This window comes from Epinephelus fuscoguttatus, linkage group LG16, assembly GCF_011397635.1.
Source record: "Epinephelus fuscoguttatus linkage group LG16, E.fuscoguttatus.final_Chr_v1".
In the NCBI taxonomy this organism is placed as follows: Eukaryota; Metazoa; Chordata; class Actinopteri; order Perciformes; family Serranidae; genus Epinephelus; species Epinephelus fuscoguttatus.
Window position 1 is genome coordinate 12,983,184 of NC_064767.1, and position 110,462 is coordinate 13,093,645.

Here is a 110,462-nt window from a genome sequence, read left to right on the forward strand (position 1 = left end):
CATGGTGTGGGTTAAAATGAAAAAGAAAGTGACAAACACATAAGCCGTGAGCCTGCTCCGCCTCAAGCTGGTCGCGGCGCACCATACGCCCGCCGCGAGCCGTTTAGCACCGCGGACAGTCGGACTAATGGGATGTCAAACCAATGGGCTGTTGAATCAATGACATGGACCCACACAACATTTAGCTCCAAATCCACAAAACCTGCCTGAAAATGAAGGAAATCTGAAACTACTGCATTAAAGTCAATGGAGCACAACTGTGTTGGTGTTGGACCCTGGTCTGAGCTGGCTAGATGCTACGTTATGATTGGCCAGTCTGCGTCCGGGGGCAGGACTTAGTGAAGGGTCAATTCATAGAAATATGTCAAATCAAATCAGTGATATAGTGCAGTGTTGATATGAATCCAATGTAAAGTGTATCATATCCAAGGAAATTACTCTTAAAATAAGTCCATGGTCCTGTGGTGACCATGACTATCCACACCACATTAGCTTTGGAGGTACCTCGTCGTGACTTAACATGCTGGTTGGGGAAAAACAAATCATATCACTCTGAATCATCCTCTGGGGACTATGAATATCCAGCATGTTTCATAGTAACCTGGCCGTTAAGTGCATTAATCTGTTTACTTGATTGAAGCAGTTGACGTAGCCATAGTTACACCTCACATGGGACATAAAGAAAGACATATAGAGCTGATAGAAGCAGAAGCAAGGAGCACTCTTGCCCTCTCTCCTCGTCCTTCACTGCTTCCTAATTAGCACCGCTTTGTCAGCTTGTGCGTCACCCAATTTAGTCCTGACAGCAACAAGGTTGGTTGTCATGACACCCTTTAATCTGAAATGTCACCTTCAAGACCTCCGAGGACACCCCCCTCCCACCTCTCCTCCATCTTTCATCAAAGTTTACTTCAGCAAAGCCTTTGATGTCTCTTGAGGAGGACTAACCTTCCTCAAGTGTTGACATCGAGTGCTGTCCATTAATTCACCTTATTGTTCCTGCTGAGCTTTAATGAACGGAGCAGGCCACAAACACGGGACTGAAGATGACCTGTTAGTAGTGGGCTATCGTGATTTTTTTAAACAGATATCTGCATATGTACGCAGCATCTGAAATCAATGAGACGAGATTTCATATCAAAAGCATTCTGGTTTCTGTTTGAAGTCTGAGAAGTGCTGACCAATCACAGCTGAGTGGCAGGTAAACAGACCATGTGGAGAAGCAGGAAGCATTGGCTCAAAATCTTGGAATCCATCAGCTATCGTCTGATGACAAGTTAGATTTATATTAGCTCTTTTCTTAATTTAAAAGTAATTAATGTTAATAGAGATAAGCCTAAATGACTTGTTCACAGAAGAGGAAGTCTTGGCCCACATCTCCAAAAACATCGGCTGTTACCCACAGAGGCTCATCGTCATCAGACTGATAGCTGATGGGTTCTGAGACTGACGGTCATCCAGCATATCAGAAAACCACATGAGGAGTTTTTCTTACAAAATTCAACATGCTCTTTTAATAAATCCATTTAATTAGGGTACAATTTACATTAAAGGACAAACACTTGGCTGAACATTGCTATTGGCCAGCATTCAAATGTTGACTAGTGTCAGACATTCATCGACGGCAATGGCCGATGTTTTTCCGTCTTGTCACGTCAGAGAGACTAACAGCCACAAATTAAATAAATGAGCAGGTACAAGAAGAATACAATCACTGCTTGACAAATGGACTCTCAGACTATGGCAAGTGGCAGCCAGAGAGCGAGAAATATTTCCCAGGATGCCGTTGGGACGGAAGGACGCAGTAAAGTCACTATCCTCAGATCAGGGGATGCATCCTGTTGTTTCCCTGGTAGTGCTACATTGTGAACAACAAATCTGTGTTAAAATTGGCAAGGGTACAACTATTTAACGTTAGCAGCTAGCTGTTAGCTGTTAGCAGCTAGTAGCCGCAACAGTTCACAGAGGTTGAATTGAGTTACATTATGATCCGTAAGTAGTGGGCAAAGGTAAATTATAATGTTCTCATGATGTGTTTAATATAATCTTGTAAAATGTAGTTTTAGTCGAACATCTTAAATAAATGCAGTTATTTAAACAAGAAATTTGTTGTTTTCACAGCACTATAAAATACATCTTAGGGAGAGAATTATCATAAACATAGTGAAAAGACTTTTGAAGAACTTATTTTAAAGGATGTTTTTCATGTGAAAGGTTATATTGAAAGTTGTTTCATAAATATTCACTCATTCAAAGGTAGTTTGATGAAGGGCTTAATTACTTCAGAACTGCTCAGTTGTTTTTTATAGTGTAGATTTCTTTTGTTTCCCTGGCACAAAAGGGAGAACAATAAGGGCAAAACAAAATAAGCGACAATATAAAAAGAATGCACCAGCTATCGACCAATCTGGTACTTTAATAAACATTGTATCAGCCTAGAATTTCAAAATCAGTACATCCCTGTAAAAAAGCAGTCCTTATTTCATTGGGGTTACTTATTCAATCAAAAAGCAACAGCAGATAAAACTCAGCCAACTCGGGTACACATGGACTGTCAATAGAGCGACACAAACTTGCTGAAGTTGTTCGATGCATCTCAATGTGTTCTCTGACCCCATTTACAGCTGGCATTAAAATGTGATCTTGGTATGTTATGTGGATAAGGAATGCCAGGTGTATACGCATGCGAAGGACATTGGGATCCTGAATGCAACTGGATCCGCCAGACCACATTTGGAGGTGGTCAGACTCACGCTGAGATTGGATATCAGTCTGTATAGCCACACTCTTAAGATAAATGGTCACCTAACTGCCTGTTTCTGATAGTGAATGTCACAGTTTACATGTTGTAAATATACTGTGTATCATGGACATCACTTTTTTATTATTTTCTCTGTGTGTTTAGGACATTAGAGATGTTTACAGAAGAACCAAACCAACAGCATGGCAGTACAGATATAATTTTCATGCAACCACTTCTGCTGCTTTCTTCTCACAGATACTTTCCTCTATGCACTCACTGTATCCTGCTGCAGTTCCCCAGTTTCCCTGCTGAGATCAATAAAGTTCTTAATCTCTTTCCATAACAAGCCGGACTTTGATGCCAGTGTTTCTAGAGAAGGTGTCATTGTGTTTTGATCTTTAAATGAAACTCAGACGGATCTCTGCTCTGCTCAGCCTCAGCACACAAAACCATATTTGACAATATTAAAAGGAAATACAAACCTCCTGTAATACTTTACAGATGAAATAGCAAATTGTGGTGATTATCCAGCAGGCCGGACGACTGTAACGGGCCTGAGGAATGCTACGCTATCTTATGTGTGTGTGTGTGTTGAGTGTTTTCACTTTCATATGGTTTTCATTTGGGGCGGAGGTTTGCATAATTATTCTGGCATCAGTAGCCGTGGTGACAAAGCGGGCTGGTGAGCACTTCGCTGGGTCTGCGTTCTCACGGCAGTCAGAAATAACCTCGCCTTTAACAGGAAGCAACATTCCCTTTTATGTCGAAATGCTGACGACGAATAAACAATATTGCCGCCGTCAATTTTGTCCTCTTCATCTTTCTTTTGCCTTCATCTTCTTTCTCTGTTGCACTGATACTGATATTTTGGATTTCACTAAATCTTAATCTGTTGTGTATTATTTTCTGAGAACTCAGTGACACTTAATTGAATCAAGCATCTGTAAACTTTCATTTTTCATGAAACACAGAGCAGGGAGGATATTCAAGCACTGTCCAAGAGAGAGTCTGAAATTTCTCCCTAAACCATGAAGCTGAAATGGCAGGAAATCGAGAACAGAAGCTTAACTTCAGCCCCATAAACGCCTGTCACTATCTAATTAGAAGTGTGATCCTATGATTTTCTGCATAGTGTGAGATTCTTTAAGTGCACAGCCACCAACTGGAAAACACGAACAGCTTTTCTTCGTCCTCTCTCTTTTCTGAAAACCTTCCACATCAGAGACGCGAGTTGCAGCTCCAGTGTCGTTGCTAGCAGCTCAACATAAACAGAGTCTGAGCACATACATCAAGCATACTGTAAACAGAGGAAGTAACACATCATTACATCCAAGACAAGACCACGATGAGAACAAAGACAGTGAACGCACCACGCTGATATTCACACTGCAGTTTGGTGATATGATGGCAAATAAAGAAAGTACTGATGTAGTTTGTTGCACAGCAGGAAGTCAACAGTGCAAACAGTGTGAGCTGAGTGTTGAGTGCATGACTTTGTGTTCAAACAATTTACACAGATATCAAAAAACTGACTTTTTGGGTTCTTATGAATGCTTGCACAGCCCAACAGAACATCCATGCAGGGGAGAAATGTTCAGACAGACCTCGATTTCCATCTGCAGAAATACATATTTGACCAATGAAATCCCTTGTTCCAACTGATGTCATACCTTCAGGTCATTAACCAGCTGCCACAATGAAGGACCATCTTAACAATTTGGTTTGTCAACACCCAATATCATGTAACAAACATTGTGATGTCACCTCGACAATCAAATAAAGGACAATATATGGCTTGAGATTACCCAGCAGCTGCTAACATTATGTGCTGGTCACGGAACAAAATGTGGGGAACATGGCAACACAGATAACTCACAACTGAGTTGTGAGTAAAGCGATGTGATGCGTAAAATTTCCATGAGTATTCCCACATCACATTTTGGCATCAAACTGGTGAGAAACAGTTTTAAGAAAGAAATAGGCTGCACTGCCAAAAAAACACTTTTAGAGGTCACCTCATATCTTACTATGTAATGACGACAACTCTGTCTGTGGGTGTGTGTCTGTTCCACGTTTTCCTCCTCACTGACTTGGTCAATCCATGTGAAATTTGGCACAGTGGTAGAGGGTCATGGGAGGATGCGAATGAAGCAATATTACATCAATTGGCCAAAGGGGGGCGCTATAGCAACCGCTTGAAATTGCAAACTTTGAATGGGCATATCTCATGCCCCGTATGTCGTAGAGACATGAAACTTTGCACAGAGATGCCTCTCCTCATGAGGAACAAATTTGCCTCAAGAACCCATAACTTCTGCTTATGTAGATTTTCTGCCATTTTGAATTTTTTGAAAAACACTTCAAATCGATCTCTTCCTAGGAAGTTTGAGCGATCTGCATGAAACTGGGTGAACATAATCTAGGGACCAATATCTAAAGTTCCCTCTTGGCAAAAGATGGAAAACTTACTAAAACTGAGCTTCTATAAGGCAATGAATATTGCGGAGGGCGTGGCTCATCACATAAAGGTGTATAACATCTCAAGGGTTTCACCCATCACCACGCAACTTTGTAGGCATATGACCACACATAATCTGAGGGGACCCCTCCATTACTGACCCCATCAAACAAAATGGGGGCGCTAGAGAGCTAATTTCTTATCTAGGCCTAACCGCCATATGGATGTTTACTAAACTTGGTAGATATGTAGAACAGGATGCCTCAAGGTGACTGGAGAAATTTAACTCTAATTGGCAACTGGGTGGCGCTATAACAACAGAAAAATGCTTAAAAATGGCTAAAATGCAACCAACCGCTGTGGCTCCCCCTGTGGACCAATGTTTTGGCTTTTTTTCTAATTTTTGGTATGACTAAGTCATGGTATGGTATGCTGTACATAGTCATGGAAACTGTCAGTGTGTCATTCAGTCTGTCCTACGTTTTTCTACTCACTGACGTGGTCAATCTATGTGAAACTGCACACAGGCATTGAGGATTGGCATAGGTAGAAGGTGACAAAGCTACCAATGGCTATGGACTCAATTTAGCGGTTTTATTTGCCACCATTGGACTGACAAATCTACCAATGTGTTGCAGTGGAATGCCTCCATCACAGCTGAGATCCACAAGACCAAAAGCTACAGGAAGAAAAAAACGTCAGTCCATTAGCTGTAAATTAAACCAGAAAAAATGCACAGGACATGACGTGACTCTTCGACTTTTGTCATAAATCCCAGTTCAGATCAAAGATTCACAACCTGAGTTGAGACAAGCAACGACCTGCAGTGCGCCCTTCTGCAACGTTCTAAAAACCTGCCAGTTCACACCAGTGCAACTAGATGAGACGGTGTATCATCTCTATGCAACAACTCTCAGCTTAAGCACATATAGCGAGCAGCAGCAGCGACCCACTGTCCAACAGTGGCACACCGTGAGGACAAAACAGAGGGCTCGGTGGGGACATAGGAGTACCTGCAGCAGTAAGCGAACACGCCATCTGCGGTCATTTTGACTTGACCAGCGGACTTCACTACAAGCTGATGAGCTGTAAAACAGATGACAACCTTTACATTCTAACACTGGCCACCAGCAATTTGACCAGATGAGTTGCAGGTGATACCATCAATCAGCCAGTTCACACTGCTGCAACTTCTCTCTGCAGCGTTCTAAAATGGTTTTGTGTTGTTGCAAATCTTTGGTCTGACCTGAGCTAAGAGTGCAATTTTTACTTTTTGTAGTCTTAAATCCAGTGCACCCAACAGAAAGTTCAACTTGAAAAGTGCACTTCTTTCTGTTTCAGTCACAGCCACACCAATCAACGCAATGTTGGTTCAGGCAAGTTCCAAATATGTGAGAAGGATAGAGGACTCTAGTCTACACAGAGAGTCCCATATGAGTCACATATGTTCCTTGAACAGGCTTCACATTTATATGATTACTTCATGTGTTTTTGACATTATTCATCTTGTTTCAGATAAAAATTTCTAGACTCTTGTGTTATGTTCTTAAAGCTCGTGCAGTGATCTGTTCCCAGACCATCGGACAAGATCTCACCCCATTGGCATTGACTTTATTTCTCCATTGAACCGCCAGCAGCAGTCTTGAAAGCCAAATGTGAGAATGAGACATTTTGGAGACTCAGTTTTTTGGATGCTTTTCTTTGTTTTGACAAACAACGTCCTCCTCTGATAACCAGAAGTTATGAGAAAATGAAAATGAGCTGATTTATTTTAAAAAGCACTGTAGCCTTCCAATAAATCAGACCTGACTGTTCCATTTGATGTAACACCACAGAACACTGGACACCAACTCACCATGTCTGAGCCACTGGGTGTTGGCCATTGTACCCGTCATGCCGCCAGCAAGGCCCCGCCCCCCTGCGTCCCTCCTCTGGCTCAGTGTGGAGATGAAGGTGCCCAGAGATGGAAATGGCTGCTTGGCTCCTCGCCCAAAACCCTGCCACAGGAAGATGACATTATCATCAGAAGTTTTGTTCATGTATTTGTAAGTTGAAGACACTCTGAAGGACACGAACATCCCATGAAAAAAAATCCCCAGAGTAACCAGCCTCAAAATGTTGGTGTTTCAAATTCATATTTCATACAAATGTAGCAGCTTTAAGTGTTTACAGGTTGATTTTTGGCACTGAATATTTAGTTTAGTCAGTTACTGTTTTCAAACAGTATCACCGGCGAAAATAAAAGCGAAAGCTGACCCCAGATTTATTCCAATTGGTGTTTCACCTCATGTCATCTGTGTATTTTAGGTGCTGTATCTGCGGTTTTTGTAGCTTCCCTCTTGGATGTGTGCTGCTTTTAGTCTGTCATCTGGTCACTAAAAAAATCCCAATCTCAAGGAACATTCTCAACACACTAAAATTGATTGCCGATTTGCTGATGCCACAGCGCTCGCCATCGGCTTGACCCAACGCTGATCTCCCCTCCATCTTGCAGTCGGATCTTTAAATTTTTCCACGCCCCATCTCCGCGCCTACCTTCCACCTGCATTCTACTGTAAATCATTGGCTCTACACGGAAAGGTCAGCGTCAAACGGGGTCGAGGTTCAACAAAATTGAACTTTCAGCGTTGCGTCCAAACGCCGATGAAGGCCACAATGTGATCCCGAAGTCAAAAAGTACCCTGAAGTCAGTGTTAAAGATTAAGATTAAAGTTCCACTGACTGTCACACACCTGAGTGTATGAAATTTGTTCTCCGCATCTGACCCATCCCCTGAGGGAGCGGTGAGCAGCAGCGGTGCTGCGCCGGGGAATCATGTGGTGATCTAACCCCCCAATTCCAACCCCTGATGCTGAGTGCCAAGCAGGGAGGCAATGGGTCCAATTTTTAGAGTCTTTGGTATGACCTGGCTGGGGATAAAACCCCCGACCTCCCAGTCTTAGGGCGGACACTCTCCCACTAGGCCACTGAGCTGGTTACGCCAGCTTCCATTAGAAAACAATGGCACAGCAGACATCAAGAGATTTTTAACACTGGTCATGTGCAAGCGCCTTGAGAGTGATGATTTTTTTGTTGTTGTTTTTAGAAAAATCTTGCATATTACACCTCTAATAATCCAACGTTTATTATCAAAGATGAAAATAACAATACATGTTTTTAAATATATGAACACTACACACCGCTAGCAATCAAATTTTTATTAAAAGTAAGTAATAAGAAAAATGAGGTGTATATTTTATCCCTGAATGAAAAAAAATCAAATCAAATATACACAATAATGCAGCTTTTAAAAGGTAAATTAAATAAGATGCTGCAATTAATTTCTACTTATCTGCCAAATATTCACTCTTTTACCTGTGATAAGCCAACAACACCTATATTAATTATAATAATTTATTACACGGCTCTATTAAATGCTGTATTCTGATTAGTCAGTCGCGGCATTCAGAGGTCTGATATTACTGTGTAATGACCGTTGCTATGTAGCCCAGCGTTGCTAGGGACGCTGCCCTGACAAGGAGATTCAGTCGTTGCCAGCAGTTGTTTTTTTTTTTTCTCTCCCCCAAATTTAATTTATAAATCAATAAAAATCATATAATTAATCAATATTCTGTCTCAAATTATTTTATTATATTATTTATTATTTATGATAATTAGCCGTGTAATAAGCGGGATAATGTATAATGAGCCGGTGAATACTGGGAAAATAACTCCCTTCAGGGGAATAGAAGAGAGGTTCTATTCCCCTGAAGGGAGTTATTTTCCCAGTATTCACCAGCTCATTATACATTATCCCTTACATATAAAACCTGACAACAAAGTGAATAAAAGTTACTTAAAAAGGCAGTTGCTACAGAGACTGAAGCTACATGTGAAGCTAACATACAGTAGCAGTAACTGAAGATCAGAATATGCAAAATTTTGCAATTTATTACTAATAGAAGAGGCTAATGCTAAAGAATGTAAAACTTTTGAACACCAATGCTAATTTATACATTTATTTTTTTCTATTTTTCTGCAAAATACGTTAAATAAACACCAAGTAGCGACCATCTGCGCGAGACAGGCAATGTTACCGAACAAGTTTACTAATAGAGTCTCTCTCTGTCTTCTCAGATGTTGCGGTTTCTCACCAGAATGGGAACTTCTTAAATAAATCCAGACATTCAGCTGCATGCACAGACAATGACAATATAACCCAAACTGAAGTGATCTAGCATAACATTTCCTAAATGTTTCCTATGATTAATCGCCTTCTGGTATTCCTCTATTTCAGACAGGTTTCAGGTCTCTGCAAGCTGCACAAGAGCCACAAGTGCAAGCAGAGGAAGACGTGAAGAGGAGGGGAAGGAGGGATTTATAGGAGGGAGGGGAAAATGGAAATTACAAGACAAAAAGAAGGAGAGAGGGGATGAAGTTGGCAGAGGCGTGGAGAAGGAGATATGAGGGTGAAATTTAAAAAAGGCAAGAAAAAGGGAGAAATGGGTGAAAGAAGGGTCAAGAAAGGAGAGATAAGGGAGGCAAAGGAGAGGAAATTGGTGTAAACAAGGCAGGTACAAAATAAAGATGAAGAATGAAGGGGGGGGTGGAGAAAATATGTGGAGCAGAAGAGGAAGAGGAGGACAGGAAGCGGGGGAAGAAAAGAGACAAAAGAATAGATGGAGATGAGAGAGCAAACAGAAGGAAGACAGGAGGAGGGGGGATAAGAGGTGGAGGAAGAGGAGGTGGAGAGATCAACAGATGCACAGCAGCCGCTCCTGACAGCAGCAAACACACACAGGCAGACACAAACACACACTCCAGCAGTGATGTGTTCACGGCCTGCAGAACAGAAGGAGCAGGAAGACGGTTAATCCCACGTTCAAAACCAATCAGTTTCCAAAGAAATGAAACCTTGAGGACAAATCGGAACAAAATCACAGTCTTGGCATCACACACACACACACACACACACACACACACACACACACACACACACACACAATTTCTCCTGTTTCCATGTCATTATATCATTTTCTCTCGTGTACACTCACAGAGGGAGAGAAAACAAAGGAGTGTTTGTCTGCGAAGAAACAACCTCAGCTAGTTAGTAACAGGTTGTGTTTCCAGAGTTATGACACAACACAAAAACAGACACACACTCGCAGCACACAAACACATGTGCATGTTCATCATGTGCCTTCGGACAGAAGCTCCATCCCTCTGATGAAACACAACAGGTTCTCCATTCAGAGCGGATCAAACACACCCTGGCAACACTGACACTGACTGATCTGCACACAGAGCGCTGAGCGGACGCACCAACGCAGGTTTTATCAAACGGATCCACAGAAATCAGTGAAAGGAGCAACATCTGTGGGATCAACACAAAGCTGGGTGAATGTTGAGACAATGACTCATGCAGTCAAAGAAGAACTAACAGTGCAGTGGACCATTTATCCTGACCTACATTTACACAACGCTTCTTATTATTTTCAACAAAATTTGACTCAGTGTGCTGGCGTTAGGGACACGGCTCTAAGGATGCCAGTGTGTGTTGCTCGGGCTACCACCGTGATCCAGACTGAAATATCACAACAACCATTTGATGGAGTGGCACTGAATTTTTGGCAAACATTCATGATCTCCAGAGGATGAATCTTTTTGAGTTTCATGTTCTCCTGACTTTTCCTGTAACCCTCACCACGCAGTTGATTTTTGTAGTTTTTAGTAAAATGTAATGTAAAATGTTCGTCCAGTTCGTTTTATGATCAAATGTCATTGTAAGCATGTTAGCACGCTAATTTTTAGCATTTAGCACCACTATGCTAAAACAAAGACTTACAGGGCTTCTAGCATGGCTGTAAACGTTCTAGTCTTGACTGTCTAATGCAGGGGTACGATGAATCTGAAGGTGGTCGATTTCTGGGCTGAACGATATGCTTCCTCGAAATAGTCTGAAACACACTTTGAGGTTCATGCTCTCCCATTTGGTGGGTGTGTCAGAGATGTTACCCAGTCAGCAGTTATGTGTATAAATCCAGTCGTATTAAAGGATCATTTTGCCGTTTTTCAACATCACCTTCATCGAAACAAATTTGGGTCAAGTGTGTCATAAAACAACAAGTTGGTGCTCGTGTTCTCACGGCAGCATTTACAAGCGGGCCAGATCAAATGCCTTGTGTGAGAAAGCTGCTCTTGATTGGTCAGAATTTCCATGTGGGAAAAATCCAGGAAGTAAACAAAACGTTGAAGAAGAGTACACTTGCAAGATAAATGTGACACTTTCTAATGTCACAATGGAGGGACAACTACACAGGTTGATTTTAGCGCTGCTCATCGTGGACTATATTGCTGTCATTGTTCATTTTAGTCAAACCATACAGTTTAAAAACGAGGCGCGGCTCCAACTAGAAAACAATGTTTTGATGCATTGGATGTGCTGAATGTGCATATTAAGGCAGTACAGGAGGAGGTGCACATTAATAATCCTCCAGGACTGTAACATGCTCATGTTTAACCCAAACAATGTGTAATGCGACTATTCTCACCACAAACAAGCCGCACAAGAGTTCGTTTGTAACCGGACCGAGACCACCTCTTCAAGAAGGTCTCAGTCCGGTTGTTTTGGTGCTCACCCGACTGCGATTGCTGTGTTCACATCTGCCCAAACAAACCACACTTAGGGGGTAAAAGAGCTTGAGTTTGATTGAAACGAACCAAACAGGGCAGGTGTGAAAGCACACTCAGACACTTTTACCTTTTGTAAACAGAACCACATCTGTGCTGCGTTAATATGAGAAGTTTCTGGGGGTTGAGCGTCAGGAGCTTAAGTGCAGTCCATCCTTGTACATGTGGGCACTACAGTAACAGCAGTGCAAGAAGAAAAGCTCAGCTTCTCTGTCAAATGCAGCTTGAGCATTTATTGCTCCGACTGACTGCATATACCATGAGCTCTGATTGTATGTCAACTTAAAACGTGGTGAATTTCGCTTTTAAGAAGGCAATGTGCCCCTGGTTTGCTGCATCCTCGCACCTACAAGCAACGAGTGTATAAATACACTCCTTTTTCAGGAAAGCCACAGAGCAGCCACATCACTCTCTTCTCTCTCCTAACTCTTTCATTATCAACGTCACAGCCCCACCCACACCCACACCCACACCCGCCAACTGACAGGTGATCTCTGGGAAATGTGGAGCAGAGTCACCACAGTGATGCTCCCCGAGCAACACACACGGACACTACATCCAGATCAGTCGCAGCTTGATTTTCATTGAGGACAAAAGGGTTGTCAACAAATAATTCTCGATGAAACAAACACCGACGACGTCCTGGTTCACATCTGACAACAGTTAACACTTTTAGCAGCAGTTTTTATCTCAGTGAGTCTTGTGATGTCAGTTCTGTCCAACTGGGCTCAGTCACTCAGTCTGAGAGGAAATGCTGTCATCCAGAGAGAAACCACACCAAGAGGAGCTCCACATCTGACTCTCTCTTTCACACACACACACACACACACTCTTTGCGCTGCCTTCCTTTCCCTCGGTCTCAGATGTTAATCTCTAATCAGATCCTGCAGATTATTGTGAGACTGTGTGTGTGTGTGTGTGTGTGTTGGTATCAGTTGCCGCCCACGGGAGAAATATTGCTTTTCCGAATAAAAGGCAAACTTTATGGCTGTCTTCTCCCATAATTTCATGTTCAAATATTTCTTCAGTTTATTGCTTTGAATGAAAGGATTGTCTGAATCATCTAACAGATCTGGATCTGGTGAGCAGGTCTGTGTAAACATGATCACCAGGTGTTTACTGAGACCTGCATTTGGTTAAAAACTGGGCAACCATGCATTAAATCGTCTGCACATTCGGTGGAGCTCTGGCACCAGAGGAGCAGAAAAAAAGCTGACTCTGGCTTGTAAGCAGCAGCCAGATTTAACTTGGTTTGGTTCTGCAAGATTTGAGCTGATTTAGGAGGAGGAATCAACTCTAGTTAGCAGCACTCAGGCCAGCTTTGGGCCAGAGACGCCTGACAGAATTGATCCAAGCAGGTTTGTGCTGATTCTGGTGCTCCATTCATCACAGGTCTGGGATGAGTATGGTAACCAGTTGTGACAGATTTAGGACACCGTTGGTCCCTTTGGCTCTCTGGGTGTGAAAGTGATATGAGAGAATGAGGAGAAATCAGACAAAGAGAAGCACAGAACCAGACTGAAGCAAAATAATCAGGCTCGATTCAAGATTCAGTCGACTGAAATCTTGGAGGTCTGGGGAAAATCTCGTTAAGAAAATTGGATGAATGAGACTTTATGAAACCCTGAGGCAGAAACAGCAGCTCTGGTTTAATGTCAAACTTTCTTCACTGAACACCAGCTGTCTCAATTTCATCGATACAATGACAGCTCACTGTATGTGGGACCTTTACTGTCCAGCCTTTGAGCCTGACTTTTCTCAGAACTGAGCTCGACGGGCCAGAAGACTTCTGAGGAAGAATCCGAGAATCAGTCTCACTGAAGTCCCGGAGAAACGAGCTGCAGCGAGAGAACGCATGCAGCCACTTTATGGCATTTCCAGACACAACCAGAGTCAGTCTGAGCAATGACAGACTGTTTATTGGTCAAAACCATCTGATCTGCACATTCCTGCTCCCTGACACAATGGAGATGACATCAACCAACCAGCCTGTAAGTTAGCCCGCCAGTCTGGGTCGTAGTGACACAGACAACCGAACCTGAAACACGCCGATAAACAGGCCAACACTGGTGCATTTAAAAACACAATTATTACATCATCTGACACGGCTGGAGAGCTGATGTCAGGAGTCATTATGTAAGACAGGGGCATCAGTTTTTCCACAAGGAGGAAACCGCAGTCTGCTGTCACTTTGTGTTCACTGCATGTTCAGGCTGAGAGTTTAAATATTATCTCAGAATCTGTTGAATATGATACAAGTTTTTAAAGCATGATTTGACTGAAAATTTGCATTACAATTACATGCACATGCATATGATCATCTACTGCACTGTAAGTATACCTCACTCCCTAACTGTATGTCATGTTTGAATAAAACAATTTTAAAAAGCACTTTAAATAAACAACAGGAATTATTACAGTAAAAACATTGGCATCATTTAGACCTTAGCATGAGGCTGCTGCAACAATGATTAATATAAATTAATCATATAATGGTAAACTATTGTGTTTTGCTTATTTTCTTTAATCAGTATTTTCCAAAAATGATGGTTTATAAATTATTTTGTAATCTATTTCAGTTTTTAAATAATGAAGGAAGTTTTCTGTTGTGCTATGCACCTTTTCTGCAATTTTTGGCAATATATTTTTTTAATTAAATTGTTATTTTTAATTTGAAATAAAGAAAAAAAAAAGAAGTATTCATTGGATGCTAGGTTTTTCTCACTTTGGTAAATACTACACTGTCAACACACAAAAAACAACATTTTTTTGCACAGCAAAGATAATTTTTCGTGAAAATCTTTTTTTTTTTGTATAAGAGGAGAAAATGCAGTTTTCTTACAGCTGGAGCGGAGCTGTTGTAAATTGGTGGAAGCCTCTCTCTTTCCCTCTCAACTCCTGAGAGCGCAAAATGTTCTCCATCCATCCTCTCGGTGTGGAACAGCGGAAAAAGTTGTTTTTTTCCCTGGAAAGACTCAGTCCTCTACAGCCTCTGTGTTTCTGCTCCTCACAGGGCTGCACATGTTTTTACCAGAGCCAGCTCTGACCCCGAGGTACCCGTCTGTCTGCTCGCTCCGGTCCGGTATTTCACCTAAATCAGGGAGATTCACATCCTCCAAGTAACGGGAGTGAAATCTACCTTCGTCGGACAGGTGGGCTCTCCGTTACGCGCACAGCTTGACGCGTAAACGTCTCCAAAAGCGGCGCGTTTGAAGTCTCCGGGAGGAAATCCTAAAGAGCGTTATGTTATCTTCGTTTTAAAGGAGTTTTTAAAACACGTTGAGGGTGGACTGCTGCCCGCTTCTTCTTCTCCTCCTTCTGTCCCTCTCTGCGTCGTCTGTCGGGGAAGCAGCAACGCTGCGGGCCGGCGCCATGTTTGGAGGAGGAGGAGGAGGCGCCTGGAGAGCAGAGCCTGGAGACAGCAGTGCCACACACACACACACACACACACACACACACACACACACACACACACACACACACAGGGAGAGAGAGTAACGGGAAATTGGAGCTTTTAGATTCACAATAAAAGGAAGAAAAGAAGAAAATTCCATGAAACTGTTAAAACACAACTGAACTGAAGGCAATAAAACAAACAGATGCAAACACAGGCCAATAAACGCAAGTATAAAAATCACTGGAGAAACTGAAATATGAAAATGACTTTAATAAAATATAATGAGGTAAATCAAAATAATAAATAGTGACTTAAAAAGTTTGTTTTTCAAAAAATGGGACAAAGTATTTCATAATATTTATATTGATATTTTTATTTTATTTATTATCCTAGAATGTATTTACTATTGTTATTATCATTATCATTATTATTATTGTTGTTATTATTATAAATAATAATAATTGATTAAATAATTAATTTTTTTTTTATAATAATCTACCTTTTTAACATTATTTTTTAAGACTCCAAGACATTTGCACTGATGAGTATATAAAGTTATGAGGAAATAAGGCCACCATCTCTGCCCCAGGGATCCAAAAATATTGAGAAAAAAAATATCTCTTCAGGTCATAAATTCTCTCAAAAATATTTAATTTCATCTCATTTAAGATAATTCAATTTAATTCACTTTAATTTAATTGTATTTAATTTAATTTAATTTATTAAATTTATATAAATAAAACAAAAAAAAGTGATCTGAAAATAATCAGTAGGCTACACATAGCCTAGCCGAGCTTTAGTAATCCTCTTTGATTCATTGACAGGTGACTGTCTGAATCCTTTTGATCATTTTCCTGTCCAGTGTCTTTTAATTTTACTCTTATTGCACCACCCCACTGCAGGGCTTTTATTTTGACCGTTGTGAGAGGAAGTGATGTGCTGTGATTTCCTCTGTCTTGACGGTGGTCCTGCAGACTCTGCGTCACCACTACAATTTAACTTCTGTCCATAATTAGTGAGAAACAGGATCCGGGCTGCAGGCCAGCTCTCACTGAACATAAAGAAACTGAAGGGCTCCTGATGTCGCAGATCAGTGTGTGTGCGTGTGTGTGTGTGTGTGTGGTTTCTCGGTAAAGTTGAGATCATCTGAACTCTCTGTCTGGTTTCCTAAAAACAGCTTCAGTGTTTCTGCAGGTCCTGGAAAAGCCTTGAAGACACTTTTAGATCTGATATTCTTTTAATGACAACTCTGCTATTTTTAGTTGTTGTTCAGATTTATTTCAAAGCAAACAGAAAGCTAAACAAGTCTGCCTTCTTAAGAAACACCTCAGCCACTCACCAAAATGAGGCAGAGTGGCTGCAGATGAGTTTTTTCACAACAAGCTGCACACACAGGGTCTTTGTCAGAACTTTTCATTGTTATGTAACACTTGACTTTTTCCTTTTCTGACAATCAGATTGCCGCCAGGGGAAAAAGCTGTTTTTGTAAGAAAAAAACTTTCATTTATTCCTGTATGAAAAATCTTCAGCATCAGCTTTTCTAAAAAAAAAAAAAAAAAAGAGTCCAGCCGTCAGGTTGAGCTCTGTTTGTTTTCGGAGCTCACACTGTTCTGCAGCAGTCAGTGCGTGTGGTGTGTAACAGCAGATTTGTTTTGCTTCACTTTTTACGGCCTCAAACTGAGTCCAGCCTCTCTGCAGTCCGCTGCACCTGACGTGGAGACGCAAAGCCTGCTGGGAATTTGGTTTAATGTACAGCACCAGAACTCTGTACAGTCTGTAGCGAACACACATATCAAGTTAATGGTTTACAGTTTTACGCTACAGAGAGCTGACTCAAACCTGCGTGTTCATCATTTACATATGGAAGATCGAGGCAGCAGGCACTGTTGCATTGTGGGAGTCTTATGTAAGAGCAGATGGGCTGTGGCTGACTCATGGATTTATGGGCTGTGGGCTTCTTTGGAAAACACGTCTAGGATACCAAGAGCTGGGGAGCGAACACATGAGTCAGGAGGTGGATAAATAAATAGGTGAATGGGTGAATGAATGGGTGAATTGATGAATAAGTGACTAAGAGGCCAACCATAGGACTGCTTCTTTCACGTCTAGCACTGCCACATGAAGCTCTAACCAAAGTACAGTCAGGAAGACAGTACTTGTCATGCTCAGGCTTTAAGTGTTCTCCTTGCACTTTCTCTAGGTGTGTCTGGGTCTGTTAACTGAGTCATCAGCTGATTCACAATCAACCAATAGCACAGCGACACACCCTCTCTGTCAGCCTATCATCTTACTGCTCCTCATTTTAAACATGGTTCTTTCTCTGTCATAGTTCTTTCTTGCTGCCACGACCTCCACCTCCCCATCTCCACCTAGTCTTTATGGATTCATCAGCCTCATCCGCCTCATCAGCCTCAGAGTCAGCAGCCGCCACCACCAGTGTCTGGACTCCATGGGCAACCCGGTCTCACTCTGAAGTCGTCAAAATCTGGCCCTGGGGCAGTGACTTGCAGCGTCAGACTCTGATGAAAAAGCCATCCACATGGCTCACAGAGTGGTAATTACCAGTGTTAAAAATGAAAATGCGGCCATAAAATGAAACCAGTGAAGACCTCAGCTAAAGGTAACTTTCTTCCTATCTAACATTCTGCTCTTTACAGTAAAATACCAAGAATAGATATAAATTTAAAACTTCTATGGAAAAATGGAGAATGCGGGTAATATTCACTGACAGACTAATTTGATACCATTTTCTGGTTACGGGCACACTCCTCGTGATTCTGACAGGCAGTGTTCCTGTACTAAACTGAACAAAAGTTGGGAAGACGAGGACCAGTTGGCAGAGAGGAAACTGCAGTATTTATAACCCACATAAGCATCAAAGCTGCTGACCTACACAACTTTTTAAAGTCTGGGCACTCCTGGAGAAAAGTGCCAAAAAAGAAAAGAAAAACAGAACGCTGCCTCCGGGTTTTCCACCCTGATCCTAAAGAAGGTCCTGCACAGGGAAAGTTAAAGATTTGAGGTTCATACACTGAATCTCTGCATCTTCACTCACTGTAACTAAAAAACACATTTATTTGAAGTGTTCAGAGTAAAAACACAGTAAAGCCAATAGCTTTATTTCCTGTGTATGAATCTCTGCAGAAAGGACAAAATGAAAGACAGACTAACTTTAACTAACAAAACTTTATAGATTATGAAGAATCAAATTAATTTTTGACTCTTCTGATGCCAGGAAGCAGCAGAATCTAACCATGTATTTTTGCTTGTGAAGTTGCCAAAATATCCAGAAGGAGCTCGGAGTAGAGCCGCTGCTCCTTCGCATTGAGAGGGGTCAGTTGAGGTGGTTCGGGCATCTGATCCGGGTGCACCCTGAGCATCTCCCGTTAGAGGTTTTCTGGGCATGTCTCACTGGTAGGAGGCCTTGGGGCAGACTGAGAACACGCTGGAGGGATTACATATCTCGTCTGGCCTGAGAACGCCTTGGGGTCCACCAGGAGGGGCTGGAAAGGGTTGCTGGGGAGAGTGATGTCTGGGGTGCTTTGCTTAGCCTGATGCCCCAGCAACCTGGCCCTGGAATGGATGAGTGGATGGATGGATGGATGGATGGATGGAAGTAAATCTAAAAGATGCCTATATGTCCAGATTAATACAGGAAAAGTGAAACAAAAGATGCCTATCTTACATATAACCAGTTGTTTTAAAAGCATTTAGATGACTTTATTTCTTTGTGAAAGTCATTGGTGTAGGTATGGCCATTCTGTATAAAAGGGTACGATCACAGAGTGGGGGGACAGAGTTGTCTCGCTTTAAAGCCATCATTGGCGATAGTAACAGCGCTGAAATGTCTGTGTAGACGTGACAACAGCAGGACTGGATCATGGGCTGCAAGTTTTGACAGTGTTTTATGTGTGCTACTCACAACGGAGAGTTTAAAAAACAAAACAAACCAAAAAAACAGCTAATAGCAGTTAGCAGCTAACTCAAAGAGTAGCCAAAAATGTCCACAAATTGGGAAAACAATGACGTCCAGGAGCTCCTCACCCTCCAAACAGAAGATGACATCAGCTGCCATATAAAAGATAGAGTTAATGTTTGTTATTGCCATGTTATGTCATTTGCCGTTGTTTGTAAAGGGCTGCGACACATCTGTTATATGTCACACTAGAGGCCGATGCTGTTGTGTTACATGTCACACCCATCACGCCTCTTTTGCTTTCACAACGCGGGCAAGCTGTCTAAAATCAAACACTGGAGCTGCATGATGACGCTGTTGTTTGGTTTTGTGTAAAAATGCAAAGGTGGCATGAAGAAGCGACTTTGTAGCAGCCCCACAGCGCAAGCTCTGTGTAAAAACGGCTATTGTCACTCTCTTTTAAAAAGACTTTATTTGAATCCTTTATTCGCACTGTGAGAAATTTATGATTTTGAAAATGTGTCGATTGCAGATGTGTTATAGAGAGAAAAAAACTGCAAGTGAATAAAACGCAAACAAAGTAAGTAGCACAGTGACTCTCAAAGTGTGTGTGTGTGTGTGTGTGTGTGTGTGTGTGTGTGTGTACAGATGATTGGTGGTTCTGTTTATTCACTGTGATCACTGTCAGTTTGCACTGATGTGAGAACACAGAGGAGCTGAGAGGGAGGAGAGGCATCTGTTGTCAGGAGGAATATTTGGTTTGATTCATAGCAACGCCTCAAACAGTGGGAGAGAGAGAGAGAGAGAGAGAGAGAGAGAGAGGGAGAGGGAGCAGAACGAACATCTGGGATAGAGAGGAGCAGAATCCTCTTTTCAGACCTTTTGGCAGCAACACACACACACGCCTTTCCTCAAAAACTGGAGAGAGGTTACTTTAGTTCAACTGAGATCCAGAGAGGGAGAGAAAGAGAGTGTGTGTGAGACAGAGAGAGAGAGAGAGAAGAGGAGGGTGAATGGCGCACACATTTCCTGCACATGAGGGTGTGTTTCTGTATCCGTTCGGAACATTTCAGTACACAAAAGTGTGTCTGAGCAGCGCTGAAAGACCGAGAAGATGAGAGGAAGAAAGGGGGAAAGAAGTGAAAGTAAAACAAGGGAAAAAACATGGAAGAAATGAAAAACAAAAAAAAAACAAGTAAATGTACAGATGCTAAGAGAAAAGCTGCTGTGATAATGTCTGGCAGGAAAAGTGGGAAAACAATTAAGAAAATAAAAGAAACACAAATAAAAAACTTTTTCATCCTTTCAACTTTTTCTTGGTAATGTCCCTTTTTTTCCTGCCTCCTGTTGGACTGGAATGAAGATGATGAGTCTCTGGAGCTGAACATTTACCTATATAACAAATCACTTGTGATGTCTTCTTCTACCACAAGAGGGTGCTGTTTACCCATGATTCACATGGTGAGCATTCATTTCACTGATGGCAGCAATTGACATACAGTTGTTCTCACTGTATCACTGTATCACTGCTTAAGCTGCAATGTGACTCTGTGTGAGACTATTCTCAGTCTATTGGATCTGACCGCTCAAGAACCTCCAAGGTTGTTTATTGTGGAGCATTCAAAAGCCTCCAGTTTTCACTGTTCGGTGTGTCAATTTTAGGATTTTAACCAAACATTAAATCGTATGTGTGTGTCAGTGTAGCTCCGCTGCTTCTGTTTGACCAATAGAAGTCAGACTGAGCTTTGAAACCTTGGATGGATAACTACACATGCCTACCAGGCACCATTCTCGGAACCCATCGGCTGTATTCAGCGGTGATACAGTCTGTGAGGGCAGACCCCCGATTTTTTGGCATTCCAGGCTGATTTAGGCGGAGGAGGAGAATTTCCTTTTCCGACTTCCGTTTATATATAAGTAAATAAGTTTGCAGTGACGTCAACTGTGTACCGCCTCGTTAGTTCACCGCACGGACCATTTAACCTGGCAACATCTGCAGCTGGCTCAAACGTGATTGGTCAATATCACGCAGACTACAAACAGCCTAGCACCGGAAACCAGGGCTCTTCCGGTTCAAGATCTCCAGGGTTTGCCTACAGACTCTACATTCACTGAATGTAGAGTCTGATAGAGACTAAAAAAAGAGTGACAATAGCCCTTTTTACACAGAGAACACATTATGGGGCCGCTAAGAAGTCCCTTCTCTAGGCTGCCTTTGCATTTTTACACAGAGCCAGACAACGGCGTCATCATGCCACTCCAGTGTGTGACTTCAGACAGCATGCTGGCATTGTGGAAGCAAAACAACTAGCTAGGTTAGACCATCCTAAAGACATGAGCTCAACATTCTGTTTCGCTCTCTGTATCAGTCTGGCCCCACTGCTAAAACACCTTCAGTGGGTAGAAGCATTCACCTCAACAGGCAGGTCTTTCAGTGTAACAAAACACCGGGGCCATCTCCAAATCCAGGCGGACGAACGGCAAAAATGTATTTTCCTCTGAAAAACTCCTTGAGTACAGTGTTGTTATTGACTCTATTTCTGCGATAACTTCACTTATTACTGTGTTTACTCCACTAACATTAGAGTTAGGTGGCATGGTGGTGCAGTGCTTAGCATTGTGCCTCACAGCAAGAGGGTTCCTGGTTTGAACCCGAGGGTGCGGGAGCCCCTCTGTGCGGAGTTTACATGTTTTTTCCAGCTTCCTCCCACAGTCCAAAGACATACAGGTTAATTGGTGACTCTAAATTGTCCGTAGGTGTGAATGTGAGTGTGAATGGTTGTCTGTCTCTATGTGTCAGCCCTGTGATAGTCTGGTGACCTGTCCAGGGTGTACCCTGCCTCTCACCCATTGTCAGCTGGGATAGGCTCCAGTCTCCCCGTGACCCCCAACAGGATAAGGGGTTATGAATAATGAATGACTGAATGAACGATAGAGTTAGCACTTGTTGCTTTGCGAGCCACCATTACTCACTCATTATTTTACATGTCGACTACAGTGCAGATCCCTGACTGGGCATGATGGGATTTTAATTTCTGAAAAGTGTTTAAGGCGGCACTGAGTCCAAGCTGATACAGAGAGCAACACAGAATGTTGAGCTCACATCAGGATTGTCTTACCGGGCTACAAATCAACCACAAAGAGACACAAAACCACAAAAAGATCCATGTTAGTTGTGCATATTGTGTGTCAATGTCTGGCTTGTAATGTCATGTGACTAATGTGATGTGAATTCTGTCTATGTTTGATGTAAATGACATTGATATATGTTGAGCTTACCCACCCTGCTGTGCTGAAAACTAATTGCACTGTCTTCAGCCATGTGGTGCTTAAAGCCTCTGGAAACCCAAATCCACAAAAGCCTTCTAACTATGTAATTTAGGGTCTTATGTACATAATATTAAACATGTAAAAACAATTAGAAATCAGTTTCCATCCAAATTCAAAATATCTGCCTTTTAAGTTTTTGTACATTCTTGAAATTGGGTTTGATTTGGCTGTGGTTATCTCTCAGATTTATTATGCAATAAATTCCAAACCAATATAAATCATCCGTCAGTTGTCTCATCTCGCCCCCCAGTGGCAGCGCAACAAAACCTTTCCGCTCCAGCTAAATCTGCCTCTTTGAGTCTGAGCCAACAAACAGCTTTCTAGTCTGATGTTTAGAAAATACAGATCGTAAACTGGCTGAACCGCTGGGCTGCGACCCATTGGAGGCTCTGCCTCCGGCGGGCTCCCAGCAGCACTTGAATCAGGTTGACCGGCTCCAGAGCCCGGACAATCCGAGCCTTTGCAGCTCATGGAGCTGCAGGAAGAGGCGGCTTGTGAGCGGCCGGGTTTGCCCCCGGGCCCGGTGCCGGTGTCAGCTCGCGGGGAGGGGACGTAATGTGTACCCTTTCTCACCCCTAACCCCAACCCCAAGCAGTTAGCTTTGCTACGCATAAACATATCCCCAATCGCAGAGGTGATGCTGCGGGAAACAACACAGTTTTAGCCGGAGGGGAACATTATTCGAGGCGGGCAAATACTTCTACACAACGCCAGAGAGACGGCCGGCCGGCACCGGTCTCTCCCGCTTTGAGGGTCGTTGTGTGTATCAGAGTAAAGACACATGTAATCTATTGAGACTGGATGTGTTTGAATGAAAAAGGCTATTATCAGAAAAACGGAGCAGATTTATGTTTTCAATGAAAACGTATCTCAGTGAACAAAGGCAAAGCACTAGCCTCCCGTTGTCATTCATCTCAGCTAACATTGCATGTAAAAGTTATGCTAACTATCCTACGAAGTAACATTAATATGAATCACAAAACATTTTGAAACTTAACATTCAGTGACCACCTGAAAGGAATCATTTTCAGCTGGCAGGGCTTCTGCTTCGTCCTCTGAATCATCAGAGGGCTCAAACATGTACGGCTGGATTAAATTTGTGGCAGCCATTGCTGAGCCAGGGAGATGTCAATCAAAATGAGGGAGCTGTCAATCAGAGCGTTATCTGCCACGCCCACTCTGTCCTGGCAAGTGGTCTAAACAGCAAAATGAGCTGTTTTTAAACAGATTTTCTAATAGTTATTAATGGTTATTTTCACTCAGACTTTTGTGGATGATTAATGAGACACTCGACTTTGATATACATATATATGCATTTTTACTACAAGCTGTGTTTCCAAAGGCTTTAATAAACGACTAAACAAAGAGAAGCAAAAACAACGACAACATCAGCAACAAAGAGGGAAAACCACCACAAAGTCTGTATTTCTTGCTTCTATGTATGAAAGGTGGTGGGGCCTTTTGTATATCTGTGCCCAGGGGCCCATTGTCTCATGGCTGAGACCTGACCCTAAAAAAAAATGCAAGGAGCTGCACAGGTTCTTGAAACAGATCTGTGAGTCTGAGGGCTTATGAGATGCCAAAACACTGTGCAGTGGTTTATGACACTGAGACAGGATTTTATAACTCTGAAAAGCTGTTACAGTGATGAGTACTTATCTTTTATCGTAAGCATGAGATGAGCTGCGTCTTCATAAACCGTCCCATATTAGTAAGTTGCTTATTTTTCATTGCTGTGTAAACAGTTGAAATCCTGTCTTCATGTTACAAGGTAATCTACCAGGAATGTGCACATGTTGGATTGGCCAACCAAGCACTTTGCCAGATGGTGTCACACAGCAGCAAAATATGAGCCATGATGTCGTCCTGCTCATCAGATTGGAAAACACCTCGATGTGTCGTTCTAGAAGGTGTCGACAGACGACTGTTTTGGTCTGTAATGTGGAGAGCTTTCACGCACTGCTCATGCTGGACTGAAAGCAGCCTTATCAGGTGATTTTGCAGAGAGAACTTCTAAATCATATGTATTTATTCACTCAGGTCATGTGACTCGACTAGTCTACTAATGTAGAGGTGAAAGCAGCAGGTACTTTAGAACAGACAGAACAAAAGTTTGAATCTGAAATATGAAGCTGACAAAAAATGCAAGCAACATAATAACCTCCACACCACCGGGATTTAAAGAGAAAGGACAGGCAGGTGACTCAAGCAAATGTTTAAGAAATCAACTTTTAAATGCACCAACATATATCAGACTTGTTTTCCTCTGTAAACACAATAAACCCAAACTGATGAGTAGTTAATCCCACACACCTGTGTAGAGGTGAAGCCCTGGATACATATGCATACTAGGGATTTTTTTTTTGACAAATAAAATATGAAATGCTTGAACCTACAACCTTCTCATAATATTCTGAAAACAAAAAAACAAGATGTAATATGTTTTGATGACCCCACCTCTTATTGTTCTCAGAAAGGTCACATGATGGAAGTACAAGATTTTCACCTGATACGTCCATGTTCGTCTCGATTCATTTGTTGCATGTGTGTGTGTATGTTTTTGTCAGTGTCCCTCTGTGTGTCTGTGTGTGTATGGTGACCCAGTAACATCCTGCCATAGAGCTTTGAGACTTTGTCCCCCCGGACTTCAGCACAGTCGGCCTCTGTGTGTGTGTGTGTGTGTGCGTGTGCGTGTGCTCTTGTGTTTGTGAGTGCTGACCTTGAGATGTTGTAGAAATGGAGGATATCTTGTCCTGTCAGGCTAGAATTAGGTGTAGGTTAGTGTGTCAGTCGGGTCCTCCCCAGTATAGCAGGGCAAAATGCGTGTGTGTGTGTGTGTGTGTGTGTGTGTGTGTGTGTGTGTGTATTTATGTATGTTTTTGTCAGTGTCCCTCTCTGTCCCACAGACATTTAGTGCCTCACATTACCACCTATTTACAGCCTCCTGCTCCTGCTGCTGTAGAAATATGATCTAATTAATCACACACATCAAACAGCTCTAATGTTGGACTCTGGTGTGTGTGTAGTGTGTGTGTGGTGTGTGTGTGTGTGTGTGAGAGAGAGAGAGAGAGAGACAGAGATGCACCTGCTGGGCTATCTCTGAGACCATGCTTTAAACACAGACCCATGTCTGATTCAGACTAAAATTAGGTGTGATTTGTGATCAGTGTTACAGTAAATGGATTTATTATGATGACTGAATAATAAAAGAATGAGACTAAGAATCTGGATCTATGCTGGTGATGTCACAAGTCCCACAAAAAGAATAAATTATTAGCAGCCCCTCAGTGATAAACAGCATCGGAAAAAGACTGATTTGAAATGTAAAACTGCTTTATTCAGTGTTTCTACTGGTTTAATCACCTGGTTCATTTGTTAAGAACACAAAGACACCTCTGTGGATAACTCAGCTGCCGGTGAAATCCTCCTGAACGTCTGGATCTTGAACTATCAGACACAAAAAATGAGCATATATTAGCACACGGTGGGTAAGCTGCCTTATCCGACAGAGAGCTCACTCAACCAGAAAAGGATGTCCCTGCCAAGAGACTGAACCTTACTGTAACACCAGAACAGATACTGGCACTAGATCTCAGCCATCAGAAACAACAAGCTGGCGGACACAGAGGCAGAACAACTCATGTTGAAGGTATCAGCCTCTCTTGCTAATGAACAAGCATCCTTGTCCAACCTCACCACTGCTGAAAGGAAGGCCCTGGGATCACGGGAGAAAGACTGGAACGTCACCATCTTGCCAGCAGACAAAGAGGGATGCACTGTAGACAGCAGCTATCATGCAAAAGTTACCAATCTGCTCAGCAACACTGAGGCAAGATCCTACCAGTGCCTATAAAAAGAAGGTGATAGATATGTGCCAAAACTGGAAAAGGAAAAGAAGCCTCTTGGATGAGAGGTGAAATGTCTTCAAAGAGCAAAAGCAAGTCCAGGTGCCTACGACCGAGCAGACTCTGTAGCATGTCATATAAGTCGGTCCAGCAACACCATAGTACATATGATTCCACTGCATAACTAAGAAACAAAAGACAAAACATTTACACAAGTAAGAGCGACTGCACAGAAAGTCCATTGAGGTTTAAAGCCCAGAGGAAAATGGAGTCGAGGGAATACAGTAAAAATAATTCTAACTACAGTGTTGTTCCTGTCATGGATTCTACTTTTGACATGGCTTGTCACCATGAACTTCAAGGAGCTGCAAACTGTGACTCATTCCAAACTGCACCATCCAAAATACAGCAGAGGTCCAGATCAGATATCTTGGACTGTTTCACCACATAAGAAAGACATTTAAATTTCGAAGCACAGACACTGGAAAAGTGCGGAGACGGCCAGAACATGGCGGCTTGACAATTTCAAAAGGTTGCCGAACTTAGCGCTGAACTACTTTTGTCCGTGTGTTCAGTAAAGCACATTTCTTGTCCCTCAGAGACATATAAACACATTATTTGCCCTGACTTGACCTGCTTGCAGCCACACATTCCTATATGGTTGATTAAATTTAAACGTGACCTTCTATAAAGTTTTACTGTTTTGAATTCAGATGTCATCATTTTGAACTCCTAAAGTTCCTCACGTGAGCAAAACACATGCTGGTGACCATAAAACTGTTTGACTTTTCCCAGTATGTCAAAGGTATAATTATAGTATGATATGGATACTGTTTATAGATGTCTTGCCCTGTACTTTAGTTGAACCAGGTCAGCATGCACTATGTGATTGCATGTCATCCATATGTCTCTGCACCGTATTTCACATACTGGTGCATCTGAGTGTTAATGGTTTGAAATTTACATGTTGTTCATACCTAACAGTGGCCTCAACAAAAAAACAACTTGACTAAAAACATTTCTAAGGTAGGAATACAATCTGACTGAATGAAAAAAAAAACTTGTTTCTGCAACTTTAGAGCTTTTAATCCTATAGATTCCATGTCAAAGGCAATACAAGTAAACAACCACTTATTTTAAAAGGAGTGAAGAGTTTTTGAAGAAATACCATCACTTAGTTAAAGGAGCAGTGTGTAGGATTTAGTGGCATCTAGCGCTTAGGATTTCAGATCGCAACCGAAGTACAATGAAATAATCAAACAATAAAACATGCAATCAATAAAATCCAAGGCCATTATAACAATTACGACAAGAAGAAAGTAAAAGGAAAGACCATAAAACATAGAGCAAATAGGCAATTGAGGACCCAAGAAGAAACACACCAAGGAAAGTTAAAAGTTTCTGTGGAGACCACAGACCGTAAACCTAATGGAAGGGAGCTCCATGGTGATGGAGCCACTGCTTCAAAGGCACGATCACCTTTTGTTTTGAGTCTGGAGCAGAGGACAGCCGGTAGGTCCTGACTTGAAGACCTGAGAGACCTACTGACAATAAGTGGATGGAGGAGGTCACTGACGTATTTAGGTGCCTGACCATGGAGGACTCTATACGTGAAAACAAAATCTTTGAAATGAATCCTGAACTTGATGGGAAGCCAGTGTAAAGAAACAAAAATGGGAGTGATGTGGGTTGCCCTGTTGGACCTGGTTAAGTGGTAGGCCACAAAAGCATGGATAATCATCTCATAGACCCTGAAAAAAGCAGTTTGATGTTAAACTCATTGTTCTTCCAAAGCGGTTTGGCCCATTATGGAGGGACTGTTAATTACGGTGCCCAGCTCAAAAACACGAATGGCCTATGGAGAACCACTTTTTGGTTTGTCCTTTCTCGGCCATTGTAGAAACATGGAGATGCAACATAACAATCTCTGTGGAAGAGGACCAGCAGACGTACTAGTTATGTTATTTTCAATTTCTGGACCTTATATGGTAAAGAACAAGGTAGAAAACTGTATTACCATTATCCATCCATTTTCTAACCGCTTATCCTCTTGAGGGTTGCGGGGGGGCTGGAGCCTATCCCAGCTGACATTGGGCAAGAGGCGGGGTACACCCTGGACAGGTCGCCAGACTATCACAGGACTGACACATAGAGACAGATAACCAACCATTCACACTCTCACCTATGAACAATTCACCAATTGTCACAGTTAACCAATTAATTAATTGTCACCAATTAACCCCTGTCTTTGGACTGTGGGAGGAAGCCGAAGTACCCGGAGAAAACCCATACTGACAAGGGGAGAACATGCAAGCTCCGCACAGAGGGGTTCCCACACCAGGGATCGAACCAGGAATCCTCTTGCTGTCAGGCAACAGTGCTAACCACTACAGCACTGTGCCGCCCTGTATTGCCATAATTACTGTATCTTTTAAATATATTGTCACAGTAGAGTAAAGCAGCTGTTAATTTCCTTGTCTGTGGGTGAACATCTCTACTTCCAGAGGTCTGTACTGGTGTTGCTATCATATCATTTCCTTAGCTTGTCATTTCCTTTCCGTAGCTGATACAGGTCAGCAGCATGGATTTATTACAAAGAACTGGATACAGCTGGTGTTTCTCAAAGTCATGGATGCTTCCTTGCTAGACCGGATCCCTCAGAGTTCGGTCCTCCAGAGGCTAGGCAAGACTCCTTCTTAGCATTCGGTGAATACACTTTGACACAGGGTAGCAAACGCCCAGGTGTATGTTGGTGAAGAGGCCCCACCTTCAGTTCCTACAAACTGTGCACAAAGCATTGTGGGAACCTGCCCACTGAGGACACACACATGCATCTTTGAAAAATTCTCTGAAGGAAGGACTTGGTCCTTCGTAGAATTCAAAGGATTCTTGACACTGGAGCAGTCCTTTGGTGAGATTTGATGACGTAGCCTACTTAAAATTTAGCTTTTTAAGTATCCTTCCTTGTCTTTGAGAAGTACCAAATGTTTCAAGATGCCAGATGCAAAGATTCATTCCTATGAAGGTTGTTCACCAGGTTTATATACTTGAAAAATGTTCACATACTTCGATGTTTTGGGGCTCATAGTTTGTGAAGCTGTATTCACCATATGAGAGCTGATTTTTTTCTTAAGATTGAGTACAGGAAAAATGCTTTTTGGGCTAGTGTACATCATGAAGCTTTCTGCTGGAAGTCTTAACTTGAGACCAAAATTCCCTCACATCTCAGTGCTTTTTCGTGGAAATCGGTTGGCCAAAAAGAAACTTAGCAGACAATAGCTCCCCCTTGTGGAAATCTGCAGCCAGATAAAAGTTAGCATGTGAGGTTGTGAACGACTAAAAAGCTATTTCTTGAAACTAAAAATACTTGTTGATTACAGCAAAGTGTAGGATTATACAAATCTGCTGTTGTGCTTTCCTGAGGCCAACAGAGAATATCTGGGTGATTTTAATATTTATGACAACTACAGAATAAATAAGGACCGGCAACTATAAAAATCTTTTGGATTGAGATTAAGAAAAATCATTGTCCACCTGCGTGAGAGTCATATTGAGTGAGTGCCACATATTCTATTCAGCCTTACTTTATTGTTTTGGAGTTAGAAATCTCACAGAGATGTAAACACCTGGGAAAATAAAACCAAACTATATATCTGCGTGCCTAGATAAAAGACAGGTAGGAAAAAAAAATGACCGCAGGGATTTTTCCGTTGAGTCCGAGGATAGACAGCAGTCACATTCCGGTCACAAGTGTTGATGTCACAGATTTGTTTAGCTGTGAATGTTCACAATGTCGATGACTGACAGCTACGGTGACCTGAGGGAGGAGGCGTGTGCAGGTATGTTCGGCTGAAATGTTCAGATCTTGTAAAGTGATCCAGTTACACACGATTACGTGGAAGACGGATCTCTGCTGCAGAAACCCGATAACACGGCAGCCATAAGTCACGGCAAATGGCTCTATGTGTGGAGAGGACTGTAAATAATACAGCATTCAGTACTTAAATCATACACTACATATGACACACTCACCAGTCAGCATATGAATGAAAATCCATACACCTCCTAACATTCTTGAAGGAGGTTTTCCCATCAGGGAGCCTGGCGTGGATCCGAGTACACGTGTCCACAAAGTCCAGTTCATTTGATGAGTGAACTGGAAACACTGTGTACTGTACCAAGGTACTAAGTGTGCCAGGGCCCACTTGAAAGGGTGGTTTCGAGTACAGTTCACACCAGGTGTGAAAACCAACTCTACCAAAATATGTAAAAGAAGTACTGTTTCAAACACTTAGCAGTCGCTGAGTAGAGTTGCAAAGGCATTTACAAGCAACATGTGTTGATCTCATCCTTTGAGCTGCATAACCATGGATGACTAAAACCAGATTTACACCCTAGCTTACACACGTGGCCTACTCTGTTGTGAGCATTTATACTTTATACTCAATCAGCACTGAGATCCTCCGGCAATGTATAAAGCAGAAGGCGTATCATTGACTCAGCAATTTCACACACATATGACATGAGTTATTTGTGCACATGAATCAAGTAAACACAAAATATTATAGCATTTAAACTCACATGAGTAATCCCAGGTAGCCAAAGTGACCTGACCCAGAATCAGCCTGAACTTGGCATGATGGATGAAATTAGCCAGGCCACATCCGGTTGCTTGACTCTGCTGAGACTCGTATGAATGCTGCCCCAGAAACGGGCCAAATCAGCTGGGTTGATTCCGGCTGCCAACACTGCCATCACTGGGATGTGACGCAAAAATTCACATTGCGTTTGGTGTGAACACAACATTATGATTCTTTCAACTTGAAATAAAAATTAAAAAAATGTATACACCTACATTGGGTCAAGTCAGTCTCATAGGCATTCTTTGTACCTCTGGAACATGGCTTTAATTATTTTACAATTTACCACTAAGATTTCTCACAATTTTTAAACAATTGTATTATACACTCTCCTCTCTTGATTATTCAAATTTAAACTTGTAGATTCTGAAGCGTTGATGACATATAAGGAAACCAAAGATCACATCTGATCTGATTTATGTTGCACACTGACTGTTGACTACAAGGACTGTATCTGATTCTTTTGGAAGATCAAACTGAATATTATTATCACTACATGGCCACTCATTTGGCTGCAGCTACAGTCAGAAAACAAAGCTTAATCATCAGGCGAGAGCACAAAACAGTTATTCTGTGTTCATGATAATACAAACTATACAAAAATAAGCAGCCTTTTGTGTATCTAAGCTGCCATTTCAAACAGGTTAGATATTTAGGACCACGCATTTATATTAGAGAGACAAACAAACAGCAGCGAATGACAGCTCAGTCGACAGTGTGGTGGAGTGGAGTCATATCTATGATTCAAAGTGAAATAAAGTCTAGTGGGCTTTTATTTCAGGCCTCAAGGCAGCACAAACTGCTACAAAAGACAAAAGTGTTTATGTCCTCTCAAGACAAATTCAGTAATATAACTCCACAACCACACACACACACACACACACACACACAGACACACACACACACACACACACACACACACACACACCCAATAGCCTGCTCAGACAAAGTTACCCAGGCGTTGAAGTAACAGCATATTTTACATATATACTAAATGCTGTCACACACCTGCTGCCATAAAGTACAGTCGCACCCGCCCACATATACATACTGATGTGCATGCACACAAGTCACCATATAGATCTCCCATATAGAACACAAACACACACACACTTCATTACCCGCCCTCTTTTCACACTCTCACACATTCTCCCTCTCCTTTTTCAGCCTTTTTTTCAGTTCTTGTCATAAGACGGCTTCTCAGAGCATTATGTCATATTTCTATTCCAGAAAAACACCTGTGGCTCAGTCTCACACATCACACACACACACACACACACACACGCACGCATGCGCGCACACACACACACACACACACACACACACACACACACACACACACACACACACACACACAAACCACAGGCCACATGCTCCTCCACATACCGGTAGCTGAGATATGAATATATTTCACATGATATATTTCTTATTTCTGCCCATGATTACTTCTGTCACTGTCTCTCTTTCTCACAGTCAAACTTGCATATTCGTTGCACCTATTTGTTCTGTATTTATTAGGACCCTTGAGATTATGGGGACTTTCTTTTGGCAACAGGTTTCTGAATCTATCCATATGAATGCTTCTCTGTCATGGCATTCACAGAATTATTTGACAGAACTATGACATGTATGCTGACATGTTTAAAATGGCGAAGCTTACATCCAAAGCTACAACTGGTAACTTATATCAAAATAACTTTGCACTATGTTTGGTGAAACTGTCACTTTATTCTGAAAGAAGCAGACAGATAAAATCAAAATCATGTCCCTCCTCTCCTCCTACTGCCTGTAAAGGCCCAGACACAGCAAACCCGTGGCAACGAAAGCCAACTGCAAACCTCACGCTGTCTCGGCCAAAAGGTTGCACGTGAACACACCGCAAAGACGACAGCTGACAGCCAACCAGCACGTGCGTTCTGCACCTATGTGAGGGTCAATAACTCTCTATACCAGCAGACATTGATAGTCTGTAATTGTCATTCAAAACGGGAAACTGGAAGATGGTTGTGATGCTAGTTAGCCAGTTAGCACATGAACAACACTATCCAATGTTGAAGGAACAGAGCATATTCACCGTGCGCCAGTGAACAATAACACAAACCATCACAAAGCGTTTGTGCTTAAGAGTTCAATGGCTAAAAAAAAAAAATAAAAAATCTTGTCATATGTAACAAATTTGTTTTAGTCGCACTCCCTCTTGACTTTAGCTGTTTGTTTACTTTCCTCACCAATCAGAGTGATTTCATTCACCGACAGGCTCGACCATCGGCAAAAACAATTCAACAAAAAAAGCCAAGACAGGCCGACAAGTGGCATAATGACGGACACAGCAGTGCACCAAAAACAACCAATCAGAGCTGAGGACTCTCTAACACAGCTGTCAATCATGTCATTCATTGCTCGTAAACTGCAGTCAAACTGTGAAAAGAGCTGATCAAATATTAAGATTCTGTAAATACATTTTACATCTTTTTAGCTGTAAATTGAGTAGGTTTGTGCAGCTGCCATGTTTGATACAGTTGAATGAAGTACCAAGCACCGCCTACCACCGGGACTGACTTTCTAATTTCACAGCTAAACAGTACACTAAAATATGTTTCTGAAAACATCTTAGGTGAGAAATAAACAATGAAGTAACAGGGGCCAGTTGCCCAAAGCACCTTAAGTTTACTCCTTAAGTATGACACTAAAGGCTTACATGAAATACCTCGGCAATAACTGACTGGAAAGATTTTGTTTTATAAAACCACAGAGCAATCCTTAATTGTAAAGAGGCTGAAACAGCGCAGCTTTGGAAAGTTAAGTGATTCGACTCGAGATGGTCACAATCATTAGCTGACTTCTGGTAAAAATTTTTGTAAAATCAGTTGCTCATCAGTAAGTGTGTCCATCGGGTTCTCCCAGGTGTGGAACGTTCTTCTCAGGATGCCTTAATTTTTCTCATTTATCTCCATAAACTCAACTACATTGTGGTTAAGATGGAGTAAGAGGTAGTTTATGTTTTTGTTCTTACTTATGAAGGCTCTTTGTACAATGGTTTAACTAACTTTAAGTAATTCCTTAAGTAAACGACCAAGATAAGGAGAAAACCTTAAATCCTTAGTTAAAGGATAACTTAGGTATTTTTCAACCTGGGCCCTATTCCCCCATGTGTATGTGTGCATATGATTCATAGGTACAACTCGTTTTAAAATTGGTTCAGTATTGAGGGAGGTGGATGCAGCCGGGAGCCGCGAAACAAGCTAAAACAGTAACGGGGGCAAATGCGTCCTGTATAAGTTTGCGCATTAAAAGTGCTTTTTATTACCACTGACTGGTTCAGATCGCCAGTGCTGTCTCTGTAAATAGCATACTAAGCGTTTCCCTTACCTCTGGGCTGTGACGTCATCTCGCGAGAGCTTTGCTTGTTGCCGGGAGAAAACAGAGGAGCCATGCTGAGTGCCGCTCAGAGTGGCACTGGTTGCCCCAAAGTACAGCTGAGAGTTTTACTGCATCGATTGAAAACAATGGTTCATGTTTGTGCTTATCTGAATTGCAAGAACAGGATGTCGCGCAACACCCCGTGCAGCTTTCATAGGCTGCCTTTGTCAGACGGCGAGATGCTGATGTTGTAGCTAGTTGTGCTACAAATGGATGCTAACACTCCTGTCCAGACACTGCGCCTTGCAGACCATCGGGTCTGCAGTGCTCACTTCTCCCAAGATGACTACTGCCAGCCAAAGAAGAGAAGACATCCAATCCCGAGACACCTCTTCCTCAAGAAAATGGCTGTCACACGAGTAGAGAGAGCTACAGACACAGTGGAGCAAAGCTTTCGCGAGATGACGTCACAGCCCAGAGGTAAGGGAAACGTTTAGTATGCTATTTACAGAGATAACACTGGCGATCTGAACCGGTCAGTGGCAAAAAGAAGCACTTGTAATGCACAAACTTTTATGGGACGCATTTGCCCCCGTTACCGTTTTAGCTCGTTTCGCGGCTCCCGGCTGCATCCGCCTCCCTCAACACTGAACCAATTTTAGAACAAGTTGTACCTATGAATCATATGCACACATACACATGGGGAAATAGGGCCCAGGTTGAAAAATACTGAAGTTATCCTTTAACATTAACTCAGATTTCATGGAAAATCTTAACTTAAGGTGCTTTGTACAGCCAGCGCTAGAATCTTTGCATAGCACTGATCAGCACTGACTAGTCTGACAGTTTGACAGCAGTTCATGAGCACTGGCATGATTAACAGCTGCATTGTAGTCACCTCCACTCTGATCAGTTGTTTTCCTATACATGCAGTGAGGACATTAGAAATGCTACAAAGCAATAGAGTAGGAATATGAATTTTCCCACACATTATCACTCATATATCTCTTTTAATGGTGAGAAAATATTTTTAGCAAATAGGACAGGAAGTTTTTTTTTTTTTTTTACAAAAGTTACCAACTGCAGCTTTAATGCCTGCTCTTATTCTGATCTTGTTCTCTTGCCGTGGTGTCAGAAAACACAGGCAGATTCTGTTTACTGGTGGGTAAAATGAAAACAAGGACAGGTCCAATAGTGTCAACATCTGCAAAGTTTCTTTCGTCAGTTACAGTTTTATTGCACAATCACCTGTGTGAGCACCAATGCATTTTGAAAGCACAGACAGTACAGCTTGTCTCTCAGAAGGAAGCACCTTCATTTCATTGCATACAGAAAATAATAGTTGCATTTGTGGATATTGTAAAACTCAAGTTAGAAATTTACTTACCTAGGCACTATCAATATAATACACTGACAATTAAGACATACACATTTAACTGAGTGTCTGCATTGCTCTCTTTATGTCATCTATCCTAAATTTGTTCTTAATTCTTATTCTTAACATTTATACTCTAATATGCTGTAAAATATGAATCATAGTAATTGAATGTGTCGCTGTATGCAGAGTATGTCGCAACTACTTATGATAAAGCTTAAAAAAAGAAAGAAACAAACAAACAGAAACACATGATGGGTCCAATCTGAAGGCAGCATTTGCATCTCTGCATGGGAAAACCAGGCTAAACTAAACATTCAGAGAATAATAATGAGAGCAAAATTAACTGTGAAAACTCAGCCAAAAGCCACATAACATAAACAAAAGTGACTTCAGCCGAAAAACAAATACAACAGTTTAAAAGTTGGGTAAAAGACTTAACAAAGCAAATCTTTCCACAGGGGTCCTCTGGAAGGCAGCAGTCCAACATCAAATCAGCAGGTTCACAGGCCAGACTCATTTACATTTTGCAAGGACAGCTCCTTATTGAATCTGCCACAAGGTCCTTTATTCACAATTTAAACTCACCAAGAGAGAGCAGCGCTTTCAACTTTAAATCATCCTGCTGCTGCTGCTCCCATTAAGTTGAAGCAGAATATACAGAGGCACTTTTGCATAATTCATTCCGGACTCTGAGGACAGATAGCAGCTCCTCTGAGACCGTAAACACCAACACGTTTTTTAAGATACAGCTGTAAGAGGGCAAATAGTTATGAAGCAGCACATATAAAGTGTTAACAGAGTGAGTGTTTCAGCTTACAGCCAGCAAATGAGAATGTATGAGAAGGCACACCAAACTGTGCTGAGGCAGACGCTGTAGTGTTGCGGTCACTTCCCTTCTGCATCTCTTCTTCACCTTTTTCTATGTAAATGAGAGATGTTCACATACACAGATAACAGCTGACAGAATCACTGGTGCCGAATATGTTTTTTACTTTTGCTTCTTTGTACAGCAGACATTCAGACCAAAAAGTCCTCCAAATAAAGGACAAAAAAACTATTTTGTCTGTCTTCCAGAACTACAAGTTTATTTTCTTATCTGACGCCCCTATCAGCAGGATGAGATCATCTGTCTGTGCCTTCCAAAAGTCTTACAAATCACGGTTGAAAAATGAACCAGTTTTATGATGTGACAGCGCTCTAGTTAGGGTTTGGGTAGGTTTAAAGAAAGATTACCGTTTAGGCTAAAGGAATACTTCAGCCCTGTGTTATGTTGAATTCATGAAGGTATCTTTGTTTTTCTTAGCAAAACTATATCAAATCATTAGTTTACAACCTCTCACATAACTCATACAGTGTAATCCAAGTCTCATTTATCCAGTTATATGCTCTGTATTTCCAGAACACATGCTTTTTTGCTAAAAACATTTGATTCACAACTGAACAGAAAGCGAAACTTATATTTGTGTTTTTCAAAGCCGGACTCCATTGACAAGAACACTAATTTTACCTCACTGACCATGGGAGCTGTTGGTCTACCGCTGCCTCAATCAGTTTGATAGTTTATGTTATTGTGTAGTTCAGATTCAGCAAAGTCACACAATAATGCAAACAAACTGAATAAATGAGGCAGTGGTAGCCCAGCGGCTCCTGTGTTCAGTAAGGTAAAATCAATATTTCTGTCAATGGAGTCTGGCTTTGAACAGCGCATAAATAAGTTTCACTTTCAGTTAACTTTTTCTTTTTTATCTCCACCTCGTCACATATTGATGTTTGGTCACGGACTTTCCACGTCCAGATACAACGTGCAAGGTACCCTAGGTGGATTGGTTGTCATCTTCTACCTGTTACATGCATTGTCTTCTTTCAAAATACACTTCTGTTTTCACAGGTAATGTATTGTTTACATACAGTCCCTTTCAAAATCAGTGCACTACATCAGTGCAACACTGCGAATTGATATCTTCTTTCCTTCAACAACAAATACACGTGGTTGGGTTTAGGAGGGAAGAACAGGGTTTGGCTTTATAATCTTGCAAGACCTGAACATTATTCTTTGGGATGGAAGTTGGTGTTAGTTGGACCCATCCAATATCTCTGCTGTCCACCCTTCTTGGACTTTTGCTGCCTTAACTTTCATTCTTGTTCTGCCGCATTTCCAGCAACCAGCCGCGTATCATGCAAACATCAAAGGACGCCTTTTTTTGTTGGTGTCTGATGCCACAAGTCACTGCCCAAGCGTTGAGTTGTTACAACTTCAGAGTGAGACAGGGTTGGTTTGGGAAGTACTGAGCATACAACTAGATAACTGAGCCCTAATTATACTGCATGAGTTGTGTAGTATATAGTTTTGCTATTGTTAAATGTGGAACCCAATGACTTCAATTCATCTGGAATTTCTGTTCACCTGAGATACCAGAAAAAAACAAGCTTCCTTTACAAATTCAACCTAACACGGGAAGAGTAGTTGATATACAAATAGTCATTTGGAGAGTGAAATATTCTTTTAAAATGATTGCTAAGAATAGGGGACCTCTGTCATCATGGTTACAAAACCCTACGGGGAAGCACATTAGGCAGGGATCTCTGAGTGTCCACCAAGAACAGGAAGAACCGTTACAGCAAGCAAAACCTCTTTCAGTATTCAGATAGGAACTTATTTATAGTTTCAAGACAATCTTAAACTGTGAGCCATGTCTTTTAAGTTAAAATTCTCATAGACATGATCCATACACACACTCCATCAGCCAAATATGCACTTAACAGTATCAAAGATCACACACATGGCATGCTAATATGTGATGTACTGTGCCTCATGAGCCCTCACACCCTGGTAAATCTGAATGACCCCTGACCCGCAGCCCGTCTGCAGTCATGCAGTCACTCCTCTGGCATCCTCATGTGTCACCAGCTACAAGTAGCTGTCTCAGTGCACGAACACGACATTCCCTCAAATGGCTGCTGTTGTTGAGCCATGTGCTGAGTCGACGGCCCTGTATGTCATCATCATCATCAGTAACACACTCCTAATATGTCCAACAAAACTCACACATACGGGAAGAGGTGAAAAAGAAAGTCATGGCAGTTTACTGTAACAGCTGTCAGAGTAAATGCTACATTTCCATCTGGGAATTACGTGAATAAAAATGTTTAAGCAACAAATAGAAATACAAAAAGTACCTTCAGCATAGTACATGGGACATAAGCATTACTCCTAACCTCATCAGAGAACTAAATGTGAGCCCTCTCTTGGGATCTGGGCTGATTTCGGTGTGGAAATCAGTTCCAGTTAGCAGCCAGCTTTAGGCCAGAGACAACTCATGGAACCAGCCCAAGTATTCTTGAGCCGATTCTGGTGCATCATCCATCACAAGTCTGACATGTCCTGATTTAGGCCACAATTTTATTTGGCCATTTTGGAAATCAAGCCTGTTAAGTGTGTGTTCCTTTTATTCCCTTCACCTGTTGAGCTCCATGATGCCTAGATACCTTTGTGTTTATGCAGAGTTTGTAGTCAACAGTACAAGATTTTGGTTTTGGTGGTTCTTGTTTTCGTTTGTAGCCTGAGTACCAATTATGCTTGAGTGGGCTTTGGCTGCCTGCAGGTAAATGGTCCATGTGGAGGGCAAAAGAGGCAGAATGCATTGGCAGTCGGGATGCACAATATATATATCGGGCTGATAAATGATTGTCCGATAATGGGCCAATTTTAGAAGTATGTGTTATTCCGATAATATAAATTATAGCCAATAAATAGCACCAATAATACAAATACAGACTGCTTTCATTGACTTAACAAGGGCAGCATGTAAACACCCGACACAGTGGGTCATGGTAAATATTACTTTGGTGTGCTAGCCACCAATAAACACAGGTTAGAGTGTTAGCACGAGCTAATTAGTTGCATCCAACACCAAGCTTTTAAAGGGCTCGACTCTGTTGTTAAACTTATTAATAACTGCTGGCCATGTGATGCTAAAGTTAGCGATTATTTGCTGTGTGTGAGACACAGTTCAGTTTTAATATGTGAGATGAATCAGTAGTGCGTCACTATTTTTTTGGTAGTTGAAGGCTAGTCTATCATGGGACAGTGAGACGGTGCCTGGGAGCTGAAAATGCAGCGTGAAGATATAAACATTTCATACACCAGATGTAACGCAGCCCTGCCAATGTGCATTCAACCCCATTCATATGAGTTAGCTATCAAAAATGTGAGGCAGGTATTTATTGGTTATTGGTATCGGTTGAAAAAAATCCAGTTCAGTTTATCCCTAATTTGCAGAAAAACTCAGAAACCAACAGCTATTATCTGACAACAATTTAGTATTTTATCCGCTATTTTTTAAATTTATCTGCATTCATATGCAAATATATGAATATAGAGATTAGCCAGGATGTCTGGACCCCTCTGAAGTTGCTAATCAAACTGTAAACAAAGCCCAGCTATCCGCCGCGTACATGGGATCTCCTGAGTATCAGCTGTTGTTCCCAGAGGCTTTATTGCGATCAGGCTGATAGCCGATGGTTACTGAGACTGAGCTAACTGTGACATCTGTCTTTCAAGCGATCATAGCCCAAATCATGCTCCACCTCCTTAGTTATTGCCTGTGATCAGACACGTGCATTGGTCTTTGCATGTTAGATTGCCTGCCTGCCTCTGCAAGCAGAGAGCAACATGTGACTACAGAGGAGGTGACAAAATTTGCAGGTGGGGCTGCTGCTGTAAATATTACCACATGTACACACTTTCTTATACACACACACACACACACACGCACACACACACACACACACACACACGCACACACACACACACACACACACACACACACAATCTACTGTAATGTCACTTATAAAAATAACTTACATGTCGATCTTATGAATAGCACATACATCATCCCACCAGTATGATTTAGTCGTCTTTTATTTCTCTGACCTCCCATCAGAATTCATTTAGAATCATATTTCATAATTAATTCATAGTCACCATAAAAATGAACCGAAATAAGTAGATACATATTTATGACCTCTGTGGTGACATCACTTGTCTGTCATAAAGTACAGCAGTCAAAGGCAAATATTTATAACACTCCTACGTCAGTGCGCCCGACTGAGAATACACACTGCTGCTGTATTAACACATTACCGCCATGTATTGCTGTCAGCCTGAAGGCCACACGAATTTTAAATTAGAGTCAGATCTGGTGAAACTCTCTGTGAATGACAATAGCCATGAATAGTTAAACACAATCCAGACACCAGTTTTGTGTTTGTCTTTCCATTCGCCATTGGAGCTACTCACCGATGTCACATTTGACAAAAGGTAAGTGGTGCATCTCCAGCTATAACGTGTCCTTCAAACTCACTGATTGACTGCAGAGAGTTGTCTCATCCTCACTTATTGTTTGCTGTTTATCTCGTTCTGTGTGACAGTACCTTAAAGTCACAGTGAGATCATCTTTAGCATCAATAATTTGAAGAAATATGTGGATGGGGAGGGAAGTAAATCAGATTCAATGTATGTGATTGGATTGCTAAAAAAAAGGAGATGTGTTTCAGCAATTACAGCTTATACAGAGTTGAGAGAAAAGGAGCTGCAGATGACTACTGGCCATGACTTTGTGTTTCCTGGGATAGCCCTGCCCTGTTCTCCCTCTGGGTGGCTAGTACTCGTTGCTGTCATTGGTTGGATTGCTTAAGTTTAGGCAAGAGAAGCAAAATTGGTCAGGGTAAGAATGTCAGGGTCAGCCAATCAGCAGAGTGAGGCAGAGTAGGGTTGATCATCCCTTCGCTATCCAAGGAGATGCAAATTAGCCGCACCTGAATTGTTGGATCAGAAGGAGGACGAGGAAGAAATGAATAAAAAAATTTTCTCTACCTACAATTAGCCATATTCACAGCTCCGCCATCATTACTGACATCATAACTCGGGGTGGGAAGACTCAACGCTGTCCCATAGCAACCCGTTGAAAACTTGAGCAGGAGTCTGAAGGCTGTTCCGTACATCTTCTGGGGCCAAATTGATTCATGGGCAAGCCAAAAGGCCAGCATCCCCAAAAGGGTGCAAAAAAGGGGATATAGCAATTTCCTTGAGCTGAATTGCTTCTTATTTTATTAATCAGTCTACAAAACAACGCGTTTCGCCCATGGCTTCATCAGGTTTGTTACACAGTCCACAGCACAGGTGATTTGAAATAGGCTGCAGCTGTACTGAATCCAATCAGCAGGGTACACAGGAGTAAAGTTACTGCTATCCTATTGTCTGTTATGCCTTTGACATAAGACTAAAATTTTCCTAAGTGTTTTACAGTAATTGCTCTACCTGGATATGATGTAACGTTACGAACTCTCCTCCTCACTCCCTACTTGTCGAGTCCGACAGGTAACGCTATTATACTACGTGCTGACAAATAGTAGCATTTATTTTAGTAGTTTACCTGTCCAGCAGAAAACATGCCACTTCAGTGTCGGATTGAAGCCCTTTGTCCTTCATGAACCCCCTCCATCGCTGAAAAACATCACCGATGTTTATTCTCTGCTGCCGCTTGTCCCGTTTTCTTTGCCCCTCTTTGCGTCTTCTTTTCAGTTCGGGTTCATTCTCTCCTGTTGCATGGTAAGTGTGGTCCATTTGCAAACTTTATAACTAAAAAACTTTTCACTACTCTCTATCGACGAACTACTAACACTCTCTGCTGTTTCCTCCTCCTTCTTCCTTCCTTCCACTGTCTTCTTCGTTGGTTTATTTATACACGCGAAAAGCGTTCTCTGGCTGGCTGGACTGTCCGCTCGGGCTGCCTTACATACATGGCGGCGCAAGATGGCGACCTCTCTAAAGCAAGGCCCTTGCTATATATATATATAAAAGCATAATTATAAGGCTACAAAAACCAAACGAATTTTATTTTATAGCGATTGTACACTTGTATAAACATATTAATGGGTAGAATATTCAGATTCAGATTCAGATTCAGATTTGACAATAAACCATGCCAAATATTACACACTGGCCCTTTAACAATCCATTGTTTTATTAAAGCCTGGTTGACCGGGAAACGATGGAAGGACAGCAGTTTGTCAGATTCCTGATGTTTAAAGGAGGCACAGCCAGGAACACAACAGTATGACATGTTGCAGCATTGAGTTTTCTGGGTGTTTTCAACCCCGAGTGATGATGTCAATAAAGATTCTGGCGCTGTGAATATGGCTAATAGGCAGGGTTAGTTAGCACCCCAAATCACATGTTGGTTTAATAGATTTGGATTAAAGCACCTGAGTTCATGATATACAGAAAGAGAAAAAAGAGCGATTTTGATATAAAAAAGATTGACATATATTTAGCATGTAACAATGGATATAAGAATAATCAACAAAGAAACAAAATATACAGTATATATTTTTTTTAACTTCACTGTGTCTTTAATGTAACTGTGTATACTATGTATGTCCACAGTGTGAACATGAATTCATGGCGCCTCAGTAGCAGGATTCTGCCGGCTGCTGTTTGTCTGAGCAGACGCGATGTCAGCTCCTCCTCTCACTGCGGGACGTCCCGTGCCATCTGCTGTTTAACTTGGCCAAACCTTTGACACACTGATATCTGTGTCGAGTGTGGATAGCTAGCGGTGGGATGGTATGAGGGTGAGGTAGTGACATGAAGCTGCAATCATGATACATACTCCACTCTGACATATGAGCGTGTCATATTCCCGGTATTTCCCCCGGGGATTTCTCATGTGCAAAATGAAAATGACATTAAAATCAGGTGGCTGGGAACATAATACTGGTTTAAGGATTTAAATGGCAGAATTTCATGGTGACTTTAATTCCAATGGTATTGCTGTAATTAGTAGATTTACTGCTAGAGGCAAAGTGAATGTGCTTGAATTTCTTTTAATGTTCAAATTTAATTAAGTTTGACTCTCAAATGTGTGCTGCTGACGAGTAGCAAACTGTTGACTTGATAGCAACCCAACTGAGCTAACACATTTTCTAACTGAACTTCTAACTATTAGGCAAAAATCAACATAACCCTCTAACAAATAACTCATGGTCCCAAGTGCACACAGACACTCTTTCTAGCACTGTTATCTCTATCAACACATTTCTCTTGCTGCTGGGGCAATGTCAATAAGTATTTCCAAGGTCAACTTGAACTTTAAATCTCTCTGACACATGAAGTATTCGCCCTTACACCAACAGCAGAATCACACTGAGGACTGTCCTTCCAGGGTAATATATTCATAACAAAAGGACATGCTTCAATCCAAGGTTGCAGCTCAGATGTGGCTGTTGCTGCTGTCAGTGAGCCCACCTGAGCTGCAGGGATGAGATGTATCCATATCTCGTGCCAGACGCTGTTTGCCTTCAATATCACTGATGTCACCACACCGTGTCTTTCTGTCCGGCAGACTGGCAGGAGTCCAGAGCTGAAGGACTCAGAGGAGGCTTTAGCCTTCAGTCTGATGTGACAAAGGATGTCTTTAGAAACTAGATTGAACTCGGCCTGAAGTATTACTTTATCAGAACAGATCGATGAGGTTGTGGTCAGATAGAGATGTGATGAGGGGATTCAGTCTGTCTTTTAATCAGGTTCACAATTTGTATTTGTGCTGTTCAAAGTCAAAGATAGAAATAATAACTCAGAGTTTTGATTCTCGAAATTTGCTCTATATTCTGTTGCCTCCAAATGTTATGTAAGAAAATAACTAGTTCAGTCCAGGTGTCCTCTTCTAAGATTTGGCATATTTGTTTGGAAAACGTGTTCAGTATAAAGGCCCATTTATGCTCCCTTTACATACGAAAATGTACGAAAACGTCCGTTTCAAACAATGTTACCGTCACTGCCCACATACTTCCACGTGTCCTTTACGTTGGCATGGATGTTAACCAACATATCCACTAGGGGGCAGCCCAGAGTAAAAAGTTTATGACAACAATAAACTCAAAAACAAACATGGCCACTGTGGAGGAGATATTGATCATGTACCCCTTGCATAAAAGACAAAGTCTATAGTACTGCCGATGAGAGAAATTGATGACGAGTGTCATTTCCAGTTCTTTAGGATGTCCGCCAGGGCATTCGATAAACGCCATTGTTATTTCTTCTTTGTGTCTCACTAGAGCTATGTATCGGGTAGTGACAGCAACACTGCCCCCACGGTTCCCGGTGGTACTGCTCCATTTGGCCCGTATCCGTAAACTTTATGGAAATGTGCAGAAATACGGACGAAATGAATGCGGAGCACAGACAGAAGGCTCCGTCCATATCCGTATTTAACGTTCAGAATAAATGGGCCTTAAGACAGTTGTTTTGACGGTGAACCTTGTGAGTTATAATGGAGCCGACCTTTGTAACGTTACCTTTGTTAAATGTTGCTATTGTTCCTGGCTTCATATGAATAGTGGAAAAGTCCGCTAGCTGTTGAGCTAATTTATTCAATGTAAAATGCCATAGGCTTGTGCTAAAAACATTAGCATGTTGTATTTTTGGGGAAAATGTGTCCAGATAAAGACACTTTTTTTCTCTGTGAATCCTGCGAGTTATAATGAAGCCAATTTGTGTATTTGTGTTTGTGTCTCTATTAAGCCATGTTTGGCTGCAGAGTGACACAGACACACCACCGCCCAAGTAAAAATGCTGCCAAAGGCCTAGGCCACCAGCGTAGGTTGCAACGTAGGCTGTGCATAGAGCTGACACACAAGTATAAATCCACCTTGAGGAGCTGAGCAAAACTCTGTCTGCTGACAAAAAAAAAAGCTCTGGAAAAAGCTAGTAAATCAACCTTGAGTTCAGTTCCAATGTAGTATTTATTCATGAATGTGTTATTTGGTTTGTATACATGTTGAACTACTGTGTGTTATTCTAAGATAATGACATATAGCTGCGTAAATCTGGTGTTGTTTGTTAGTACCATATGACAAAAAAAGTCATTTAAACTGATAAAATTTTTACAGAATGGTAAAGAAGCTCATATTAGTTACGAAGACCCTGCTCATACATCGTCAATACAAAATATTATAAAATATATAAAATACAATACAGTTTTTTTACCCAGTCCTTTTAGTAAGTATTTCTGATTCTGATTCTGATTCTGATTAGTTTTCTTTTTGACAAAGCTGTAATAAATCAAACACGAGGAAGTGAAACTCATTTGTCTTTGTACAGAGTGCAGGTTACGTTCTGAGTACAGAGACAGAAACTCTCATTTTTGCTCATCATGAAGAACTTTCTCTTGTTGTTACATTCAGTATTGAGAGCACTCATTGTCATTCTCTCCACTTACACCCACGGCAGAAAGGGACAAGTTCACACACACCCAGCAGGTTGTCAAATTGAAACCCTAGGAAATGTAGGACTTGATTCATAAAAGCAAACAAAATGTATTTAATTTATGTAACTAATATGTGATTAGTCTGACTCTCTGGGTGTAGACTGTGGCTATAGGCCTGCCTTTGGCCGGCTATTTCAGCCAGCATTCTCCCTCCTTCTGCTATCTGTGGGCTCCCGTTTTGCAAAGGCACTGTTGCTGCATCCTGGACTTCTACCCACTCAGGACCATTGTGATTAGTTAAGAGAAAAACAAACTCAACTCAACTCAACTCAACTCAACTCAACTCAACTTTATTTATAAAGCGCTTTAAAACAACCACAGCTGAAACAAAGTGCTGTACATAGGAGGTCATAAAACAACAAAACAGTAAGATAATAAAAGGCAGTTAAAACAAAAAAACAAAAAAAACAGCAACAAAGAAATAAAAACAAAACGCGTTCTCATGCTGGGTTAAAAGCCAATGAGTAAAAGTGGGTTTTAAGGTGGGTTTTAAAAACAGACAGTGAGGAGGCCTGTCTGATGTGCAGAGGTAGATTGTTCGACATTTTTGGAGCAGCAACTGAGAATGCACGGTCTCCTCTAAGCGTTTGCTTGGACCTCGGTACCTCAAGGAGCAGCTGATCAGCTGACTTGAGGCACCGAGCAGGGGCGTAGGGGTGAAGAAGCTCAGAGAGGTAGGGCAGGGCGAGGCCATTTAAAGATTTAAAAACAAATAAAAGGATCTTAAAATGAACTCGAAAGTGCACAGGCAGCCAGTGGAGGGAGGCCACAAACAAACCACAACACTTTCCCCCCTTTAACAAAATGACAATGGGTGCTTCCAGACATTTCTGTAATGCTGACACAGCGCTGTTGAGTCATTCAGTGCTTATGATTTTACAAATTCTGTTTTGTCTTTCAACATTAGACCAGCAAAGGAAGGAATAGCAGTGACAAAATACTGTGAAATGGTCAGGGCCAGTTCCAGGAAATAATGACTAGAGGTGCATCTTAGATCAGAGGGGGTGCACATGCCCAGCACGTTATTCAACACTAAATTATGCATTTTCCAGTCATTTCAAGTTGGATGATACCAGCCAATCAAGAATATTTAAAGTGTCTTTCAAGTGCTTTACTGCAGCAATATTGTAGCAGAACAAAGAAAAGGCTACATTTAGTCTGGGCTACCTCACCCATCAGTCCATCTAGCAACAGATGTTTCTTACCCTGAAAATAAAGCATAGAAATTCAAACTAGGAATTCTATCTATAACAATCAGTGTTGTCAGCTCAAAACCATCACTAATTGTTATAGATAGTTTGAATTTCTAGTTTTTTTTTTATTATTATTTCACATTTGCACAAACAGTATAATGTGGTAGGACATAGAAAAATTCTTAACTTCTTCCTACCCCTCTGAACATGACACATACCATCTAACTTACTCAACAGCTAATTTATTGTATTGTTTATATGCCCTATTTTTGTTATTTGTTTTTCTGTGTCTTTTTTTTAAACATATTTAGTAAAGTTGAATTTAAAGTTGAATTTAAAAAAAAAAAAGCTCAAATAAAATAAAAATAGCCTGTGTGGTAACTGCGCTGGACACAAATGAGTGACGTGCATTTGTCATGACAGACAGCGTTGACAGTGACGTTACTGAAGAAAGGCAGGAATTTTATTTAATTACCATTGAATTAAAACTAAACTGGCAAATAGAATACGCACTTCACTATCAATGTGTTCTATATTGTTATGTCAACATTATTATTTTTTTTTTCACTCTTTTCAACTGAGCATGCAGACACATAAATAAGGATGCAATGCATGCTTATGCACCCTAGTAAAATCGGGCCTGAAAATGGTTAAAGTTAGAAGAATAACATTAAAATGTAAAACTGCATATGAATTCTGAAGACAATTAACAGTAACACAATCAAATGTTTTGTTTAACTCTGTGTGTAATGATTTCAGGTCCTATTTCCCTTTAAATCATATTTGTTAATTGGATTTGGTGTCTGGAAAAGAAAGTATAAAAGATAAAATACAAATTATAATATATAATACACCGATCAGCCAAAACATTCAAACCACTGACAGGTGGAGTGAACAACTCTGATTATTTTGTTCCAATGCATTGTTCTGCTGGGAAACCTTTGGTCCTGGCATTCATGTGGATACCACTTGACATGTTCCACCCACTCAAACACCATTGCAGACTGAGTACCCCCCCTCATGGCAGCAGTACTCGCCAATGGCAGTGGCCCCCCAGCAGGATCATGCACCATGCCACACTGCAAACATCACTCAGGAATGGCCCAAGGAATGTGACAAAGAGCTCAAAGTGTCAACCTGGCCTCCAAATTCCCCAGATCCCAATCTGAATGAGCTTCTGTGGCACGTGCCATTAACCCACCTCACAACCCACTGGACTAAATGGATCTGACGCCAACATACTGGTGCCAGACACCACAGATCCTGTGTCCATACCTTGACAGGTCAGAGCCACGTCTGGTCCAAGGAGGCCCCACCTTGGATTAGGAGTACACCTGGGGTACCGGCACATCACAAGAATCCTTGAGCAGATTGTTTTTTTTCTGCTGGGGGTCCACTGCCATACTGTTGCCATGCGGAGGGGTGTTTGAGTGGGTGGAACATGTCAGGTGGTATCCACATGAATGCCAGAACCAAAGGTTTCCCAGCAGAACAATGCACTGGAACAAAATAATCAAAGTTATTCACTTCATCTGTCAGTGGTTTGAATGTTTTGGCTGATCTGTATATATAATAATTTCTGTGTGCTATGATAAATGAAAATGTAGTAAGTGAGAGAGAATTTAGGTATTTGTACCCAAGCACATGTACATTTTGTTATCACTGAAGTAAGGAATGACAATCTCGTTTTCCCATTTTGTTTTCTTCTGATGTAGCCTTAAGGTTGGAAAAATGTTCAATACCATTGTCAGTAGTAGAAGTTTGGCCGTCTGACGCTGCTGCTCTCTTCTGCCATGGCGAATTGAGTAAACTCTCATTACGCCTTCGAGCGGCGCATTTAAGGGCGAGGAGAGGGGCTCATTTGATTGGTGTGATGTGTGTAAAACCCACTCCACGCCTTCTCTCCTCCCTCTTTCTGACTTGCGCAGGTAGGAGGGACGGAGGTGGGAAAGAGGAGTAGCCAGTCTGCGAAACTAGAGGCCTTTATGTTTTTATGGCTGCACCATTCTATTACATAAGGAGATATATAGTCATCTTTTGCTTTATTTTATACACCATCCATCCATCCATCCATCCATCCATCCATCCTTCCATTCATTTTCATCCAGAATCATGGGAGCAGCAGGCCAAGAAAGCACCCCAGACGTCCCTCTACCCAGCAACACTTTCTAGCTCCTCTTGGGGGACCCTAGGGTGTTCCCAGGCCAGATAAGATATATAAATCCTCCAACGTGTTCTGGGTCTACCTCGGGGCCTCGTACCAGTGGGATGTGCCTGCACATTTAGCCGAAATTCGCTCTGACATATTTTATATTGTTGGAAACTTTGGGAACACCAATAAAAAAATGAAGATTAAAAAAACAGTTATGTGGGTTGGAACCACATTTGATTGCACAGCCTGAGTCTCTACTAATTGACCCATTGTTGGGTTTAAGTGTTTAAGTAAGGGAGCTGGTGAGAATTCATATGGATAAGATTTGTCTATTATTGCCTCCCATTCATGTTCCATAAAAACCCAGAGAGGTGTTAAAGTGTTGAGGGGTCAGCAGCATCACTGTGACTCATGTATGAAACCACAGGGACTTCTGGCCTTCATAACTCTGACCTGAAAAACACAACTACAAGGGTAAGATGAACAGTGAGAAGGACAAGTATGTGTGAGGAAATGTTTCCGTGTAGATATGAGCCTGTGACAGCTTGAGTGTATGAGTGTAAAACTGTCAGAAAAGGTGCTCGTCATGACATTTATGCGTTCACACAAGTAAAGGTGTCAGTGTGGAATTGATGCCAGCAGGAGCTACTACAGGGTATATATAGTCAGTCGTCATGAGGTATGTGTGTCATCGCTTACATTCCTGCCTGTTTTTCTTTATTTGTAAATTTGGAAACGGACATATTTCACTTGGTGACTGTTTTAGTGAGCTGACACGCTGCCTGCCTGACCCTGCTCACCACAACGCATAAAACATGCTGTACGTGTGTGTGTGTGTGTGTGTGTGTTTGAGGCCAGTGACAGACTAAGCACTCTAATAATTCATTTCAAGGTAAAAACAGTAATATTTTACTGTCTCACTTTAACAAAATGACCATAATTAATGTGTAGGTGCTTGTAATTGCTACTCGCCACTGTCATTCACCTCTCTGCAAGTGAAAGACCGGCACAGCTCAGTTTTCCCTGTTATTGTCCTGATGACTCCCTAAACAGCGGCTACGTTATACCAGGCACAGATGAATCTTTTTCTGAGTAGCGTGGAAACATACATCCAATCAGATCTTGGCCACTTTCATACGTTTCTAAATCTGATACATATCCAATTGACTGCTGTAAGTTGGGATTCATGTGTTTTTTTTATCCATGGTTCTTCCACTTTATACTTAACTGTGCCTGATTGCCAAGACACTTTGTGACAGGGACAGCTCGCCAATGTTTTTAGGCAACATTCGCATTACATGGCTTAATGCTCTATTCTGATTATTCAGTCATATGTGATCTGTCTGCCAATACTGTTAAAATTCATGTTCGAGGTGACCCATTTCTGACATCAGTGTGAGTGGATCCCTCCCATGAAATGCCTCACATGCAACCAATAACGTCACCCACATAGGCGTTCAAACAACAACAAAAAAGTCACATTTGCGAAACAGCCAACTGGGGAAATATGAAGGATATACCAGTGCAAGCTTCATCTCCCAAATGATAGCCATAGAAGAAAGGTCCGAAGAAGTCATTCTGCATCATAAGTAGCCATGTGCTTCTGTTTGGGAGAGTGTGTAACGAGAAATATCAGAGCAACATGTGTTTGTTTTCGGTAAACTGGCTGTTGTACTAATGGCCTTTTGGTCTCCAGCTCTATTAGCAGCTATTGCTGGTAGCTCTGATGAGAGAGGGGTGTGGGTGCAACCAGAAGAAGAGTCAGGAGTCGTGATGTGGAGCATTCCATTGAGAAACAGTTCCTCCAACACCTTAAGATGTCCAGGGCTACTCCGATATTGCTGTCAGTGCCTCACGTCAAGGCTACCACGGCATGTGTGCAAGCTGTCCCTGTCAAAAAGCGTCAGCAGTGTATATACTACTGAGCTATGGCAGGATTCAGTAGTTTCCTTGAACCACTCCAACATTGTATGGTGAGTGATCTGCGCCTGTGCAGTGATGTATGATGTGTAAAACCATGGATATGTGGGAAAAACACACATGGATTCCGATATGAGCATTCTAACAATGGTCGCATGGCCAGGAGCTGGATTTGTATTGGATGTAGAATCACATAGGGAAATGGCTAAGATCACAATTTAAAAAATCAGATGTGTGTCACATGAGAGCAAGAAAATCGTATTTGGGGCAACATCTGCTTGTAATGTGAACATTGCCTTTGTCCTGCTGTGACAGCATTGTCGTGAAGTGCCAACAGACATATTGGACCATCACCTCCTGCACCCACACCTCTCTACAGTACTACTAGCAGTAACTGCTCATAGATTTATAGCTATGACTTTTGCATTCCTTTGTCTTCTGACCCTCAACTTCAGCATTTGACGAACTCTCAGCCGACCTCTGCAGCAAATCATTCAGGGGATGAATGCTTGCATCTCAATGTCATTCATTATTTTACCCAAATGCCTGTCTTGTAAATGTGATGTTTTTTTTTATTGTTCCATGTGTGTGATGTTATTGGTTGCATGTGAGGAATTTTAGGGCAGAGATACATTCACACTGAGGTCAGATACTGGTCTCTTCAAGCATGCAGAAAGAATCACAAAAACTAAGGTGAACAGTGAGGGCAGTGACGGCTTAAAAACAGAGATGGAAATTACTTTGGCCTTTTCAAGATGCTGCAGATTCTCACAGTCTGCAACTGAATAAATAACTTTATGTATTTATTAGGTGTTAGTGCAGTCCATAATAAGTGTTACATCATCTGCCTGGAGGGTGGAAATTGAAGAAAACTATGTGCACCCTTTAGTTGGACTTCTGCAGTAAATATCCTTGACTGATATGATGTAAGAAGGAGTATGTAATGCAGATAAACCATAAGTGTTTCAACAATTAAGACATAGAATCAGCCATCAACAGTAGAAAATCAACATTTAATCTACAGAGTTAGACAGGCAAAGTGAAGATATGCTCGTACTTCATTTCTGATCTCAACAGGTTTTTAGGCACAGGGACATATACATTTAAAAATATCATATATTATAGCATATATTATTCTATGTAGCATAAAACCTCTTTACCATGACAATGTATGCACTTCATCGTTGGCTGTACAAAAATACATTTAAATCTCTCTCTTTCTCTGCACATTGTGTGTGTATGTGTTTGCCCACGTGCAACTGTAGGTGTTCTCTATAATGATTTCTACACTTATGTCTGCACATGTCTGTGTGTTTATGTATGTGGTCCTCTTCTCACAGCCTTGGTTTATCCAAAGTCGATACGTGGCCGGTACTCAAGAACCATGGGATACGTCTGCGGGAGAGACAGAAGAAAGAGGAACTGTCTCAGAGAGAGAGATCAATCTTTTGGTCTTCACACCGTAAACATTCACCACATTGCTGCTGCTGGAACACTGACAGGAATATTGAGATAAATGCTGAATCATAGAAGCTAGAACATCCTGTGTGCAGGTCATCATTTCCAGAACAAACTTTTAAAGAGTTTTAAAAAGGTACAAGAACAGTAGTCACATCAACAGTGTGCATTTTCAACCCAGTAGAACACGAAACACATACATTCGCACACATGCCTGTACTTCTACTTTTGTGAAGAGCCCCTTAATGACATATTGCAAGCCCTTACCTTAGCCTTAACCATGATAACTAAATGCCATACCCCAATCTTGATCCTATGCCTAACCTAAATCAAATCTAACCTTAACCTTAAAACCAAATTGTAACCCTTAAATAGGTTTCTGAAGACATGATGTTTTCACTTTTGAAAAACGTCCTCATTCTTGTCTCATTTTACAACATTCTAAAAAGTTAAAATGCTCATAATCAAAACCATTTAGAGCCAGGTCTCACTCCACAGTTGTCAAAATCCAGCACTTGGGCAGTGACTTGCAGTGAAAAAAGGCATCCTCTTGTTTGAAATGGTGCTGTTCTATTTTACAGGATGCGTAATAGCGCCCCCTATCATATAACAGTGAAAACATGGATTGTCAAAATTTCTCTTCAATGGCGGGGAAGTGTTGTGTCATAAATGATGGGAAATCTTATCAATAGCAGGGAAAGTGTTAAGAAAATCTGGCAACCAGTTATTAGTTTGATCAAAGCATTAAACTTAATGGGTTTTGGGCTAACTTACATTTAATCATTTTTTTTCCTCTTTTGTCTTCTCACCAGTACTCTTTTTTTGTTTTGTTCTTCCTTTTGCTGTTGATGTCTCTTTACTGTATTTACACTGTTTTGCAAACACTAATAAACAGACATTTAAAATAAAAGAAGAAAACTGTCCTCACAATGTTGCTTAAAAGTTGTTGCGGTCCTCACTATGTAGTAAGAACAAGTACGTACAAACACACACACACTATATAAATCCCAAACCCTCAACTCCAGTTTGTCCAGAAGTAACTAAAAGAAAGGAAATGGGGTTAATGTAAGCTGCATGTCATAAAAAGTGTTTGATATTGAAATATTCATAATACAGTAAATGCATCGGGCCATCTTTTAACTGTCTAAATAAAATGAAGAACATAAAAAACCTGAATCAGAAAAATCATCCTATATAATCTTATACTTGGTCATATAGTGTCCAGTTCCATCCAGTCAAATTCTATAATAATCCTTAAATGGTAAAAATCCACATGCATTCACTCTATAAACAGAGCTGCTGACAGGAGCAACTGAGACAGATAAATCCTTTAAAAAAGAGATGAACACTGTATTTTTCTCCCTCTTGCTCATTTCCTCAGAGTCGTTCAGGCCAAAAGGTTGTCAAATATATTTAGAAAAATTGAGGAAACATGAAGAGGGCTTCATTTATCAAGTATTCTATTCAGTTTAGAGGCTGTAAAAGTGCCAGGGCAGGATACATCTCCAGTAGTTAGATTTGCAGCCACATCAAGCCAGACTGACAGAGATGGACAAACTGGGTGACTCCTACTTCATCTGGCGTCAAACCGCTGGTTTCCTGAATTCTGAGTTAAAGAAGAATGTAAATCCATTTCCATTAAAGCGTCCAGGATCCACCTGGCTCTGCTCTGCGGGGACTGAAGCCAAGTGTCTGATGCAAAAGAGCCATATAAGAAAAAAGTAATAAAGGCCTGGCTGCTGCTCGCTCCGCTGAAGCTCAATTGAAAACTTTATCATTCAATATCTGTGGAATACAGAAAGTATTTGAGACTGCTGCATGTATAACAAGCCACTCTTTCCATTAGGTTTAAGGTGCCATCTTATCAGTTTGTGTGTTTTTGGTGCATTTTATATTATTCTGAGGGCATAAATTTGTGTATAAGAATTAGAGAATGCCAATGAAAAATGATACCATCTGTGTGTTTCTCTGAGCTCATTCATGTCGAAATTATTCAAATCCCACACATCAATGCTTTCTGAACAACTGATAAGTCTTAGATTTCTTTAGTGATTTAAATAAGGCTGGCATTGTGCTCAGTGACAGCTGTTTGTGTTGATGGAAAAACAGAGACAGAAAAACAGGAAAACTGTGACCAGCATAGAATAAATCAATTCAGCAGTACAGGTTGTTGTTATTCCGCTTACAGAAATAACAACTTTTAATCCACACATTTCTTTGATCAAAAGACAAATATTAACTGTTCTTAGCAACCACTACCACAGCTGCCATGTCGACTCTAAATTACATTAGAAAGACACATAAGTCACTCACTATTGATTGGTTAGGTTAGGGGATAAATAACCCCTTGACAGTGAACATAGTAAATTGTTCACTGATAGTGTCTTTAATTTGTCTTTAACCAAATCGTCTCATCTTGCATATGGATATGTTGTGATGATGATGTGTATTGTGGTATATGTGCTGTGGTATGTGTATTGTAGTATGTGGATTGTGGTTTATGTATTTTATTGTACATTCCATGTTTATAGTGTATTGTGGTTGTAAGATGTTCTAAACTGTATATTTTTAATAACATTTTAAGTCTACATGTAAAAGCTCAACTAAGGACAAGAGTTAAAAATTAGCAATAGCTATAAACTCTCTGTGCAGCACATCAGTCCCATACTCTGTATTGGAACTATGTTAAATTGCATCGTCCCCATCAAATAGAATAAAAAAAAAATAAAAAATAATAATATCATATGTGCTTGGAGCAACTTCAGCAACAACAAAAAAAAATAATAAAATGAAATAATGAAAATGAAAATTAAAAAAAAAACAGATAGACAAAATGAAAAATTTGGTTGTGTATTAACTGACGAAATAGCAAATGACGTAGTATAAAGAGCAATAAAGTCTGTAGGTCCGTCAGGAAGGGAAATGGATAGGTCAAACAAACACAGGACTTTTAACCAAGGAGTTGTGTCCCATGTAAAATCAAAAGTCAATGTTGTTTTTAAACACAGTTGTAGCACACTGATGTCACTCATGTGACGCATTTACATTTACATCGTTACATAACAAACTTACGTTTTACAACCTCAAACAAGATCTTATTTTAAACCTAACCAAGGGGTTTTGTTGCCTAAACCTAACTGCGACTGTTAACATTACAACGTAACAACATTAACCACATGCTACAATGTGTTTGAGCTGTGCATCACATAGATAGGCTAAAGGGTGCCCTGTTCGTTGCTATGAGATGCTGAGGGGCGTGACAAAGTGTTGGTATTTGACGACCTGTGAATGAAAACAGAGTTGGGCAAGATGGTGGTTTAAAACAGAAAAAGTCATAAAAGATGTGTACACTGGTTTAATATTTAATCAAAACCATGATGTTTCCCCTAACATTAACATAAGTGTGTTGTTGCCTAAACCTAACCACATGACTCAGGATGCAAACTCTGGTCTCCTGTGTCAAAGCTCTGTGCTTTGTACAACCAAAATTCAGTCCAATCAAAAACATCCTGTGAACACAACACAGGCATCAGTTACAGTTCACATGTATACAAACAAGATTCTGAGAAGACAGAGTTGCAAGATGGGGAAAGAGAAGTTGTGATCAACATCGATATAAAAGTTGGAATACAGATTGGGTTTCCCAAATAACTGGTCACTGGCTGTCTGGTGAGATCTGTCAGATGATCCCCACTGTGGCATCTCAAAAACTTGAACTATTTTTAACTTTTTACTGCCATAATTGCACAAGGCCATATCACAACAGCGCCATGCCACGATACAATAAGTGTAATAAAATGTCAACAAATAGCAATTTCTGCAACTTTAATCATTGTTGCCACATGAAAATTCTTGCAGTAGTGTCACGGAGCTTTCATAGCACAATGTCATGAGTACTACAGGCCAAACAAACACTCCCTGTGATGCTGATGTCATCATTGGTCATGTGGTATCCTCACGTTGAATGTTTAGGTTGTACCTTCAGTTTTTCAGAGGTTAACAGTCACTTTATATAGATGCCTTGGCTCAGAGGGCCTTTGACCTCTCAGGCTCCTGTGTGGGCTTGTGGTCTGTGGGCCCTTCCGGTCATCCATCCATCATTGTGCTTCAATAATAGAAATGTCAGTGCTGACTACTCGCACATTCCTGCCTTCCTCAGCTGTAAAAGCGCATCGAAACAGTCAAAAGATGTGAGCTGCCCTTTTTATGAAAAATCCAAACAGAAAAAAGATGAGTGTTTGTATCAGAGCAGCTGCAAAGTGAAGCGTGTGTCTACTGTTTTTGGAGTCTGTCTCCTATTTCTGGCAGCTTGAGGCTGCTGGTGCAGCAGAGTACAGCTGCTGTCATCTCCTCCGGCTTTCAGCATTTTGCTGCATCATGCCTCAGAAAAAAAGAACAACACTGAATCCAATCTAACCAGACTGTCACTGGGTCTCTGTATCTGCATCTCTGACACTCTTTCACTCAGCATTTCTGTCTCCAAACACTTTAATTATACTGTGCTAACACATATTCTGTTCAGCTGTCAGCTACTTTAAGGGGGATTTTGTTCTGGTGTCAAATGACAGAGATGTAGAATTGTCTGACCTGCAGCACCAGCAAAACTTCTCGAAGGTGAAAAACTGAAAACTAAATTTGCTGTCAGATGCTGTTTGGTGCAGCCAAAAATGACTGAATGAATTGATTTTGCATTGTACAGAAAGTGGTTATTATGTTTAATGCCAGTACATTCTACTTTAATGTGTCCCGTCTGGCGATGCACTGAAGCTTATTAAAAGTCAAAAATGTAGAAGTTCCTCCTCTGGGTACCCTGAATATTCACAACAAATTTAATGGAAATCTTGTAATCTTTTGCATTAACTAAGGACTTCATCAAGTGGGAATTTTGACTTAATTGAAATGCTCATGAAAAGCTCAGGGGTTCAACAAATTTCATTAATCACCTTTAGAGTTTGGACAATGAGCTCTCACAGATCTGTATCCTTAGATAAAGCAGTGACTGTCCTTGTTGATACTGAATACAGAATGAAGTACAACTGATATTATTAATCTTCTATTATTTGGTAAGACAGCTCAAGTGACATGATTAACGAAAAGGTTATCATACCAGTTGCTAACTGGTGGCTATTGCTAAGACAGGTGGAACTTAATGAAGAGATTCAATGATACAAGGTAGATATAAGGACGGGTCAAGCTGCTGCTCTTTTCTTGGGCAAGTGTAGGAGTTACAGGAGCGTTACACAGGGGTTAGATAATGATGTCACCTGTCAGAGGGCTCAGTAGATTAATAATGGCACAGCCTGATCCCTACTGCAGGAGCTAGTGACAGGTCAAGACAGCAACATAACATGAATACTGGGCTTCCATAAGAATGCTCACCCACTTTTTGGTCCATTTTACTGAGTATCAATGACTGTCCTCTGTGACTACTTCAGCCCCACTTCAACCTCCGTCCTCCACCAACATGATGTAAATGTCTTTCTCCCTCACAGCTAGGGAAACAATGAGCTAAGACCTTTTGTACATGAAAATGCCAAACACTCATCTGCAAATTTGGTTACAGTTTGCCCTACATTTGAATGAAGATGCAATTAATAAAATATTTTAATGCAAACTGATGACCGAACTGATTGACGGTGAGCCGCATCTCACAGACTGTTTGAGGCAAGTTGTTGTATAGCCTAAGATACTGTAAGCTATTTCATTGAGCTTCCTTTTAGCAAAGATCTCTTAGTGAATTTGTGTTCCCTCTGACAAAAATGTATGCAGTATACCATAAAACTTCAATTCATAGCCAGGGCTATTATTTGCTTAAATCACTGAAATCAACAGGCCTTTAATGCCTTTCACACAAAAAGTGTTGCTCAGGAAAGATGGGAAATACAACTAAACTGTTTATTTAAATCAGTATGATTATTACTTGTTTAAAAATAAGGTGTCAGATAATATATCAATTTGGAATCAATCATTTCATCTAGCTTGATGCAACACCACTTTATCCTGTTAAAACAATACTCACAAGTTTGATTAATTTTTATGTAAAACACTTGTGATTCTTTTGATGTGAGGACCCTTTTGGACGAAAGGAATATGACTAACTTGCAGGGTGATTGAGGAATGGGCACATAATTTGAGGCAGCCAACAACCTGGATTTATACATCCGGAAAACTTCTATAGAAATGAACTGCTTGGCAACCAGACCAGGCGTTGAATTGAGACAGGCGTTTATTTGTCAAAATGTGTAGCCACACTGGGCCAGTAAAAGGGACTAGGTGTTTAACTGGGACTAGGCTTTTCATTGAAGTTGTATGGCATATGTCTCGGGCTTTTATTTTCAAAACTAAAAATGGAACTGATGGTATATGCATTTATTTGTGCTGCTAAAGTTTAGAAAGATTTACCTCATTTGCGGAACAAAATGACAATGCTTTTTTGCTGCATCATATTCATGTGTAAAAGTACTAATGACAAAAACAACAATTTGGGAAAAAAAAGTTTATGTGCAAATTATTCCAATGAAAACATGCCCCCAGCGTGTAAGGGCCTTTAAGACAGAGCAAGTAAACAGATTTATTGGAGGTTTGAAGAGCTTATAATAAATATGTGAATGAGACATTACATTTAAATTCACTAAAATACCTCTGGACACAAGTATTTATCTTTTTATTTTTGAGATAATGCAAAGCTATGGACTGTTGTCATTCTGCGTTATGTCCTCTGAAGTGTCCGGCAGAAACCACTGGACCAAATACGGATGGTTTTGGTGTAATGGTCCTTTAAGCCCACATAAGACAAGGGGAAAAAGGTTTCAAATATCTAAAGACATTATGTTTAAAGATAAAATTCTGTTTCTGTTTCCCAACTCTAAACTGTAAAGTATACAGAAACTGTACAAGTAACACAGCAGGTGTGCGTACTCATCTCTTTCTCAAGGAAATTAGATGCAGTGTCTCCTTGCAATCAAATACATCCGTGGTTGCCTTACTATTGAATCCTGAGCCTTTCTGTTTTGAAGTAACTTTCCAAGAAGTGCTGTAGTTTCTCTAATTAACATCTTTCATACAAAGCACTGTGTGAAGACACTAGTTTCCCTTAAGGTGTTTTGTTGTTCAGACTCATCCTGGAAAATAAAAGCCTTATTTTCTATCTTGGGAGTGTTGTGTGTTTGAGGTGGTGAAGAGGTTCAGCTCTGTCTGGATGGAGCGCTCGCTTGAAGGTGTTTAGGAAAAAGTTTTGGGTTTCGTTCTTGAGTTTTGTTCCATCATTAGGGCCAGAAACTTTCCTGCCTCTGAACAAACGGTGCCAACACCTGAAACTGATTTGTGCTAACGAGGTGCATCCACCACTGCTTCTCAATTACAGCAGGGATGGACCGTCTCTGGCTGATCTGAGAAATACATTTTGTGGTAAAAAAACAATGTGATTAGTCTCTCTAATCTAATCTGAGAGGGATCTGACCTTTGTCTGAGCAGAGTAAACACAGAGGGACGATCTGGGACGGTTCTGTCTATCCAACACGACCATCTGACATTTAGACTGTGTATGTTGTTTAGACACTTTTTGTTTTTTTTTATCACCACTTCCCTCTGTCTGCTGCTGCTGTGAGGGATTTGTTGCATTGTGTTCATTCTTTTACTGATATTGATTTAATTTTTTCTTCATTAATTGGTTGCGTGATCACAGACTGTTTAACACCTAGTGACCACTTTATTAGGTACACCTGTACAATCTTATGCAAATCAGTGCAGCTATGTCACCATAAAGTCTAATATGCCATCTGCGATATGTCTTGCTGAGTGAACCCAAAGAAGGTGGATGCTAAACATGTTGTTCACTATAAAAATAATTCTAATGCCAGGTTCACACTACACAATATCCGCCCGATTATAGCGTGGAGCTGCGTTGTCCCGTGTCGGCTTGGATTGTGAATGACATTGAGTGTCGTATGTGATAGTCCATCGTTTCATCTTGTGTAGTGTGTCATAGTAAACGTCAACCAGCGCCACAACAGGAAGTCTAGCATCCTTGATTTTTTTTTTTGTCGTTCAGGACTTCTCCCGTCACAGCCGTCACTTTGACCAAAAGATACACAGAGCCACCTACTGCTGTGGAATCTGTATGGCAACAAAACATCAGTTTTATTAATATTTCCTCTAGGGATGTTACCACACAGAGTCAAAAAGGAAAAATGATGGGGTGAAAAAGCAGAGGCACTTTATCAACCCGGTGAGTACTGCAATTAGCATCAAGCTAGCAAAGAATGTCATTTCTTCACAACGGAGGATATAAAGTAATACAATTTTGTGAGTGGGGCTTTTACTAATCACAACTGCAGAGAGTGCCAGCTTCATTTCAAACAGGCTACATTAGAAACTAACCGTTATCTATTATTCCCTCAGTATTTTTATATTTTTACTTTGCCTTGTTGAAGTTAATGTATCGTGCCCTCATTTCAAACTCAACACTTGCTGTATCTCTTTAAAATTAAAAGCCCCTTACAATTCCAGTTGAGAGAATCCCTTCATTTTCTAAAAAGGCTTTTATTGTGAAACATTTGCAGGAACTTGTTGTGGAGGATTCAGTGACTTACTTCAGATGTAGCTCCTGCCATCTGGAGGCACTTTTTACGTTACTACAACAACATTTCAGCTGGGACATGAACAGCCACAGTGACTGAAATGATAGTAATAATAATAAAAACAGGACAAAATAAAACAATTGACATAATGCACGTCGAGAGTGATGACTGGGAATGATTGGTCGTGGACCATCTTGTAGTGTGTCATGTCTGTTGGCCAAGTCACGCCACAGTTTATGACACCACAATCATCTAATCTGACATAGTAACTGTAGAGACAGGCAAAAATTTCATGTAGTGTGAAGCCCACATAGGAATTACATAATTAACAAGTTCTAGGTGTTTTGTGCAAAGTGACATTTGAATGTCTTCAACAGATTAAATAGATGTAATCATGATGTACTGTTTTGTGTCACATAAATACATCAACTACTGTCAGTCAGTGAATTTTAATACTGAGCACCAACCCGATTTCCTTAAAAGTCTTAAAAAGTCTTATTTTATATTCAATGTGTCTGTCATACTTCATAGTTTTCCCTACAGTATTTGCTGCTGGCTACTAAAGCATGATTACTTTGGTTTTGTTGGGCAGCTCAAAGCATTTGGCTAAAGTCAGGGAAAGATGTTCCCTAAGATAAAATGTTTGTAATATTAAACATAAACCAACATCTGTCCCTGCCCTAAACCTAAAAGGAAGCCTCTGTATGTCTGAAGTTGGGGCTGTATTCACAAAGCTTCCTTGCACAGAGAGTTGCTCTTATTGATAAAATGCTTGGAAAAAAGAAATTAGAATTATGACATTGTCTAATGATTTCCCCTTAAAGTTAACACTTGTTCCTGGTAAAGATAAAAGTTATTCACAAAGCATCTTAGCCCTTACAAGAGCTCCTGAGGTAAAAAAAAAACTGTTAGGGGTACTAAAGAGGACTTTTAGGAGGCTTCTTAAAAAGAGGAGAAAATGGCAGAAAGACAAAGTGTTTGCAGAAGTATTCTCCAAATGCAGGATGCGAGTGAGTAAATACAATGCTCTAGATTAGATCCTGCAGGGATAATGTTTGTGGTTAATTTCCCACCTGACGAGTTAATGCTATAATGCCAAAAATGAGTCTGATCACAACACTTAGATATTTGGCAACTGGAAAAATCCAACAGTGCAGCAATAATGACTTTGGTCAGTCCTAAGCTTCCATCTGCAGACAACACTTTCAGTCTCATATTGGGATGTAGTTCCAGTGGGTGTCCACACCCTGCAGGCTGACGAAGGGCATGTCTGTGACAACCAATCACATCTGTTAAAAGAACTCCTCACACCTCTCAATGGGGTCAACCATGCCTCCTCACGAAGGTTAACGTTTCTGTCCCATCCTCGCTCAAAGTTGCTCTGAGAACTTTCCTAAATCATGCCTAAGATAGGACTCCTTACAATTTTTTTAGGGTAAATTAGGAGCTCTTTGAGAGTGTTCTCAAAATGTTTGTGAATACGGCCCCTGGACCTATGTTTTTGTGTCTAAGGGGGTGATCACACAGAAATGAGACGCTAGAGACGCGGACGCTTCAAAGATGCTTGAAACGCTGGAAGCGCTTATTCAGTGCACGCTAGCTACTGGCATCTGATGCTCAAAAAAGTTGAAAATATTTTAACTTTTCAGCGTCTTCACACGTCTAAAAACACATGTCTACAAAAATGACAGTCTAAAAAGATGCTTGAATCGCGCCGCATCATAGGAAAACAATGGTTTTTCTGGCGTCGCGCTTCTAGCGTTTCATCTCAGTGTGATCGCTCCCTAAGGGTGCTTTCACACCTGCCCTGTTTGGTTCGGCTCAGTCAAACTCAAGTTTGTTTCCCCCCTTAGTGCAGTTTATTTGGGCAGGTGTGAACACAGCAATCACACTCTGGTGTGCACCAAAACAACCACACCAAGACCTTCTTGAGAGGTGGTCTCGGCCCGGTTCATTTGTGGTGAGAATGTGTTCCAACCTTGAGCCGAACCAATTGTAGTTACACTATGCATTGTTACTTACTTCCTACTCTCCTGCCGTGAGAACATGAACCAACTCTAGGTAATTATGCAACTTTGAAACAAAATTAGTCCCTGATTCGGACCAAAGCACGACAACTCCAGGTCTGAAAGCACCTAAACTGACTAATGGAGATGACGATTTTTGAAATGAATCCGTCACTTTGCATCTTTTAAAAGTGCTTGTTTTTGCATGAAAGGCTCTGATTCTTACTAGAAGTGTCTTAGAAAATGAGGGAAAAGATCCTAATGGAAAAATGAAATGTTTTTCCTTATCTTTCACTGATACATTCTTCATCATTAGCATGTCTAACAAAGTCTCACTCAAGGAAAAGTCTTGTTGTGAAATCTGGCAGACTTTTCCACATTGCTGAAAACAGCTTGATATTCAGCAATGACACAAACATCTTTTAGATGACACTAAGGCACACTCTGTACTCCAACACAAAAAACTCTTGGACTCTTGTCACATCAACCCATTTATACACTAGTGGCCACGGCTACCACACAAGATGCCTCCTGCTACTTGGGAGCAAATTGGGGTTCCAGTATCTTACCCAAGGATACTTCGACATGCAGGCTTGAGGAGCCGGGGAAAGAACCACCAATCTTCCAATTAGTGGACGACCTGCTCTACCTCCTGAGCCATAGCTACCCCACTTCCCAGCACTCCTCTCTCTCTAACTAAAGTTTCCACCATTGTTCTCCAACAAGTCACCTCTCATGGTTTCAGAATTAGACTTCTCCTTGAGCAAGACTATAACAAAAGGTGCGGAAAACTGTTTCATTTCTTTTTATGGTCCTTTCTGTGATGTTGTTAACAGTCTGAGCCTGTCAGTGTCGAAAACATGCACTTTGTGGACGTAAACTGAAGGTGTACAATTGCCAACAGGGATTACATTGGTACGATGGTGTCTCTCTATACTCGACCAAATTCAAAAATTGTTGTTTCCATTAGTCACTAGACACTAAAACATAGGGAAGTAGGGTTCAGGTTGAAAAATACTGAAGTTTCCCTGTAACAAATTATTTTAGTAGCTTCAACCTACATTTCTTTCCAAATATATTTGTCTTAATGGAGACACGTTTCTGAAATTATGCATTGGTAATAAGTATTTGTGATGCTATTCAAATTAGTGAAAGACTGACAACATCATTATTGAATCTAATATTTTTGGAAGAAAATTTTGACAGTTAATTCAAACAGAAATCAACTGAACTGTGCAAACATCTTAACTGCTGAATGATATAATTAACTGCCAGTCAGTGTTAACAGCCCTCAGACTGTGTTCATTACCCAGTCAGGACTGACGACAGTATTTCCCAGATACATTTCGAGCCTCGTGTTTTTTTCTTTAAATTACCATCATGGCAATCAGAAGGCGGTTTTCTGTTCCGACTAAATGACATCCCAAGATGCCGAGCGGTAACAGACTTATTTTTCTACGCTCTCCTGTGAGTGTAGCCGTCCTAACCGGCCTCTGTTTGCCTCGGCGTCGGAGGGAGAAAATGAAGTCAAGCTGCAGAGTTGTCAGAGGGATGAGACTGACGAATGACTCGTATCTTCTTTCTCTCCTTCTTCTGTCTCCATTCCTGACTCTCACGCCTCGAATCTGTCCGTCACTGCTCTCCTTACCTTGTCCTTAACCAGACAGGGCTCCAACAAGATTCAAAAATAATTTCTCTCTGTTTATCCTTCTGACTCACCAAGAGGGACATAAATAATTCTGACGGACTGATTTCTGTCTGTTGTTTTGGATCATGAGAGTGGTGGGCAGAGTGAGTAGAGGAAACACTGCTGAGAATATTTTACTCATAATGGAACGAGATAATAAAAAATAACTTTAACTTGGCATTTTACTTGAAACAAACTCAGAGCCTTCACCTTGAGTGAATGTTACTTATACAATGCATGCTATACAAAACCATCAGGGCTTGTGCTAGTTGAGTATGTTGAGCCAAGCCACCATGTTTCCATAAAACTCATAAAGAGAAAAATCTCATTACAATCCTTGTAATCATTAATTTGCAGATCAAAATACATCTCAACATTTGGGTAAAACTGGGCTAAAAAGTTGATAAGGTGGAGGTCAAGGTCAAACTATAGCCATTATTTCAACAGCATCATGTCTATATTTCAGTGTTAAGTAACTCCTGACTACACTTCAAAACACAGTCATTGAAATGCTGATTTTGTGCTAAATGTGCTCACCTAACCAAAAAGAAGAAAAGAAGACTGTAGGACTGGACAGATCTTATAACACTGCTCGTCTCTGCGGTTTGAATGCCCAGCAGCCTTTTTTGGCTGCGTATCATCAACACAAGTCTACTTCACAATGTAACACTGTGTTTACATAATGCGTGTCCACAACTTTCCATATGGGATAAAGGCCCAGATGGAAAATGACATGACCTACAATTCTGACAATCTGTGCACGCTAACCAGATGATCTGTATCTCATTATTACATAAGAAGGCTGTCAGTTCAAACTGGATTATTAAGGTCAAACAATGTCTGTGTTGTTGGAGAACAGGCAGCAATTTAATGTGGTTCTATGCCCAAAAGCTTGGTTGTTTTTTTGGTTTTGTAATACTGCCAATGAAATAACAAAATTAAAGTAATGTTGACTTTTGTAACATGTTTAGGTTGTGTAGTTTTCTGGTCATTATGCTGTTTAATTTTATAATGACTAGGAATAATAATTACATATAGCTTTTTTGTTTTAAAGGTAGTAGGATCCTGCCAATATATATAGTATTTATAACAAAACAAATCCCACAGATTTTCAAGGACAAAATTTCAAAACCTTTCCATGACTTTTCAAGGACCAGTAATATATATATTTTTTTCTTGCCTGGTGTTTTGTAAACCTATCAGATTCAAACTCTGTTAAGCACAATTTAAGCTAGTGGGCATACATGAAGGTAACGCTGGGAGAAAATTAACAAACGTATGTGATGGTATACAAAATGTTGTCACACATTGACGCATATCAGAGCTACGTTTCATCGTCAGCCGCAGAAAATAAATTTAAGAAAGTAGTAAGTAAATTTAAATTACATGGAAGGTTAATTTTGGAAGATTAGTGTAACAATCTCTTTACACTCAATAAATTTAAATGACTTTTCCAAAACGTTAAGTGATTAGTACTAATTCCATGACTTTTCCAGGCCTGGAATTATGTGACTGAGAAATTCCATGACTTTTCCAGGTTTTCTGTGACCATGGAAACCCTAGTATTTGAGCATTATAATGAATGTAACAGAGCCTTTTAATTCTGAATTAGACTATCAGTGAACACAAGGTGGCTACTCTGCAGCAGGCTAGTTATGATTATGTGGTACTTAACTTACTTTTTTGGATTTGAAATCCATAGCGAGCCTACAATCACCAGAGGATCCACAATACTCAATATTATCATGATTCCCAGGTCATGATACATTATTATTGCCATTTTAAATATGTTGCCATATGCTGAGTATTGTGATAAAATATATTGTGATTTGTTACCTTTCAACTGTAAATTTTGTCCCCAAAGGAAAACTTTGTCATCATCTGTTTTATCTAATAAGATAAAGTTTTCAATCTGTTCATCTCACTTCAGTAATTTGTATTGCAGCAAAACATATGTAGTGGACTGAAAAAGCAATTGATTATATTTTTATAAATTTGTATTTGTCAGATTAATGATTTATTTATAAAAAAGTCAATACGATATTGCCACACAAAAATATCACAATACTATGGAGCATCAATTTTTTTCCTTAACCCCTAGTAGCCTATAGGGAGACTCAAGACTAGCTCAAGACCACTATTGAGATCTGGTAAAATGTGGAGGAGAAGGCACCAGACCAGAGATGTATGATGAAAATTTTAGTTGAAAGAAGGTTAAAACTTTTTTTTTTTTTTTTTTTAGATCACACATTTTTGCAATTGGAGAATGTAATAAGTTCTTCAGACCAACAACAATGTTAAATGACAATTAAAATGTTAATAAATAACTGTTATTCATTTGCATATATAATTTGTTTTTTGTCAAAGCCACAGGCAGCAACAGGAAATAGTCACTGTGGCTTGGAGCCACAGGTTGCCTTGCCCTAGTATAGAGAGCATAAAGGACGTCTGTGTGTGGTAAATAATGTGGAAGCAAATAACCCTTCTTCTCTGTTTAAGTTATGTTATCCCTTTAAGCGGACACGTGAGCACAGCTGGACCTGAACTACAGACATTTTAAGCGTCTCATTCCATACTTCCTACCCCTCCTCTCCTCCTCCTGACCTGGTATCCGATGCCTCCTGCAGTGTCAGCTGTCTGCGCTCCTCAGTCGCCATCCACAAGTGGACAGGATTTTTTGTTAGCCAATCATTCATGTGAACACACTCTCACGTGCAGATAAACAAGTCACCATGTACAGGACTGAACGCCCCGACATAAACAAGAACATAGTATCTTGTAGATCAAGGTTATGATCACACGCGTGCTGGCCCAGTGAACCGCAGAGTGGACTGATGACCTTAAATTCTGAAGCTGAGAGAGACATCAAGCCTCAGACAAAACCAGGACAACTCCTGCTCGTGCTGTGCATGTGTGTGTGTGTGTGTGTGTGTGTGTGTGTTCTTGTATTTCTATCTTTGTGAGGACCAATTGACATTTTAGACCTTGAAAGTGAGGACATTTTTATCATGTCCTCATTTCTTCAATGAGAGTTTGTGGGTCATGTCTTTGTTTCAGAGTTCAAGTTCTTAGGTCTAGGGCAAGGTTAGAGCATTTATTATCATACTTGTTTGATTGTATAAACCCCAGTGCAATTTACAAGGCAATTAGTTGCTAGCTTTGTTCTCCATTTCAGTGGTGGTATTTGTCTTTATTGTTGGGGTTCCTGCTTCTTTGTATGTTTTGACATTGCTTGCTTTTACTCCTGTTAAATCCTGCATTGTTTTAAATCTGGGATCAACCATGTCAAGCACTTTGTAACTTTGTTTTGAAAAAGCAATTTATAAATAAAGCTTATCACAATTAAAATCAATATTAAAATTTCAGAATCAGGAAGAGGCGGCACGGTGGTGCAGTGGTTGGCATTGTCGCCTCACTGGAGGAACGTTCCTGGTTAGAACCAAAGGTGGGGGAGCCCTTCTGTGTGAAGTTCTGTGCATGTTCTTCCCATGTCAGTGTGGGTTTTCTCTGGGTACTCTGGCTTCCTCCCACAATCCAAAGACATGCAGGTTAAATGGTGACTCTGAGTGTGAATAGTTGTCTGTCTCTATGTGTCAGCTCTGTGATAGTCTGGTGACCTGTCAAGAGTGTACCCTGCCTCTTACCCAATGTCAGTTGGGATAGGCTCCAGCCCCACGAACCCAACAGGATAAGCCGTTACAGAAAATGAATGAATTAATCAGAGAGAGTCATTCAGTCTTCAAAGCAAACTTGATGATGACGATGAATATTTACTAGTCTATCCAAGAGGAACCTTGCGCAGATTTCATAAAGTCTTAGAAATGATTTACAACACCTCAGAAAATGTGGGAGTCAAAGGAAAATGTTGCCAACTGGAATTCTGTTACAAAACAAACTGAACAGATTTACAGTTTGTAATGTGACCTTCTGAGGTACAGTGTTCACAGTGGGGTGGAAACCAAACAGAATGTAAAGCTGTGGCACGTGAGTTTACAGTGAGAGGGACAGGGTCCTGTAAGTCCTGCAATGTTTGTTCAATGTTAATATTGCAACTTTTGTGAGTGGAGCTTTGATATGAGAGGTGCAACATATTTTTTAATTAATTTTTTAAGCATCTTGAAAATGTGACTGGTCTTATACTAAGAACACAACAACAGCCAGCTTGAAGTCAGAATTCCCCCTTTAACAGAAACTGAGTCATATACGATTATTTGAATAAAACTTTCTTTCTGCAAAACTATTTAGAAAAGAGAAACCATTCAACCAGTACTAGTTTTCACACAAGGCATTCACACTTATACACACCTCAACCATAGTGTCACTTCACCTTAACCACAACCCTGATCTTTACTTGTGCCTCACACTACACCGTAACTAGCCCAGAACAAAGTCTTAACCATAATGTAAAAGTTAAACCTTGTGGGGATGAGCTTATAGTCCCTCCCTGGAGAGTTAAGTCCCCACAATGTGACAGAATGCAACACACACACACACACACACACATCCTTGCACCAGTGCATCAACCCACGAGCATGCAAACACACCCACACATAAACAGGAAGTGAGGGTGACAGCCTTACATTCTCTCCATGTAGCCTCCATCGGGTCATGTAGATGAACTCCAGAGTGTGATCTCTCCCCATGATCTCTCCGTTACACAGCACATCCAGCTAGACACAGCAGAAAAAAATATGATCAGACTTAAGTCACATTTAAGTATTTTCACAAAACAAAATTTACGAAAAAGATTAAAGAAACAATTTATGTTAATAAAAGAGTCAAAATAACAATGTGGAGCAAAAACCTGTCAAAAGACGACAGGATACAGGTTTGACAACGGAAATGAAAATCAAAAGAATCTAAATCCTAATGCATGACATGAAAGAAAGGGGAAGTTCACTGTGGTATTGAGTGGGAGGCTGCACTCAATGTGAGAGTGTGTGAACGACAGTGTGAGTTTCAGTTTTAGCCCAGTCTTTACCAACAGTTTAAATCCTGGTAAAGCTGACTAATGATAATAACTGAAATGGAATAATGATGAGCATCTGGTTTCAAAAACGATGACTGGTTAGAGAGTCAGTGTTAACTTTGTTTGATTTTCTCTTTCCTTGTAAGACCGTCACTCAGGAAGTTCCACAGTTGAGTCGTCCTGACCGCAAAAGCCCTGTAAATGGTAAACGGACTACAGCACATTTCTAGCCATAGCAACTACTCAAGGCGCTTTAAAACACAAGCACCATTCACCCAGCCATACACTGGTGGCTGGGGCTCCCATGCAAGGTGCCACCTGCTCATCAGGAGTGATAATGACAGCCATCGGGAGTAATCTGGGCTTCAGTATCTTGCCCAAGGACACTTCGACATGTAGAGCGCAGGTGCCAGGAAACCACCGACCTTCTGATTAGTAGACAACTGCTCTACCTCCTGAGCCAGCCTGGTCCCCTTTAGTATACTTAGGAACAGCCAGCAGAGCTCTGCCTGAGGGTCTGAGGTGCGCTCTGGCTTATAGGTGAGCAGCAATTCATCTAACTGAGAGCTGAACCATGTAGTACTTTCAAAGTGATCAGTAAATTCTAACAAATCAATATGAGACCACTAAACATAAGCTGCAGTTCAGTAATAAAGTCGTAGTCTGCATGTGGGCATTTTACCAATTAATCTCTTAGTGCAATGTGTAGATGAGTAAATGAATTTGCATGTGACTGCATCAGCAGCATGCCTTTACTAAACTCGAGTCAATTAATATGCTGTCTTATTAGGGAACGTAGCAACTTAACAACTGTGTTAATTACAATATGGAGTTTTAATGTATTATTTTCAAGGTTTTGAGAAAAGTTGCTATTTGATCTATATCCGATATCCAATTGAGGTGAGCTAAGCCATACTTACTGATCAACATACCTTCAAGTAAAGTGCAGACTAAAAAGGTGTGTATTCATTTTTCTGACGATGGGCAAGTAACAAAATATTTAGAAAACTAGGGGTGCAAGTCACTAGTTATATCACAAAACCATACTGTATTGATTCTTTGGATAATGATACAATATTTGCCGATATCACAAAGTCAGCCATGGTATGATTTCGACTTGATGCAATTCAGGGGCCTGCGATTGATATGAGACGATATCAGAAAAGAAGAAGCTGCCACCTTCTTTTTTGCTTTGGGCCATTAAAGATTAAAACAGCACATCAATAATGTAAATAACTGTAACTGGTTTAGTGCAGTAAAGTTCACTTTAAATTGACACACATAACGCAGATATGGGACAAGTTACCCTTTAGGAATTTCTGCCAGAAAGACCTTTCTGCCAGAAATCGTCACACCCTGCGGTTCTTGTTAAAGTGATAGTTCAGGTTTTTGGACATGAAGTTGTGTGAAATGCTGACCATCTGTAGCTCTGATGTGACGGTGTCACTACTCTCAATGAGCCTCCTGCTCTGAGAAATCACCCGTAGCTTACCGGAGAAAAAGTAGTTCTGAAGATGTACGGGGGACACGTAACCAAAAGGTTTTAAGCTACAAAAAAGTATGCATGTGTTTTGTTAGACTATTTCAATAATTTTAAAACATCCCCGCATTACGTCAGACCTTGCTATCAATTGGGACTATTTTCTGACCAGTATCACTCCGCCGTGCAGGTGAGCAGGATAGCAACAGCTAACGAAAACTTCATCGGCTGTTTCCAGTTACCTACGGGTTACATCTGTAACAGGAAACTGATGGAATTGGGAGCCGGTGATGTTTTTATTCCCACAGCTGTTTGCACCATTTTGGTATTCCTCTGTTTACCTACAGCAGCTGACGAGGGTGTGTCGTGAGCCTGAGCCGGTGTTTGAGCTGTAGTAGTAGGTATATATAGAGCTAGTACATCTTCTTCCTCACTAATAATAGCCTACTGGTTCTCTGTTGGAAACAACTGATGAAGTTTTCGTTAGCCGTTGCTATCCTGCGCACCTGCACGGTGTGGTGATGAACTGTCTGATTGATTTCTGTTGGCGTGCCTGCACGGCGGAGTGATACTGGCCAGAAAATAGTCCCAATTGATAGCAAGGTCTGACGTAATGCGGGGATGTTTTAAAAATATTGAAATAGTCTAACAAAACACATGCATACTTTTTTGTAGCTTAAAACCTTTTGGTTACGTGTCCCCCGTACATCTTCAGAACTACTTTTTCTCCGGTAAGCTACGGGTGATTTCTCAGAGCAGGAGGCTCATTGAGAGTAGTGACACCGTCACATCAGAGCTACAGATGGTCAGCGTTTCACACAACTTCATGTCCAAAAACCTGAACTATCACTTTAAGATCATGTTTTCCTTGTTTGCAGTTTTTGTCAGTATTTCCTGTTTTATTTTGATACTTTGTCTCTTGTTTCAGGTACTTTACTTCCTGTCCCTGTGTGTTTCCCTTCTGTGTGATAACCTGCCCTGCCCTGATTGGTTTCACCTGTCCTTCGTTACCTTTCCTTGCTCATGCATTTAGTCCTTGTGTTGCCCTTTGTCTCTTGCCAGTTCATTCTCAGTTGTTTGAGTGTGTGTTTCAGCCATTTTCCCCAGTGTTCTCATTGGATTTGACCAGACTGTTGCATTTTTGACCCTGCTTACACCTACTGCCTTTGGATACCTTTGTTTGTGTTTGTGGACTGATTATCTGTGCACCGACCTCTTTTTTGAGTAAAAAGACCTTGTGTTTTTGAGTGCTGCGTCTGAGTCCTTTCTTTGTTGGCTCCAGTCTGATAGAAATGTTTTAATTTTAATACAAACCATAATCTTTTTCCTTAATCTTTTTCCTTAACCTTCAGGGCTATCTGGCTTAAAGCCCTGAAGGCAAATTTCTCCCAACAGCCATAAAACATGGATTAACAACATCATTTAGCAAAATTATAAAATGCAGCTCAATAACTTTCAAGGGCCATAGACAAAACACTTGTTTTCACTAATTTTAAGCTTAAACACTTTTACATTGTATAAATTACCCTGGCAGCTAGCATAGTTTTCCTCTACTTGCAGCTTAACAAATTACATGTATGATTTATATTTTTTTCTTGCTCAGCATTGGTTTAAGTCTCTGAATCTCCAAACAGAAGAGCATGGTTAAATTTTAGCTTGCATGCACGTTTTTTCAGCTTAAAAGGCCAAACCAGTGGTTAGCATTGTTGCCTCACAGCAAGAGGGTTCATGGTTTGAACCCAGGGTAGGGGGTTGAAACCTCGGGATTGGGGAGCCCCCCTGTGTGGAGTTTGCATGTTCTCCTCGTGTCATCCTGGGTTTTCTCTGGCTACTCTAGCTTCCGTCTACAGTCCAAAGACATAAACTGGTGACTCTAAATTGTCCGTAGGTGTGAATGTGAGTGTGAATGGTTGTCTGTCTCTATGTGTCAGCCCTGGTGACCTGTCCAGGGTGTACCCCACCTCTCGCCCAATGTCAGCTGGGATAGGCTTCAGCAACCCCACGACCAACGATCAACAGGTTAAGCGGTTATGGAAAATGAATGAATGAATTGTTGAAACAGAGCAGCTAATGCTGCCGAGTTGCTGCAAGAAGTTAGCAGAGTAAGATAACCAGACAGGTACGTATTTTATCTCATTGCTGCCTTGTTAACACATGGTATGTCTTTTGGCCCGTAATTTCTCAAACATTTCTACACTGCTGATAAAGATAAAGATGATGATATGGATCGATCATTGAATCGATGTATCGATCCAGACTGATGGATTGTTACACCCCTATGGAAAACATCTGTAGAAGTTTTGGTATCACTTTAACTGTAGTTTCTGAAACGGTTTCTTACCTCATAAGAGCTAGGCAGCTTTAGTTTAAGACTGAGAAACTTCTTAATTGTTCCCACTGTGACTCGACTGGAGCAGCGGATGAACCTCTTCATCAAATCCTAATTGGATGAGAGACAAATTCTATTACAACCTGATTTAATGAGACAAGCAGCTTAAAGATGAATGTACACAAAAACCCCAAACACATTCAAACCTTTACAGTTGATTAGTTACTGACTGTCCCAGAAAGCTTGGAAGCATTTACAAACCTAGCAGTCATCCAAAAAACATTTCCCCAATGTCAAATTTCCTTTCAGAGCAAAACTAATGAAAAGCTTCACTAATTTGAAGGTTTATTGATTAACAAAGTACTTAACACTTCTTGATGAAAAAGTTACACATATCATTATTAAAACACACACACACACCGTTACAGTGCTCTCCCCCGACTGTCCCGTGTTGCGCAGGCAGTCCAGGCAGATGGCTATCTGAGGGTCACTCCTGTGGTAATCTTCATCTCCACCATCGTCACCGTCATCACCGCCACCATCACCACCTCCACCACCATAATCGCCTCCAACATCAGCAGGCAGCCCGAGCCTCTGACACCTCACAGTTTCTGCTGTGGTTTGAGACAAAAATTCACACATGTGGTGGCTTAGTGGTAGAGCGGGCGACCCATGTACAAGGCTGTTGCCGCAGCGGCCCAGGTTCGACTCCTGCCTGTGGCCCTTTGCTGCATGTCACTCCCTCTCTCTCCCCCCCCTTCACGCTCATCTGTCCTATCAATTAAAGGCTTAAAAATGCCCGAAAAAATATCTTAAAAAAAAAAAAAAAAAAATTCACACATGTGACTAAGTGATGTCACTGCTTCGAAGAACAGTGGGTTTATAAGTAGCATGATCAGTCAAGGCTCATTTATACTCAGCGTTAGATACATATATGGAACAGATGGAGCCTTCTGTCCATATTCTGCATTCATAATGTCCATATTTGTGCATGCTCTCTGAAAGCTTACTAATATGGACAAAACGCAGCAGTACCACAGGAAATGGTGGAGGCATTGTTGCAGAGCTCAGGTGAGACACCACCATAGGACACGACAAAGATATTTCAAAACTGGCGGAACAGGACTAATAGATAATGAAAAGAATTCTCCACAATGTATTTAATGGTCTCACACACCACCAAAGCTGCCTCCGTTAAAAGTTACATTATTGCCACTGCCACTGTTGCCTCGTTTGTTGTTGCTAGAGACTTTTGACTTTGCTTTCTGGTGCCATCAAGGGAGCATATCTATGCCAACAGAAAAGGCGCAGGGATTAACGCGGGCAGGTACGGTTACAAAGTTTGAAATGAACTCTGTTCTCATATGCTAAGAGAGTATAATAAATAAGCCTTGAGGTGTGACGTCAAACACAACTCCAAATATCCGTTCAAATTTTCTTTAAACAGAAAACCGAGTTTATCAGCTTTAGGGCTGTAACGATTAGTTGACTAATCGATGACTAATCAACTGTTAAAATAATCGGTGACTATTTTAGTAGTCGACTAATCCGTTTGAGTCATTTTTCATAGAAAAGTACTAAAAAAGTACCCCAAAATACTCTTATTGCAGCTTCTTATGTTCAGATATTGGCAGCTTCACACACTCTCCCATGACGGTGAACTAAAACCCTTTGGCGTGAGTACAAAACAAGACATTAGATGACATACTTTTGGGGTTTGGGAGAGACAGACTGACATTTTTCAACATTTTAACACATTTTTCGATAAAATGATTAGTCGACTAATCGAAGAAATAATCGACAGATTAGTCGACAATGAAAATAAGCATTAGTTGAAGACCTAATCAGCTTAGACACATTATATATTCACATTTCATGTCATCATAATAATATGATTTAAAGATGATGTGATAATATATGATGATATTGAATTACTGCCCTTAACAAAACTTGTGTGGGGAGGATGATGTATAAGCAGGAAAGTACTAGTGCTACTACTACTGAAGTTACTACAAATTACCGGCTCTCTCCTGGTACAAACAGACAGAGACAAAGCAACTGTATTTAATAAAATACAGATCATATAGCTAGCCTGGCCATTTTCGTGGACTGGGTGACAAACAGCTTACCTTGGCCATTTTCTCTGGGTTGGTTCTTCTTCCAGAATTCAACTTCCTGCTGTTCCTCTTCTGGGTCACATGAAAAACAGGTATAAAGACAGCATTAACTAGAGAGGCACCGGAAGAATGCGGATCTCCACCAAGGCCAAATGCCCTATCTCACAATGTTTACAACAGTGAGAAGTAATTCAGGTATCTGTCCCATGATTTGGACCCTCTCCAAAATTTAATGGGTTCTTCCTTGACCCATGCTAAACCTTTCCACCAAGTTTCATGAAAATCGGACCAGTAGTAATCCTGCAGGCTGTTCTCATGAACTGTTGATACATATACCTTTAAAAAGCAATGCACCACAATTTGTATATTAACCACGTAATCATGAGCAAGAAATTTGTGCATAACCCATGTAATTGGGAAGGCTATGATCATGAGAGCAATGCACTGATGGGAGTACAGAAGGAAGTAGTCCTTGTAAAGAGGCAGGTTGGGATGGTGGATGGGTCACAAAACATAGGACTTTTCCCCAGGAGGTCGGTGTTACCATGTTTCTTTTCCTAAACCCAACCTACGTAACTTTACCTGCCTAAACCTGACCTAAGTAACTTCGTACATAGCGTCATTTGTAGGGCGCTAATTCGTCAGATATTGTGCAAACTGTTTTATGTGCATTTTTGCAACATATACAAACCGTTGTACAAGGATATGTTGAATCCTACTGACAAGCAAACCAACAAACTGAAATGAAAACATAACCTCCTTGGCAGAGGTAACAAGCAGAGTGGAGACACAGAAAAGCCAAAGACAGACAATTGATTTCTAAAGAAAAAAAAAAACGAAGGAGGATTCTAACATTGTATTAGCTATTCCACATATTGAAATCCTATCCCAATAAAGACCTTCAATGTTAAGACTGTATTTGTGTTCAAAGAACTCAATTTCTATTAACTGAATTCAGCGTGCAATTTAAGTTTTTTGTGGGGTCATGTAAGAATTTGGTAAGGTTCATGCTAAATTGATCCATACAAGCTCCCATGAAAGCGATCTCACAATGAAGACTAGACCTAAGCTCATCAAATGGCCTGCAGTGAGGATTATGTCCAGGCAATAGGCCGCCTTGCTATCACTGATTTATAGGTTGGGGAATGTATCATCTAATATGAGTCGTCTGCACTTCTTTGACCATACAAAAGATAAAACACTAAGTACTGAGGAGCATACGGCTTATATCATGTCACAACAGCCCCATTTGAAACTGTAGTGCAACAAAGACAAATATTTCTGTTGTTATATCTGTCAAAACTCTGCATCTGAGGTATTTAATTTGCTCCATGGGGCTTATAATAAGTGAGCATCAATTCCAAAAAGCCCTTTGACACTTTGTGGCTTTTATGGGATTCAAACAATTCAATTCAAATAAACCTTTTACTAACACCAAATGAGGTAACGATAGCTGTGGGCTAGCTTGATATTAATGTAGGGTGCAAAAAAATCCTCCATGGCGTGGCACATGTCTAGTCTTCAAAAACCATAAACAAAAGTCAGATTTTTACACCACTTGGCCAAGCGACACGAGCCCCACTAAAATATATGATGTTTGTTCCATGTTTCGGCTGCCAGAGCACTCCGTCAGCTGAGGAGAAGTTATGGAGTCATAAAATTATAGCACCATCACAGCTTAGTTAGAAATGTTGACTTGGCTTCTTGTTGGCCCGACTGCAGAGACGAGGTTGTATAATTTCATCCTGTTTAAGTCTTCAGCTTCCACCTCTCTAGAAAGAATGTGACACTGACAAATGAATACTGTACTAAACTGATCTCAGGAGGAACTCCCCGGAGCTTGAGATTTTATTTTGCTCAAAAGCACTTCAGTCACAAAGGTTTGAACCCAGGTCTACCATTCAAGGCCATTGGATTAGTACAGTATGTTAGAACAGTATACTATCGTGGGGTCCAGTGTGGACATTTTCCAGAACTCCAGAACACTGTAAAATCCAAAGACAGCCGTAATAATTTCCAAATTTACAGCATGTTTTTATCTATCAATCTTTCAGATTCAGTCGTTTAATACGACTATTCAACTTTTTTTTCTGTATAGATTTTTGTATTTTGAATGGGGCTCTGCGGGACATTCAGTGTGACAGCAGTATTCATGTAATACTGTAAACAAGCTAATGGTGCTAGCAACAAATCAGAAATCTGCGACAACACTTTTTGCAGACACCAGACATCAAACAAAAGCCAGAGACTGTGTTGTCTTAAGTTGTTATGAGCTGTAAATTCACCACTTCCAAGCAGACAAGAGAAGATGATGTGATCTTTTCCTTTGCACAATTGCATTGTGTCTACAGCTGTCTGTTCGTGAGAGTCAAAATCACCTACTCTGCAGCAAAATCTGGGAACCAAAACTAGCAAAAAAAGAAAAGAAAGAGTCTCAGTTGACTAAGGGTCTCCGACTTGTTTTTTGAATCTCTGACTTTCAAGGGGCAGCCCTGGTGAATTAAGGGTTTATATCGACCAAACCAGAGTTGGTGATTGTTGGAACAGTGGACTAACGAACAAGATGATTAATAACACTGACTAAGTAGTGTTGCACGGTATACTGGTACCAACGGTAGACCGCGATACTAAAACACCACGGTACATATGATACCATAATGTTGAACTACCGTAGTACTACGGTACCTCAGGTACCACTACTGTGGCATAAGTTCAAAGTCCAATCACAAGAGGGTGAGTGTCCATGCGCCGTCCAATAACGGTGCGCACTGGCCACCTGGCACTCATTATGCTGCTGCAGTGGTTTGTTTTCCAGTGACATTTCAGGTATTAGCTGAGCTATTGAGTATCTTTAAGCACTGAAGTTACTATTTATTTCTTTTTACATGTAGGCTAGATTTGTATATGCTACAGTGATTTGTTTTCCACAGAGCTCTATGGCATTTTACTCACATTTGCGACTAAAAATAGTTTTGTGCAAGCAAATGAAATCATTCAGGAGCACACTGTGTGAGTACAGATTTCAATCAGCAGCAGAAACGAAAGGCGAATCCTGTCGGTTGTGGGTTGAACGGGGGTCACAGACAGGAATACGGCGGACCTGTCAAATACGGCAGCCATAGTGCTCTGCGACGCAAGATAACGGCTTACCGGCGACCGAGAAGCCTGGCTCCAGGTCCAGTAATTTCCTCTTTCGTTGGCGTCATGACTGCCCCGTAATACCTGGACAACCGAGCCGTGGCGGCACACAATTATGTGGTGTGTCAGAGGAGAAACGAGCCGTTCACATTTCTCTCTTTGTGGCATTTAACGGCCCACAAACCTCACTGCACTTTAGGGACTGTTCTTTACCTGTCAGGGTAGGAGGGTGGCTGGTTGATTTTTATTTTATTTATTTATTTTATTTTGATCCCCCCTATGTTAATCACTTATTGATGCTGTTTTTGAAGTATGAATAAGTCAATAAGTAATTTATTCCATTGAAATATCATTGATGTATTATAGAAAATTGATTTATCTTTTTATAAATGACAAAAGGCACATCTGCCTCATTTTATCTGTGGTATTGTGATACTACTCAAAACCATGATACTTTCACTGGTATCGTACCGTGGGTCCAAATTTTGGTACCGTGACAACACTATGACTAAGTTGGATTTAGTGAGTTATAATTTGTTTCTGTTGAGTTTCAATGAAGTGTGTTTTAGGATGAGTTAACAAGGCCAATGACGTAGTCTTAATTTGATGAAGGAGAGAAACTTGAATTCAGAAGGTGTGCAGTTGAATCTTAATGTTTGCTAAGGACAAAAAGTGTAAGAATATTAACTTTCTTATTATTTTGTGAGCTAAGAGAGCTTGCAGAATGTTGCAAACTGGCCAATCAGGGGGACTGGGGGGTGAGGAGGGTTGCACCACACACTCATACTGTCCCAGCTAATGGGAGAAATTTCAGGAGGGTATGAAAAAATAGGTACCACCCAAGCCTAGTTGCTAAAGTGTATCCATAGACATTATGCAACAGATTGCTGCCAGAAACCAAAGCTCACATCTCTTCAATAAGCCTCGTGTATCAGTGTCTGATGTGTGTATGTAGCACTAAAAACTGCTGAATGAGTACTGGATCAAAAACACTCAGATAGAAGCACACAGGACACTAAAAGGGTGTCCTAATAATTCACTGTGGAGTTTTGAGAGCTACAAAAATGTTTTGTGTATTTCACATTTGCTTTTTGCAAACATTGTAAACGTTGTGATTGTGTTCTGTCTTTGCTCATGTGGTTAAACAGCATATATTCCAGTGTAGGGTCACAACATTGTTGCCAGTGTGCATGTAGAAGGCCGTTTGAGCATAGTAATAAATTCTTGGCATGTCTTGCAATAAATAATGAGATTGGAGTGCAGTCGTTTACTGAATTATTTTTCCTATCCCCCATGAAAAGTCACATAATTAAACATGGAGTGCAAACTGAGGAGACAGATTGATGAAACCATCTGGCAAACTCACTTTCTCTGAGTCCGGGCACCAGCTTGAAAATGATTTCCTCCAGGGTGTTGTCCAACCTGAGAATATGGTGAGAGAAGAGTGTGAGAAGGAGGTGGTGGGAGAGAGGGATGATAAGGATGTAAAGAGGAAGTTGCAGGAGTTGCGAGGAGGAATAAAAGTGACAGGAGTTACGAGGGGATGTAGAGGAAGGATGGATCAGGTGGGTGGAGAGCAAAGAAAAGAAATGAAGTAGGAGTAAACAAGACAAAAAATTGTGAATATAACAAAGAGAAAAAACAAGTTGTCGCAAAAAAGGAGGAACAAAAGATGAGTTGTTGAAGGTAGTGATGGTAAAAAGACAAGACACGGTAAAAGTCAAAACAGATGACAAATTAAACAAGAATATAGAATGAGTGGTAAATACAATAACGGAGAAGCAGAAGGATAAGGAGACAGATGTGTGTTAGGAAGAGAAGGATGACATCAAATGATAGAAAGACGAGAACAATAACAGGTGGACAAGAGGGCCGCTGATATGACAGAGGTGAATGGAATTAAATTTGTGGAGTCTCTTTTAAGATGAAGAGAAAGCGATGTAAGGATGATGAAGAGAGCTCGGAGGTGGTTGACAAACTACCAATGAAAAAGAAGCTCAGTCAAAAAAAAGAGAGGACGAAGTAAGAGAAGAAAAAGTACATCTAACCTGAGCATCTCCAGTGGGTTGGTCTCGTGGACCTGAATGCCACATTTCGGACAGTCGTTACTGTCCTCAAAGTGCTGCACAATACAGCTCTTACAGACTGCAGAAGAAAGAACATCAACAAATTTTATTGGGGTTAAATTAATATCTCTGATGGCAGCTCTTTGTCAGGACAGTTTAAAATCATCTTGTCTAAGTATTCTAAAGAAATAAAGAGAAGTACGACACCTGCTTTTAGCAGTTGGGAACCAGCTAGTTAGCTTGCTAGCCTGCTTATTAGCAAGTTAGCTCATTAGCAGGTAGTTTGCTCACTCGCAAGCAGGGTCTGAAATGTACTTTTTATCTACTGCCTGCCACTCTAGCATCATTGTTTCATGAACACAATGTTGCCATTTAATGTTCGATAGATGTACACAAACTACAGTTACCACCTTGTAGTTGTATTCCTCCGCAAACCAGTTTACATCCATGTCTGTCCAGACTATGAAGCCATGACAGAAGACAATTCTTCAAGTATGGATGTATGTCTCCCCTCTGTTCCTGAGTTATGACGTTGAATAATGGCCAGAAAAGTGTTTTTGCTAAAACATTATGATGTCACAGTATGGTTGACCTTTGACCTTTTGGATATCAAATGTCACAACTTCATCCTATTATCTTATTGGACATGTGTATGAAATTCTGTCATAATTAGCGTATGGATTCTTGAATTATGGCCAAAAACATGTTTTGTGTCACCGTGACCTTGACCTTTGACCGTCAAACTTTATTCAGTTCATTGCTGAGTCCAAGTGGACGTTCGTGCCAAATCTGAAGACACTTTCTCAAGGCCTTCTTGAGATATTGCATTCATAAGAATGAGATGGGTGCTAGGTCACAGTGACCTTGACCTCTGACCTCTGCATCATTGAGTCCCAGTGGACACTTGTGCCAAACCTGAAGAAATTCCCTCAAGGCGTTCTTGAAATATTACTCTTGAGATATTGCATTCACAAGAATGAGATGGATGCTAGGTCACAGTGACCTTGACCTTTGACCTCTGCATCATTGAGTGCCAGTGGACACTTGTGCCAAATCTGAAAAAACAATTCCCTCAAGGCGTTCTTGAAATATCGCGTTCACAAGAATGTGTGTTTGTGTGCGTGTCTGTTGTTTCACTCACAGGTGTGCAGGCACTCGGTGACCGTGGTCGGTTTAATCAGGTAACCTCGACACAGGTAACAGGTGATGAAATGGTTGAAGTCTTTGACCAGGTGCTTCCTTCCTGTAGCAGCCATGTTTGGAGTTCTTTAGTGATGCTACTGGACCAGTTGCAGTTTGGAGCTGAAGGGAAAAGCCGCCTTCTAGCTTTAGAAGAGTCAGACGTCCATTCACACAATGAGGAATGGAAGAGATTACCGTCACAGGCTAATATCGCCTGCTAGAGTTTAAGAAATATTGTTGTTTAAGGTTAAAGTGGGTGTAAAGGGTTGGAATCCTCACCAACACTGGCTAATGTTAGTCCAGGCTAGTGCATACAAGTGTTCACTATGCACAAGTTATGGGACAGATAAGGGATCCTACTGTGTAAAATCCTGCTCCATCCTTAACTCAAATTCAGTTTTGTAATTAGATTTGCTTTAGGAACATCTCCCACTCAGATCTTAATCCATCTTCATTGAAACATGTTAGTCCCATTGACATTAAAAAAGTCCACCAGGCTGGTCCAGTCAGTGTAATCCTGTTTCAAACAAACACGTTTGTTAAATTCCCCAAATTCCAGGAGAGTAGGATGTCTCGCTTCCCTCCCCGTCTCAGCCACTGTGCCATTTTTAATCCACAAGGGGTCAAAGGTCAGCTGACAACAGCGAGGCCAAAGACTTCCGTGGAGTTGTCCTCGCCCCAGTCTGCTCATTCATCATGATGGCGACGCTGCTGTTGACGCCTCCATTTGTCCAGTGGCACACGGTGACACGAGATTGTCTGGTGACCTTTTGACCTCAAACTGAAGTTACCTAAAGAGAATAAAAACAAAATTAAGGGATTGTGAAAAAACAAAATGTTAAAAGCATGAGAGAATGGGTGGGTGTTGCAGCACCCCTATGCACAAGGAATGGAACTGCACAGTCTGTATTTTCCTACAACCAATGAGCTATCTGAACAGCAACAACAAGGGGCCTTTCAGAGAATATCTATAAAAAAGTAGTTGTGTAAAATGTGCAAATTTAATTAATTCGTCCGATCTGACGCAACAGTGTCATCATGTCAGGTCAAAGTGCAACAGTCGGGGCCAGCTAAACATTGGGTGAGATTTAGTGCCAGCTAGTGAATGATGCAGACAGGCTTAACAGGCTGAACAAGATCAGAAAATTGCCAGGACAGGAAATTGAATGTATCCTGAAGTCTTTGATAGCTGAATAATACTGACAAAATTAAATGTAGCTTTTTCACTGAATGACTCTATCAGTCAATAATGTGGTGATATTTGAGGGACGACTCTTTGCTTTCATACAGCCTTTAATAGGATCCTCTGAGGAAAAAAAAACATAATTAATCAACCATTACATAACACCAGAAGCTGTGCATGTAAAACTGCCTTCAACACCAGGAATATTACAACCAACCAGAAAGGCTCTAAGTGAGGATGCTCACAGTTATTTTTAAGGGCAGAGATTAAATCCAGACATTATCGGTGTCACCTTTCTGACTGTCTGAGCTGTAAGGATCAGATCTCACTTAAAAAAACACATTTAATATTAACTACATGTCCACGGAGGGTTGCTAACTTTACAACTAAACAAAAAGTATTTCTTAAATAGTGGGTGAGAACTTTTCTTTACACCATCAACAGTCCAGGAAATGAGCCAACATCTCTCACCCGATTAACCCTTAAATGCACAATTGGGTTTCTAGTGACCCAGGACTCTATTACTCCCCTTAAATGAATTCATTTCATTTAATTAAGTATTCAACTCACTGGTTTTCTGAAAAGTATTTGTTTTTTAACGATGTTCTGGGTCAAAATGTCACAAAGTTTAAAAAGCATTGTTTTTCTAAAGCTTTCATGAAAATGTTTATAGGGTCGCTTTGTTTGGCAGGATGAGGATGAGGACTGACCAGTGGTGTGAGGTAGTTACGACTGGCCCTAGTGCACGATATTGTGCACATATCGTCGCGTCACATGATCAGAGACTTGACATTGGATAACGTTAACATACGTGTTACCCAGTAATCATCATTGCATATCTGTATATCACAAAAAATACCAGAGAAAATGAGAAATTATTAATAATTCTAATAGCTTATTATAGTTTATTTGAAATAATAATATATATATTTTTAATTGATGTTATTGTCTTTTTTTTTTTTTACAAAAAAAGAAGGTGTCTGCACTGTCTATATTCACGCCCCTGGGACTGACTGACTGTTGAGAGACAGATGAGATATTACGTGAATCACAATTTTCCTGATCAGTCTCTTATTGTCCTCAATTTTTATGATCCTTGAACATACTTGTATCGCCACAAGCTGAGCTTTATGATTCTGCTTGCAGGGTTTCGAGACTAAAACCTGTTGAAATGTACGACGAACTCAATGAAAAAGGCTCAGACTCAGAGTCATCAAGTTGACACATATGCAGTAGCCTAATTTTACAGCTGTATCACTTGTCTGCATTTTCAGTCTTACCTGTTGTGTAATTAATTATCATTAACTAACAGTGACATGAACATTCATCCAGCACGACTGTTGCCGTTCTGACCTACATGCATTCGTCTCTGGATTACCATTACTATGAATAGCTAAACTCTCCAACTTGCCCCCATTCCATCCCCACTTTGATGGATCTGAATGAATTTGGGTTCCCCTACTTCAAATATAGATACTGGGCTGAATATTAGGCTTCGTAGTGGTGGCTGCTATCCAACTCACAAGTTTAATACTAACAGTGTAAAGCCTTTTATAATGCTTTATTAGAATGGGATGGGATCCACAGTGATGTTACAGTAAATGAAGTGAGCAAGCTGGGAAATGTTTGTGGACGTGGGATTAGTCACTGCTCTCAGGTCTGATTCATTCCGTTTGACAACACACAGCACTCGGCCCATTACCTGCTGACACGTCACCATGTTATCATCATGCAAATCACTATAATAACTGATTTAGAATAAGCACTTTCAGGTTGAGTTTGATAGGCTGAGTTTTACACTTCTTACTGTGATCACTGATATATATTTAACCGATATTCTTTGAAAGCTTTCCCTACATATTCAAAGGTATACTACACGGAATTGTTGGTTTCTCTTTGTAAACACGTTCACCAGTGAAAGCAAAAGTAAAAGCCAACCCCGGATTTACTCTCACCTCGCATTTCATCTCACTATATACATGCTTCTTTGGTGCTGTGTCTCTCAGATGCTGACTGCTTACAGTCTGGCACCTGTTTGCAAACTTTTCACAAAGCTCTGACCTCACTTGAACGCTGTGGAGGTACACGCCCATAAATGAGTAAAGACAGGAAGAAGAAAATAAGACAACCAGGGCAGAGAGCAAAGTCTGCAGAGAATACTCCGCCTCATACTTCTGGTGAATCATAAGAGGCAACTTTGAGGGATTATCTCTGTATGAGTCTATACATTGCTTTTTTTTTTTAAGAAAAATCCTGCATACCTTTAAAATTACCAAGCAATGGCTACAATAGGTTATGTTACTGTTATATTCCCCATTTCCATAAACTATTTTGAATAAAATCATATGTGCAACATACTTTGTCAGTTTATGTATAACTATATAAGAAGTAACTTTTATTACTACTTTATACAAATAGGAAAATATGCATTTTAAATTCAAAAATGGTGCCAAACTTTGCACCAAACTATTTTCAACAAGCTGAATTCAGTGAAGGCTGCACAACCCTTCAGATTTATTTTATTATGGCAACTGAAAATCTGTAGTAACTTTTCATTGTCACATGGATCAAGTCTGACCCTAAAGCAGTGGTTCCCAACTAGTGGGTCACGGACCAAACTCACAGTAGAGTCTGAGAAAACACCATTTTATTTTTAAGTACAGTGGATTTCCAGCACAGAGCTTTTATTTTGAAGTGCTGTAGAGTGCGTGACTAACGGACAGCTACTTGAAAGAGACAGCAAAATAGCTTGACAACATGGCCAAACACAAGTGTGATGCTGAATATATTAAACTGTGTGGACTTTGAACAGATGACAAAGGAAACATCTGGATCACGTGGCTGGACCAGTTGGGAACTACTACTCGAATGAAAGTTTGGTCCACGCATCACCCTGCAACTTTAATATAAGGAAATATTTTTTAAGTTCTTGGATCCACAGCAAAATCTAATCACCTGTTCCTTGGCCTGTGGTAAAACATACTTTTGTTAAAACAAATGAAATCAATCAAAATCTGTGAATGTTTCCTTTCAATTCTTCTCCCAAACAGCGGAGAAACAAACAAACAGATGGGTCTGTAAACATAAACTAATTGCCGTGCAGTGATGAGGATGATGAGTATTGTGATGAGGCTGCCACAACAGAGCTGCATGGTTACATAATAATGAGTAACTCTTTTGACTGACTGAGTCAGGCCTATCAAACCTATCCATACCATGACTATATTACACCTGCACTGTCAAGTTTCAGCCTGAGTTTAAGGTCTTACTATTTGGCAGTCTGGCGATACAGACTAAGGCTTTGGAACAGCTTTTCAATTAAGTGCTCCCCCTCTGTGGGCACGTTTAAATCTAGGATGAAGAGCCACGTGTTTCTAAGGCCTCTGATTGTCCTTAAGATTTCTGTTTTTTCTTTCATTATTTTATTTTATTTTCAGATGTTACTATTCAGTGCTTTGTTTATTTTTATATTATTTATTAATTAATTTATTTATTTATTAATTAATTTATTTATTTATTATTATTATTTTTTGGATTATTATGTCTTTACGTTTTGCTGTTACCATTGTATGTTTATTTACCTATTAAAAATTAATTATAAATTAATAAAATATATATATATATATTTTACTGTACAGCACTTTGGTCACCTCTGGTTGTTTTTAAACATGCTTTATAAATAAATAAATTTGATTTGATCCTTTGCAATAACTTTGACTATGCAATGACTTGCTATCTCAACATTTTGACATCCATCCTCATTAGATATTACTAATTACGGTAATATTTATGAGACATTAATGACTTTCTGTGCTTTAAAATTGTTAAACCTATGTTTGTTTGTTTTCAAATCATCCACAGGAGAGTTGATCAGCTCAAATTAATAAAGAAAATGTAGTTTTTGAGCCCCGGCTTGTTTTTCTTGGATCACACTGTAGCTGATATTTCATCCACCTGCCACAAACTGAACAGGTCCAACAGAAACAGTATCAGACTGAACTGTTGCAGCTAAATACTCGTAATAAGGGATGCACTTTATTCTCATGTGCAACTTCCATCATTTTGGAATGACGTCACAAAAACTGCATGTTGACATGCTGAGTGCACGTCAGGTGTGTAAACACATGTAGAGCTGGACACAGGCAGTTCCCTCACGGCAGAAACAAACTGGAGACAGAGGAAACAGTGTGTGCTTCACTCCACGCTCCTGCTTCTTTCAGCGTGGGGCGCTTTTTGCTAGAAAAATCTCAAGTGCGCAGCTTAGAAATCCCCCTCAGTGTCCGTCAATGAGAGAGTCTCTCTGGCGCGCGCGCACGGGCGTGCTATTTATTCACACACGGAGCGGATCTGCTTATCTCATCGTTAAGGCGCGTCACGCTCTACGTCACCTGTGTCAAAACAACATCAATGGACGACACACGCACATTACAGTGACACACGCCAAAGAAGAATATAATGTTGAAACGCTCGTGTACGCATACGCGCGCGAGCAGATGTCGCAGCTCGTTACTGTATCCCTATCTATCTACGCACACATACACAGAGAGAGACACACACACGCACGCAGCACGTATGGGCAGTAAAAGTTGCTTCGCTTCATGTCACGGCCTTTAAACGACACGGACGATAAGCGCACCGCACGCGGGTTATTTGGCGTTCGCGTGAACATACCGCATGTGCGTGTGTGCACGGCGACGCACTTTGCGTTTTAGAAGAGCGAGTGAGAGCAGGGGGAGGGAGGGGTACAGAGAGAGAGGAGGTCCAGCCAGCAGCGTCAAAGTTTGGCTGAAACGTATCGCGACCGACGTCGACTGATGAATTCGCCATCCGCGCAGAAATAATAAGAAATAATAACACATTCCTCACCTCCGTGCACACTTTCCCCCCTGCCCCCGGAGTTATGGATGCCGCGGCTGGGCAGGAATGTCCACCATGACACTGCCAGGTCCTCCCGTTCAGTCTTCTCCGCGTACTGGGTGAGGAGAGAACACGGAACTGGTCGGCTCGGATCTGCCCCAGTCCGCCCAGCAGCCAGGCAGTCAGGCAGGCAGCAGAGAGCAGCGGTGGGCGGGGAGCCACCAGGCAGGCAGGGCTCGGAAACTGAAAGCGGTTGTGTAACTGAGTGACTACTGGCCTACAACACACACACGCACATATACACACACATGCACTGCTGTGTGTAGTGATGAACGGCGATGAGCGCAGGCACCGCAAACAAGAGTTTGGTTTTAATTCCAAGCAACATTTTAATATAAAATACAATCACAGTGGATCAAGGAAATACATTATGTGATCAAACAGCATTTTTACATAGGCTACAACATATAAGTACAAATCACTCACATGCACTACCTCACACTTCACAGCACTGCAGATGGATAACTAATTTCCTCTCATGGTTATGAAGAACAATTTCTCTTTTGTTATAACAAGTCACAAATTAATCATATTTTTTTGATCATTCATAATTGTCTAACAGCCAACATTTGTTTGTGGGGCCCATGTGGGTAGTAAATGGGCTGAAAAACGGATCCTATTTGGATTGTGTCATATTGGCTCCATGACATTTGCCCACATGATTTACCCAAGTGCGCCCCAGATAAGATGCCCATACCCGACCCATACCCACTTTGTACTCAGGTAGCCCCAGAATGACTCATGTGGATCCAACTTGGGCAAACTCACCCATGTGGGCAGTTGGCATGGGGCCAATATGGAACACATGGACAATCCAATATAGGGCCCATTTTTTAGCCCATATACTACCCACACTGGCCCCACAAACAAATGTTGGCTGGGTTGTGAGCAAACCTTCCTAAAAATATGATTAATTTGTGACTTGTTAGAACAAAAGAAAAATTGTCCTCATACACACGAGAGGAAATCAGTTATCCATTTGTAGTGCTATTAAAGTGTGAGGCAGTGTGTGTGTGTGTGTGTGTGTGTGTGAGCGATGTGCATTGTGTGATGTTGTAGCTTATGTAAAATGTTTGAGCTCTCCATGGGTCACTCTGGGGCTAGCTGGGTATAAAATGGATATGGATCTGAAATGGGCATCTTATCTTGGGTAAACCCACTCATGTGGGCAAATGTCACGGGGCCATTATGGGACCTGTGGACAGTCCTGTATGGGGCCCATTTTTCGGCCCATTTACTACCCTAATGGACCCCACATACAAATGTTAGTTGGGGATAAGCTAAGTCAAATTTATTAGAAAGTTATTAATGCTACCAAAACATGTGCACTGAGTACAGCGACTCAACTCAATCACTTAAAGGTCTGGTGTGCAGGATTTGGTGCCACCTAGCTGCGAGGTTGCAAACTGCAGCCAAGTGAAACTTTTCCCGTGTGCCAATTGCAAAGGAGAACTACAGGGCCTATCTAGAGCCAGTGCTTGGTTTGTCCATTCTGTCCATTCTTTCACAGAATATGGAGGATTCTGTGAAAGAGGACTCACTCCAAATGTAGATATAAACTGCTCATTCTAAGGTAATGTAAATGTTTAGTTTCAGGTGATTATAAACTGATGGTATTTACAGTTTCTGCCAATATATCCCCCTAAATCCCCCATATTGCCCCTTTTGGGAGAGTAACTGCCCCATGCAGGTCTCGTTCACAGGTAAGGGTAAAATGGAGTGTAAGATGGATAGGTGGTTCGGCGCAGTGTCAGCAGTGATGTAGGGAGACCGTCGTGATGAAGAGGGAGCTAGAAGGCAAAGCTTTCGATTTACTAAGATCACAGATAGAAGCAGCCAGAATGAATTTTATTAGTGAGGTAGCTGGGCTCAGCCTTAGAGATAGGGTGAGGAGCTAGCTCAGATATCCAGAGGGAGCTCGGAGTAGAGCTGCTGCTCCTTCACATCAAAAGGGGTCAGTTGAGGTGGTTCGGGCATCTGATCAGGATGCCTCCTGGGCGCCTCTAGGGGTGTTCTGGGCATTTCCAACTGGTAAGAGGCCTCAGGGCAGACCCAGAATACACTGGAGGGATTATACATCTCATTTGGCCTGGGAGCGCCTTGTGGTGCCCCAGGAGGAGCTGGAAAGCGTTGCTTGCAAGAGGGACCTTTGGAGTACTTTGCTCAGCCTGCTGCCCCCCCAGACCCAACCCGAGATAAGTGGATGTATATGGATGAATGGATGGATAAATCCTACTCACTGGACCTTTAAGCATGGGGAACATATTGAATAAGGACCCTAAATAATACATCTCCTCAGGGATCAAATAGGGTGATGACATTAGACAGTCTGGAAGGTCCTGTTTGTCCTTGATGCCTGATTATCAATGAGTACATGTGGTTACTCATGTGCGCCACATTCCTAATGAAAACGTAATGGCAAAACATCATATGTAGCTGTACTCAATAAATCTTTTATGGGAGCACGAGTTCTGTGGGCTGGTGCCTGTGTTGTTCTGTGCCTTCTTGCTCACCTGACACAATATTAAGATGAGCAGACATTACTGTGTGGCTTTGAGAAAGTTACCTCACTGTACGGCTGTGAGAAAGAAACAATTAAAAGACACGAAATCATACTGATGAGAAGGTTTATCGTTATACAGAATCATATAAAATCCAACTGACACGACTTGGGGGAGAGATATAGAGCATGATTGTTGTCATGTGACCATAATTACTTTGTCATATATTACAGATGTCAGTGTAGTATTTTTCCAAAGGTGGTGGTTCTGCTGTCATACTACTTTGTGACTCCAGGCGTTGGACTTTATTCAATGGTTTGTCTCCTGTTCTCATGTAGGAAATAAACACTTTGACAATAGAATCACACATTTCAATGTTCCCATGCAACATGTTGCATCCTTCATGCAACAGTCTACTTGAAATATTTTTTAAGTAAAAAGCATGAGTCGTGGCTCACTTGTTCAGAGATATTTAGGAGTGAAGACATTCAAAAGAGAACAATCCCTCCACCTGCTCTTTATGCTCCAGCTGAGAACAAGATGTCAGGGAGAAAACGATCACCAGAGGAAAATAAAAAGGAAGACTTTGATGTGGCAGATGGATTAGAGACAGGCTATGTAGGAGATGCAGTGACAAGTTTGATTTATTCTTCATCACTCTCAACACTTGTCTTTCAACAAATGCAGGTGTATGTCTTAGAAACAGGATTAAGTAGAAAGGCAGAGACGTTAAATTAAACAGAGTGATCACACCTGGTGATCACACTGTTTCATTCAACACTTGGTAAACAGATATACAATCTGATCAATATAGCAACAAGACTGAAAGTCTGCAGCCATGTTAGGATTTAGCTAAAAGCACAGCTGTGCCCAAGCAACCCAGCTGCCACAAAAAATATTATGCATATATATATTAGGCATTATGAGTTTCTGCAAACCATGGATACATTACAGTGCAGGTTTTAATACAGCGAATACACTGAAACTTTATGTTTGTACAATGTTATGGTGAACATGTGATTAGGTTTAGACACAAAAGCCACTTGTTATAGTTTGGAAAAAGATGGACTTCTGGCTTGAATACGTGGTATTGGGGGTATGTTATCTGCTGGAAAAGCAGCAACAGGTCGCTACAAAACAATCACATTTGGTGCCTAAAAAGCTGCTGGAAAAACAGCAACTTGCTAAATCACAACCAGTTTTGTTGTTGATCTCAAACAGTCATTTGCAGCGGTCTGCAACTCTGATATGGTAAGTATCAAACATACAAATGTAACATACTTGTGGTTTTCAGGAATGTATAATGCTGTAAACAGTTTCTGCTGGCAAGTGGGCTGGCCGGAGTACAGCCTTACAAAGTAATATGAGTGGTTGTAAATTCATATTTTGGAGCTGTCTCATGCAGTTGTAGCTGCGATAGAGAGAGTAATTTGTAATTTGTTGTCATATTTTAGCTTTGACGTTACTGTTTCCTGTTGTGTTTAACAGCCAATCAAAGTACTCGATGCAAAGTCCTGCACAAAGAAGACAAAGACTGATTGATTTTATAGGTTTTCTAAGAAAAGATGGTAAAAGGAGCAGATGTGTGGGCCTTTGAGCGACAACACCAGTTCCAAAAAAGTTGTGTCTGTGTAAAATGGAAATAAGAACCAAATGAAATGATTTGCAAATCCTTTTCAGCATATATTCAATTAAATACAGTCTAAAGACTGTGATAGATGATAGAACGTATTTAATGTTCAAACTCCTAAACTTTAAATTCACCCTAATTAGAATATGATATCTGCAACAAGTTCCAAAAAGTTGGGACAGGAGCATGTTAACTACTTTGTTACGTCACCTTTTCCTTAAACAATGCTCAGTAAGCATTTGGGAACTTGAGGAAACTAACTGTTGACATTTTGAAAGTAAAATTCTTTCCCATTCTTGCTTGATGAATGACTTCAGTCAACAACAGTCTCGCATTGTCGCATTTTGTGCTTCATAGTGCGCCACACATTTTAAATGGGAGACAGGTCTAGACTGCAGGCAGGTCAGTCTAATACCTGCACACTTGACTACGAAGCCATGCTGTCGGAACATGTACAGAATTTGGACATTCCTGAAAAAGTAGTTGTCTGGATGGCAGCATATGTTGCTCCAAAACCTGTATGTACCTTTCAGCATTCATGGTGCTTTAACGGATGTGCTAGGCACTAATACACTCCCATACTGGCGGCACGGTGGTGTGGTGGTTAGCATTATTGCCTCACAGCAAGAGGGTTCCTCGTTCGAACCCGGGTTGGGGGAGCTGTTCTGTGTGGAGTTTGCATGTTCTCCCAGTGTCAGCATGGGTTTGTCTGGCTTCCTCCCACAGTCCAAAGACATGCAGGTTAATTGGTGACTCTAAATTGTCCGTAGGTGTCAATGTGAGTGTGAATGGTTGTCTGTCTCTATGTGTCAGCCCTGTGATAGTCTGGCGACCTGTCCAGGGTGTACCCCGCCTCCCAATGTCAGCTGAGATAGGCTCCAGCCCCCCCACCCCAACCAAGTGAGCCTTTTGAGGATGTCCCCCTCGTACCCCTCTGTTATTTGTTACCATTTAACCTGTTAACCTGAGGAATGGTCCAGACTGGTGTTTTTGAGAATTCAACAGCAACCTTTTTGTAATGTGCTGCAGGCGTCAAATCCAGAATAAGTGTATATTTACAACAAACAATAAAGTTAATCAGTTTGGACATTGAATATGTTGTCTTTGTAAAGTATTTCATTGAATGAAGGTCAAAAATAATTTGCAAATTATTGCAATCTGTTTTTATTTTCATTTTACACAGCATCACAACTTTTTTTTGGAATTTTGAGTTTTATATGTCAGGACTGTTAATGATGGCTTAATGTACCTGATACCACTTCTAGCCTGGAGTCAAATCTAAACTCCTTCTTGTGTGAGTTTAAATCAAAAGAATTTGAGAAATGCCTGTATTTGTTCTCTTTTCTTCCTAACTTTGTGTCTTGCCGAGTTGTTGGTCCTGCACTGACACACACAAGGGGCCACTGGAGGGAAAACAAAGTCTTCAGTGACATCACCCTGTGGGATATGACCTCTTGTTTTGGGAAGTGGAATGTATTACCATGGCAACACAGTTCCCAGTCACACAGTGGGACAGCTCTCAAGATTGTGAATTCCAAAATGAAAATTTTGCCCTGCAACAATTTCAGTGTCATTTTCTCTTGAGGGACAACTGTCGGGATCTGTGAATGAACCTGTTCACACCGTCTCCAGAGGTGCAGGCAGCTCTCATTAAAGTTGGCCCAGACTTCATGCATTATTTCTGACCTGCCAGATGACTTGACAAAATGAAAATAGCACCTGTTTTCAGGAAGAAGAGCGACTCGCTTGCTGCATTTTTTACCCTCTAGTTACTATAATGAGGCAACAGTAAACAGGTCGTCCCCTGTGAGTGATGCCGGTTCCAAATGGGTCAATCAGTGACGAGATAGATCTTGAAAATGAGACTGGGAGTGTGACAGTAATGGTTTTTTAGCGTCTGAAATGTTGACTGCAAACTAGCGCTAGTGGGCTAAAATATGGAGCAATATATTTTCTGAGCCAAAACAATATATTGCTTTATATCCAAAACTTTTGTGGGCTTTTATTATAAAAAATAAAGCAATGCAAAAATTTTAGAGGAAGGAAACAGAAACTGTGTGTTGATTTAGAGCAGTGGGATTAAGAGCAGTGGGATTAACTCGGACGTGTGTGTTAATGCCAAAATTTGCATTTTAATTTGTATTTGTGTTTATGTTCATGTGTGAAGTATGACCACAGAGAGAATAATGATGATGATAAATACAGTAAAAATAATAATAAAAGAATAAATGTATATTGTATCAGTTTAATACCCATCATTCAGTGTTTAGTTCTCGTAACTAACCAGTAATTTTTGTTCTCATTAGACCAATTAGTGCCAGCTGTAAGGATTAGTGTAGCTTCATGTTCGTCCGAATGAGAATCTAGAAAAGGAGACTGGGAGAAAAGAGAAAGGACAGATGAGGTTATGACTGAGAAAGCACGTCAGGAGGGCGCTGACAGGTCAGGAGAAGTGTGGTAAAACACATTAAGATAGCAAAACACACAGATATAGATGAATTGATGAGACAAAGCAGAGACTGAGAGATGAAAAGGGAACAGAGAGACGATGGAAGTGAAAGTGATGGAAGAGAGAGATTATACTTTACATTTAAGATAACGAGAGAAGGAACGAAACCAAGGAGGAGAGACGGGGTGAAAGAATCGAGAGCAGGACTGAGATCAGGAGAGAAAAACAATAAGAGGAAGAGGGTCGAATAGAGAGAGATAAAAAAGACAAACAGTGACAGGGCACAGATCCAGGGGTTGGATATCAAACAACGGAAAACAGAGGACAGCTGCAAAGAAAGAAAAGAAAATGGAGATTCATAAAGACTGAAAAAAAAGGAGAGAGGATGTGTGTGTGTGTGTGTGTGTGTGTGTGTGTGTGTGTGAGAGAGAGTGAGAGACTCAGCTGTCTTCTTAGGATGGTTATAACATGGCAACAGTTTCACCAGTTTGTATTTTTATCTGTTTATTTAAATCACACAGCGTCATAGTTCATCTATTGTGTAACGTGCACACTAGTCTACATAGATACAGGAGCTAAATATATATGTATAATTTTTATAGCTGTGTGTGCATGTGTCTTAGAGAGACTGTGTGTGTGCTTATGTGTGTGTGTGGGTGTGTGTGTGCATTATTATAATTTCAGGGGATTATTCATATATCATTTTACCACTGCAGGGGGAGTGAGTACTTCCTAAGAAGACTAAAAGCTCACACATAGGACTCTCTGCTCCTGTGTTCGTGGACACCTGCAGACTTGTACTGATTACGTGGACGCGATTCCATTCATACAGTTGAGGGTTTGCGACGGTTTAGCTTTCCAGGCACGCATATTTCCTGATCCTCACTGCATTTCAGTTGGTGGTGATAACACACTTAAGGCTGAAGAAGAAGAAGAGGAAGAAGAGGAAGAAAAAGGGACATTAGAAAAGAAAATGTCGACCTCATGATAGCAAGAGGAGGTCATGTGTTGGTTGTTTTTGGAACAACAAGAAAGATGCAAAAAGAGAAAAATATAATATGTGATGGCTGAACAAGAAGAGGACCAGGGACTGGAGTGTGGATCAAGAAGGATGTGGTTTGTAACTAGACCATGAGCAGTCCATGTCAGAGCATGTGAGCGGAGCAGAGTGAGGAGCGGCTATTTTTTTTAAAAAGGTGGAGCGGAGCCTTATCTCTTGCTCCAATTTCGCTCCGGTCGCTCATGTCCTCATTATTTTCTTTCAAAACTATGGAGTTTACTGTGTACTTCAGAAAAGAAACTGAGAAGAGAGGCAGCGGTACCTTAGAGAACGGTCCCTCACTGCGGGGAGAGGCGAGAGGGCTTCCCTGGTGGTCGGCCGCTAACCCGGTCCATCTCCTCCACACTTTGACTTATTTCCACTCTGCCGACAGCGGTACCGTGTAGAACGGTCCCTAACTGCGGGGAGAGGGGAGAGGGCTTCCCCGGAGAATCTACCAAGTTCATGTTTTATTTGTGAATAGAAGATTACAGGTTAGGGTAGTACGACGCAGTTTTTTTTTTAGCGGAGTGGTGAGCGAGTGGAGCGGGATAAAATTTATGATGGAGCGGAGCGAAGAATGCGCAGAACCAAGCGGAGTGGACAAGGTCTGCGAGCGAGGAGTGGAAATTTTCACCCGGTCCGCTCCGCTCACATGCTCTGGTCCATGTGCTTGCTATGTGCACAGTCCACTAGGGCTGTAATCAACCAAAAAAATCTTGGTCGACTGAAATGCTACCTACTCTTCAACCATCGATTGGTTGATGGGGAGAAAAGATCTGCACATTATCTCTAGGTTAACTTGAGCCTAGTTCACGTTTCAACCTGATTTTACGTCGCGGAGTCTATCGTAATCTTTTAAGTGTTCATACCTGGCGACGTGTGTTTCTGTCAGTGGGAGTCTCACCAACTGCGTTACGAAGTGTGTGTGCACACCACAAGATGTGACGTTACCAAACTTGGAGACGACATGTCGTAAAGGCATGGATATTCCTCCCAGTGATGAATCAGATCTGCCTCCAGGGCCTGGGTCCTAACACAAAGCACTCCCTGCTTGTCAGTATTGCCAGATCTTCGGAGAGAAACAAGTAACCAGGGCTATGGAAACAAGCCCAAAAGAAGCGATGGATATACATAGAGAAAGGCGACATTTAGAGAGCAAGCCCAAATAAGCAACTCCACTTTAGAAACAAGCCCAAAGTCGCGGTTAATAAGCGGACCTGGCAAGTGGCAACCCTGCGGCTTGTCCTCCTCACATTTCTTCCGTCCTCCTGCGTGCTGACATGGGATCTATCCCACCTCTCATTGGCTGATGTTCTTTGTCAGTCGTGTCACACTTCTCCAGTTTTCTAGCATGCCAGATATCCAGTCCCAGTCACAGACGAAGGGGCGACTTGCTCGTAGGCTTGTTCACACATGAGGACTCATCGTGGCAGACTATCTGCCAACTCACCTCCGACCCAAGGTGGCTCTCAAGATCCTCTGCGACGTCAAAATCGCGGTGAAAATAGTGTAATGTGAACTAGGCTTTAACCGCCACAGTGTACTAAATGCGCTTTTCCCTGTCAAGGGGCAAGGTATTCTCATAGAACGGGTAAAATAACCAACGAATCTGCTCCCTAGGAGTGACGTTACGTCTTAGGTTAGCTTTAGGAAAAGAAGCATGGTGAGGACATGCCTTAAAATGACCCAAAGTTTACTCAAAGGTCACACAATCCGAACACGTGACTCCTGGGAAAAGTCCTGGGCAACAGTAAGTTATTTTGTGACCCATCTTCCACCCCAACCTGCCTCCTTACAAGCGCTTGGAACTGCTTCCTTGTTTACTGCTGTTAGCGCATTGGTCAGGTGACTGCAGCCTTTCAAAATACATGGGATATGTACGAATTCTGGTGCATTTCTTTTCGTAGGAAAACATATGAAAGATTTGTGAGAACAGCCTGCACAGAGCTCGGCATTAACACTTGTCCAGGACGAGTTGTCTCTGTGTTTGGGCAAGTGGAATGTCTCAACTGAAAAATAAATGTGATGATGATTGTTACCTCAAGGCTGGATTACTGTAACTCTCTGTTATCAGGTAGCTCTAGTAAGTCCTTAAAAACTCTCCAGCTAATTCAGAATGCAGCAGCACGTGTACTAACAGGAACTAAGAAACGAGATCATATTTCTCCTGTTTTAGCTTCTCTGCACTGGCTCCCTGTAAAATCCAGAATTGAATTTAAAATCCTACTGTTAACTTATAAAGCTCTAAATGGTCAAGCTCCGTCATATCTTAGAGAGCTCATAGTGCCATATTATCCCACCAGAACACTACGCTCTGAGAACGCAGGGTTACTCGTGGTCCCTAAAGTCTCCAAAAGTAGATCAGGAGCCAGAGCCTTTAGCTATCAGGCTCCTCTCCTGTGGAATCATCTTCCTGTTACGGTCCGGGAGGCAGACACCGTCTTCACATTTAAGACTAGACTTAAGACTTTCCTCTTTGATAAAGCTTATAGTTAGGGCTGGCTCAGGCTTGCCCTGTACCAGCCCCTAGTTAGGCTGACTTAGGCCTAGTCTGCCGGAGGACCCCCCTATAATACACCGGGCACCTTCTCTCCTTCTCTCTCTCTCTCTCTCTCTCTCTCTCTCTCTCTCTCTCTCTCTCGTATCCTATTACTGCATCTAGCTAACTCGGCCATTCTGCATGTCACTAACTCGGCTTCTTCTCCGGAGCCTTTGTGCTCCACTGTCTCTCAGATTAACTCATATCGCAGCGGTGCCTGGACAGCGTGACGTGTGTGGTTGTGCTGCTGCCGTGGTCCTGCCAGATGCCTCCTGCTGCTGCTGCTGCCATCATTAGTCATTAGTCATACTTCTTCTGTTATTATACACATATGATTATTGTCACACATGTATACTGCCAGGTATTAATACATACTTTCAACATATTGTACCACAGTAGCCAGAACTATAATACTATTACTTTCAATAATGTTGTTGTAAGCTACTGTCATTACCTGCATCTCTCTCTCTCTCTCTCTCTCTCTCTCTCTCTCTCTCTCTCTGTCTCATTGTGTCATGTGGATTACTGTTAATTTGTTATGCTGATCTGTTCTGTACGACATCTATTGCACGTCTGTCCGTCCTGGAAGAGGGATCCCTCCTCAGTTGCTCTTCCTGAGGTTTCTACCGTTTTTTTTCCCCGTTAAAGGGGTTTTTTTGGGGAGTTTTTCCTTATCCGCTGTGAGGGTCTTAAGGACAGAGGGATGTCGTATGCTGTAAAGCCCTGTGAGGCAAATTGTGATTTGTGATATTGGGCTGTATAAATAAAATTGATTGATTGATTGAAATTGATGATAACTGTGATCGGCCAACTGAATCTCAACCTCACTCGTCATACTTTGACACTTGGGCAGCTTTTTGCATTGTACCTTGGTGTAGATGGGGTTGGTGGTTAATCACGTGAGTCAACTATGTGGCAAAGGAGGGGTCAGCGGGTAGATTTAGGCAACAAAACTACTTGGTTTGGGTTAGGAAAAGATTGTGATTGATATTAGCCACATTTTTCACACAGGACACAAACACCGATCCCCTGGCTCAAAGTCCTGAGCTTATTGGATTCGTCCACCTCAACTCCCATCCTCCCTGAGTGGACTTTCTCGCTCTAAATTCTACATCTGTTGCTCTGAACATCTGAAAATGAGGATGTGGATAGGTTTACATTAGAGTTGGTTGAAAGCCAGGTGCATCTCATACAGACGCCTGAGGGTCCCAAGCCCAAGCGGCATATTTTGATGCCCCAGGAGTAATTTGTGAGGATTAGTTAAGATTAAATATGACTGATTACTGATTCCTGATCTTCCTCAGTCTAAATGTTAGTGATGAAAAATGAAGAGAAGCATCTGTCCTCCTCATCTCTCTCATCTTGAACAGGATCTCAGGGTGTCTCAGTGCCCTACATTCACTGCTGGCAGCCATTGCTCTATATCCTCACTCTACAGGAATGTGGATCGACTTCTGAACCCCCCAATTACTGACCACTGCTTTATGAACTCCCCTCTCCTCTCCTTTTCTCTCTGATGTGCTCTGTTCTCCTCATTTTTCTCCTTCAGCCCCTTCAGCCTTAAACTCCTTTTTCGTCTAATTTTCTCTGCCATCTTTTCCAGTCCTGTCCCTCAGCAGTTCTACTTTGCTTCTTCATTATTTCCCATTCCTTTTTAACTCTAAACCTCTAATTTAACCTCTTTCCCGTTTATTTAATCATCCTCTCTTTATCCGTCCTCCCCTCCTCTCATCTTTATTTTCTGTCTCTCCCTCAGCAGGTTCCCGACTGACTGACTGACTCATCCTCAGTCATCATTTCACTTTGAATGACTCATTATTCTTGGTGCATGATTTACATCAGTCACATTCAGAGAAACACTCCCATATTTACAAGCAGCGCTGCGGATGAGTAGCTGCATGGATAAAGGGAGCACTAAACGTTTTTACAGTAGAGAGCTGAAGAGCTGCAGTTACATTACTGGCAGTGGTCTAAGCTCAAAGCCACATGCTCCATTCTAACTCTTTAACTTCTATTACTTTTTTATAGTTTGAGATTTTTGTGCTGTTTATTTTTTTTATCCTGAAATTGATCTGAACAAAAGTGTCCACATCTGCAACTAAGGTCTGTGCAGACCCTGGCAAATGTGGACAGATGATAAAACTGACATCACTCTGACTCGTGTGGCTATGTGGACACAGGAAGTATATTTTGAGCTTGAAAGAATTTCAGTTGCCTTTGACTATGAACTTCAACAAGCTACAGTGTAACCTGAATGAACTTGAACCTTCAGAGACATTTCTCATGCTTAAATGCTTCAATAGGTACTTTACCATTCTGGGAAATCCATTCATTTGCCATTTTACCAAGAGATAAATTAGAGGATGAATGGAATTTTCATCTGTGCATTCAATACAAATGTAGTTTTATGATGTGTTCACCCAGCCCACAAAGACTGGCAACAGCTGCCTCAGACAGAAGATGTGATACCATAAACATTTTTTATGTGCATTTTGAAGAGCAAAGTTCAGTGAAACTTCTTCAGTTCCTCAAAAAAGATTGTACATCTCTTCTGGTCGTTTTTGCATTTGTCAAAGAGTTGATGAGATAGGGGATATGGAGACGCCTTTGTTGAATAAATACCTGCCTAGTGAACACTTAACTGACATGACTGTTTTCTCTGTTGTCATCTGGACTTGATAATTGTTATAAATGACCTCGTCTTTGGCAAGCCAATAAAAGTTTACAAGAGCACAGTGGACTATAACTATTTTGAGTGAGGTTGGATCCATGACAGAAATGACTGCGGTCTTGTTTCTGGTTGAAAAGCTTATAGTTAGGGCCGGCTCAGGCTTGCCTTGGAACAGCCCCTAGTTAGGCTGACTTAGGCCTAGTCTGCCGGGGGACCTCCTATAATACACCGAGCACCTTCTCTTCTTCTCTCTCTCTCTCTCTCTCTCGCTCTCTCTCAGTTCAGTTCAGTTCAATTCAACTCAATTCAAATGGCTTTATTGGCATGACATAACACTGTACATATTGCCAAAGCAAGCGTTTGGAATTAAAAATAATAATAACAATAAAGGAAAACAATATTTTCAATAAATTAATTATAATCCATGCTGTTGGTAAAACTGTAACTATGATTGACTCAATCAAATCACAGTCACAATCAATCAATCAATCTCAGTCAATAAGTAATTAATTACAATGAATCAATCAATCAATCAGTTTGTGTCAACTAAAAAAAATGGATCCACGACAGAAATGACTACTGTCTTGTTTCTGGTTGATAAAGCTTATAGTTAGGGCTGGCTCGGGCTTGCCTTGTACCAGCCCCTAGTTAGGCTGACTTAGGCCTAGTCTGCCGGGGGACCCCCTATAATACACCGCGCACCTTCTCTCCTTCTCTCTCTCTCTCTCTCTCTCTCTCTCTCTCTCTCTCTCGTATTCTATTACTGCATCTTGCTAACTCCGCCATTCTGCATGTCACTAACTCAGCTTCTTCTCCAGAGCCTTTGTGCTCCACTCTCTCTCAGGTTAACTCATATTGCAGCGGTGCCTGGACAGCGAGACGTGTGTGGTTGTGCTGCTGCTGTGGTCCCGCCAGATGCTTCCTGCTGCTGCTATTATCATTAGTCATTAGTCATACTTCTACTGTTATTATACACATATGATTATTGTCACATATGTATACTGCCAGATATTAATACATACTTTCAACATATTGTACTGTGTACTGTTTTTTATTGTACTGTAAGCTACTGTCATTACCTGCATCTCTCTCTCTCTCTCTCTCTCTCTCTCCCTCTCTCTCTCTCTCTCTCTGTCTCTCTCTCTCTTTCTCTGTCTCATTGTGTCATACGGATTACTGTTAATTTATTATGTTGATCTGTTCTGTACGACATCTTTTGCACGTCTGTCCGTCCTGGAAGAGGGATCCCTCCTCAGTTGCTCTTCCTGAGGTTTCTACCGGTTTTTTTTCCCCGTTAAAGGGGTTTTTTGGGGGAGTTTTTCCTTATCCGCTGTGAGGGTCCTAAGGACAGAGGGATGTCGTATGCTGTAAAGCCCTGTGAGGCAAATTGTGATTTGTGATATTGGGCTTTATAAATAAAATTGATTGATTGATTGATTGATTGATTGATTGAAAGTGTTTGAGGGTAATTGTCTTTTATATTTCGACACTCTAATGTTACATGGATGCACCAATGTTAATGTTAGGCTAATTACTAGGTAATGTTACAGGCAATTTTTCAGTCTCTGTGTTTTACTATAAGTTCTTCTCTAGCTTCTAACTGACTCTCTGTGGTTTGGAGTTTAGTTTCTCTTCTGCATCCTGTTTTTGCTTTGGATATCTGATTCGTTTTTACTGTTTCATGTTTCGCTATCAGCCGTATCAGAAGTTGTGCTGCTCCACATTTCCTTATATTGGTGCCCCACAATAACATTTTTCACGTAACAAAGTAAGAATCTTGTGAAGAATCTACAGGAAATGAAATATGTTTATCACTTTATCAGCGGAACTTTGTTAGCGGCTTTTCTTCAGTTAAGACAAGTCTAACGATATGACAGGGATGAAGAGCTGCAGACAACAGGCTCTTACTGCACCTCTGCAAACAGCTCACCTACAACAGGTAAACTTCTTTTACCTGCCCTGCTGTGGAAAAACACATGCAGCAAGAATAACAGGGGACTTAAGCCGTGGATCAGGCCGCTGCTTTGAAGCGTCATCACTCAAGACAGTTAAAGACACACCTTCAAGAGGAAAATCCTGTTGTACTGGAAATGCAAATCCCTGCCACACTCACCGCATGATTGCCCAAACCAAACTAAACTGAGTCAAGCCAAGCCAGCACATGACTGTCACAAATGGGTATTAGATCTTTAGCCTAATGGTCCCCCAACGTAAAGTGATGCTAATGTACACTTTAAACAGCAGTCCGTACTGTGTGATGGTACTGGTGTAGCCAACCTCCTGCCCAATGCATGCTGGGACAGACTCTAGCCCCTTGCAACCCTGAACAGATAAGAAAATAAATGGATGAGTATTGGGAGTACTGACATCTGCACTTTTTTTTTTTACATACCTTCTAGGCTCTGATTTCTGATCTCAGCCTTTATAAAAACCAAACTGTTTCAACATATCATTTGCAGCTTCTTCTCCTCTTACATAGTTCATTGAGCACCAAGTTTTCTGACAAACATTTGCCAGTAAATGTTTCATCTACTTGGGGTAACCCAGTCAGACAGCTGGGCCACCTCAAAGTCAAAGTCTGTGGCTTGTTGCTGTGGCCGATAGCATCAAACTCCCAAGACATTACTTTATTAGCTATTTGTCAGAAGCCGGGATTTGTCATTGTCATGTCAGTTCAGTCCAGCTGAGCAACTTAGCATTCAGCTTTGGAGTTGACATGCACCAACACATATCTGCTCTCAATACGGAAATAGGATTGAAAGGTCCTAAAAAAAGTAACAAGAGAGATGCAGAAAAGCTCTTCTGTTCTGTTCTGTTCTGTCGATTTTAAAGGGGAAACTCCACTAATTGCTTCAGCACAAGTTTTTGACCCATTTAGTGGCACTGATATAGGATGTGCATCAACCAATCCGAACAATGTGCATGGATCATCTAATTTAATACCCTGACCCTCACACTAAAAGTTTGATGCTTTATCAGCTGAGCCGCTCAAGTGACTGCATGACTGATGTTATTAGGACTAAATAACTACAGCCTGTTTAGATCAGATATGTTTATAGCAGAAAATCCAGTCAAACTTATGATAGGATAAAACAGCAACTGCAAATAAGACGTAGAAATTTCAGCATCCCTCTGAGAAACGTTTGTGTCACTTCTTTCGCCTCACATATTAATTGCAACGGCTTTATTCCAAGCTCCTTCAAATTTAACCTTATTTCATATTCAATATTGCCAAATGTTCGGCTTGAGTGCCCAACCCTCTAAATGAGGCACGCGGCAGCTGAACAGCAGCTGAGTCAGAAAATACCAAACTGGGATTATTTTCAGGGCGTGATGGGCACCAGTGCATGGAGTTCCCTCAACGCAGCAGCTCTGACCGCAGATATGCTCCTAGGCAGCAGGGCGGCACATGTCTGCAGGGTGAGTCAGAGGAGACAACCAAATAACCACACTGATTGTTTTTGAGCCAGACAACGAATACCACACACAATCACCAGAAGAAAATGTTGGCATTGTACATTTCTCCAAACCTCTGATACATCATATTTTATACATGTCATATCGATGTTTCTGAAGTGATGTAGTGCATGAGCTGACTTTGCCATCTGGAGGTGGAGGGGATGGTGGACCACAAGACGCCGAGACGAGACGCCTGGCAAGATGCAAGACCAATAAAAAACAAAACCAGTTGTTTTTTAGTGAATCATCCCTGAGTTTCAGCTTCCAAACATGGGTGTTTTCAGCAACCCATCACTGTTTCCCACTGGGGATAGTGCCATGAAAAGTGGTTGTTTTTTGCCAAGAGAAATTGTGGAGATTGTCGATTCGTACAAGTACCTGGGCATCATAATCGACGACAAACTGACTTTTGAGGAAAACACCGACATGCTGATCAAGAAAAGCCAGCAGCGTCTGTTTTGTCTAAGGAAGTTGGCAAAGTTCCAGGTCGACAGATCTCTGATGACAATGTTTTATAGATCTTTTATTGAGTCTGTTGTCACCTTTTCTTTTATTTGCTGGTTTGCATCACTCAATCTGAAACAGAACAACTCATTAACCAAGATAACAAAAGTCAGCAGTAAAATCATTGGCACTCAGCAAAAAACCCTTTCAGAACTGTACAATAACCAGCTTTCAAAGAAGGCAAAATCCATTATGTCCGACAGCACTCACTCCCTGCATTCAGAATTTAAGTTCCTGCCCTCTGGTTCCCGTCTCAGACAACTATTAGCCAAAACTAACAGATACAAATTCTCCTTCATACCCTCTGCCATCTCACTGCTTAACTCTGTACAGTACAGGTAGCATCATCATTAGTTCATATTTTATTCAAGTATGTGTTTTTATTTATTTAGTTATGACTGATTTTATGTGACTGTTGCCTTGTGTGTGTCAACCTTGTTGTTGTCATTGTTGTTTGTTGCTGTTGTTTTTATTGCTACTGCGGCAGAATGAATTGCCCCTCGGGGACAAATAAAGGTCTTGAATGAATGAATGAAGACATCGCTGCATTTCCTGCCGAGATTGTGCCCCTGAAACTGGGTATTTTAGGCAAATACATGATCTTTTCCTAACCATGACTGAGTGGGTTTTGTGCCTTATCCGAACTAAATGCTAAACACAGTGTTGCCGACGACTGAGTTATAAATGTCTCGCAGCTCCTGCTTCTCTTAAAATGTTATCCTGTGAAAATTTTGTAAGAAAAAAACAACTCAATCTTGCTCTCACAAATGAAGAGTTAAAATCCAACTTGAATAGACTAATTTATGCATCTCCAACCCGGTCTCAAAGTCCAGCGCTTGGGCAGTGACTTGCGACATCATAAACCGACAAACAAACCCGTCTTTATACTGTATGTCAGCATATGTGGCCAGTTGCTGTTATAGTTTAACGGTGGTCGGCAGCGTCAAGGGGAAACATGCCGGGACAAGAATGAAAGTTAAGGCGATGAAAGTCCAAGAATGGGTGAATGGGTCCAGCAAACATGAGATTGGTGTTCGCCTCCTGTAAGATTATAAAGCCAAACCCTGTTCTTTTTTCCTGAACCTAACCACATACGTCAGGAAAAAACAGAACATCAATTTGAGGTACTGACATAGTGCTTTTGTTTTGAAAGAACTGTATGTAAACAGTAGATTTACTGTGAAAACCGAAGTGTATTTTGAAAGAAGACAATGCATGTAACAGGCAGAAGCTGACACAGCATCCCAGAACATGAACAACCAATGCACCCAGGGTACCTTGGACGTCGTACGTGGACGTGGAAAGTCCATGACCAAATGTCGATATGTGACAAAGTTGGAGCGAGAATGTGTTGGCATCACAGATAAACCTTTCAACAGTTTTATCACTAAAGTAAAACAAGAATAAAACACAGGAGTAGCCTCTCAGTCAAATCATCCAAAGTTAATATCTTCACAACAACTGACTCAAGAGAATTTGGGGAAACTTAAAGGTCTACTATGAAGGATTTAGTGGCATCCAGCAGAGGTTTCACATTGGAACCAATTGAAACTTCTCCCATATGCCAACCCAGAGGAAAATTTTGCTGCTCACAATAGTCTTCTCTTTGTTACATATCTTATTTGGATATTACTAAATTTTAAGTCATGTCATCTTGACAATATCTGTGTTTCGCCATGTCCTGCTGTAGAAACATGGCGATGTTACATGCCGATTTATATATAAATGGTTCATTCTAAGGTAATGAAAACACACAATATTCAATTTCTGCCAATAGATGCCCCTAACTGCTACACACTGGATCTTTTAAAGGGCGCTGTGGAACTTTCTAGAAAATGAGCAGAAGTTCTGTTTATGTTCAGTGTCTAAAACTCACTGTGTGGATCCTTGAGGCCTAACAATGTGTTGAGTGCATTTCCTTCCTCATAAATTATTGGCATAGCACATATTTTGAAAATGTGTTGTGCAAAAATTGATTTGTTCACATCAGTGTTTACAGGCTATTATAACTGAGAAAATGAAACCATGTAAATAAAGTTGGAATAAACCAGAACTAGTCTTTACTTCATGGCACTAACCTCGCTGCAGAATCATCTCACAAGCCAGCGTTCTTCTCTGGCAGTGTTTTATTTCATTAATCTGATCATTATTAGCCCTCCCCCTCCCTCCCTCTTGTCTTTAACCTTGAACTTGAGGATCAGCACTGATCCCTCTCAAGCTGCTGTTTGGTGTTGGCGAGCCTTTCCTCACCACACGATCTCTGACGCCCCGCCACTGCGCCTGCTCCACCTGTTCATGGCGAGCAGTTGGCATTCTTGAGCACATATGTCCGTGAAAACACACACACATATTACACACACGGATACATGCCAAAGGATTGTTGCCTCGATGTCTGGTTTAGCATCAGTGTCTGTCCACAGCATGTGGAGCAGCGACTTCAGTGTATGTCAATGTAATATCCACGCCACACAGCTAAAAATAGATCATGGTTTTTAAAGGAGATGTTCATGTTCTATCATATCCATCTTAATACAATCCTCACATGCCCATATGTAGATTCAGAGAGTGACTGAGTGCTGTCATAATTCTCTCTCTCCAGTGTGAGAGGTGGGGGACAAAATCCACAGTCCTCATTCTGTATAAAAATACAACCAGAAGTTCAAACGAAGACCAAAAATCTGATATATATCCATTTATGAACATATATATCAAGTTACATCTCTATTTTGGGCACATGAAAGTATATATATGCTAATATGTAACAGAAATATTTGTTTTATACATTTGTGCAATTTTATACAATTTTTATTTAATGAATTCAACACCAACACACAGTATGTCATGTGTATGCCAGACAAACATTTACATGTAAACTATAGAAGCAATTTAAAGTGGCAGGGTTGAAGACTTCGAGAGATTTACTGGTATCTAGTGGTGAAGGTTGCAGACTGCAACCAGCTGAATCTTCTCCCGGTCAGAGTTGTTTCAGTTTTCAGGATGTTTTTATCGGGAGCCGAATTATCCACAGAGATCTCTTCTTCTACAAAACAAATGGACCCGGTGATTCTAACCGGTAAAAACACTGAATAAAGTAGGGTGACCATATTTTGATTTCCAAAAAAGAGGACACTCGGCCGGCCACGACATAGCCTACTTAAATGATACTCACAGTTTACTCAAAGATGCCTTATAATTTTAATATATTTAAAATTTATATGTATGGATAGAAAATTCAGTTATATCACAAAATAATATCTCTCAAAGACAGAAATTCAGATAGGCCCCAATAGGGGACACATACACACACTAGAGTGTGGCGATCCGAGCCCGACGGGTTCCGACAGATCGGCTGGGTTTGGTCAAAATTGTAGCTATAAATTGTATTCGGGCTTGGGTCGGATTCGGTCAGCTTTCAGTGAAAATGTAGTGTAAAAATCAATAAAATCCTATTGTCTGTCCTGTTTATTGCTTGGGGACTGTTATTTACGTGACAACACCTGAACATAACACACACACACACACATTGGCTGTTTGTTTCTACCTCTCTCCTCTCTGGAAGTCTCGGACCTCCAACCGCCCGCCTCCGCCTTGATTAAATGCTGAAAATAAAATAAAAGAGGGAGACAGGTTTTTCCTATTTTATATTATTTTGTTTTATTTCTCCCTCTCCTCTCGCTAGAAGCGTCGGACCTCCCGCCTCCCGCTCCCATCTCAAACACGGAGGTCTCCCTCTCCGCAGCTGAGCACGCCCAGCTTGTTAAATAGCCTGTAACCACTGTGTGACACAAACTCAGTGCTTTGATCATTAAATAATGTCGGGCTCGGTTCGGGTACGGACAGAAATATGCTGCCCGTGCCACACTCTAACACACACACACAAACACACGGACATTATCATCAGTTTATAAAAAAAAAAAAAAACCCCGGACGGGATGTGAAAAGTGGACATGTCCGGGCAAAAGAGGACGTTTGGTCAGCCTAGAATAAAGCAGTTTCATGTTACAAATCAGTGTTTCTCCTATGCTGTTTGGCACGTCACAGACGAGCCGCTAGCCCAGCATCTGCAGAGGTCTCTTCCTCTCCAAAACAAACTGACCTGGGGATTTAAGCAGGTAAAATCCCCAAATAAAGCAGTTTATGTTAAAATTCAGTGTTTCCCTAATGCTGTTTGGCATGTCGGATGCGGCTCCCTAGCCTAGCAACTGCTAATGTGTGCTCACATTCTTTGTATGATAAGTAAAGACTCAGATCTGCAGGAGATTCTTACTGGGAGATGAATTATCCAGAGGGTCTTCTTCTCTAAAGCAAACGGACCTGGCAATTTAACCTGGTAAAAACACTGACTTTTTCAACATGGAACTGCTTTTTTCTGTTTTTCTGACGCTCTCGCTGCAGAGGGGCTGCTAACTAAGTACCAAGTAAGTTGATTGACACAGCTGCTGCTGGTTTGTTCTGATTACATCTCTCCCTTTTCCATGCAGAAGTGTGATGGCCCTCGGATGACTGCGGCCCAGACCAAGGAGAAGGACCTGAGCTTTTGGTTTAAGACTGAATGGACTGGGAGACATGTGATGGAGGAGCCAGGCGGCCATAGTCTCATGTTGTGGACTGATTTTGTTGTTGTTGTGTGCTGGGCAGCAGTAAATAAAAGTATTGCATTTAGACAGAGTGCTGAATCTGTGTGTCTGTGCTGGGGGACTGTAGCAAGGCGGCTACAAGGTGGTTATAGACCATCCCAAAAAACCTACTTAGTATATTAAATTCCATTTTTGCCAGTATATCCCCCTAAATCCTACACACTGGACTTTTAAGCATTGTGTAAGCATTGTTAGTAAGTAAATAAGTAAGTAAAATGTATTTATATAGTGGTCTTGGCAGACATAGGTTACAAAGTGCTTCACAATATACAACAAGAAAGGAAATATTGAAGACAAAGTGACGACGTGAGCCACATAGTGCACAACTAGCAAAACTATTTGCACAGTAAAAAAAAAAAAAAATAAAAAAATAATAATAATAATATAAAAAAAAATCTAATATAATATAATAATATAAATATATATCCTGATGACCCAGGGCCAATCGATGCCCTTTTTAATTGTGTTTTAAATATCAAGCAATGGATGGCAGAGAATTTTCTACAGCTCATCCAGGACAAAACTGAAGTCTTGGTTATTGGTCCTGAAGCTCACAGAGAGAAACTCATTCCCAAACTGAAAGCACTGCC

At 41.1% G+C, this 110,462-nt stretch overlaps 2 protein-coding genes across 3 annotated transcripts in view; both read right to left on the bottom strand.

Moving 5' to 3' along the window:
* The window catches only part of hectd2 (HECT domain containing 2), a 75,342-nt gene extending 60,083 nt beyond the window's left edge, over nt 1-15,259 (bottom strand). The window contains exons 1-2 of the mRNA XM_049600373.1: nt 14,713-15,259; nt 7,057-7,198 (exon numbers count right to left, since the gene is read on the bottom strand). Coding sequence (XP_049456330.1) covers nt 7,057-7,198; nt 14,713-14,796 — 226 coding nt within the window. The 5' untranslated portion in view covers nt 14,797-15,259. The remainder of the gene's footprint in view (nt 1-7,056; nt 7,199-14,712) is intronic.
* A 37,062-nt stretch (nt 15,260-52,321) lies between these two features.
* Nucleotides 52,322-88,614, bottom strand: pcgf5b (polycomb group ring finger 5b). Of its 2 annotated transcripts, none has more exons than XM_049600600.1 (9): nt 88,390-88,614; nt 82,300-83,131; nt 81,141-81,237; nt 80,459-80,514; nt 75,967-76,026; nt 74,258-74,448; nt 73,850-73,948; nt 69,640-69,729; nt 52,322-52,724 (listed from the first exon to the last, which is right to left on the bottom strand). In XM_049600600.1, exons 2-9 carry the CDS (start codon nt 82,412-82,414, stop codon nt 52,677-52,679), a joined length of 756 nt encoding a protein of 251 aa, XP_049456557.1. In that variant the 5' UTR covers nt 82,415-83,131; nt 88,390-88,614; the 3' UTR covers nt 52,322-52,676. The 2 variants fall into 2 exon arrangements, with proteins under 2 accessions (XP_049456557.1, XP_049456556.1); XM_049600599.1 differs by having other exon boundaries at nt 74,258-74,451; nt 88,390-88,611.
* Nucleotides 88,615-110,462: the final 21,848 nt, after the last annotated feature.

Excerpts from the sequence above, each read along its gene's own strand:
- pcgf5b (XM_049600599.1), bottom strand. The coding sequence starts at position 82,414 with ATGGCTGCTACAGGAAGGAAGCACCTGGTCAAAGACTTCAACCATTTC. Across the intron at positions 81,238-82,299 it reads CACCGAGTGCCTGCACACCT|TCTGTAAGAGCTGTATTGTG; the intron begins GTGAGTGAAACA and ends TTTCTTCTGCAG. Across the intron at positions 52,725-69,639 it reads GGAGGCTACATGGAGAGAAT|ACGTATCCCATGGTTCTTGA; the intron begins GTAAGGCTGTCA and ends TCTCTCCCGCAG.